We start from the raw sequence: 107138 nt of genomic DNA on the forward strand, positions 1-107138 counted from the left end.
ATCTCATGGGCTCTCCAGGCAGCTCCAGATTCCTCTCCTGGAGGATTGTCCTCTGCCCCATCATGCTCTGGGACAGCCCAGTCTGACTGTATCTCATGACCACTCCCCTTCTTCACTGTCAACAGACAACAACGGTTGTGTCTTAAACCGCAACTCAGTTGTCTATCAGCTACCAACGTGACAATGAGCTTTGACCTCAGGCCCTTTTGGGTGAAATTCCTGGGCCTGTTGTTGAGATCAGCTTTAAAAGAACAATCAAATATTGAGGAAATGCACAGAGGAGATGTCATTTTATTACGGAGATGCTATGGGAGACCAAGCTCTGACACAGTGTTAGGAAAACATTTATACAGGTTTCAGGTATTTTAAAAATAGTAATAATGGGTACATTTTTCAGGATAGAGCGCTAAACACAAACAATTAGGTATAAACATAAAAACCATAAATAACAATATGGGTAATGCTAACAAAGTAAAAGGGATAAAACAAGGTACAGGTCTGCATTGGGATACAAATAGACATCATTTGTGGACAGTGATGGAAAGCTGATCAATATTGACAAACACCCATGAAATCACTTTCCTAATGGACTCCTTGAGCTCCTGGTTCCTCATGCTGTAGATGAGGGGGTTCACTGCTGGAGGCACCACTGAGTACAGAACAGACACCACCAGGTCCAGGGATGGAGAGGAGATGGAGGGGGGCTTCAGGTAGGCAAACATGGCGGTGCTGATGAACAGAGAGACCACGGCCAGGTGAGGGAGGCAGGTGGAAAAGGCTTTGTGCCGTCCCTGCTCAGAGGGGATCCTCAGCACGGCCCTGAAGATCTCCACATAGGACACCACGATGAACACAAAACAGCCAAACGTTACTAATACACCAACCACAAGCAACCCGAGTTCCCTGACGTAGGTGTCTGAGCAGGAGAGCTTGAGGATCTGGTGGATTTCACAGAAGAACTGGCCCAGGGCATTGCCCTTGCACAGGGGCAGTGAAAATGTATTGGCCGTGTGCAGCAGAGCACTGAGAAACCCAGTGGCCCAGGCAGCTGCTGCCATGTGGACACAAGCTCTGATGCCCAGCAGGGTCCCGTAGTGCAGGGGTTTGCAGATGGCAACGTAGCGGTCATAGGACATGACGGTGAGGAGACAATACTCTGCTCTGATCAAGAAAGCAAATGAAAAGAGCTGAGCAGCACATCCTGAGTATGAGATGGCCCTGGTGTCCCAGAGGGAGTTGGCCATGGATTTGGGCACAGTGGTGGAGATGCAGCCCAGGTCGAGGAGGGCGAGGTTGAGCAGGAAGAAGTACATGGGGGTGTGCAGGTGCTGGTCCCAGGCTATGGTGGTGATGATGAGGCCGTTGCCCAGGAGGGCAGCCAGGTAGATGCCCAGGAAGAGCCAGAAGTGCAAGAGCTGCAGCTCCCGTGTGTCTGTGAACGGCAGGAGGAGGAACTGGGTGATGGAGCTGCTGTTGGACATTTGCTGCCTGTGGGCATGAGGACCTGTCATAGGAGGAAAAGATAGTGAAGGTTTGATGAGACTTCCCTGGAAATAATCAAAACCATTTCCCACAGACCCTCCCACCCCGTCACACAAAGAGACATTTTTCTTTTTCCAGGAGAACTTCGTGGCTGGAGCCCTCGTCGGTGCTTGATGAGTGTGCAATGAAGAGCAGGGTCTCTGCCCAGGGGCTCCTGAGGACTCAGCCTGACCCTGTGTGATCGGGTGGGCAGGGGCCAGTCCTGGGGTTCAGCTTTGTCAGCTGGAACCGCTCCTGGTGCAAAAGGGACTGTCAGCATCTGTACCCCCATGCATGAGAAACTGAGTTTGAGAGGTTTGGTGTTTCTACAGCTCCTTCTCCCCTCCCACCCTGGGGAGTGTTGTTGGGTGTCAGAAACCCTCAGCATTTCTGCTGCACTCAGGGAGAACAGAGCGAGTCCTGCGAGACCAGAGGGTGCCTGTGGGTCAGTGCAGAGTGAGGGCAGCTGCTCTGTCCCTCTCTCTTGCTCCAGCTGCCCTGGGCTGGCATCTTTCTGAGATGGGGGCTGATCACACTCCCATGATACCCTGAAAGGCCACCAGACACTGCTGAGAGCAGAGGGATCCACCCCAGATCATGACAAGTCTCACCCTTTCCTAAAGTCTCAGCACCCAACGTTTAGCCCAGGACACACACGGCTCATTCCCCAGCCCCACAGACTGCATTGCCCACAGCCCACAGCTCAGAGCAAAGCTGGGACACGTGTGCCCATGGACACACTGCAGGAAGGGACCCACAAGATCAGGCTGTGACTCTGCAGCTGAAACTGCCATCCCCAGAGAGCCTGACAGCAAGAACAAGATCCCAACAGCAGTGACCCAGAGCAGGGGAGCAAGAAGGAAAATGCGGTGAGGGTGGGGGTGAGAGAGGCCAGGGCAGAGGCAGCTGGGCACTCAGACAGCGTCACCCTTCCCCAGCTGTGCAGCCACCTCCCAGACACCAACACTGCCGGGCAGCTGCTCTCAGCCCCTGTGCTCTGCAGAGGAACTGGAGCTCTGGCTGCACAGGAGCTGCTTCATGCCTTGGAGCCCCCGGCCCTGAGGGCAGAGGCTTTGCTGGGTGGGACAGGAGGCCAGGGGGCTGCTCACAGGAGGGATCTGACCTGCAGGGGGTCACAGGGACTTTTCTCTCTTCTCCCTCCCATAACAATTCCGGGTTCAGTTTCCTCTCATTTCTGATCATTTCCCTGCTGCCTGGAGATTCTCCCCTGGGAGGTGTTTCCCTGTCCATGTCTGTTCCCTGTCAGTGCTCACAGACCATCCCACCCTCTGTGCCCTCCCCCTGGCCCTACAGATCCTGCCTGTTCACAGGGCACTGCCTGGGGGCATCTTCCTGTTTGCAGGCTGGAAAACAGATTACAGATTTAGTGTAAGGTGTCCAGCAAAGGTGATGCTGGTTCTGCATAGGCAGAGGAGAGGCAAGGCATGCCAGGATTCTCTTGAAGACCTATTGCAGTTCATGTGTCTCAAGTATTTGTTTAAAATTAAAAACTGCCTTAATCACCATCCATTCCCCAGAGTAAGAGACTGAAAACACAGACTCAGGGAGGTTCCTTATCTTTGCAGTACTCTTTGTCTTCTTCTCCTTGAAACCTCCTCTTGTCAATATTCTGGAATGAGCTGGAGCTGTGAGCAGCCCGGACCCACGGAGAACCCAGCAGCAGAAGGACTCTGCCCTGCCGGGGGCCGCTCCTTCCCCCCACAGCTTCTCCCCTCAGTGCTGCTGGGATCTCCCGGGCAGGCTGAGCGCTGACCCTGGCAGGCGGCAGAGTCCCTGCCCGGCACAGCCCTGGGGTGCAGGGACCCTGCTCTGCAGGACAGCCCTGGGCACCCCTGCCTGCACATTGACATTTACACCCCACAGCCACCCTGGGGAGAACGCAGCATTCAAGACTTGTCACTCTGACAGTGCAGAAGGCAACCCCTGCTCTGCAGCACATCCTCCCCTCTGATCAGAGAACCTCTGAGAGCTGTACTTACATCTCTCGCAGGCTCTGCAATGGGACAGCTTTCTGAGATCCTACCATGATTTGCAGATGCAATGCCCTGCAGCCACAGGCTTCATATCTGAGAGGATTTCATTTCCAGTGAACTCTCAGCATCCTCCCAGCCCAGACTGCGTTTCCCTCTCTGTGCCTGGCTCCTGTGCCCTCGGTGCTGCAGGCAGAGCCCTCAGCCCTGCTGCGTGTGCAGAGGAGCTGCTCCTGGGCAGAGCTGTCTCTCTGCAGCGCTGCTGCTGCCATGAGCTCCCTGTGTCCCAGGAGCCCAGCCCAGCTCAGCAGCACAGGAGCAGCCCATGATGTCCCTTTCTCTGTCCCCTCCGGGCTCCTCCAGGTGTCCCTCAGGCTCCAGGGGCACATCCTTTGAGACAACCTGAAGTAATCAGTAAAGTTAGTAGTGTCTGCTCTACAGAGACACTTCTTGCCAGCATTGTATTCTTGCTAGTAAAAAATAAATTGGTATGAGAATATTCCAGGTGTGGTCTCCCCAGGGCAGAGAGGAGGGGCAGGAGAACCTCTCTGAGCTACTGACCAACCCCTTCTAACCGCCCCCCAGGTCCCATTGGCTTCCTGGCCACAAGGGCCCAGTGCTGGCTCATGGTCACCCTGCTGTCCCCAGGACCCCCAGGTCCCTTTCCCTACACTGCTCTCCAACAGGTCCTTCCCCAACTTACACTGGAACCTGGGGTTCTTCTTGCCCAGTTGTAATACTCTACACTTGCCCTTGTTCTATTTCATTACATTTTTCCCTGCCCAGCTCTCCAGCCTGTCCAGGTCTCTGGATGGCAGCACAGCTTCCAGTGTCACCCACTCCTCCCAGCTTGGTGTCTTCAGCAGACTTGCTGACAGTCACTCTATTCCCTCATCCACATCACTGATGAATTTAGTGAATAGTACTGGCCCCAGCACTGCCCCCTGAGGCTCTGCACTGGATACAGGCCCCAACTGGACTCTGGCCCATTGACCACGACTCTCTGGCTTCTTCCTTTCAGCCAGTTCACAATCACCTCACTACCCGCTCATCCAGACCGCGCTCCCCTAGTTTAGCTGTGAGGATGCTGTGGGAGACTGTGTCCAAGGCTTTATTGAAGTCAAGGTAGACCACATCCACTGTTTTGTCATCATGTATCCACCTCGTTATGTCTTCATAACAGTCAATGAGGTTGGTCAAGCACGACTTCCCCTTGGTGAAGCCATGTTGACTGCCCCTAGTGACCCTCTTATCCCTGATATGCCTTGAGACGGCACCAAGGAGAAGTCGTTCCACCAGTTTCCCAGGGATGGAGGTGAGGCTGACCGGTCTAGAGTTCCCCGGGTCCTCCTTCTTGCCCTTTTTGAAGACTGCAGTGACATTTGCTTTCCTCCAGTCCTCAGGCACCTCTCCCGTTTGCCACAACTTAGCAAAGATGATGGAGAGCAGCCCAGCAATGACCTCAGCCAGCTCCCTCAGCACCAGTGGGTGCATCCCATCCGGACCCATGGATTTATGGATTTACCTTCAAGCAGCCTTGCCCACGGGATGTCCCCCAGCAATTGCCTGAAAAGGCCAAGTTTGCCCTGCTGAAATCCAGGGTTCAATTCTGCTTGCTATGCTGCTCCTGCCACACGAGATCCTGAACTCCACCATCTCCTGGTCGCTGCAGCCAAGGCAGCCCTCAACCTTTACTGCCTCAACCAGCCCCTCCTTGTTAGTGAGGATGAGGTCCAGCAGCTCCTCTCCTGGTCGGCTCCTCCACCCTTCGCATCAGGAAGTTCCCATGGATGCACTTGCTGAACCTCCTGGACTGTGTCTGACTGAGTCGTCCTTCCAGAAACATCAGGGCAGTTCAAACCCCACGACAAGCAGGGCCTGGGACTGAGGCTGCTCTCAGCTGCTGGAGAGGCCTCGGCAACGTCCTCACCCTGAGCTGGTGGGTTGTGATGGACACCCACAGCAGTATCACCCTAATGCTCCCAGTACTCCCAGTAACCCTCCCACTAACCCCTCCAGTGCTCCCAGTAACCCCTCCAGTGCTCCCAGTAACCCTCCCACTAACCCCTCCAGTGCTCCCAGTAACCCTCCCACTGACCCCTCTAGTGCCCCCAGTAACCCCCACTAAACCCTCCAGTGCTCCCAGTAAACCTCCAGTGCTCCCAGTAACCCTCCTTCTAACCCCTCCAGTGCTCCCAGTAGCCCCCAACTAACCTTTCCAGTGCTCCCAGCAGCCCCCATTGTTCCCAGTAATCCTCCAATAACTCTCAGTTAACCCCCAGTGCTCCCACTAACAGTCCTTGTGCTCCCAGCAGGCCCCCACAGTGCTCTCAGGAACCATGTTGTGTTCCCATTAACCCCCCACTAACCCTCCTACTGTTTCCAGTAATCCTCCCAGTAAACCTCCCACTGCTCTCACTAAACCTCCCAGTTCTCCCAGCAACCCCCCCAGTGCTCGCAGTGAGCCCCAGCAACCCCCTCATTGCCCCTAGTAACCCCCCGCTAGCCCTCCCAGTGATCCCAGTAACCACCTAGTGCTTTCATGTGAGCCCCCAGCAACCCCCACTGTTGCCAGTAACCCCTCCCAGTGCTCCCAGTAACCCCCCACTAACCCCTCCAGTGCTCCCAGCAACCCCCATTGTTCCCAGTAATCCTCCAAAAATTCCCAATAAACCCTCAGTTCTCCCAGTAACCCTCCCAGTGCTCCCAGCAACCACCTAGTGCTCCCAGTAAACCCCCACCAACTGGAATGTTCCCAGTAACCCCCACAATGTTCCCAATAACCCCGCACTACTCCTTCTAATGTTCCCAGTTACACTCCCAATAACCCTCCCAGTAAAGCCCCAGCAACCCCCAATGTTCCCAGTAATCCTGCAAGAACTCCCAGGAAACGCCCAGTGCTCCTAGTAACCCTCCCAGTATTCCCAGAAACCCCCCACTAATAAACCTACTGTTCCCAGTAACCTTCCCAGTGCTCCCAGTAACCACCTAGTGCTCCCAGTAACTCCCCAGCAACCCCCAGTGTTCCCAGACACCTCCCCAGAGCACCCAGTGGCCCCCACTAACCCCTCCAGTTCTCACAGCAACCCCCATTGTTCCCAGTAATCCTGCAAGGACTCCCAGTAAACCCCCAGTGTTCCCAGTAGTCCTCCCAGTGCTCCCAGTAACCACCTAGTACTCCCAGTAACACTCAGGCAACCCCACATGCTCCCAGTAACCCTCCCAGTATTCCCAGTACTCCCCCACTAATCTTTCTAGTGTACGTAGTAACCCCCACTACCCTCTCCAGTGCTCCCAGCAACCCCCATTGTTCCCAGTAAACCTCCAACAAGTCCCAGTAAACCCTCAGTGTTCCCAGTAAACCTCTCAGTGCTCCCAATACTCCCCCACAAATGTCCATCCTGGGGCCCTGGGCAGCATCCTCTGGGCACTGTGGGGCAGGGGCAGGTCGGTTGTACACAGGTGGGTCAGCTCTCCGCTCGGGTGGGGAGAGCTGCTGGGTGAAGCTGCCGGCCTGGCTCGCACAAGCCAGACAAGACCTTTTCTGGTCATCAGCATCCATGCATCCAGGCTTTCCTGCTGCTGAATCCTAGAATCACAAAGTAGTTTGAGTTGGAAGTGACATTCACAACCCGTCTGGTCCAACTCCCCTTGGCGATCAGGGACATCTTCAGCAGCTCAGGTTGCTCAGAGCCCCGTCCAGCCTGGCCTGGGATGTCTCCGGGATGGTTCATCCACCCTCTCTCTGGGAAGCCTGTTGTCCTGGTTTTGTTAAAAACAAGTTTCTCTTTCAGTGAATTTTGCCTGTCAGCTAAAGCTTCATATTAACTGCATTTTCCTGGAGAACCAGACGCATGTTTTGGTAAACCTAGCAATGGAATGCAAACTTATTGATAAGCATGGATGGACATCTCGCGAGAGGGGCGACGAGAAACAAGTGACTAAGAAACTGACCAACTGTGTATAACATCCCATTCACATGAATACTTCATATAGAAGTGGGAGACCACGAGGATCTCGTCCCTTTTTCCCTTTTTCCCTTCTGCTTATGGCGACCTTAGGAGAGGACCTTGCTAATCGTCCCTGAGAACTGAGGCCTAGTGAGAGACTGAATCCAGATCCGGTTGGTTGCAGAGTCTAATCCAGGACTTTGGGTGCCGGCTCTGCAGTTGCTGAGACTTTCAAGTTTGGTTTTGTATATTTTGTATTATTTTCTCTATTCTTATTAGTAGCATTAGTAAAACATCTTTAATTTTTCCAACTCTCTTCTCTCTTTTCCTCCCGATCGCCTGTGCTGAGTGGGAAGGGGGGAGAGGGAGGGGCAAAAAAGTGGAAGGGGGGGGGGGAGAGGGGGTTAACAATACATCTGCCAGGGTTTGATTGTCACCCCGCAATCTTAACCCTCGACACCTCTCCCAGTGTTTTACCACCCTCAGTGTAAAAAATCTCTTCCTCATTTCATTCCTTGATTCTCCCCTCTTCTAGTTTAAACCATCAGTTCCTTGATTCTCCCCTCTTCTAGTTTAAACCATCACCCTTTGTCCAATCTCAACAGCCCCTTCTCAAAAGTCTGTCCCCATTGTTCTTGTTGGTCCCTTTTCAGTCCAGAAAGGCTGCAATAAGGTCTCCCAGGAGTGTCTCTTCTCCAGCTGAACACCCCAACTCTTAAACAGGCAAACTCATGACATTTTAATCTTTCAATACACTAGTGTCACAAAAGCATGAGCACATCTTTTTATATAGCATTTTATATAGCATCTATAGTCCCCCGTAGAGCCCAAATGTCACCAGTGGTAAAAGTGCCCACAGAGCCAGTTACCAGTGGGATCCCTCAGGGACCAGCACTTGGGCCAACACTGTTGAACGTGTCTATTCTCCCCTGTATGATGTGACACAGTGAACCTTCAGCTCCTTAGTGGATGGTGCAAAGCTGGACAGAGGCCTTGGACAACCTCACCTGGGTCACCCTGCCCTGAGCAGGACAGTGAGACAAGATAATGTTCAAACCTGAGTTGCTCTCTGATTCAATGAATCTTTCCCTTAGAAAGGTTTTGGAAGAAGGAAGAGGTGGAGGAACAAGAAAATAAAAATACAGGCAGAGAAGGAGACCTAAAAGGTGTCAAATAAACAGAGCAGTTCTGTGAAGAATGTTTCTCTGCTCAGATTGTTAGCAGGAAATCTATAACCAGCTCCCCAAACTCCCTGTTCTGCTCATTGGCCCCTGGCATTTCCAGCACATTTCTTTACATCAGATTCTGCACTGAAGTTTGCACTGATTGTTACAGCTTCTTTGCAGGAATTGCTTCATATTTCCTTAGAGAACTGGATGTAAACAGGCACCGGGGAATTTTAAATTAGAGGGAAAAAAAAAGGAGAAAAAAAAAAAAAAAAGAAAACACAATAGAACTGAATGATGTTTCTCAGTTCTGTGGTTAAATTAAGCAGTTTCCAGTGAGGTCCATTGCCATAATTGAAGAGTTGCCTGTAGGGAGTACGAGAGCAACTGCTGAAAGACTTTACCTGCCTGAAGCTCAAAGCAGAGTGAGAGCTGAGAGGCTCTGAATGAGCCAAGAGTGAGAGGTGAAGAACCTCTGGGGAGCGATGGAAAGTGCAAATGTCCAGACAGGCTTCTGAAGAGATGAGTTCAGACACGGTGAGCTGGGTGAGGACAGGTGGAAACTCCTGGATGTCCAGGGGATTAAATACACGTAGTGATAGACAGAGTTCTGGCACTGCAAGCACAGGGAAAAGCCAGTGTTTCATCTCCCACAGTCCATACACATTCTGAAAATTCATATTTTGGCAGGATAGAAATTCCACAGACATTTTATTGGAAATATTGAATTATTTAATCTGATGAAAAAAAGAGTGTGGGGTGTTTTGTTCTTTTTGTTGTTGTTGTTGTTGGTTTGGTATTTAAGTTTTGAGGGGAGTTCTCAGGTTTTCGGGCTGAGCTCCATGGTCTCACTATAAGCACCCAGTGCAAACCTCGAGAGGCCCCGTGTACCTGAGGTGTTTGCCTGGGACGGGCAGGTATCAGACCAGACTGATAGAGCGATGGTCCTTTCATCATTTACAATTAGTATTCAACACTTGTGCATCTAATTAGATAAGTTTCAGGACTGTAGGTGAAGAGGCATATATGTGAAGAGCACTTAGAAGATGTGATAGAAGAATATTCCAGTTGATAATAGAGAGTCATAGAATTATTTCAGTTGGAAGAGACCCTCAGGACCATTGAGTCCAACCACAATTTAAATCTAGCGCTGAACCGTGTTTCTAAGAACCTCTTCTAAATGCCTTTAAAACACCTACATAGATGGTGACTCCACCATTGCCCTGGGCAGCCTGTTCCACCACATGACAACCCTTTCCAGGAAGAATTGTTTTCCTAATATTCAATCTAAACCTCCCCTGGCACAACTTGGGGCCATTTCCTCCTGTCCCATCACTTGCTACTTGGGAGAAGAGACCAACCCCCTCCATGTTCAACCTCCTTTCAGGCAGTTGTGGACAGCGAGAAGGTCTCCCCTCAGCCTCCTGTTCTCCAGGCTGAACAGCCCCAGTTCCCTCAGCCGCTCTTCATCACACTTGTGCTCCAGCCCCTCAGCAGCTCCATCGCCTCCTCTGCACTCTCTCTGGTGCCTCAATGTCCTTCTAATGAAGAGGGACCCAAAACTGAACACAGGATTCAAAGTGGGGCCTCACTACTGCAGAGTACAGCGGCACAATCACTTCTCTAGTCAAGCTGGCCACACCATTCCTGATACAAGCCAGGATACTGTTGGTGGCCTTTTTGGCCACCTGGGCACACGCTGGCTCATGTTCAGCCACTGCCACTCAATATCCCCAGATTCTTTTCCACCAGGAAATTTCCAGCCACTCTTCCCTGAGCCTGTAGCGCTGCCTGGGGCTGTTGTGACCCAAGTGCAGGACGCGGCACTTGGCCTTGTTAACCTCAGACAATTAGCCTCAGCACAATGATCCAGCGGGTCCAGATGGGACAGCAGATGGGACAGCATGGCCTTCCCACCCTCTAGCAGATCAACACTCCCACCCAACTTGGTGTCATCTGCAAAATTAATGAGGGTGCACTCGATCCCCTCATACACATCATTGATAAAGCTTAAATAGAACTGAGTCAAATACTGAGCCCTGGGGACACCACTTGCGATCGGACGCCAACTGGATTTGGTCTGTTCAACACAATTCTTTTGGTCCAGCCCTCCATCGCACATACACCATCCAGGCCACGAGCTGCAGCTTCTCCAGGAGATGCTGTGGGATACGGTGTCACAGGCTTTACTGCAGTCTAAGGACACAACACCCACAGCCCGTGTGGCGCATTCACTCCCCACGACAGACTTTCCCTCATCTGCTCAGCCGGTCACCTTGTCACAGAAGGAGATCAGGCTGGTCAAGCAGGACCTGCCTTTCATCCAGCCATGCTGATTGGACCCAATTGCTCGTCTCGTGTGTGTGACCTCACAGTCCTTTCCCAGCCATGTTCCTGCTGTTGGCCAATCCCCTGCAGAGGCAGAAGTGACCTCACAGTCCCCTCCACACCCATTGGCTTCCTACTGGACTATGAGTTCCTGAGACACAGTGACCACACGACATCGTACCCACCATCACCCTCCTTGTGGTCCAGTGTGTGAGCAGATCAAACTAAGCTGCTTTCATCAAATGTATCTGATAGATTTCCTATCAAGGGTTTGAGTGGAGAAACGTTCCTCAGAGGAGCTGCTGTGTTTACTCTGGGGCATTTTATATCTCTGCTTCTGCCTCTGCTTTTGTTGTCCTTCCTCTGTCTATTCTGACATGAAAGAGCTCTCCAAGGAAAAGATTCATGGGATCCTACAATAACACAGGTTGGAAGAGACCCCTGAACACCATCTCTGTCCCACTGACCTTTATGGCACCCCAAGGAATAGCGTGACACCTCCCTGAGGAGCCTGTTCATTGTCCAGCACCTCTGGGTGAAGAACATGTTCCTAATATCCAACCTAAACCTCCATTGACACATTTTTCTTCCATTCCCTTGGGTATTGTCATAGGTCACCACAGAGAAGAGATCAGTGCCTTCCCCTCCTTCTCCCCTTGTGAGGAAGCTGTAGCCACCATGAGGTCTCCTTTGAGTCTTTTCGTCAGCTCTGATGCTCAGAAACCCCTTGGTTTGCTTTCTGAAGCAGAAAGGAGAAGCCCTGAGCTGCAGGCAATGGGAAGGGGGATCCTCTCCCTCACACACGGCTCAGGGCTCTTCCTGGGACCGTGGGATGTGGGTGTGCAAGGCCCAGGGAAGCACAACACTGGGACAACAACTTCCAGCTTCCCCATGGGGCTGCAAGGAGGCACCGAGGCCCCAGTGCCATGAGGACAACATGTCTTCTCCTGGGCCTCAGTGGCAGAGACAACTGCCATGGCCAAGGGGACACAGACCTGGGTTCTGTGGGTCCCTTCCAGCCTTACAGCGCCCTTTGCCATCTCCAGCACAGGCTGTTCTACACGGCCCTACCCCTGCCCCTCTTTCCCTGCAGGCTGCAGACACCCATCTCGCTTCCCCACCTGCTCTCACCCCAGCATTTCTGCACCTTCACTGCTCTGTCTGCACCCTCACCGGCTGCTCTTTGGCACACAAACCATGGGCTGATCCAGCTCCCTCTGGGTGACCTCTTGCCCCACAGCACTGCCCTTCCAGTCACATTTCTTCCTCCTCATATCCAGTCCTCACCTTCCAAGTAGACTTCTTTTTTCTCTTTCCTGCTTCTTCTCACTATCAAGAAAAGCTCGACCATCTCATAAACTGCCCTTCATGCAGGGAGCCCAACCTGTTAGGCTTCTTGTGGTCTTTTACCTGACCAGAGAGAAGTCACCTCGCCATGATCTTCTAAATCCCAGGACTGCCACTGGCCTTTCAGCTTCTCTGACAGACACGACCATGTTCCTGTCGATGTCCCGTCATGTTCTCAGGTGGGATGGACATGACAACCCCTCTCTCTTCCAGGGTAAGACCTGTGGGCCCTTGGGCAGAGGTTCTTTCCCAGCCATGTCCTTGCTGCTGGGCTGTCACCTCCAGACACAGAACTGACCCCGCTCTCCCCTTCACAGCCACATGATTCCGCCTGGATTATGAGTTTCTGAAACTCAGCTGACATAATAATACCGAACCCATCCATCCCCCTCCCCATAGACCAGGGCCTGACCAGATAATAGTATGCTTGTTGTATCAAATTAAACAAATGTATTTCCCTCTTAATGTTTGAGTGGAGAAACTTTCTTTGCAGTAACTGTTGTTTTTATGTTGACATCATTTCTATCTCCTCTTCTGACACTTCTTTTTCTTCTTTTCTGCAGATATTCCATCTTCAAAAACATGTCCAGGGGAAAGATTCGTTGAATCATAGAGTCAGTCAGGTTTGAAGAGAGCTCTGAACATCTTGCTTCACTCTCCTTCCCAAAGCAGGGTGACCAGGTGAGGATGTTCAAGGTTGCACTCAGCTTTGCATCATCTCCATCACAGCACAGAAGGGACAATAAAGATCTTTAGAAGTTTCGGCCCAAATGCTGGTCCCTGAGGGATGACACACTAACTGCACAGAGGACACTGCATCGCAGATGATATTTGGGCTTGATGTTTCAGTGAACTTCCCACCAAGCATCCACTTCTTCAGCCCAAACAACATCAATTGGGCTATAAGGACACCACAAGAGACCATGTCCAAGGCCTGGCACAACATGCCTGTCTTTCCTCCACCCATTTTGGTTCACAAGTAATTTCTTGTCCTTCAAGTGCCTGCAGATGGCTGCAGGAGGACTTGTCCCATCACCTTCCCAGGGACAGAGACAAGCTGAGCAGCCTGTGATTCTCCCCATTCTCCTTCCTGCCTTTCTTGAAGATGGGTTTGACGGATGCCAGGACCTCCTCGATTGCACTGTCATTTTGAAAACACAATCCAGAATCACAGGGCAACTGAGGTGAATCTCACTGGGTCAGTGGGCTTTGTTCCCAGAGTCACACACAGAAATGTCAGGGTTCTGCCTTACATCCGTAACTGAGTTGGCTTTGTGGACTCTCATCTGAGGCAGAATCATAGAATCATAGAATACTCTGATAGGAAGAGAGCCTTGGGATCATTGAGTCCAACCATAGCCCAGCTCTCACACTAAACCATGTCCCTGAGAACCTTGTCTAAACACCTTTAAACCCCTCCAGGGGTGGTGACTCCCCCACTGCCCTGGGCAGCCTGTTCCAGTGCCTGACAACCCTTTCCGGGAAATACTTTTTTCCTAATATCCAATCTAAACCTCCCCTGGTGTAAATTGCGGCCAATTCCTCTTGTCCTGTCACTTGCTACTTGGGAGAAGAGACCAAGACTCGCCATATTGCAACCTCTTGTCAGGCAGTTGTGGACAGTGAGAAGATCTCCCCTCAATCTCCTGTTCTCCAGGCTGAACAGCCCCAGTTTCCTCAACCGCTTCTCATCACACTTGTGCTCCAGCCCCTCAGCAGCTTTGTCACCTCCTCTGCACTCTCTCTAGTACCTCAATGTCCTTCTTGAGATGAGGGGCCCAAAACTGAACACAGGATTCAAGGTGCGGCCTCACCAGTACCGAGAGCAGTGGCACAATCACTTCTCTAGTCCTGCTGGCCACACCATTCCTGATACAAGCCAGGATGCTGTTGGTCTTTTTGGCCACCTGGAAACATTCTGGCTCATATTCAGCCAGCTATCGATCAACACCTGCACATCCCTTTCCACCAGGCAGCTTTACAGCCGCTCCTCCCTGAGCCTCTAGCGCTGCCTGGGGTTGTTGTGACCCAAGTGTAGGACCCAGCACTTGACTTTGTTAAGCCTCAAACAATAGGCCTCAGCCCCATGATCCAGCATGTCCAGATGCTTAGGCATGGCCATCCTCATGTCCCATGTCATGAGGAATGGACATGGGGACCTCAGTTCAAGGCAGCACATCCTAGTGCTGCATTCAGGCCTGCATGGAAACTGCAGGAATAGCTGATGGTGTTCGTACTGAGTCAGGTTCATCTTATGTACATGACATGCATGCTCATATCTCATACATACAGTGGAAACATTGACTTCTGACTTACTCATTCAGTGTCCTTGTGTCGAGGGATGAACAACCTCTCTCAGTTGGGGTGAAGGGCCAGTGCTGGAAACGGTGGTTTTGAGGGGCTGGTCTGTGGTGACTGTGCTGGGCCAGTTTCCCCAGGTTGTCCCATGACCATGGGCACACACCAGCCCCTGCTCTGCTGGTGCTTCAGGGCTCTCCCAGGAGGCCTGGCTGGAGAGGACACTGCTGTGTGCCAGCCCTGCACACTCACACACTTCAGCCGTTCACTGGTATTTTCTTCTCTGGGGCATTTGCCAGTTCAGCCCTCCCACCCCCTCCTGAATTGTGCCACCCCCCTGCCCTCTCCCCAGCCCAGCCCGGCAGAGCAGCCACACTGGAACTGGTCCCACAGCAGTGGGGACCAGTGAGAATGAAGGACAGTGAGAATGTTCATCCAGCGAGCAAGCTGAGTGGGTCTGCAGCACAGGCAGCTTGCAGACCCAGGTCCAGACTGGCTCCCCAGGACAGCATGAGACATTTGGCCTAGGGGATCCTCAGGAAGGTCCTGCGGCCACAGTGCCAGGGCCACCTGCCCCAAGCTGCCACCTGCAGCAAAGGGTTTCTCTTTCCGTGTCTTTCCTGCACACATACAGTGCCCCACTCTTCTCCTGGAACATCCCGTCTCCCCAGAGAGCCCTTTCCCAAGAGAGCTGATCTGTGCTGACCTGGCCAGCTGTTCCTGCCCCCTTCCCACGCTCCATACAGCTCCGACCTGGCAGTGCTGCTCTGCAGAGCAAGTGGGCTGTGGTGCCCAGGGCCATGGGGTGAGTCCGCAGGCTCATGCTGGTCAGGGTGGGAGGAAGACCCAGCTCAGGGTGGCTCCTGCTCACTTCCCCTTCAGCACACAGACATGGCTCCTGCAGCCCCAGAGATCCCAGAGAGAGGATTCTGGGCAAACAAGGCACTGCAGGGTCCTTTATTTCATTTATACACACAGAGAGTACAGCTCCTTATTTACACAAAGACTATGGGACACACCAGACAGGTAGATATGGACACAGCCATAAGAAGACAAATAATTTTGCTTGTGGATAGCATTGATACAACCAAAAGCAAACACCAAGAAAAGCAAACACCAAAGAGAAAAACAAAAACAAAAACACAAAAGCTACAGAACTCAGGTTGAACTAGTAATGCATTATATTACAAGTGACATGCAGAAGCAGGAGGTCATTTCATTACTGCTTTTGAAAAGCAAACAGTCATCACTTTCCTTATAGACTCCTTGAGCTCCTGGTTCCTCATGCTGTAGATGAGGGGGTTCACTGCTGGAGGCACCACCGAGTACAGAACTGACACCACCAGGTCCAGGGATGGAGAGGAGATGGAGGGGGGCCTCAGGCTGGCACACAAGCCAGTGCTGACAAACAGGGAGACCACGGCCAGGTGAGGGAGGCAGGTGGAAAAGGCTTTGTGCCGTCCCTGCTCAGAGGGGATCCTCAGCACGGCCCTGAAGATCTGCACATAGGACAACACAATGAACACAAAACACACAAATACTACTAATGTACTAACCACAAGAAGCCCAAGTTCCCTGAGGTAGGAGTGTGAGCAGGAGAGCCTGAGGATCTGGGGGATTTCACAGAAGAACTGGCCCAGGGCATTGCCCTTGCACAGGGGCAGTGAAAATGTATTGCCCGTGTGCAGCAGAGCACTGAGAAACCCAGTGGCCCAGGCAGCTGCTGCCATGTGGACACAAGCTCTGCTGCCCAGGAGGGTCCCGTAGTGCAGGGGTTTGCAGATGGCAACGTAGCGGTCGTAGGACATGACTGTGAGGAGACAATACTCTGCTACTATCAAGAAGGAAAACGAAAAGAGCTGTGCAGCACATCCTGAGTATGAGATGGCCCTGGTGTCCCAGAGAGAATTGGACATGGATTTGGGGACAGTGGTGGAGATGCAGCCCAGGTCGAGGAGGGCGAGGTTGAGCAGGAAGAAGTACATGGGGGTGTGGAGGTGCTGGTCCCAGGTTATGGTGGTGATGATGAGGCCGTTGCCCAGGAGGGCAGCCAGGTAGATGCCCAGGAAGAGCCAGAAGTGCAAGAGCTGCAGCTCCCGTGTGTCTGTGAAGGGCAGGAGGAGGAACTGGGTGATGGAGCTGCTGTTGGACATTTGCTTTTCCTGAGCACGGGGAGCTGTCATGAGAAAAAAAAAGACAGTGAGAATCCAGGGCAGAGTTCTCTGACAAAAATCAAATCAACTCCCATAGACCCTCCCCTGTCACACGCAGACACTCTTGTGTTTTTCTAGGAGAACCTTTTTCAGCACTGTGGCTGCAGCCCTGTTGGGGCTGGAAAATGTGCAACCAAGAGCAGGGCCTGTGCCCATGGGCCGTCGATAATTCAGCCCAGCTCTGCAGAAGTGGGGCCACGGGAACGGTGGGGACTGTCCTGGTTCTGCTGACACAGAAGGGCTGTCAGCACTTGCTTTCCCAGTGATAGGGAACAGAGATGGTGAAGGCAGTTTAAGAGTTCTAGGTTTTTTTACACCTCCCCCCATATTCACTGCAGAGTGTTGTTGGGTGTCAGAAAACCTCAGCATTTCTGCTGCACTGAGGGAGAACAGAGTGAGTCCTGTGAGACCAGAGGGTGCCTGTGGGTCAGTGCAGAGTGAGGGCAGCTGCTCTGTCCCTCTGTCCTTCTCCAGCTGCCCTGGGCTGGCACCTTTCTGAGATGGGGGCTGATCACACTCCCATGTTACCCTGAAAAGCCACCAGGCACTGCTGAGAGCAGAGGGATCCACCCCAGACCATGACAGGTCTCACCCTTCCCTAAGGTCTCAGCACCCAACGTTTATCCCAGGGCACACACGGCTCATTCCCCAGCCCCACAGACTGCATTGCCCACAGCCCATAGGTCAGAGCAAAGCTGGGACATGTGTGCCCATGGACACACCTGCAGGAAAGGACCCACAAGATCAGGCTGTGACTCTGCAGCTGAAACTGCCATCCCCAGAGAGCCTGACAGCAAGAACAAGATCCCAACAGCAGTGACCCAGAGCCGGGGAGCAAGAAGGACAATGCGGTGAGGGTGGGTGTGAGAGAGGCCAGGGCAGAGGCAGCCGGGCACTCAGACAGCGTCACCCTTCCCCAGCTGTGCAGCCACCTCCCAGACACCAACACTGCCGGGCAGCTGCTCTCAGCCCCTGTGCTCTGCAGAGGAACTGGAGCTCTGGCTGCACAGGAGCTGCTTCATGCCTTGGAGCCCCCGGCCCTGAGGGCAGAGGCTTTGCTGGGTGGGACAGGAGGCCAGGGGGCTGCTCACAGGAGGGATCTGCACTGCAGGGGGTCACAGGGACTTTTCTCTCTTCTCCCTCCCATAACAATTCCGGGTTCAGTTTCCTCTCATTTCTGATCATTTCCCTGCTGCCTGGAGATTCTCCCCTGGGAGGTGTTTCCCTGTCCATGTCTGTTCCCTGTCAGTGCTCATACACCATCCCACCCTCTGTGCCCTCCCCCTGGCCCTACAGATCCTGCCTGTTCACAGGGCACTGCCTGGGGGCATCTTCCTGTTTGCAGGCTGGAAAACAGGACAGGTCAGACTAAGTGTAAGGTGTCCAGCAAAGGTGATGCTGGTTCTGCATAGGCAGAGGAGAGGCAAGGCATGCCAGGATTCTCTTGAAGACCTACTGCAGTTCATGTGTCTCAAGTATTTGTTTAAAACTAAGAGCAGCCTTAATCACCACCCATTCCCCAGAGTAGGAGACTGAAAACACAGACTCAGGGAGGTTCCTTATCTTTGTAGTACTCTTTGTCTTCTTCTCCTTGAAACCTTCTCTTGTCAATATTCTGGAATGAGCTGGAGCTGTGAGCAGCCCCGACCCACGGAGAACCCAGCAGCAGAAGGACCCTGCCCTGCCGGGGGCCGCTCCTTCCCCCCACAGCTTCTCCCCTCAGTGTTGTTGGGCTCTCCCGGGCAGGCTGAGCGCTGACCCTGGCAGGCGGCAGAGTCCCTGCCCGGCACAGCCCTGGGGTGCAGGGACCCTGCTCTGCAGGACAGCCCTGGGCACCCATCCTGCACATTGACATTTACACCCCACAGCCACCCTGGGGAGAACGCAGCATTCACGTCTTGTCACTGACAGTGCAGAAGGCAACCCCTGCTCTGCAGCACATCCTCCCCTCTGATCAGAGAATCTCGAGAGCTGTACTTACATCTCTCGCAGGCTCTGCAATGGGACAGCTTTCTGAGACCCTGCCATGATTTGCAGGTTCAATGCCCTGCAGCCACAGGCTTCATATCTGAGAGGATTTCATTTCCAGTGAACTCTCAGCATCCTCCCAGCCCAGACTGCATTTCCCTCTCTGTGCCTGGCTCCTGTGTCCTCGGTGCTGCAGGCAGAGCCCTCAGCCCTGCTGCGTGTGCAGAGGAGCTGCTCCTGGGCAGAGCTGTCTCTCTGCAGTGCTGCCGCTGCCATGAGCTCCCTGTGTCCCAGGAGCCCAGCCCAGCTCAGCAGCACAGGAGCAGCCCATGATGTCCCTTTCTCTGTCCCCTCCGGGCTCCTCCAGGTGTCCCTCAGGCTCCAGGGGCACATCCTGTGAGACAACCTGAAGTAGTCAGTAATGTTAGTTGTGTCTGCTCTGCAGAGACACTTCTTGCCAGCATTGTATTCTTGCTAGTAAAAAATAAATTGGTATGAGAATATTCCAGGTGTGGTCTCCCCAGGGCAGAGCAGAGGGGCAGGAGAACCTCTCTGACCTACTGACCACCCCCTTCTAACCCACCCCAGGTACCATTGGCTTCCTGGCCACAAGGGCCCAGTGCTGGCTCATGGTCACCCTCCTGTCCCCAGGACCCCCAGGTCCCTTTCCCCTACACTGCTGTCCAACAGGTCCTTCCCCAACCTATACTGGAACCTGGGGTTCTTCTTGCCCAGTTGTAATACTCTACACTTGCCCTTGTTCTATTTCATTACATTTTCCCCGCCCAACTCTCCAGTCTGTCCAGGTCTCTGATGGCAGCACAGCTTCCAGTGTCACCCACTCATCCCAGCTTGGTGTCACCAGCAAACTTGCTGACAGTCACTCTATTCCCTCATCCAAGTCACTGATGAATATATTGAATAACAGCGGCCCCAGCACTGCCCCCTGAGGCTCTGCACTGGATACAGGATCAACTGACTCTGCCCATTGACCACGACTCTCTGGCTTCTTCCCTTCAGCCAGTTCGCAGTCACCTCACTCCCCGCTCATCCAGCCCGCACTCCCTCAGTTCAGCTGTGAGGATGCTGTGGGAGACTGTGTCCAAGGCTTTACTGATAGACCACATCCACTGTTTTGTCATCATGTATCCACCTCGTTATGTCTTCATAACAGTCAATGAGGTTGGTCAAGCACGACTTCCCCTTAGTGAAGCCATGTTGTCTGCCCCTAATGACCCTCTTATCCCTGATATGCCTTGAGGCGACACCAAGGAGAAGTCGTTCCATCAGTTTCCCAGGGAGGGAGGTGAGGCTGACCGGTCTACAGTTCGCCGGGTCCTCCTTCTTGCCCTTTTTGAAGACTGCAGTGACATTTGCTTCCCTCCAATTCTCAGGCACCTCTCCCATTTGCCACAACTTAGCAAAGATGATGGAGAGTGGCCCAGCAATGACCTCAGCCATCTCCATCAGCACCCGTGGGTGCATCCCATCCGGACCCATGGATTTATGAATTTACCTTCAAGCAGCCTTGCCCATGGGATTTCCCCCAGCAATTGCCTGAAAAGGCCAAAGTTGTTCTGCTGAAATCCAGGGTTGCAATTCTGCTTGCTATGCTGCTCCTGCCACACGGGATCCTGAACTCCATCATCTCATGGTCGCTGCAGCCAAGGCAGCCCTCAACCTTTACCGCCTCAACCAGCCCCTCCTTGTTAGTGAGGATGAGGTCCAGCAGCTCCTCTCCTGGTCAGCTCCTCCACCCTTTGCATCAGGAAGTTCCCATGGATGCACTTGCTGAACCTCCTGGACTGTGTCTGGCTGAGTCGTCCTTCCAGAAACATCAGGGCAGTTCAAACCCCACGACAAGTAGGGCCTGTGACTGAGGCCGCTCTCAGCTGCTGGAGAGGCCTCGGCAACGTCCTCACCCTGAGCTGGTGGGTTGTGATGGACACCCACAGCAGTATCACCCTAATGCTCCCAGTACTCCCAGTAACCCTCCCACACACCCCTCCAGTGCTCCCAGTAACCCCTCCAGTGCTCCCAGTAATTCTCCCACTAACCTCTCCAGTGCTCCCAGTAACCGTCCCACTAATCCCTCCAGTGCTCCCAGTAACCCTCCCACTAACCGCTCCAGTGCTCCCAGTAATTCCTCCAGTGCTCCCAGTAATGCTCCCACTCACCCCTCCAGTGCCCCCAGTAACACCCACTAACCCCTCCAGTGCTCCCAGTAACCATCCAGTGCTCTCAGTAACCCTCCCACTGACCCTTCCAGTGCTCCCAGTAACCCTCCCACTGATTTTTCCAGTTCTCCCAGTAACGCTCTCACTGACGCCTCCAGTGCTCCCAGTAACCCTCCCATTGACCCTTCCAGTTATCCCAGTAACCCTCCCACTGATCCTTCCAGTGCGTCCTGTAACCCTCCCACTGACGCCTCCAGTGCTCCCAGTAACCCCTCTAGTGCTCCCAGTAACCCCCACTGACCCCTCCAGTGTTCCCAGTAATGCTCCCACTAACCCCTCCAGTGCTCCCAATAGCCCCTCCAGTGCTCCCAGTAAACCTCCCACTGACCCCTCCAGTGCTCCCAGCAACCCTCCCACTAACACCTCCAGTGCTCCCAGTAACCCCTCCAGTGCTCCAAGTAACTGTCTCGCTGAACCCTCCAGTGCTCCCAGCAACCCCTCCAGTGCTCCCAGTAACCCTCCCTTTAACCCCTCCAGTGCTCCCAGTAGCCCCCAACTAACCTTTCCAGTGCTCCCAGCAACCCCACTTGTTCCCAGTAATCCTCCAAGAACTCCCAGTTAACCCCCAGTGCTCCCACTAACTGTCCTTGTGCTCCCAGCAGGCCCCCACAGTGCTCCCAGTAACCATGTTGTGTTCCCATTAACCCCCCCACTAATCCTCCTACTGTTTCCAGTAATCCTCCCAGTAAACCTCCCAGTGCTCTCAGTAAACCTCCCAGTGCTCCCAGCAACACCCCCAGTGCTCGCAGTGAGCCCCAGCAACCCCCTCATTGCCCCCAGTAATCACCCGCTAGCCCTCCCAGGGATCCCAGTAACCACCTAGTGCTTTCATGTGAGCCCTCAGCAACCCCCACTGTTGCCAGTAACCCCTCCCAGTGCTCCCAGTAACCCCCCACTAACCCCTCCAGTGCTCCCAGCAACCCCCATTGTTCCCAGTAATCCTCCAAAAATTCCCAATAAACCCTCAGTGCTCCCAATAACCCTCCCAGTGCTCCCAACAACCACCTATTGCTCCCAGTAAACCCCCACCAACTGGAATGTTCCCAGTAACCCCCACAATGTTCCCAATAACCCCGCACTAATCCTTCTAATGTTCCCAGTTACACTCCCAATAACCCTCCCAGTAAAGCCCCAGAAACGCCCAATGTTCCCAGTAATACTGCAAGAACTCCCTGTAAACCCCCCCGTGCTCCCGGTAACCCGCCCAGTGTTCGCAGAAACCCCCCACTAGTAAACCTACTGTTCCCAGTAACCTTCCCAGTGCTCCCAGTAACCACCTAGTGCTCCCAGTAACTCCCCAGCAACCCCCAGTGTTTCCACACACCCCCCCAGAGCACCCAGTAGCCCCCACTAACCCCCCCAGTGCTCTCAGCAACCACCATTGTTCCCAGTAATCCTGCAAGGACTCCCAGTAAAACCCCAGTGTTCCCAGTAGCCCTCCCAGTGCTCCCAGTAACCACCTAGTACTCCCAGTAACACTCAGGGAACCCCACATGCTCCCAGTAACCCTCCCAGTATTCCCAGTACTCCCCCACTAATCTTTCTAGTGTACGTAGTAACCCCCACTACCCTCTCCAGTGCTCCCAGAAACTCCCATTGTTCCCAGTAAACCTCCAACAAGTCCCAGTAAACCCCCAGTGCTCCCAGTAAACCTCCCAGTGCTCCCAATACTCCCCCACAAATGTCCATCCTGGGGCCCTGGGCAGCATCCTCTGGGCACTGTGGGGCAGGGGCAGGGTCGGTTGTACAGAAGTGGGTCAGCTCTCCACTCGGGTGGGGAGAGCTGCTGGGTGAAGCTGCTGGCCTGGCTCGCGCAAGCCAGACAAGACCTTTTCTGGTCATCAGCATCCATGCATCCAGGCTTTCCTGCTGCTGAATCCTAGAATCACAAAGTAGTTTGAGTTGGAAGTGACATTCACAGCCCGTCTGGTCCAACTCCCCTCGGGGATCAGGGACATCTTCAGCAGCTCAGGTTGCTCAGAGCCCCGTCCAGCCTGGCCTGGGATGTCTCCGGGATGGTTCATCCACCCCCTCTCTGGGAAGCCTGTCCCAGTGTTTTACCACCCTCAGTGTAAAAAAATCTCTTCCTCATTTCATTCCTTGACTCTCCCCTCTTCTAGTTTAAACCATCACCCTTTGTCCTGTCGCAACAGGCCCTGCTCAAAAGTCTGTCCCCATTGTTCTTATCGACCCCTTTTAGGTCCAGAAATGCTGCAATAAGGTCTCCCAGGAGCCTCTCTTCTCCAGCTGAACACCCCAACTCTTAAATAGGCAAACTTATGACATTTTAATCTTTCAATACACTAGTGTCACAAAAGCATGAGCACATCTTTTTATATAGCATTTTATATAGCATCTATAGTCCCCCGTAGAGCCCAAATGTCACCAGTGGTAAAAGTGCCCACAGAGCCAGTTACCAGTGGGATCCCTCAGGGACCAGCACTTGGGCCAACACTGTTGAACGTCTCTATTCTCCCCCTGTATGATGTGACACAGTGAACCTTCAGCTCCTTAGTGGATGGTGCAAAGCTGGACAGAGGCCTTGGACAACCTCACCTGGGTCACCCTGCCCTGAGCAGGACAGTGAGACAAGATGATGTTCAAACCTGAGTTGCTCTGTGATTCCAGGAATCTTTCCCTTGGAAACGTTTTGGAAGAAGGAAGAGGTGGAGGAACAAGAAAATAAAAATACAGGCAGAGGAGGAGACCTAAAAGGTGTCAAATACACAGAGCAGTTCTGTGAAGAATGTTTCTCTACTCAAACTGTCAGCAGCAAGTCTATAACCAGCTCCCCAAACTCCCTGTTCTGCTCATTGGCCCCTGGGATTTACAGCACATTTCTTTACATCAGATTCTGCACTGAAGTTTGCACTGATTGTTACAGCTTCTTCGCAGGAATTATTTCATGTTTCCTCAGAGAACTGCAAGTAAACAGGCACCGGGGAATTTTTAATTAGAGGAAACAAAAAAGGAAAAAAAAACCACAATAGAACTTAATGATGTTTCTCAGTTCTATGGTTAAATTAAGTAGTTTGCAGCGAGGTCCATTGCCATAATTGAAGAGTTGCCTATAGGGAGTACGAGAGCAACTGCTGAAAGACTTTACCTGCCTGAAGCTCAAAGCAGAGTGAGAGCTGAGAGGCTCTGAATGAGCCAAGAGGGAGAGGTGAAGAACCTCTGGGGAGCGATGGAAAGTGCAAATGTCCAGACAGGCTTCTGAAGAGATGAGTTCAGACACGGTGAGCTGGGGAAGGACAGGTGGAAACTCCTGGATGTCCAGGGGATTAAATACACGTAGTGATAGACAGAGTTCTGGCACTGCAAGCACAGGGAAAGGCCAAAGTTTCATCTTCCACAGTCCATACACATTCTGAAAGTTCATGTTTTGGCAGGATAGAAATTCCACAGGCATTTTATTGGAAATATTGAATTATTTCATATGATGAAAAAAAGAGTGTGGGGTTTTTTTCTTTCTTTTTGTTGTTGTTGTTGTTGGTTTGGTTTTCAGTTTTGAGGGGAGTTCTCAGGTTTTAGGGCTGAGCTCCATGGTCTCACTATAAGCACCCAGTGCAAACCTCGAGAGGCCCCGTGTAGCTGAGGTGTTTGCCTGGGACTGGCAGGTATCAGACCAGACTGACAGAGCCATGTCGCTTCCATCATTTACATCTGGTATTCAAGACTTGTGTGCTTAATTAGAAAACTTTCAGGACTGTAGGTAAAGAGGCAGGTGTGTGAAGAGCACTGAGAAGAAGTAATAGAAAAATTATGCACTTGATATCACAGAATCATAGAATCATTTCAGGCAAAAGAGACGTTCAGGATCATCAAGTTGAACGATAATCTGACTCGAGCACTAAACCATCTTCCTTAAGAACCTCGACTAAACTCCTTTTAAACCCCTGCAGGGATGGTGACTCTACCACTGCCCTGGGCAGCCTGTTCCAACGCCTGACAGCCCTTTCCAGGAAGATTTTATTCCTAATACCCAATCTAAACTTTCCCTGGCACAACTCGAGGCCATTTCTTCTGTCCTATCACTTGTTAGTCATGAGAAGAGACCAACACCCTCCATGTTCCAACCTCCTTTCGGGCAGTTGTAGACAGTGATAAGGTCTCTCCTCAGCCTCCTCTTCTCCAGACTGAACCCATTTCCCTCAGCCACTCCTCATTAAACTTGTGCTCCAGCCCCTCAGCAGCTTCATCACCTCCTCTGCACTCTCTCTAGTGCCTCTATGTGCCTTATGATAAGGACCAGATTCAAGGTGCAGCCACACCAGTTCCAAGTACAGTGGCACAATCACTTCTCTAGTCCCACTGGCCACACTCTTTCTGATACAAGCCAGGATACTATTGGTGGCTTTTTTGGCCACCTGGGCACACGCTGGCTCCTGTTCAGCTGCTGTCGATTAATATGCCCACATCCTTCTCCACCAGAAAATTTTCCAGCCAGTCTTCCCTGAGCCTGTAGCGCTGCCTGGGGTTGTTGTGACACAAGTGCAGGACCTGGCACTTGTTCTGGTAAAACCCCAGACAATTGGTCTCAGCCCAATGATCCAGCAGCTCCAGATCCCTCTGTATGGCCGTCCCACCCTCCAGCAGATCAACACTCCCACCTAACTTGGTGTCATCTGCAAACTTACTAAGGGTGCCCTCGATCACCTCACCCAGATCATTGATAGAGATTAAACAGAATTGGCCCCGATACTGAGTCCTGGGGACACCACTCATGACCGGCCACCAATTGGATTTGGCTCCGTTCACCATAACTCTTTGGGCCCGTCCCTCCAGCCAGTTCTTGATCCATCACAGGTACACCATCCAGGCCATGAGCTGCAGTTTCTCCAGGAGATGCTGTGGGATACGGTGTCAAAGGCTTTACTGCAGTCTAAATGCACAATATCCACAGCCTTTCCCTCATCTACTAGGGGGGTCACCTTGTCACCTGGTCCCCAAGCTCCCCAGAGTGGGGTCCCCACCCCACGCCATCCCCGCGGTGCCTGCTCCAGCCTGCCCGGGCAGTGGAGGTGCCCAAAGCCATGGAGCGGGACTGTACCTCCAGCAACACAAGTCTCCTCTTCCTCCGGAGCTTCACAACAAAAGACAGGCTGAGCAGAAAAAAGGGACTGAGGTGCTGGGTGTAGGCGAGAAGGGTTGGGTTATGCGGTCGAGGCACTGGGAGAGAAGGGCTGGACTGGGAGCAGGGTAAGTGGGAAGAAAGTAAGAGAGGTAGACAAGGTGGGCAGTGCTGAGAGCTGGAGAGGGTCACTGTGTTGTGCTCGTTGCTGGGCACCAGCGCTGCAGATGGAACACGAGCCGTGACATCACACCTGGGTTGCATGGGCACTCTGGTGTCAGCTGCACAGCAGGGATGGGGATTACCCCCTCTCAATGGTGGTTATGGATGTACTAACCTACCTTTTCACCAGTTTCATCATCCCAACCAGTTCTACTTCATGCAGCCTTGAGCGGTTCTTCCCAACCGTTCCATCATGCCCAGCAGCCATCCTCACCCCTCACAAATGTTGTTCTCCAGTTGGTTCCTACAGTAGCTGAAGTTCACCTCCCTGTCCATGGCCATCCCTTTGCAGGCTCTGGTCTCTCTCTGCCCCTGTACAGCACAGCCACTCTTCCACGTGGGCACCAATGGCACCACAAGGCGCAACCTGGGTAGAATCAAGGAAGACTCAAAAGCCCTGGGGGTGCCAGTGAATTCAAATGGTGCCCAAGTCATCTCCTCCTCCCTTCTACCATTCGGAGGAAAGGGGGCAGCCAGAAATGTATAATGCACATCAACTTCTGGCTTTGTGGCTGGTGCCGTCCTGAAGGATGTTGGCTTTTCTGACAATGGGACGTTTGATGACTATAAGCAGCTGGGGAGGGATGGGATCCACCTGTCTAGAATAGGTGAAGGAATGTTTGGCAGCAGGCTGGCCAACTTGGTGAAGTGGGCTTTAAAGTGAAGGGCTTGCGGACAGTGTCCAAAGTGGCAACGCTCACGCCACCATATCCAACTGGGGAAAATAAGCCAGGCCAAGCAGAGCAGCGACAAATGTTCCTGAGCTGCCTCCCAAGATGAGGACCAGAAGGCCAACCAGTTCCAGGATGTATATGGAACGTATCTGAGGTGGGACTCCCGGCTTTGTGGCTGGTGCCGTCCTGAAGGGTTTTGGCTTTTCCTGCAATTGGACATTCTTTGGTGACTGGAGTGGATTATTGAAGCAGTTTAACTAAGTTGTTCTTTCAGCATTGGGGACACAGAGGGAACAGTGTCTGATTTAACTGTAATTGCAGGAGGAACTTTGAGAGGCACAGGTTGATGAGGAGCCTGGTGCTTGGCCTGGGAGATAAAGCTAAGCCCTTGTCTTAAATAAAAACAGTCACATAGTTTTTTCTCAAACAGAAGTGTGGAGAAGTTTTTTCTCACATGCAAAGGCTTCCAACTGAATGACCTCCAGTGTTGGGAGCACTCTGCAAATGTCATATCCCTGCCAGAGGTATGAAGATGTTGACAATTTGAACTGGGAGCCTTTTAGTCTCTACCTTCTTTCCCTGTAGCTACTTCCAAAGTTTATCTGGTACCGTTAGGGAAATTAAAAGAAACAAAGAGCTCTAGACACTTCGGGGGTTGATTTTACCTTTGTTTGTTTGTTTGTTTTTAACCCCTGTCTCTACAGTTTCTTACTTCTAAGCTGATTGCGGGTTTGCATCAGGGTTGTGTTCTGGAATAGAAAACCTATGCTTGTAGTTCAGCCAACAGAGCCTGCATTGCAGAGCTGACATGTGCTAACAGGGAAATGATGGGCAGAGATGGGATGTGTTGTGGTTTTTGGCCAAGTCGTCTCTTCCAGAAAGAGTCACTAGTGTAAGAATAGTTGTACTGACAAAACTTTTGGATTGTACTTTTGTCACTGCTCGTATGACACAGCCTTTTCCACCCAAAATAAACAGAGTACAAAAAGATAATGCATAGGTGCCTAATAGCCATTGTCTCCTCTACAGGCTCCTGAAATTTTCGTGTGAATCTGTAGGTGGAAAACACGCACGGGACTGGTGCTGGAAAACCCCTGTATATAGTGGCATGTTTTGTTTGTGGCCCCCATCAAAGTCTTTTGAAATTATTATACTTCTGAGATGAATCTTGGCATTCTCCTTACAGACAAGTCTCCTGAGGTGCCCTGGAATGCAGTTTGTAAGGGTCTCTGGGGAAACCTTGGGGCTAATTCCTCCTCCTTGCTTGACCTTAAAGATTAACAAAAGAGGGAGAGCAGAAGGGTAAATCTGTCTCTGGAGAGAATGTGATCTAAGGTCTACACGCAAGTCCTCAGAAAAATACTCTATTTCTCTTGCTGATCAAAATCTGCTTTTAAAACTGAAAAATCAAATTCAGGGCAGTTATCCCCTTTAATGCCAGTTCCAGGCCTGCAGTGTTACGTGAGGTGTCAAAGCTCTCACACACCCCTACATGCACTTGGCAGGCACAGCCAGGACAAGCTGCAGCCTGTGCTGTTTGACATCCATGCAGTAACCGCCAAGGCGTGTGGGACAAGTCACACAGCTTGGGGTGCTGCCATGGGGGGGTACAGGCTTTTCATGAGACGGGCTGGAAGGATCAGGGGTGGGATTCCCTCAAAGTGGAGGAGTTGCTTGGATCTATGGAGCTCCTTTCTGTGGCAACGTGGGTTTTCATTGTGAGTGAGAGTACCAATGACAAGGCCCTGGGGCTGTGGGGGTACATGGCCATGCCCCCCAACAAGCTGGGGCCACCGAAAGTGGGGCACAGCAGTCAGGGAGAGGCACCAGGATGAGGAGGAGAAAGCAGCACTGAAAGACTGTGCTAGAGAAACTGGAAATTATTTCCTTTTTCTCGAATAAACTCTTGATGGAATCTGCTACTGCTGCCACTGTAGTGGCCTCTTCCTGGGCTCAAGAGAGTCCTGGAGGCCAGGGCCCCTTTTCTTCAGGGGCCATCTGGGGCTCCCTGGGCGAGTGGTCCCTGCCCTGGCCAGCAGTAGAGGGACTGTGGCTGCAGCCGTGCAGGGAGAGTCCAGACCTTGAGAAACTTTGGGTTCCACCATCAGGAATCTCTTAAGTTTTACCGGGAGAAGTGGCCAGTTCTGTACCAGGGCAGGAGAACAACCCCAACCGTCAAGACCTGACACACCGAGCAGTGGCCCTGAGGAGAAGGGCCTGGGCACTCCAAGGTCCCCACACCAGCCCGTGGTGCACGCTCACCATGAACAAGGCAGCTGCACACAGGGCTGCATGAGGAGGAGCGTGGGGACCCAGACACCTGCAGTTCTCATCCCATTCGGTTCAGCACTGGTGTGACCCACACACACGGGTGTGTGCCAGTGTGCGGCTTCCCAGTTTGGAGCAGCAGGGAGGAACTGGAGAGTGCAGGGCTGTGCCAAGGCAGGTTCAGCACCTTGTGCACATGGTGTGGGGTGCTGAGGGACCTGGGCTGCTTTGGCCCAGCAGCGCTGGGGAGGCTGCAGCAGTGCAGGAGTAGCCTGAGAGTGCTTGAAGGGCGGTTTCAGAGGTGGTGGAGGTTTCTCCATAGTGGGAAAGAGCATGAGAAAGAAATAATGGCCAAAGTGCAGCTGGGGAGGTCCAGGCTGGACATGAGCAGAAAGGAATGTGATGGAAGGGCAGGGCTGTGGTGGAGCAGGTCAGCAGAGGGAGTCTGCATCAGCCCAAGGCTTTGTGCTTCAAGGACCAGCTGGGGAGGATGGAGAGATCTCAGCAAAGGAAGGAAGATGCTCAGACAGGAGCAAGGTGGGGCAGCAGGGGGGATGTCTCCAGCCTGCAGGGACAGAGGTGCAGGGGATGCCACAGCACAGGACAGGCTGTCGTGGAGATGATCAAGGGATGTAAAGAGGCTGAAAGCCCCACCAGACATGAGCTCCTTCTCCCCTTGTCTATGGCTGTTGTCTGCACCTCTGGTGCCTGTGAGGAGACACCTTATCCTTGCAGCACAGGGGCCTCATGGCTCCTTCTCCACAGCCAGGAACCTGGGAGGTGTGGGACCATAGTCCTGCCCTTGGCCTTGCACAGCCCCACATCACACTGTCCCAGGAAGAGCCCTGGGCAACGTGGGAGGGACAGGATCTGCCTTCCCAGGGCTGGGGAACAGGGCTTTGCCCTTTGATTAATGAAACACATCCAGGTTTACTCAGCATTAGAGAGACCTTTACTTTGCTTTTCCTGACCTGTCATCACTGCCTCCAGTTTTCTGCTCTAACTGGCCCTGGGGACAGTAGTGTACTGAGCCCTGCTCAGTAGTGTCCTTCAGTGGGACCCATTAACATTACAAGAAACTTTGGAGTTTGATTCTGACTTTGACTTCTTGGGAGGTTTCATCAACTTCCTCCAGGGTCTGAGGTCCATGGACTCAGCACCAAACCCACCAGAGGGGTCATTAAAGCGCCTTGGGCTGCTCCTGTGCTGCTGAGCTGGGCTGGGCTCCTGGGACACAGGGAGCTCATGGCAGCGGCAGCGCTGCAGAGAGACAGCTCTGCCCAGGAGCAGCTCCTCTGCACACGCAGCAGGGCTGAGGGCTCTGCCTGGGGATCTCAGGAGATGAGCAAGGCAGAGAGAGATTAAAGGTGGTCAGGACTAGGAGGATGGCTGAGAGCTCACTGGAGGAGAAACCTTTGCAGCCCGTGCCATGGTAAGTCTCTGGTGCAGGGCAGTGCAGCTGTAGCTCCTGGAGGCATCTCCTGAAACTGGCACAGGCACAGCTGGTGGGATCTGTAAGGACGGGGCTCTTGTCAGGCCATGTTGAACAGCTGTGAAGCCGGGTGAGCACCCAGGGGTGCCCAGGGCTGTCCTGCAGAGCAGGGTCCCTGCACCCCAGGGCTGTGCCGGGCAGGGACTCTGCCGCCTGCCAGGGTCAGCGCTCAGCCTGCCCGGAGGATCCCATGGCAGCAGCTGTGGGGGGAAGGAGCGACCCCCGGCAGGGCAGGCAGGGAGCTTGTGGGGTTGAAGGGGGCTGTGTGGGTCAGGGCTGCTCAGAGCTCCAGATCCCCCCACAGACATGGCAGAGGGGCCTTCAGAACAACAACATTGATACAGCAACAGCTGCAAGGGAAGGAGTCTGTGCTTTCAGTTTTCCACTCTTGGTTGGCTGGGTGTGCAGTGGGAGATGGGGATTTATTTCTCTCTTTGGAGAAGACACTGAGACCCCAGTTCTCGTTAGGACTTGTCTGAGCTGCTCCTGAGCCCCTGCACACACAGAGCTGCCCCTGGGCAGTGCCAGGAGGTGTGAGCAGGACAGAGCTGAGCACACAGCAGGTGGGATGGGGTCTGTGACACTGACAGGGAGCAGACCCAGGGACAGAGACACAGCTGCAGGCAGCACAGACATGGGCAGGGAGAGGGAGCTGCTACCAGGAATGCTTGAGACAGGATTAAGAACCCTCCCGGCCCTCCTCCGAAGTGCAGACACATTTCCCAGTGCAACCCCCTGGTCTCCTCTCCTCCCCAGCAGACCCTCTGCCCCAAAGCCATGGGGTCCAGGTCACAAGTCTCCACCTCAGCAGCTGGACCTCCAGGTGAGGGGTTCCTGGAATGTGGTACACAGAAAAGGTGCTAAAAGTACTTGCTCTACAGTGTCATCATGTGAGTGGTAGTAAGCACCGCCAGGTAAGGAGAAGGTTCCACAGCATGCCCATCTGCCTTTCTGTCCTTGCTTTATTTCTCTGGAGCACTGCAGTGTCCTTCCCTGTTTCTCCACCTGTCCCTGGTGCGCTTGCTCCCTGGGGTGGGTTTGGGTATGTGGGTCAGTTTTTGTTCTGACACCAACTCAGGGGGTCTTGTCCAAGAGGTGTGTTCATGGAAACTAGATGCCCAAGCTGTATTTTAAAATGTGATGAACTGTTTTTCTCACTTGCTAGAAAGAGAGAATGAGCTGCAACATCCCTTCATCAGGGAGGAGGTTTTCCATGAGAAACAGCATGTTTATTTTTCTCAGAGAAGTCTCCCACAACATGTCACTGTCTTTTTCTCCTTTCACGCGTCCTCATGCCCACAGGCAGCCAATGTCCAACAGCAGCTCCATCACCCAGTTCCTCCTCCAGCCGTTCGCAGACACACGGGAGCTGCAGCTCTTGCACTTCTGGCTCTTCCTGGGCATCTACCTGGCTGCCCTCCTGGGCAACGGCCTCATCATCACCACCATAGCCTGGGACCAGCACCTCCACACCCCCATGTACTTCTTCCTGCTCAACCTCGCCCTCCTCGACCTGGGCTCCATCTCCACCACTGTGCCCAAGTCCATGGCCAGTTCCTTCTGGGACACCAGGGCCATCTCATACTCAGGATGTGCTGCACAGCTCTTTTCGTTTTCCTTCTTGATAGTAGCAGAGTATTGTCTCCTCACAGTCATGTCCTACGACCGCTACGTTGCCATCTGCAAACCCCTGCACTACGGGACCCTGCTGGGCATCAGAGCTTGTGTCCACATGGCAGCAGCTGCCTGGGCCACTGGGTTTCTCACTGCTCTGCTGCACACGGCCAATACATTTTCACTGCCCCTGTGCAAGGGCAATGCCCTGGGCCAGTTCTTCTGTGAAATCCCCCAGATCCTCAGGCTCTTCTGCTCACACTCCTACCTCAGGGAACTTGGGCTTCTTGTGGTTAGTGCCTGTTTGGCTTTTATGTGCTGCATTTTCATTGTGGTGTCCTATGTGCAGATCTTGAGGGCCGTGCTGAGGATCCCCTCTGAGCAGGGACGACACAAAGCCTTTTCCACCTGCCTCCCTCACCTGGCTGTCATCTCTCTGTTTGCCAGCACCTCCTTTTTTGCCTACCTGAAGCCCCCCTCCATCTCTTCCCCATCCTTGGACCTGGTGGTGTCTGTTCTCTACTCGCTGATACCTCCAACATTGAACCCCCTCATCTACAGCATGAGGAACAGGGAGCTCAAGGATGCCCTGAGGAAACTAATGGCGGGATGCATTTAAAAAATAATAAAGTGTTCATCATCTTCTCTTTAACAGGTAACAGGTTTAATGTAACTCATTAGAGACCCAGACGTCTGTGTGTGTGTGTGTTGGTGGTGTTTATTTTTTAATAAATCATGATATTTTTGTCATCCCCTTTCTAATTCATTGTCAGCTTTTTTTCAAACCACTGGCTGTATAAATATGGACCCGTGCTCTCTGTGTATTTAAACAAAATAAAGGGCTCTGCAGTGATTTTTTTTCACTGATATTCTTCCTCCAAGGCCTGTTTGGAGCTGCAGGGACAGGTCCTGTGTGTGTGGGAGGAGGGGAAAAGAGATCATCATGTCAGCCCTGCCAGGGAGCAGCAGCGCTTGGACTTCCAGGGCTGTTCTGGTTCCACTCCCACGCTCTCCTTCCACTCCCACACTCTCCCTTGTGTTGGTGCAAGGCCTGAGTGCTCTGGCAGCTTGGTCACCGTCCTGCTGTGTGTCAGTGCTGTGGGCGCAGGCAGGGACAGGCAATGGGCACTGCTGTGACAGAGCTGGCCTCCATAACAGTACTTCTATAAAGAAAAGTGATCTCCTCAGGGCAGTGCCAAAAGGCTGAGGTCTTCTTCAAGTTTCTTTCAAGAACTCTCACAGGAAAGCAGCCTGGAGGTTGAAACATCAGAGTACAGCTGAACAGTGTGTGTGTGCAGGGCTGGCACACAGCAGTGTCCTCTCACAGCCAGGCTCCTGCCAGAGACCTGCAGGACCAGCAGAGCAGGGGCTGGGCTGTGCCTCTGTGCACTGGACACCCCACAGAAGCTGCCCCAGGGCATTGTCATGGACTGTCCCCTCATAACCACCATTTCCAGCACTGGCCTCTCACCCCAGCTCAGAGTTCTTTGTCTCTTCATGGAATTACACTGAATGAGTAGGTGAGAGGTTCATGTTTGCATTGTACAGATGAGATGTGAGCATGCACATCATGTACGTGAGGTGACACGAACCCAAGTCAGCACAAACACCATCAGCTATTCCTTGTTGTTCCATGAATGCCTGTGAGACAGACAGTTTATTGAGGTCACATCATGTTGGGACTAATATCCCATAGGAAACCACCAGAATGCAGCACTGGGATGTGCTTCCTTGAGCCAACGTCCATTCCTAATGATGAGGAACATCAAAGATGAATGCAGAACATGGGAACACACCGTGCGGCTGAGGAGCCTCCCAATCTCTGGGAATAGGAACAGAAGGCCAGAGAGACACTGTGACTTCTGCCTCTGTGTGTATAAGGGAAAGTGTCTGACCCTGAATATCTCAATGTGTTTCAGAGTCCATGAGGCCAGCTCAGATTTGGACACCTGACAGAACCCTGATACTTCTGTGTGTGACTCCAGGGACAAACCCCAGTGGCCCAGTGAGATTCATCTCAGCTTACTCGGACAGGCTCACCGCAAGTGTCCCTGTTTGCTCCATCACCTTTGCCATCTCCATCACATGCTGTTCTACACAGTCCTGCATCTGTCCCTCTTTCCCTGTGGGAAATTCTGGATTGTGGTCTCAAAAGTGCCACAATAATCAGAGAGGCACAGTGGTCCTTCAAAACGGCAGAGGACAAAGCCCATCTTCAAGAATAGCAGGAAGGAGAACTGGGAGAATTATGGGCTGGTCAACCTATCTCTGTCCCTGGGAGAGAGATGGGAGAGGGCCACTTTCTCCTACAGCCCTGTCCAGGCAGTTGAAGGACAAGGAAGGGATTGCTGAACCCAAATGGGCAGGGGAAAGAAAGGCGTGTTGTGTACAAGGAGCTTTGCAAGGCCCCAGTATGGTCTCCTGTGGTGCCTTAGAGCAAATTGGGGAGATCTGGGATGAAGATGTGGATGTTGTGATGGGTGGGAAGTTGGCTGGATGACCAAGCCCAAATATCATCAGTGGTACAAAGTCCTCTGTTTAGCCAGTTTCCAGCAGCATCCCTCAGTGATGAGTACTTGGACCAACACTGTTGAACGTCTTTATTCTGCCTCTTCATTATGTCATGGAGCACATTTTCAGCTCCTTTGTGGATGATGCAAAGCTGGGCAGAGGCCTAGAACAACATCAGCTGGTGGACCCTGCCTTGAGCACAAGAATGAGACAAGAAGATGTTCAGGGCTCTCTTCAAACCTGAGTTATTCTATGACTCAATGAATCTTTACCTTGGAGAGGTGTTTGAAGACAGAAGATGTAGTTCTTACCAGCTAAAAGAATGAATCCTGCCTGCAATTGCTAACCTAAAACATGTAAATCCTCTCAGTTTGGGTCTGTCTGCTCTGCTAACAAAGATAAAAGTGACTTTTAAAACACCCAATCAGAACTTGCAAAGAATACTGTCCTTGCAGCGCAGACACTCTGGAGCCTGCACGATCAGTTGAGTCTTGTTTTAACATCTGTCTCAAGACTGTTACATAAAGTGTCCTTTAGCTGAACTTTGCTCCTTTTACGTTCTTTATAATACTAAAATATACATCCCTAGGGTGGGAGACCCAGGCCCAGCCCGGGACGCTTCCTCAACAAGCATGCGTGGTGATAAAATAATTATGTAACCAATATACCAATGTGTAAACACTTGGCTCTTTAGGACTGCCGGGAGGGTCTGAATGTAGGGATAAGGTTTTGTATATAATAGATGTTCCTTTTCTATCTGATGTGCTGGCTTTATTCCAGCATCCAGACTTGCACAACTCTGTAATAAACAACATCTCATCTCTGGGTGTGGGAGTGGCTTTGCACTTTGGGTAGCGAATGTGCAATTAGCAACCAGGAAAAAGGAAAAAAAAAAGAAAAACGGCAGGGAAGGACACAGAAAAGGTGTCAACATTTCACATTCCTGTAAAGAATGCTTCTCCACTCAGATCTTTGATAGGAAATAGATTTGATCAATTTGATAAAAGAAGCATACTTTTATCTAGTCAGTTCCTGGCCCATAAGGAGGGTGATGGATGGGTATGGGATTATGAGGTCATTGTGTCTCAGAAACTCATAACTGAGTTCAAAGACTTTGGCTGTGAAGGAGACAGTGAAGTCAGTTCTGTCCCTGGAGGTGGCAGGCCAGAAACAGGAACAGAGCTGGGAAGGTTTCTCTGCCTAAGTACCCAACGGCCCTACCCAGGAAGAGGACTTGGAGACGGGTTGTCATGTCCTTGCCACCTGAGAACATGACAGGACAGCAGCAGGAACATGGTAGTGTCTGTCAGAGAAGCTGGAAGGCCAGCAGCACTCATGGGATTTAGGAGATCATGGCGAGGTGACTTCTCTCCAGTCAGGTAAAAGACCTCAAGAAATGCTGGGGTGAGAGCAGGTGGAGAGGCGAGATGGGTGTCTGCAGCCTGCAGGGAAAGAGGGGCAGGGGTAGGACTGTGTAGAACAGGTTGGGATGGAGATGGCAAAGGGTGCTGTAAGGCTGGAAGGGACCCACAGAACCCAGGTCTGTGTCCCCTTGGCCAGGGCAGTTGTCTCTGCCACTGAGGCCCAGGAGAAGACATGTTGTCCTCATGGCACTGGGGCCTCGGTGCCTCCTTGCAGCCCCATGGGGAAGCTGGAAGTTGTTGTCCCAGTGTTGTGCTTCCCTGGGCCTTGCACACACACATCCCACGGTCCCAGGAAGAGCCCTGAGCCGTGTGTGAGGGACAGGGTCCCCCTTCCCATTGCCTGCAGGTCATGGCTTCTCCTTTCTGCTTCAGAAAGCAAACCAAGGGGTTTCTGAGCATCAGAGCTGAAGAAAAGACTCAAAGGAGACCTCATGGTGGCTACAGCTTCCTCACAAGGGGAGAAGGAAGGGCAGGTACTGATCTCTTCCCTCTGCTGACCAGTGACAGAACCCAAGGGAACAACAGGAAGATGTGCCAGGGGAGGGTCAGGTTGGACATGAGGAAAAGGTTCTTCCCCCAGAGGGTGCTGGACACTGAACAGGCTCCCCAGGGAGGTGTAACGGTCCCAAGACTGACAGTGATCAAGAGACTGGACAACATCCTCAGACACATGGAGTGAACTGTGGGGTTGCCTGGTGTAGGGACAGGAGTTGGACTCGATGATCTGTGTGGGTCCCTTCCAACTCAGGACATTCTATGATTCTATGAAATACGAGGTCAAAAGTCCATGTTTTCATTGTACAGATGACTTGTAAACATACACATCATGTGCATGTCCAGTGTGTCCATGTGGTGAGATGAACCCAAGTGAGCACAAATGCTGTCAGCTATTCCTTGGGGTGCCATAAAGGTCAGTGGGACAGAGATGGTGTTCAGGGGTCTTTTCCAACCTGCGTTATTGTAGGATTCCATGAATCTTCGCCTTGGAGAGCTCTTTCAAGACAATAAACAGGAAGAAGAAAAAAAATCAGAGGCAGAAGCAGAGATATAAAATGCCCCAGAGTAAATACAGCAGCTCCTCTGAGGAATGTTTCTCCACTCAAACCCTTGATAGGAAATCTATTAGATATATTTGATGAAACCAACTTAGTTTGATCTGCTCACACACTGGACCACAAGGAGGGTGATGGTGGGTACGATGCCATGTGGTCACTTGTGTCTCAGGAACTGATAGTCCAGTAGGAAGCCAATGGCGGTGGAGGGGACTGTGAGGTCACTTCTGCCTCTGCAGGGGATTGGCCAACAGCAGGAACATGGCTGGGAAAGGACTGTGAGGTCACACACACGAGACGAGCAATTGGGCCCAATCAGCATGGCTGGATGAAAGGCAGGTCCTGCTTGACCACCCTGATCTCCTTCTGTGACAAGGTGACCGGCTGAGCAGATGAGGGAAAGTCTGTCGTGGGGAGTGAATCCGCCACACGGGCTGTGGGTGTTGTGTCCTTAGACTGCACTAAAGCCTGTGACACCGTATCCCACAGCATCTCCTGGAGAAGCTGCAGCCTTTTTTCTACACCTTCCCCACATCCCTGCTCAATCCCCTCATCCACAGCCTAAGGACCAGAAAGGTTGGGTACAAGTGGGACATTGAGAAAAAAAGGTCAGAAAAGCTTTTAGATGCACAGATAGCCCATCAACATGTTGGCCTGCTGTTCTCTTCTGAACAGGCCCAGAGGACCTGGACAGCATTTGCTGTGTCCCAGAAACTCGCCTGGAAGGTTGGGATATGGAGAAAAGGTTGGGTCTGGGAAGGGACAGACAGGAGCTGGTGGAACTGGCTGGTGTGACTGTGAGACATCTCAGAAAACTCCTGGCTCTCAGGGACGTTGCGTGGTCCTCTGAGAAAGAAAATATCAAAAATGACTTATCATGGAATCATAGAATAATTGCATTTTGAAGAGACCCTTAAGATCATTGAGTCCAACCATAACCTAAATCTGGCACTAAACCATGTCCCTAAGAGCTTCATCTGTATGTCTTTTAAACACTTTCAGTGATGGTGACTCCACAACCTCACTGAGCAGTCTGTTCCATTGCTTCTAAATCTTTTCCCTGAAGAATTTTTTCCTAATATCCAATCTAAACCTCCCCGTGTGCAACTTGACGCCACTTCCTCTTGTCCTATCACTTGCTACTTGGGAGAAGAGACCAACACCCTCCATGATAAAACCTCCTTTCAGGTAGTTGTAGACAGCGACAAGGTCTCCCCTCAGCCTCCTGTTCTCAAGGCTGAACAGCCCCAGCTCCCTCAACCGCTCCTCGTCAGACTGGTGCTCCAGACCCTTCACCAGCCTTGTCACCCTCCTCTCGTCTCTTTCCAGCACCTCAATGTCTTCCTTGCCATGAGGGGCCTAAAACTGCCCCCAGGATTCAAGGTGCAGCCTCACCAGTGCCGAGTACAAAGGGATGATCACTCCTCTAGTCCTGCTAAAGCTCTGATTGAATCAAGGCTTGAACACCTTGGTGTGAGACAGTTGGTGACAGGTTGGACTGCAGACTCCTGAGGTCCCTTCAACCTCAGTTCTCTCATGATCCCATTGTGACGTTTGGCTCTGTTTCAGACTGGAGCAGAGCAGACGATGATGGGGCAGGATCCACCTGTGCTGTAGGTGACCATCTAAACCAACATCTCAGCCCGTGAACCAGCCAACACCTCAGTGTGACTCGTTCTGGGCAACGTGTGAGGAGTCCTGGGCAGGGAAGGTTCAGAGGGCATGGGGCGCTGTGCAAGACACAACATGATCTTGGCTTCATGCCTGCAGGCCCATCAGATGCCAGTTAATGTCAATGAATATTAAAATAAGAGGAACTGAATACAAAGATCCAAAGCAGAGGATGGTGTGAACATACTTTTTTTTGTTTCTTTGGTGTGGGGTCTTTTCTTTGAAAAGGAAAGAGTTTTCCAGAACTGGGAATGGATTTAGGACACAAATGTCTTCAGCTCCATGGACACAAGCACCTGGTGCCAGTGTAGCTGCCCCGGGAACCCCTGCCCAGGCTCCACCTGCACTGCAAGGTGCTCTGGTCTCCCAGGTCCTGTGTGATAGATGCCAATCCCAGGCCAGCACCTCAGGTACACTGGGCCCCTAAAATGGCCCTGGCTGTTTATGGTGAGACAGCTGATGACTGATGTCTGCCTGGAAAGGCGCACTTTTTTGTTGTTGTTTTGTTTGTGGTTTGTTTTCTTGCTGTTGTTGTTGTTGTTGCTGTTTTGGTTTTGGTTGTTATTGTTTAGTTGGTTTGGGGTTTTGTTTTGCTTTGTTTTTTGGGATTTTTTGTTTCTTTTGTTTGGTTTGTTTGTTTGTTTGATTGGAGATTTTTGTTTACTTCTTTTTTTAACATATTAAAATTTAAAAGAAAAAGGCCAAAAAGTGAATTATGGGGAAGTGTACGAAGGATAGGAGAAGAAATATTTGTCTTCCCCTGTACTTCTATTACCAACACTCTAGTATTTCATCTCCCTTGTCATTCAGGAGTTCCCACCTCTCCTGATTAAATGTCCCTGTCCAAGGACAACTTTCCAGCACTGTCTGGACGTCTGCCCTTCCCAGTTCTCTCAGGTTTCTCCTCCACTTGCTCTTTGGTCATTCAGTGGCCTCTCAACTGTCCGGTTTCTGCTTTGAGCTTCAGGGAGTTACAAACTTGACTCATTCTTCAGAGCTCTAATTAACATGGCAGTCAACACATTAATTGTGTTTATATCTATCCTTTCCTATCTCTCTGTCTAAACCAGTTCTTGTGTGGGTGTCCCTTGTGGATGCTGGACCTCATTAGATCCAGCTTACACACACAGCTGAGGAAAGTGTTTTGCTGTTTGTTAAACTGTGCAGTGTTTACACAGGAGAGCAGGTGGAGCTGGTGCACAGGAGCTGCAGCATCTCCTGCAGAGCTCAGTGGAAAAGTCTGATGGAGGAAAAGTGATGCAACCTCTGGTGGCCAATGAGGGAACTGGCAGACTGGGGGTGGGGGTGAGGAGCAAGGTTGTCCATACAGTGTCCAGCCTCAAGGTACTGTTTTCCTGCCTGTCCAGATGTCTCCAGGAGACCCTCGGGATCAATGTCCAGTGTAGAATGCTGCTGTCACTTCTTCTATACACCGGAAAATGACAGAAAATACCCTTGAAAGAAAAAGCCCTCCTTTCTGAAATCTTCTTTGAAATCTTCATCAGCAAGTGTCCCATTGAAACCTCTCTAGTTAGTTCTACAAGTCTTGAAGATTTGAAGAAAATTAGGGAAAGAAACATCTCTCGTTAGGGCTTTCTGTATTTTAATGAGCCCCATGGCGTATTTGGTGCTGAGTCCATGAAGCTCAGATACCAAGGACAGACCGAAGAATCTCCTCAAGAAGTCCAAGTCAGAACAAACTCCAAAGTACCTTGAAGCATTAATGGGCCCCACTGAGGCCTGTTACTGACAAAGCCTCCCCAGGGACTCGTTAGAGCAGATAATTGGAGGCAGTGATTGCATCAGGCAAAGGCAAAGTGCAGCAGCTCTGATGCTGAGAAAGCCCTTGGCTTGTTTGATGAAGGACAATGGCCAAGCCTTGAGCCCCTGCCCCTGGGAAGGGAGATCCTGTCCCTCACGTGTGGCTCAGGGCTCTTCCTGGGGCTGTGGGGAGTGCGATGCCCAGTGCAGGACAATAGTGTGACACCTCCTGGGAGTGCAAGGAGGCAATGGGGTGCCATGGCCATGACAACCATGTGTCTCCTCTTAGGCCTCACTCGCAGGGACACCAGCTATAGCCAAGGAGACAAAGACCTTGGCTCTTGCAGGGACATCCAGCCTTGCCAGCGCCCTTGGCCATCACCACAGTCCATCCTGCACTGTCCCAGACCTGTGGCTGTTTCCCTACAGGCTGCAGACACCCCATGCGCTTCCCCACCTTGTTCTCACCCCACTGTGTCCCCACCTGTGCTGCTGTCTCTCCATCCTCACCAGCTGTTCCTGGAAACACAAAGTCATGGCTGATCCAGGTCCCTCTGAATGACCACAGCACTGCGCTCAGAATGACATTTCTTGATCCTGAGCTCCACTCTGGGCCTCCAGAGCTGCAGTTTCTGATGATTTTCCTTTCTCATGCTGTTTCCCACTACAAAAAAGAAAAAAAAGTGCCATCATCTTGGAAAGTGATTTTCAAGAGTTCTCGACCACTACCATCCTTCCCTGTGAATGTTCTACCACAGCGAACAACTAAGACCACAATAGCTTCTCACATAGTCCCCCAACCTATTAAGTGCAATATGGAAGATAACGGAAGGGAATGGAGAAACCCGTGGGTTCAGAAATAGCATTTTAATAAGACAATGAAAATAGTATAATATACTACTACTATGTATATAACTAAATGAAATTAAATTTAAAAATTAAAATGAAATATAAAAAATCAAACTAAATTAAATTAAGAAAATATACTCAGTGCAATCCGTCATTTAACTCCAGTCACACGGAACAGCCAGTCCTGGAGAAGGGAGCACCTTGGTCCTGAACAACCAATCCCAGCAAGACAGAGCAAAAAGGCCCAAGGGCCAACTGCAAAATTGCAGAACAGCAAAAAACTCACTCAAAACTCCCAACAGAATGGAACTTCCAAACTAAACTAACCAAAGTACCTGGCAAATCTGAACTAACGGAAGTAACCAGCCAGAAATGTCAGCTCCAGCTTCATACTGAGCGTGACCCTAATTGTAGGTGTGGGAATATAAGGGAAGATTGGCAAGAAGGAGATTTGTAAATACACTTAAGTGACTGTACCCAGAGTTTAGAAAACACTAATCACACTAATTTAGGTTTAGCCTTGTTTGCTTCACAAGTTGAACCTCTGTCTTTATAGAACATAGACTTGTGAAATCTTAAAGGCACCTCCTCAAACATCCTTGAAATTCCTGCTCTACTCAATGACAGGAAGATGTGCCAGGGGAGGGTCAGGTTGGACATGAAAAAAAGGTTCTTCCCCTAGAGGTGCTGGACACTGAACAGGCTCCCCAGGGAGGTGTCACGGCCCCAACCTGACAGTGTTCAAGAAGACACTGGACAACGTCCTCAGACACACAGGGTGACCTGTGGGGAGTCCTGTGCAGGAACAGGAGTTGGATTTGATGATCCTTGTGGGTCCTTCCAACTCAGGACATTCTATGATTCTATGAAACACTAGGTCAAAAGTCCATGTTTTCATTGTACATATGAGATGTAAACACATGGCTCAGGGCTCTTCCTGGGACCGTGGGATGTGGGTGTGCAAGGCCCAGGGAAGGACAACACTGGGACAACAACTTCCAGCTTCCCCATGGGGCTGCAAGGAGGCACCGAGGCCCCAGTGCCATGAGGACAACATGTCTTCTCCTGGGCCTCAGTGGCAGAGACAACTGCCCTGGCCAAGGGGACACAGACCTGGGTTCTGTGGGTCCCTTCCAGTCTTACAGCGCCCTTTGCCATCTCCACCACAGGCTGTTCTACACGGTGCTACCCCTGCCCCTCTTCCCCTGCAGGCTGCAGACACCCATCTCGCTTCCCCACCTGCTCTCACCCCAGCATTTCTGCACCTTCACTGCTGTGTCTGCACCCTCACTGGCTGCTCTTTGGAACACAAACCATGGGCTGATCCAGCTCCCTCTGGGTCACCTCTTGCACCACAGCACTGCCCTTCCAGCGACATTTCTTCCTCCTGATATCCAGTCTCCACTTCCCAATCTGCACTAGGTGGCTTTGTTTTTTTTTCTCTGCTGCTTTTTCCCACTACTTGAGAAAGCTTTACTACCTCAAAAACTGCCAATCAAGCAGAGATCCCAGCCTGTTATTCTTCATGTGGTCTTGCACTTGACCAGAGAGAAGTTACCTCACCATGATCTCCTAAATCCCATGAGTGCTGCTGGCCTTTCAGCTTCTCTGATTCATACGACCATGTCCTTGCTGCTGTCCCGTCATGTTCTCAGGTGGGATGGATGTGACAACCTGTCTCCACTATCCTGGGTAGGATCTGTCATACTTAGGCTGAGGTTCTTTCCCAGCCATGCCCCTGCTGCTGGGCTGTCACCTCCAGAGACAGAACTGGCCTCACTGTCCCCTTCACAGCCACAGGATTCTGACTGGATTATGAGTGCCTGAGACACAACTGAACTCATAATACCATAACTATCCATCACCTTTTTTATGGCCCAGGACCCAATCAGATAAAAGTATACTTGTTTTATCACATTTATCAAATATATTCTCTACTAAGGATTTGAGTTGAAAAACACTCTTCAGAGGAACTGCTGTATTTTTGTTAACAACATTTAGAACTCCTTTTCTGTCTTTTATTCTTTTTATTCTTCCTCTGCCTATTCTGCCTTCAAAATCCTCTCCAAGGGAAAGATTCATTGAATCGCAGAATAACGTCAGGTTTGAAGAGAGCCCTTGTCTCACTTGTCTCACTGTCCTGCTCCAGGCAGGGTTAACCAGGCGAGGTTGTTCAAGGGTTCCTCACAACTATGCATCATCCACAGAAAAGCTGAAAGTGCACTCGTCACATCATACAGAGGGAGAATAAAGACGTTTAACAGTGTTGGTCCAAGTGCTGGTCACTGAGGGATACTACTAGTAACTGGCTGCATGGAGGGCTTTGTACCGCTGATGACATTTGGCTTGATTGTCCAGCCAACTTCCCACCCAGCTTCCAGTTCTCCAGCCCAGAGATCATGGATCTGGCTACTAGGACACCAAGGAACACCATGTCTATGACCCTGCAAAATTCTGGGTATGGTGGCAGGTTGACCAGCTGTTAATTCTCCTTCATGCTTTTCATGCAGATGGGTTTGATATCTGCCTTTTCCAAAGACCTCGGAAACCCTCTTACCACTTTGTCTTAGTTTTGAGAGCACAACCGAGAATCACAGGCAAGGGTTGCAGAGCAGACAGGAGCACTTGCAATGATCCTGTCCCAGCACCTGAGATGAATCTCACTGGGCCACTGAGGTTTGTTCCTGGAGTCACACACAGAAATGCCAGGGTTCCATCAGGCCTCCATATCTGAGTTGGTCTCAGGACTCCTTCTGCACCCAGGGATGCTCAGAGACAGAGTCTGTCCCTTTTACACACAGAGACAGGAGTCACAGTGTCCCTCCAGCCTCTTGTTGCCACTCCAAAGGGGTGGGAGACACCTCAGCTCTGGTGTGTCACCCTGCTCTGCACTAATCTGAGATGTCCTACATCATGAGGAATGGACACGGGGAGCTCAATTAAGGAAGCACAACCCAGTGCTGCTTTCAGGCAGTTTCCCATGGGGTGTTACTTCCAACAGGAAGTAACCTCAGGACCTTGTGTGTGCCACAGGTCTTCATGGAACCCCAAGGAACAGTTGATGGTGTTTGTGCTCACTCGTGTTCATGTCACCTTACATCCATGATGTGCGTGCTCACATCTCATCTGTACAAAGCAACACAGACTGCTGAACTATTCATTGAGTGTCCATCCATGGAGGGAAGAACAGATTCTCTGGGTGAAAGTCCAGTACTGATAATGGTGGTTGTGAGGGGCCAGTCCATGGTGATTGACCTGGGGCTCCTTCTGTGGGGTGTCCAGTGCACAGGGGCACAGCCCAGCCCCTGCTCTGCTGGTCCTGCAGGTCTCTGGCAGGAGCCTGGCTGGGAGAGGACACTGCTGTGTGCCAGCCCTGCACACACACACTGTTCAGCTGTACACTGGTGTTTAATCTGTGGATGACTTTTATAGGAAAATGCTTGAGAGAAACTTTGCAAGAAGATATAAACCATCATGCACTGCCCTGAGGAGATCATCTTTCTATCTGGAAAGGCTGTTCTGGGGCCAGCTCTGTCACAGCAGTGCCCATTGCCTGTCCCTGCCTGCGCTCACAGGACTGACACACAGCAGGACGGTGACCAAGCTGCCAGAGCACTCAGGCCTTGCACCAACACCAGGGATGAGAAGGAGAGTGTGGAGTGGAACCAGAACAGCTCTGGAAGAACAAGTGCTGCTGCTCCCTGGCAGGGCTGCCAGGATGGACTCTTTTCTTCTTCTTCCATCACAGAAACTGTCCCTGCAGATCCAAAAAGCCTTGCAGGAAGGATATAGTGAAGGATATAGTGATATAGTGTCATTACAGAACCCTTTATTTTGTTTAAATACACACAGATCATGGCTCCTCATTTACACAACCAGTGGTTATAAAATAAAAGCAGACAGTGATTTAGAAAGGGGATGACAACATTATCACATCAAAACCAATGTCAATAACAAAAGAAAATAGAGATGAGAGGCGGGACCTGTAACTAGTTACATTAAAAATGCTAAGTAGAAGCAGATGGGCAATTTATTGCTTCAGAAAACACTAAGATATGAGTTTCCAGAGGGCATCCTTGAGCTCCTGGTTCCTCATGCTGTAGATGAGGGGGTTCACTGCTGGAGGCACCAAAGAGTACAGAACAGACACCACCAGGTCCAGCCATGGGGAGGAGATGGAGGGGGGCTTCAGGTAGGCAAACATGGCAGTGCTGACAAACAGGGAGACCACGGCCAGGTGAGGGAGGCAGGTGGAAAAGGCTTTGTGCCGTCCCTGCTCAGAGGGGATCCTCAGCACGGCCCTGAAAATCTGCACATAGGACACCACAATGAACACAAAACACATGAAAACTAAACAGGCACTAACCACAAGAAGCCCAAGTTCTCTGAGGTAGGAGTGTGAGCAGGAGAGCTTGAGGATCTGGGGGATTTCACAGAAGAACTGGCCCAGGGCATTGCCCTTGCACAGGGGCAGTGAAAATGTATTGGCGGTGAGCAGCAGAGCATTGAGAAACTCAGTGGCCCAGGCAGCTGCTGCCATGTGGACACAAGCTCTGCTGCCCAGGAGGGTCCCGTAGTGCAGGGGTTTGCAGATGGCAACGTAGCGGTCGTAGGACATGATGGTGAGAAGAGAATACTCTGAACCAAGCAAGAAACAAAAAGAGAAGACCTGGGCAGCACATCCTGAGTATGAGATGGTCCTGGTGTCCCAGAGGGAGTTGGCCATAGATTTGGGGACAGTGGTGGAGATGCAGCCCAGGTCGAGGAGGGCGAGGTTGAGCAGGAAGAAGTACATGGGGGTGTGGAGGTGCTGGTCCCAGGCTATGATGGTGATGATGAGGCCGTTGCCCAGGAGGGCAGCCAGGTAGATGCCCAGGAAGAACCAGAAGTGCAAGAGCTGCAGCTCCCGTGTGTCTGTGAACGGCAGGAGGAGGAACTGGGTGATGGAGCTGCTGTTGGACATTTGCTGCCTGGGGGCATGAGGACCTGTCATAGGAGGAAAAGGTATAGATTGAGACTTCTCTGGGAGAAACCAAAGCCATTTCCCACAGGCCCTCCCACCCCGTCACACAAAGAGACACTTCTCTTTTTCCAGGAGAACGTCCTGGCTGGAGCCCTCGTCGGTGCTTGATGAGTGTGCAATGAAGAGCAGGGTCTCTGCCCAGGGGCTCCTGAGGAGTCAGCCTGACCCTGTGTGATTGGGTGGGCAGGGGCCAGTCCTGGGGTTCAGCTTTGTCAGCTGGAACCGCTCCTGGTGCAGAAGGGACTGTCAGCATCTGTACCCCCATGCATGAGAAACTGAGTTTGAGAGGTTTGGTGTTTCTACAGCTCCTTCTCCCCTCCCACCCTGGGGAGTGTTGTTGGGTGTCAGAAACCCTCATCATTTCTGCTGCACTGAGGGAGAACAGAGCGAGTCCTGTGAGACCAGAGGATGCCTGTGGGTCAGTGCAGAGTGAGGGCAGCTGCTCTGTCCCTCTGTCTTGCTCCAGCTGCCCTGGGCTGGCACCTTTCTGAGATGGGGGCTGATCACACTCCCATGTTACCCTGAAAAGCCACCAGGCACTGCTGAGAGCAGAGGGATCCACCCCAGACCATGACAGCTCTCACCCTTTCCCAAGGTCTCAGCACCCAACGTTTAGCGCAGGACACACACGGCTCATTCCCCAGCCCCACAGACTGCATTGCCCACAGCCCACAGGTCAGAGCAAAGCTGGGACACGTGTGCCCATGGACACACCTGCAGGAAAGGACCCACAAGATCAGGCTGTGACTCTGCAGCTGAAACTGCCATCCCCAGAGAGCCTGACAGCAAGAACAAGATCCCAACAGCAGTGACCCAGAGCAGGGGAGCAAGAAGGAAAATGCGGTGAGGGTGGGGGTGAGAGAGGCCAGGGCAGAGGCAGCCGGGCACTCAGACAGCGTCACCCTTCCCCAGCTGTGCAGCCACCTCCCAGACACCAACACTGCCGGGCAGCTGCTCTCAGCCCCTGTGCTCTGCAGAGGAACTGGAGCTCTGGCTGCACAGGAGCTGCTTCATGCCTTGGAGCCCCCGGCCCTGAGGGCAGAGGCTTTGCTGGGTGGGACAGGAGGCCAGGGGGCTGCTCACCGGAGGGATCTGCACTGCAGGGGGTCATAGGGACTTTTCTCTCCTCTCCCTCCCATAACCATTCTGGGTTTGGTTTCCATCATTTCTGATCATTTCCCTGCTGCCTGGAGATTCTCCCCCTGGGAGGTGTTTCCCTGTCCATGTCTGTTCCCTGTCAGTGCTCACAGACCATCCCACCCTCTGTGCCCTCCCCCTGGCCCTACAGATCCTGCCTGTTCACAGGGCACTGCCTGGGGGCATCTTCCTGCTTGCAGGCTGGAAAACAGATTGCAGATTAAGTGTAAGGTGTCCAGCCAAGGTGATGCTGGTTCTGCATAGGCAGAGGAGAGGCAAGGCATGCCAGGATTCTCTTTAAGACCTACTGCAGTTCATGTGTCTCATGTATTTGTTTAAAATTAAGAACGGCCTTAATCCCCACACATTCCCCAGAGTAGGAGACTGAAAACACAGACTCAGAGAGGTTCCTTATCTTTGCAGTACTCTTTGTCTTCTTCTTCTCCTTGAAACCTCCTCTTGTCAATATTCTGTAATGAGCTGGAGCTGTGAGCAGCCCCGACCCACGGAGAACCCAGCAGCAGAAGGACCCTGCCCTGCTGGGGGTCGCCCTTCCCCCCACAGCTTCTCCCCTCAGTGTTGCTGCGATCTCCCAGGCAGGCTGAGCGCTGACCCTGGCAGGCGGCAGAGTCCCTGCCCGGCACAGCCCTGGGGTGCAGGGACCCTGCTCTGCAGGACAGCCCTGGGCACCCCTGCCTGCACATTGACATTTACACCCCACATCCACCCTGGGGAGAACACAGCATTCAGTTCTTGTCACTCTGACAGTGCAGAAGGCAATCCCTGCTCTGCAGCACATCCTCCCCTCTGATCAGAGAATCTCTGAGAGCTGTACTTACATCTCTCGCAGGCTCTGCAATGTGACAGCTATCTGAGATCCTACCATGATTTGCAGGTTCAATGCCCTGCAGCCACAGGCTTCATATCTGAGAGGATTTCATTTCCAGTGACCTCTCAGCATCCTCCCAGCCCAGACTGCGTTTCCCTCTCTGTGCCTGTCTCCTGTGCCCTCGGTGCTGCAGGCAGAGCCCTCAGCCCTGTTGCATGTGCAGAGGAGCTGCTCCTGGGCAGAGCTGTCTCTCTGCAGCGCTGCCGCTGCCATGAGCTCCCTGTGTCCCAGGAGCCCAGCCCTGCTCAGCAGCACAGGAGCAGTCCATGATGTCCCTTTCTCTGTCCCCTCTGGGCTCCTCCAGGTGTCCCTGGGGCTCCAGAGGCACAACTTCGAAGTTGAAATAATCAGTGATGTTGATTCTCTCTCCTCTTCAGAGACACTTCTTCCCACATTGTATTTTTCATTTTACAAAATAAATCGGTATGAGAATCATATTTTCTTGTCCCATCATTAGACAGGACACCAGGAATGTCACAGCAAACTATCTAATTTCTAAAACAAGGGGAGGAATATCTTCAGTTGAATGAGTTCAGGCATTTTGTTCTGGTTTTACACTGCTAGGTCTAGAGAGACATTCATCAGTCTTTGGCCATGTCATGTCTGTGCTCTGATTCAAAGCCTTTGCACACATGGGTCTTGGACACTTGGTACCAGGTTTCTTGTGGCAGGTCAGAGCTGGGCTGGTGCCACAGCTGGGGTGGCTCAGCCCAGATGTGAGGCAATGTCCTCAGCCAGGGACCTGACTGGGGGAGCTGGAGCTGTCAGTGCTGCAGACAGAGCGGTGACACGGATGGAATGAACTGCCAGGCAGGGTGGCAGGAGTGAGTTCATCTGGTCTCAAGGACAGCAGCCTCCAAGCACAGCAACAGTCCAGATCAGAACTCAGTCCAGACCTGTAAGGCAATTCAAGGGCCCCATAATGAGCTGTTACTACTGCAGGACCAGTTAAAGGAGAAACAAAGACACCGTGTGGCCACTGAATAATTTAATAAGAGAAAGAAGTTATATTCTCTGTGTCCCTTGCCTTCCCTCTTCACCAGCATGTTCTTCCAGGCCTCTGTGACTAAAGGCAGGAATCTGGAGAACAACCAGCAGTGGATGGAGATCAAGTTAGGGTCACTGGAACTAACACAGTCCTCTCCAGTCTATGGGACAGCAGGGGCAGCATCCCAGGAGCTGGGACAGCAGGACCATGTCACAGTGAGGCCACTCTCCACCATCTTTGAAAGCTCATGGAGACTGGGGGGACTCCCTGACCACTGGCAGCTCTCACACAGTGTGTGCACTTTTCAAAATGGCCAATGGGTGGGCAGGGGAACTAAGGGCTGTGCCCCAGAGCATGTCCACTGGGACCCCATTTCTGGGTGTCTGGAAGAGAAGGTGACGGGCTTTGCCCAGGGCAGGTTGTGCCAGTCCATCCTCTTTGCTTTCTGTGAGGAAAGGACAGGGTTGTGGACATGGGCAGAGCAGTGGTGGTCCACCAGTGCTCTGGTACCTGGAAGTCAGCAAGGCGTTCGGTATCACCCTCTGTAATATTATTGTGTCCAAGGTGGGATATTATGGTATATGTCAGTGTGTAAGTAGATGGTTAAAAAGCAATTTGCATGGTTGTGTTTGGAAAGGTGCTGTAGAAAGGGAGAAACTTTCTAGTCATGAGGACAGTCCAGCACTGGAAGCTGTTACCCAGGAGTGCGCACCCACTCTGTCCCAGAAAGTGACCAAGATGTGTTTGAATAAAGCCCTGAGTAATCTGGTCTGAGCCTGCTGTGAGCAGGAGGTTGGTCAAGAAACCTCCTGAGGTCCCACGCAGCCTGAATGATGCTGTCCTTCCTGACCCTTCATGTTTTCAATTCAGACAAAGCTCTCAGGATCTCTGTGACCACAGAAATAATTCACATGAGGTGCAGGGCTGCTTTACAAGTGCCCTCAAACAGTCCTGAGCACAACTTTTGCATCCCTTTTCATTTGCCCCAATCCAGGGTCTTTTTTGCTGTCCTAATAACCTTCCAGAAAGAACTGCCCATGTTCTTAACCCTTTCAGAGCAGGTTGTTCAAGAGGTGTCAGCATCCATGTACAGAGTCTGCACAGCAGCCAGACACAAATCCATCATTACAGAAATGGAAACGACACCCTTGACCAGCTCCTTGCACCCAGATATCAGCGTGACATGTCTGCTGAGATTCCTGGGAACACCTGAACTGTAAGAGCAGAGCATGTGTGTCCTGGTTGGGTATCCTGGCTTGTCTCCTGACCCATGTGGTGCTTCAGGCTGTGAAGAGAATCAAAACCAGCCATTGGACTGGGGTAGTTCCATTTTACACGTGTCACACAGGGCAGATGAAGGGAGCTCAGAAATCCAGACTCTGCTGCACGGTTGGGACTGCAGAGACTGGAAATGCAGGTGACAGTGTGTGTCAGTGCACACACATAAAGATTCTGGCTTCCTTTGGGCCTTTGCCTGACCTGGGATCTGCTCCTTGGCCGTCTTTGTCTCAAAAAGAAAATATTCCCCTACACCACCTCCACTGCACACCAGGGAAAAAAAAGAAGAAAAGTTATGAAAGAAGGATGAGTTTGGGGTAATTCTGTCCAAGAGTTGTAGTCTTTAAATTATTAAAAAAAAAAAGTGAGAGAAAAATCATTGTTCTAAGAACTTCTTTCAAGACGCAACTACTGAGGTGTAGGACATGTTTTCAAAAGTAAGAATGACTGTTAGGAATGAAATTAAAGAGTTTTAGTTCATCATCATAATCACCAGTGAGAATGAGGAGTTCCCTGTTACTGTTATCAGTGACAGCACCACTGTTCACAAACACCCTTCAGCCCATCTCCATTTTTCCTGGGCTCCAAAGCTCATCCTGCTCAGAGTTTGACAGGATTTCTTGAAACCCCTGTGACCCAAATCTCTACAACTGTCTCTGCTCAACAGCCTTTTACCCCAGGAAGGGGAAAACTGCCAATGCAGACACCAAACCAGTTCCCAACCTGCCTGGAGAGCCAGGACAGTTGTGCCACACAACAGCCGCCTCTGAGGGAAGCTGGAGGTGATGGGATTGAAATGGTTTCAACCCAAGTCATAGAATCATAGCATCATAGAATCATTTATGCTGGAAAAGACCCTTAAGAACATGGAGTCAAAACGTAAATCTAACACTCCCAAGTACTCTACCAAACCATGTCCCAAAGTGCCACATCTCCACATCTTTTAAACACCTCCCGCAATGGGAGCTCCAATCCTGAGCTGGCAGGACACCACTGGCTGCAGTTGGACATAAGATACTGGTCATGGCTGTGAGTTCAGCCCTCACTGCAGAATGTCTCACACTCTCACTGAGGAGGGCAGGGGGCTGGGAGATGGGAGCACGTTTCAGTTTCCAGATCCCAGCACAGAGCCCAAACCATCCTGCCCTTGGACTCTGGATCCCATTTCCTGAGATGTAAAGCTGGTGGCCTTCTGAGGATAATCATGTTAAAAGGCATGAACAATCCTTCAGGTGTTTGTGTAATATGTCTAGGAATGTCAGTTCTATATGCTTATATTTACATATCTGTAAAATAGTACACTGCATCTGTGGTCACCCCTCTGGCAATGACAATTAAATAGATATTTGCACTATAAGGCTCCATACCCCATCCACAAGCACACATCTAAGTGGGTCAGATGAAGGGTGGTCTGGCACACGTCACCCTTTGTGTCCCCAGGTGATGGACACTGCTCATGTGCCTCTGCAGAGAGTGGCAGGAGCTGGATCCCCTTCTCGGGACAGACTCCTTCCAGGAGAGACACAGACACAGGGGAACTCATCAGGGCTTTACGTCATTTCACTCGGCATCAGATTTAACATATTGGGTGCTGTCCTGTGACTGCCCTTTCTGCACAAATGATCATACAAACACAACCATTTAGTGAAGCATGGTCATAAAGGGGCTGTTATGGACAAGAAATGTAACCATGAACTCTGGAGAGAGTGAGGAAGTTTATAATAAGCATCAGGAAGAACCAAGAAGCTCGAGGCCTCTTCTGAAGGGTGGAACACATGAGCAGCCGTGTTTGGCCATTGTAGGTGTGGGAGAGGGGTCAGGGCACGTCAGGGAGAAGCAATGAGATGGCTGATGGCTTCAGTGAACCCATCCAGCCATGTCTGAGCCCAGAAATGGAAAGCAGTTGATGTCTGCAGGTGGAGGAGGAGCAGGAGGAATATTTTCCTGGGAATATGGAAGGAAGAAAGGCCTCTCTTGGGCTCATCATGTATGGCAGTGCCATTTCCATGCTGTGGGCATGGCTGTGCCTGGGAGATGGGGAACGGCTGCTGCTGGGGTGTCTGTGCTCAGTCATGGCCCATGAGCTGACCCTGCTCTGCTCCTCTCTTACACTGCCCACACTTGGATGGTCCTCAGGAATCATCCATGAGCCTGGTGGATGCATGAACCTCCTGCAGTGATGGCCATGGATCCAAATAGGGGATTCAAGCAAGTGTGGGACTGGGACATTGAGGTGACTGGTGACCATTGCCAGGTGTATGAAAGAAGCTGGATGAGTTGTGAGGAATTCACTGGCATTTCCAACTCCACAGAAATCCAGAGCCTTGCAATTAAAGCAACAGCACTTGACATAAACACCACCCCCAAAACACAAAACCCTCACACTGACCACAGTAAAAGCCTTGAAAAACATCTGAGAAAAATCTACCAGGTTCCAGGGGTCAGGGCTCAGCCATTCTGGTGATGAACAAGCATCAAGGGGTGACATGGCATCAGAGCCACCTCCACATGGCCCTCACCACCTGTAACCAGTGTCTCAAGGTCTTCCCTTCACCAGCCTCCAGGGACAGGGACCTGCACTGGTTGTTTCCTTCACAGCTGTGTCAGTGATGGCCCTTCGCGGGGTCCAAACAACCTCAGAAACTTGGGGTTTGCTTCTGCCTTTCACTTCATTAGAGGTTTGTTCATTCTCTCAGTAGCTGCAGTTCAGGATCATGGCAGCAGAGGGCTCACTAACATCGAAAATGCCCTTACAAGCCAAGGCTCTGTGCATCATTTTCCTAAAGGCTTCAAGCTTGGTGTGGATGATTAGAGAGATTTCAGAATAGCCAAACAGAGACCATTTCCATAATAAATAGCAATAAAGCCAAATTTATTCTATTTCCTTCCCTGCTCTCTCTTCTTTCCCTTTCCAGAACAGGTGGCATCAGCAGCCTCCAGTCCATATTGATTTGTTGCATCTGCTCATGAAGACTGAATATTTCAGAAAAGTGCGTAACTAAATCACCATGTGAGTGAGGAGACAGGACAGGACAGCTCAAGAGGAGTCACACTCCTCTGGACCAAGAGGTGGGTGTTCCTGGCAATCTCAGGTGGCACAGCACAGTGATATTTGTGGTCAGGGAGTTGGTCAAGTGACCCATCTCCTGTTCTGTAATGGTGTCTGAGTTTGCTCAGGTCACCCCTGACTTGAGCCCCATCCACTGCTGGGTGTTCTCCAGACTCCTGCCTTCAGGAACAAAGTCCCAGGAGACCTTGCTGGTGAAGATGGAGGCAAAGAAGCCATGAAGAACCTCAGTCCTGTCTGATTCTACTCTTACAAAGTTTAGCAGCAAATCTATGTTACCCTGGTCTATTCTTGTGGGTTGTCTAAACTCATATGATGTGAATTGATCTATAACATAGTCTTATGTATATAGTGAGTTGGCTGGTCTGTTGTGGGAGCGGGGCCTGGTGGCAGTGGAAGGGTGCTGCAGTGGAAAATTACAGCGTGCTGAAGCAAGAACAAAGAACAAGGGACTTGCGGTGATAAACAGGTGCCTTCTCCTTGCAACAAAGTATATCTTATGATTATGAAGCTAGCAACTGTATATCTCATGACTATGAAACTAGCAACTGTTAGCGATGGGAACATAGCTTGTGAAACTTTCTCAGCTGAACTAACTTTGCACAAAGATGAGCTAATCAGTATGTAACACGTTAGCCTTAGACTATATAAATGTGTCGCCTCTGATCAATAAATCGGACATTTGTTTGCATCAAACTGCGTCCCCGTCTCTCAATCGCGGCATATTCTTTTTCTGTAAGGAAGCTGTGTCAGCTCATCTTGCTGCCCTCAGCCTCCCCTGCAGGTATCAAGTCCAGGGCAGCTTTGTCATCATCCCCACATCCATGGACAAGGTTTCTCAATTCCTCCTTTGCAGCTTCCCCTGCTCTCACCTCCTGTGTGCTGCCTTTGTGCCCTGCAGCTCCATTAGTTCAGAGGAGCAGCCTCACGAGATAAATGCTTCTTTTCATGTGTGCTTGGAGAGATCATTCTTGTGCTTGGAGCAGGATGTCCTCTGAGGCTGATCAGATTTCCTGAGCTCCTTCACACTTCAGACCTATTTCCATGTCACACATCACCCACCATCACCCAGTATGTCCAAGTTTTCCCCTCTGGAGCCCACCAGCCTGTGCTCTGCTGCTGGCCTTCCTCCCTCCCCACTGGTGCCTGGGACCCCACTGTGTCCTGGTCACAACGGCCAAGGTGGACACTGATGTTCACATCCCTCACCAGCTCTTCCTTATTTCCCAATTCCAGATCCAGGTGAGCATCAGTGTTGTTGCTCCACCAGGCAGCCATGTTAAGCAGTTGGCCCAGGATCCTCTGGACTGTTGGTAGCTGCAGCTTTTCCTGGCCAGTGAGTGTCAGAGCAATTACAGTTCCCCATAGGAACCTGCTCATTGACTGGTGACTTCCTGAGGTTACTGACAGAAGATCTTTTCCATTTCTTCTCCATGATCAAGTAGTTTGTAACACGAAACATGTTGTCAGCATGTACTGTGTTTACATGGCAAAGTCTCGGAACTGGTTATGAGTGGGCTGTGCTACAGTTGTTACCTCCCTGAGAAGACAACAGGAGTTTGACTGATGTCAGTCAGGGCTGATTTCAGCTGCTCCAAGATGGACTCCTTGCCCAATCTGAGCTACTCAGTGATCCTGGCAGCACCTCTGGGATATTGTATTTGAGAAAGGGTAAAAAACGCTGCACAACAGCAGGTGGGAGAGAGGAGGGAGGAAATGGGAGAGAAAAGTACTGCAGACACCAAGGTCATATCCCATAGGACCCAAGCAGGTCCCTCAGCAGCCAAATCCTGCTCTCCTGAAATCCTGCTCTTGGCCTTGTTCTCATCTCCCAGGAGCCTCAGCTCCACTTTCCCATCCCTGACTGTTCCATCCTGACCAACTCTTTCTGGTTTGTAAGTGTGAAGTCCCACAGGGCACCTCACCCCACTGACTCCTCAGTCACCTGTGTCAGGAAGATGTTGTCAATGAGCTCCAAAACCCTCCTTGTCCCCAGCCAGGAACCTGAGAGGTGTGGGACCATAGTCCTGCCCTTGGCCTTGCACAGCCCCACATCACACTGTCCCAGGAAGGGCCCTGGGCAACGTGGGAGGGACAGGATCTGCCTTCCCAGGGTTGGGGGGCAGGGCTTGGCCCTTTGGATAATGAAACACATCCAGGTTTACTCAGCATCAGAGAGACCTTTACATTGCTTTTACTGACCTGTCATCTCTGCCTCTGTTTCTCAGTTGTGTCCCTCAGTGTGACCCATTAACCTTACAATAAACTTTGCAGTTTGAATCTAACTTTGACTTCTTGAGAAGTTTCATCACCTTCCTCCAGGGTCTGAGGTCCATGGACTCAGCCCCAAACCCACCAGAGGGGTCATTAAAGTGCCTTGGGCTGCTCCTGAGCTGCTGAGCTGGGCAGGGCTCCTGGGACACAGGGAGCTCATGGCAGCGGCAGCGCTGCAGAGAGACAGCTCTGCCCAGGAGCAGCTCCTCTGCACACGCAGCAGGGCTGAGGGCTCTGCCTGGGGATCTCAGGAGACGAGCAAGGCAGAGAGAGATTAAAGGTGGTCAGGACTGGGAGGATGGCTGAGAGCTCACTGGAGGAGAAACCTTTGCAGCCCTCGCCATGGTAAGTCTCTGGGTGCAGGGCAGTGCAGCTGTAGCTCCTGGAGCCATCTCCTGAAACTGGCACAGGCACAGCTGGTGGGATCTGTAAGGACGGGGCTCTTGTCAGGCCATGTTGAACAGCTGTGAAGCCGGGTGAGCACCCAGGGGTGCCCAGGGCTGTCCTGCAGAGCAGGGTCCCTGCACCCCAGGGCTGTGCCGGGCAGGGACTCTGCCGCCTGCCAGGGTCAGCGCTCAGCCTGCCCGGGAGATCCCATGGCAGCAGTTGTGGGGGGAAGGAGCGACCCCCGGCAGGGCAGGCAGGGAGCTTGTGGGGTTGAAGGGTGCTGTGTGGGTCAGGGCTGCTCAGAGCTCCAGATCCCCCCACAGACATGGCAGAGGGTCCTTCTGACCAACGACATCAAGACAGGAACAGCTGCAAGGGAAGGAGTCTGTGCTTTCAGTTTTCCACTCTTGCTTGTCTGGGTGTGCAGTGGGAGATGGGGATTTATTTCTCTCTTTGGAGAAGACACTGAGACCCCAGTGCTCGTTAGGACTTGTCTGGGCTGCTCCTGAGCCCCTGCACACACAGAGCTGCCCCTGGGCAGTGCCAGGAGGTGTGAGCAGGACAGAGCTGAGCACACAGCGGGTGGGACGGGGTCTGTGACACTGACAGGGAGCAGACCAGGGACAGACACACAGCTGCAGGCAGCACAGACATGGGCAGCGAGAAGGAGATCCTACGAGATACGCCAGGGACGGGGTTTAGGAACCCCCCTGCAATTCCCTGCAGTGCAGACACATTTTCCAGTGCAGCCCCTGGTCTCCTCTCCTCCCCAGCAGACCCTCTGCCCCAAAGCCATGGGGTCCAGGTCACGAGTCTCCACCGCAGCAGCTGGACCTCCAGGTGAAGGGTTCCTGGAACGAGGTACATAAAAAAGGTGCAAAAGTACTTGCTCCTCGCTGTCATCACGTGAGTGGCAGCAGCACAGCTGTGTCAGGAGAAGGTTCCACAGCATGCCCGTCTGCCTTTCTGTCCTTGCTTTATTTTCTGGTTGCACTGCAGTGTCCTGTTTCTCCAACTGTCCCTGGTGCTTTTGCTCTCTGGGGTTGGGGTGGCAGTGTGGGTCAGTTTTTGTTCTGACAGCAAATTAGGGGGTCTTGACCCAGAGGTGTGTTCATAGGAATTAGATGCCCAAGCTGCATTTTAAACTGTGATGAACTGTTTTTCTCACTTGTTAGAAATAAAGAATGAGCTGAAACCTCCCTCCATCAGGGAGGGGGTATTCCACGAGAAACAGCCTGTTTATTCTCCTCTAACTTGTTACTGCCTTTTCCTCCATGCACAGGTCCTCATGCCCACAGGCAGCCAATGTCCAACAGCAGCTCCATCACCCAGTTCCTCCTCCTGCCGTTCGCAGACACACGGGAGCTGCAGCTCTTGCACTTCTGGCTCTTCCTGGGCATCTACCTGGCTGCCCTCCTGGGCAACGGCTTCATCATCACCACCATAGCCTGGGACCAGCACCTCCACACCCCCATGTACTTCTTCCTGCTCAACCTCGCCCTCCTCAACCTGGGCTGCATCTCCACCATTGCCCCCAAATCCATGGCCAACTCCCTCTGGGACACCAGGACCATCTCCTTTTTGGGATGTGTTGCCCAAGTCTTTCTGTTTGTCTTTTTTGTTACAGGAGAGTATTGTCTTCTCACCATCATGTCCTACGACCGCTACGTTGCCATCTGCAAACCCCTGCACTACGGGACCCTCCTGGGCAGCAGAGCTTGTGTCCACATGGCAGCAGCTGCCTGGGCCACTGGGTTTCTCAGTGCTCTGCTGCACACGGCCAATACATTTTCACTGCCCCTGTGCAAGGGCAATGCCCTGGGCCAGTTCTTCTGTGAACTTCCCCAGATCCTCAAGCTCTCCTGTTCACACTCCTACCTCAGGCAACTTGGGCTTCTTGTGGTTAGTATCTGTTTAGGATTCGGGTGTTTTGTGTTCATCGTGGTGTGCAGATCTTCAGGGCCGTGCTGAGGATCCCCTCTGAGCAGGGACAGCACAAAGCCTTTTCCACCTGCCTCCCTCACCTGGCCGTGGTTTCTCTCTTTGTCAGCACTATCATATTTGTTCACCTGAAGCCCCGCTCCATCTCCCCCCCATCCCTGGATCTGGTGGTGTCTGTTCTGTACTCAGTGGTGCCTCCAGCAGTGAACCCCCTCATCTACAGCATGAGGAACCAGGAGCTGAAAGTGGCACTGAAGAAGCTGATTCAGTCATTTTTCTGTCAGCAGCAATAAGTTACCCATGTGTCTTCAGAAGTGATTTCCAGTTCATCTCAGGAACCTCCTGTGCATTGAGCATTTCATGTGTGATAACCATGTTTGTCAAGGAATTTCTTCACCCAGGGCACTTCTCCAGAGCAGTGACTCAGAGGCCTGTCTACCTGTTTCTGGGACCCTGGTACAGCTGGTGTCCTGTGTCACATCTCTGCAATACAGGTCCCTGAAAGAGCCAAGGTCTTTGTCCCCTTGGCTATGGCTGATGTCCCTGCCAGCCAGGCCTAAGAGGAGACACATGGTTGTCATGGCCATGGCACCCCATTGCCTCCTTGCACCCCCAGGGAGTGTCACACCATTGTCCTGCACTGGGCATCGCGCTCCCCAGATCCCCAGGAAGAGCCCTGAGCCACACGTGAGGGACAGGATCTCCCTTCCCAGGGTCAGGGGCTCAAGGCTTGGCCATTGTCCTTCATCAGACAAACCAAGGGCTTTCTCAGCATCAGAGCTGCTGCACTTTGCCTTTGCCTGATGCAATCACTGCCTCCAATTATCTGCTCTAAGGAGTCGCTGGGGAGGCTTTGTCAGTAACAGCCCTCAGTGGGGCCCATTAATGCTGCAAGGTACTTTGGAGTTTGCTTCTGGCTTGGACTCTTGAGCAGATTCTTCAGTCTGTCCTTGGTATCTGAGGTTCATGGACTCAGCACTAAATACGCCATGGGGCTCATTAAAACACAGAAAGCCCTAATGAGCGATGTTTCTTTCCCTAATATCATTCAAATATTCCAGACTTGCAGAACTAACTGTAGAGGTTTCAATGGGACACTTACTGATGAAGATTTCAAAGAAGATTTCATAGAGGAGGGTTTTTCTTTCCAGGGTGTTTTCTGTCATTTTCCAGTGTATAGAAGAAGTGACAGCAGCATTCTACACTGGACATTGATCCCGAGGGTCTCCTGGAGACATCTGGACAGGCAGGAGAACAGTCCCTTGAGGCTGGACACTGTATGGACAACCTGGCTCCTCACCCCCACCCCCAGTCTGCCGGTTCCCTCATTGGCCACCAGAGATTGCATCACTTTTCCTACATCAGACTTCTCCACTGAGCTCTGCAGGAGATGCTGCAGCTCCTGTGCACCAGCTCCACCTGCTCTCCTGTGCAAACACCGCACAGTTCAATAAACAGCAAAACACTTTCCTCAGCTGTGTGTGTAAGCTGGATCTGATGAGGCCCAGCATCCACAAGGGACACCCACACAAGAACTGATTTAGACAGAGGGATAGGAGAGGATAGAAATAAACACAATGAACGTGTTGACTGCCATGTTAATTAGAGCTCTGAAGAATGGGGCAAGTTTGTAACTCCCTGAAGCTCAAAGCAGAAACCAGACAGTTGAGAGGCCACTGAATGACCAAAGAGCAAGTGGAGGAGAAACCTGAGAGCACTGGGAAGGGCAAACGTCCAAACAGTGCTGGAAAGTTGTCCTTGGACAGGGACATTTAATCAGGAGAGGTGGGAACTCCTGAATGACGAGGGAGATGAAACAATAGAGTGTTGGTAATAGAAGTACAGGGGAAGACCAATATTTCTTCTCCTTCCGTTATTAAACTTCCCCATAATTCCCTTTTTGGCCTTTTTCTTTTAAATTTTAATATGTTAAAAAAACAACTAAAGAAAAATCTCCAATCAAAGAAAATAACAAACCAAACAAAATAATCAAAAGCACTCATAAAACCAAAGCAAAACAAAAACCAAACCAACCAACCAAGAACAACAAACAAAAACAAAACGCAAACCAACCAACGAACCAACCAAGCAAAAATCCCAAAACAAAAAAAAACAACAACAAAAGAGTGGAGGTTTCCAGACAGACATCAGTCATCAGCTGTCTCACCATAAATAGCCAGGGCCATTTTAGGGGCCCCGTGTACCTGAGGTGCTGGCCTGGGATTGGCATCTGTCACAGAGGACCTGGGGAGACCAGAGCACCTTGCAGTGCAGGTGGAGCCTGGGCAGGGGTTCCCGGGGCATCTACACTGGCACCAGGTGTTTGTGTCCCTGGAGCTGAAGACATTTGTGTCCTAAATTCATGCCCAGATTTGGAGAACTCTTTACTTTCCAAAGAAAAGAAACTCCCCTACAAAGACCTGAAAATAAATAAATAAATAAATAAACAAATAAATAAATAAATAAATAGTATGTTTACACCTTCCTTTGATTTGGATCTTTGTTTTCAGTTCTTCTTATTTTAACTTTCATTGACATCAACTGACATCTGATGGGCCTGCAGGCGTGAAGCCAAGATCATGTTGTGTCTTGCACAGCGCCCCATGCCCTCTGAACCTTCCCTGTCCAGGACTCCTCACACGTTGCCCGGGGAGAGTCACACTGAGGTGTTGGCTGGTTCACGGGCTGAGATGTTGGTTTAGATGGTCACCTACAGCACAGGTGGATCCTGCCCCATCATCGCCTGCTCTGCTCCAGTTAGAAACAGAGCCAAACGTCACAATGGGATCATGAGAGAACTGAGGTTGAAGGGACCTCAGGAGTCTGCAGTCCAGCCTGTCACCAACTGGGTCACACCAAGGTGTTCAAGCCTTGATTCAATCAGAGCTTTAGCAGGACTGGAGAAGTGATCATCCCTTTGTACTAGGCACTGGTGAGGCTGCACCTTGAATCCTGGGGTCAGTTTTAGGCCCCTCATGGCAAGGAAGACACTGAGGTGCTGGAGAGAGTTCAGAGGAAGGTGACAAGGCTGGTGAAGGGTCTGGAGCACCAGTCTGACGAGGAGCGGTTGAGGGAGCTGGGGCTGTTCAGCCTTGAGAACAGGAGGCTGAGGGGAGACCTTGTCGCTGTCTACAACTACCTGAAAGGAGGTTTTATCATGGAGGGTGTTGGTCTCTTCTCCTAAGTAACAAGTGATAGGACAAGAGGAAGTGGCGTCAAGTTGCACACGGGGAGGTTTAGATTGGATATGAGGAAAAAATTCTTCAGGGAAAGGGTTTTGAAGCAATGGAGCAGACTGCTCAGTGAGGTTGTGGAGTCCCCATCACTGAAGGTGTTTAAAAGACATACAGAAGAGGTTCTTAGGGACATGGTTTAGTGCCAGATTTAGGTTATGGTTGGACTCGATGATCTTAAGGGTCTCTTCCAACCACAATTATTCTATGATAAGTCATTTTTGCAATTTTCTTTCTCAGAGGACCATGCAGCCTCCCTGAGAGCCAGGACTTTTCTGAGGTGTTGGAGAGATGTCTCACGGTCACACCAGCCAGTTCCACCAGCCCCTGTCTGTCCCTTCCCAGACCAAACCTTTTCTCCATAACCCAATCTTCCAGGCGAGTTTCTGGGACACAGCAAATGCTGTCCAAGTCCTCTGGGCCTGTTCAGAGAGAGCAGCTTGCCAACATGTTGATTGGCTCTCTGTGCACCTCAAAGCTTCCCTGACCATTTTTCTCAATGTCCCGCTTGTACCCAACCTTTCTGGTCTTTAGGCAGTGGATGAGGGGATTGAGCAGGGAAGTGGGGAAGGTGTAGAAAACAGGAGCACTTGCAATGAGCCGTCCCAGCACCTGAGATGAATGTCACTGGGCCACTGGGGTTGTTCCTGGAGTCACACACAGAAATGTCAGGGTTCCATCAGAGCTGGCCTCGTGGACTCCTTATGCACCCAGGGATGTTCAGAGACAGAGTCTGTCCCTTTTACACACAGAGGCAGGAGTCACAGTGTCCCTCTGGCCTCCTGTTGCCACTCACAAAAGGACGGGAGACACCTCAGCCCTGTGGTGTGTCACCTGCTCTGCACTCATCTGAGATGTCCCACGTCACGAAGAATGGACACAGGGACATTGGTTAAAGGAAGCACGTCCCAGTGCTGCATTCAAACAGTTTCCATGCTATGTTATTCCCAATGAGATCCTGTCTGTCCCACAGGCCATCATGGAACCCCAAGGAATAGCTGATGGTGTTTGTGCTGACTCAAGTTCATGTCAACTCATGTACCTGTTCTGCATGCTCACATCCCATCTTTACAATGCAAACATGGATTTCTGACATACTCATTCCGTGTAATTCCATGGACGGACAAAGACCTCTGAGCTGGGGTGGAAAGGCCAGTGCTGGAAATGGTGGTTGTGAGGGGCCAGTCCAGGTGATTGACCTGGGGCTCCTTCTGTGGGGTGTCCAGTGCACAGGGGCACAGCCCAGCCCCTGCTCTGCTGGTCCTGCAGGTCTCTGGCAGGAGCCTGGCTGGGAGAGGACACTGCTGTGTGCCAGCCCTGCACACACACACTGTTCAGCTGCACACTGATGTTTCATCTGTAGCCACTTCTGTAGGAATAAGCTGGAGAGAAACTTTGCAAGAAGATATAAATCATCATGCACTGCCCAAAGAAGATCACTTTTTCTTGTGCAAGTACTGTTACTGAGGCCAGCTCTGTCACAGCAGTGCCCATTGCCTGTCCCTGCCTGCGCCCACAGGACTGACACACAGCAGGACGGTGACCAAGCTGCCCGAGCACTCAGGCCTTGCACCAACACAGGGATGAGAAGGAGAGTGTGGGAGTGGAACCAGAACAGCTCTGGAAGAACAAGCGCTGCTGCTCCCTGGCAGGGCTGCCATGATGGACGTTTTTCCCCTCCTCTCATGAACACAGGAGCCATCCCTGGAGCTCAAAAAATGTGCTTGCAGGAAGGATATAGTAAAAAACAAGTCACTAAAGAGCCTTTTATTTTGTTTAGAGACAAGGAGAGCACGGCTCCTCATTTACAGAGCCAAGAGTTATAAAAGAAAAGCCAATAATGAATTAGAAAGGGGATGACAACATTATCACAATAAGAAAACAACTACTAAAACCAAAAAATCCAGATTAAAGGCTGGACCTGTAATTAGCTACATTAAAACGCCTATGTAGAAGCAGATGGGCAGGTTATTGCTTTACAAAACAATAAGATATGAGTTTCCACAGGGCATCCTTGAGCTCCTGGTTCCTCATGCTGTAGATGAGGGGGTTCACTGCTGGAGGCACCAAAGAGTACAGAACAGACACCACCAGGTCCAGCCATGGGGAGGAGATGGAGGGGGGCTTCAGGTGGGAAAACACGGCAGTGCTGAGGAACAGGGAGACCACGGCCAGGTGAGGGAGGCAGGTGGAAAAGGCTTTGTGCCGTCCCTGCTCAGAGGGGATCCTCAGCACGGCCCTCAAGATCTGCACATAGGACAACACAATGAACACAAAACACCAGAGGTCAAAAAATACACTAACCACCATAAGCCCAAGTTCGCTGAGGTAGGAGTGTGAACAGGAGAGCTTGGGGATCGGGGGGATTTCACAGAAGAACTGGCCCAGGGCATTGCCCTTGCACAGGGGCAGTGAAAATGTATTGGCCGTGTGCAGCAGAGCACTGAGAAACCCAGTGGCCCAGGCAGCTGCTGCCATGTGGACACAAGCTCTGCTGCCCAGGAGGGTCCCGTAGTGCAGGGGTTTGCAGATGGCAACGTAGCGGTCGTACGACATGACCGTGAGGAGACAATACTCTGCTGTGATCAAGAAGAGAAACAAAAACAGCTGTGTCGCACATCCCAAGTATGAGATGGCCCTGGAATCCCAGAGGGAATTGGCCATGGACTTGGGGAGAATGGTGGAGATGCAGCCCATGTCAATGAGGGAGAGGTTGAGCAGGAAGAAGTACATGGGGGTGTGCAGGTGCTGGTCCCAGGCTATGGTGGTGATGATGAGGCTGTTGCCCAGGAGGGCAGCCAGGTAGATGCCCAGGAAGAGCCAGAAGTGCAAGAGCCGCAGCTCCCGTGTGTCTGTGAACGGCAGGAGGAGGAACTGGGTGATGGAGCTGCTGTTGGACATTTGCTGCCTGGGGGCATGAGGACCTGTGCAAGGAGGAAAAGATAGTGAAGGTTTAGATGACACTTCTCTGGGAATAATCTAAACCATTTCCCACAGACCCTCCCACCCCGTCACACAAAGAGACACTTTTCTTTTTCCAGGAGGACGTCGTGGCTGGAGCCCTCGTTGGTGCTTGATGAGTGTGCAATGAAGAGCAGGGTCTCTGCCCAGGGGCTCCTGAGGACTCAGTCTGACCCTGTGTGATTGGGTGGGCAGGGGCCAGTCCGGGGGTTCAGCTTTGTCAGCTGGAACCGCTCCTGGTGCAGAAGGGACTGTCAGCATCTGTACCCCCAGGCCTGAGAAAACGACTTTGAGAGGTTTGGTGTTTCTACAGCTCCTTCTCCCCTCCCACCCTGGGGAGTGTTGTTGGGTGTCAGAAACCCTCATCATTTCTGCTGCACTCAGGAAGAACAGAGCGAGTCCTGTGAGACCAGAGGGTGCCTGTGGGTCAGTGCAGAGTGAGGGCAGCTGCTCTGTCCCTCTCTCTTGCTCCAGCTGCCCTGGGCTGGCACCTTTCTGAGATGGGGGCTGATCACACTCCCATGTTACCCTGAAAAGCCACCAGGCACTGCTGAGAGCAGAGGGATCCACCGCAGACCATGACAGGTCTCACCGTTCCCTAAAGTCTCAGCACCCAACGTTTAGCCCAGGACAGACACAGCCCCACAGACTGCATTGCCTACACCCCACAGGTCAGAGCAAAGCTGGGACACGTGTGCCCATGGACACACCTGCAGGAAAGGACCCACAAGATCAGGCTGTGACTCTGCAGCTGAAACTGCCATCCCCAGAGAGCCTGACAGCAAGAACAAGATCCCAACAGCAGTGACCCAGAGCAGGGGAGCAAGAAGGACAATGCGGTGAGGGTGGGTGTGAGAGAGGCCAGGGCAGAGGCAGCCGGGCACTCAGACAGCGTCACCCTTCCCCAGCTGTGCAGCCACCTCCCAGACACCAACACTGCCGGGCAGCTGCTCTCAGCCCCTGTGCTCTGCAGAGGAACTGGAGCTCTGGCTGCACAGGAGCTGCTTCATGCCTTGGAGCCCCCGGCCCTGAGGGCAGAGGCTTTGCTGGGTGGGACAGGAGGCCAGGGGGCTGCTCACAGGAGGGATCTGACCTGCAGGGGGTCACAGGGACTTTTCTCTCTTCTCCCTCCCATAACCATTCTGGGTTTGGTTTCCTCTCATTTCTGATCATTTCCCTGCTGCCTGGAGATTCTCCCCTGGGAGGTGTTTCCCTGTCCATGTCTCTTGCCTGTCAGTGCTCACAGACCATCCCACCCTCTGTGCCCTCCCCCTGGCCCTACAGATCCTGCCTGTTCACAGGGCACTGCCTGGGGGCATCTTCCTGTTTGCAGGCTGGAAAATAGATTACAGATTAAGTGTAAGGTGTCCAGCCAAGGTGATGCTGGTTCTGCATAGGCAGAGGAGAGGCAAGGCATGCCAGGATTCTCTTGAAGACCTACTGCAGTTCATGTGTCTCATGTATTTGTTTAAAATTAAGAACGGCCTTAATCCCCACACATTCCCCAGAGTAGGAGACTGAAAACACAGACTCAGGGAGGTTCCTTATCTTTGTAGTACTCTTTGTCTTCTTCTTCTCCTTGAAACCTCCTCTTGTCAATATTCTGGAATGAGCTGGAGCTGTGAGCAGCCCCGACCCACGGAGAACCCAGCAGCAGAAGGACCCTGCCCTGCCGGGGGTCGCTCCTTCCCCCCACAGCTTCTCCCCTCAGTGTTGCTGGGATCTCCTGGGCAGGCTGAGCGCTGACCCTGGCAGGCGGCAGAGTCCCTGCCCGGCACAGCCCTGGGGTGCAGGGACCCTGCTCTGCAGGACAGCCCTGGGCACCCCTGCCTGCACATTGACATTTACACCCGACAGCCACCCTGGGGAGAACACAGCATTCAGTTCTTGTCACTCTGACAGTGCAGAAGGCAATCCCTGCTCTGCAGCACATCCTCCCCTCTGATCAGAGAATCTCTGAGAGCTGTACTTACATCTCTCGCAGGCTCTGCAATGGGACAGCTATCTTAGATCCTACCAAGACTTGCACATGCAATGCCCTGCAGCCACAGGCTTCATATCTGAGAGGATTTCATTTCCAGTGACCTCTCAGCATCCTCCCAGCCCAGACTGTGTTTCCCTCTCTGTGCCTGGCTCCTGTGCCCTCGGTGCTGCAGGCAGAGCCCTCAGCCCTGCTGCGTGTGCAGAGGAGCTGCTCCTGGGCAGAGCTGTCTCCACGTCTTTTAAACACCTCCAGCAATGGAAGCTCCAATCCTGAGCTGGCAGGACACCATTGGCTGCAGCTGGACATAAGATACTGGTCATGGCTGTGAGTTCAGCCCTCGCTGCAGAATGTCTCACACCCTCACTGAGGAGCGCAGGGGGCTGGGAGATGGAGCATGTTTCAGTTTCCAGATCCCAGCACAGAGCCCAAACCATCCTGCCCTTGGACCCTGGCATCCCATTTCCTGAGATGCAAAGCTGGTGGGACTTCTGTGGATAATCATGTTAAAAGGCATGAATAATCCTTCAGGTGTTCATGTAATATGTCCAGGAATGTCAGTGCTATATGCTTATATTTAAATATCTCTAAAATATTACACTGCATCTCTGGTAGCCTCTCTGGCAATGACAATTAGATAGGTATTTGCACTATAAGGCTCCATACCTCATCCACAAGCACACATCTAAGTGGTTCAGATGAAGGGTGGTCTGGCAAACGTCACCCTTTGTGTCCCCCGGTGATGGACACTGCTCATGTGCCTCTGCAGAGAGTGGCAGGAGCTGGATCCCCTTCTCGGGACAGACTCCTTCCGGGAGAGTCACAGACACAGGGGGAACTCATCAGGGCTTTACGGCATTTCACTCGACATCAGTTTTGACATATTGGGTGCTGTCCTGTGACTGCCTTTTCTGCACAAATGATCATACAAACACAACCATTTAGTAAGACATGGTCATAAAGGGCTGTTATGGACAAGAAAGCTCACCGTGAACTCTGGAGAGAGCGAGGAAGTTTATAACAAGCGCCAGGAAGAACCAAGAAGCTCGAGGCCTCTTCTGAAGAGCGGGAGGCCCTGAGCAGCCGTGATTGGCCATTGTAGGTGTGGGAGAGGGTCAGGGCATGTCAGGGAGAAGCAATGAGATTGTGATGGCTTCAGTGAACCCTTCCAGCCATGGCTGAGCCCAGAAATGGAAAGCAGTTGATGTCTGCAGGTGGAGGAGGAATAGGAGGAAGATTTTCCTGGGAATATGGAAGGAAGAAAGGCCTCTCTTGGGCTAATCATATATGGCAGTGACATGTCCATGCTGTGGGCATGGCTGTGCCTGGGAGATGGGGAACGGCTGCTGCTGGGGTGGCTGTGCTCAGTCATGGCCCATGAGCTGACCCTGCTCTGCTCCTCTCTTACACTGCCCACACTTGGATGGTCCTCAGGAATCATCCATGAACCTGGTGGATGCATGAACCTCCTGGAGTGATGGGCTATGGATCCAAACAGGGGATTCAAGCAAGTTTGGGATTGGGACACTGAGGTGACTGGTGACCATTGCCAGGTGAATTAAAGAAGCTGGATGAGTTGTGAAGAGCTCACAGGCATTTCCAGCTCCACAGAAAAACAGAGTCTTGCAGTTAAAGCAACAGCACTTGACATAATCACCACCCCCAAAACACAAAACACTCACACTGACCACAGGAAAAGCCTTGAAAAACATTGCAGAAAAATCTACCAGGTCCCAGGGGTCAGGGCTCAGCCATTCTGGTGATGAACAAGCATCAGGGCTCACATGGCAGAAACTTGGGATTTGCTTTTGCCTTTCACTTCATTAGAGGTTTGTTCATTCTCTCAGTAGCTGCAGTTCAGGATCATGGCAGCAGAGGGCTCACTAACATCTAAAATGCTCTTAGAAGCCAATGCTCTGTGCATCATTTTCCTAAAGGCTCCAAGTCGGGTGTGGATGATTAGAGAGATTTCATGAATAGCCAAACAGAGACCATTTCTAAAATAAAGACCAATAAAGCCAAATTTCTTCTATTTCCATCCCTGCTCTCCCTTCTTTCCCTTTCCAGAACAGGTGGCATCAGCAGCCTCCAGTCCATATTGATGTGTTGCACCTCCCCATGAAGACTGAATATGTCAGAAAAGTGCATAACTAAATAACCATGTGAGTGAGGAGACAGGCCAGGACACCTCAAGAAGAGTCACACTCCTCTGGACCAAGAGGTGGGTGTTCCTGGCAATCTCAGGTGCCACAGCACAGTGATACTTGTGTTCGGTAAGCTGGTCAAGTGACCCATCTCCTGCTCTGTAACGGTGTCTGAGTTTGCTCAGGTCACCCCTGACTCGAGCCCCATCCACTGCTGGGTGTTCTCCAGACTCCTGCCTTCAGGAACAAAGTCCCAGGAGACCTTGCTGGTGAAGATGGAGGCAAAGAAGCCATGAAGAACCTCAGTCCCGTCTGATTCTACTCTTATGAAGTTCAGCAGCAGGTCCACGTTCACCCTGTCTATTCTCTTACTGCAAGTGAAGCTGTGTCAGCTCATCTTGCTGCCCTTCCTGTGCAGGTATCAAGTCCAGGGCAGCTTTGTCATCATCCCCATATCCATGGACAAGGTTTCTCAATTCCTCCTTTGCAGCTTCCCCTGCTCCCACCTCCTGTGTGCTGCCTTTGTGCCCTGGAGCTCCATCAGTTCAGAGGAGCAGCCTCACGAGATAAATGCTTCTATTCATGTGTGCTTGGGGAGATCATTCTTGTGCTTGGAGCAGCCTGTCCTGTAAGGATTACCAGATTTCCTGAGCTCCTTCACCCTTCAGATCTACTTCCATGTCACCACTTTGCCCACCATCCCCCAGTATGTCCAAGTCTTCTCCTCTGGATTCCACCAGCCTGTGCTCTGCTGCTGGCCTTCCTCCCTCCCCTCTGGTGCCAGGCACCCCTCTGTGTCCTGCTCATGACAGCCAAGGTGGACACTGATGTTCACATCCCTCACCAGGGTTTCCTTGTTTTCCAGTTCCAGATCCAGGTGAACATCACCCTTGTTGGCCCATCAGGCAGACATGTTAAGCAGTTGGCCCAAGATCCTTTGGGCTGTTGGCAGCTGCAGCTTTTCCTGGCCAGTGAATGTCAGGGCAATTACAGTTCCCCATAGGAACCTGCTCATTGACTGGTGACTTCCTCAGGTTACTGACAGAAGATCTTTTCCATTTCTTCTGTTTGTAACAGCCAACACACTGTTACCCTGTACTGGGTTTACATGGCAAAGTCTTGAAACTGGGGGTGATTGTGGCAGCAGAGGGCTCATGAACATCGAAAATGCTCACACTCCTACCTCAGGGAACTTGGGCTTATTGTGGTCAGTGCCTGTTCAGTTTTCATGTGCTTTGTTTTCATCATCCTGTCCTATGTGCAGTCTCGAGGGCCATGCTGAGGATCCCCTCTGAGCAGGGACGGCACAAAGCCTTTTCCACCTGCCTCCCTCACCTGGCCGTGGTCTCACTGTTCATCAGCAGTGCCATGTTTTCCCACCTGAAGCCCCCCTCCATCTCCTCCCCATCCCTGGACCTGGTGGTGTCTGTTCTGTACTTGGTGGTGCCTCCAGCAGTGAACCCCCCCCTCATCTACAGCATGAGGAACCAGGAGCTCAAGGATAGCCTGTGGAAACTGATGGCTGGATTATTTTCTGAAGCAATAAACTGCCCATCAGCTTCTGCATAACATTTACAGTGTATATTGCTACAGGCCCCACCTGTCTTCTGTATTTTTTGTTGCCGCTTGTGGTTTTCTACATGCTATCGCCTTTCTAATTCACTGTCTTCTTTGCTTATTGAGGAGCTGTGTAAATGAGGAGCTGTGCTCTATGTGTGTTTAAACCAATTAAAAGTCCCTGCAGCATGTATTTTTTCCTGAGATCCTTTCACTAAGACCTGTTTGGAGCTGCAGAGATGGTTCCTGTGTCCATGGGTGGAGGGGAACAGAGTCCATCCTTGCAGCCCTGCCAGGGAGCAGCAGCGCTTGTTCTTCCAGAGCTGTTCTGGTTCCACTCCCACACTCTCCTTCTCATCCCTGTGTTGGTGCAATGCCTGAGTGCTCTGGCAGCTTGGTCACCATCCTGCTGTGTGTCAGTACTGTGAGCGCAGGCAGGGACAGGCAATGGGCACTGCTGTGACAGAGCTGGCCCCAGAACAGCCTTTCCAGATAGAAAGGTGATCTCCTCAGGGCAGTGCATGATGGTTTATGTCTTCTTGCAAAGTTTCTCTCAAGAACATTCCCACAAAAGTGGCCAGAGATGCAAACAACGGTGTACAGTTGAATATTGTGTGTGTGCAGGGCTGGCACACAGCAGTGTCCTCTCCCAGCCAGGCTCCTGCCAGAGACCTGCAGGACCAGCAGAGCAGGGGCTGGGCTGTGCCCCTGTGCACTGGACACCCCATCAAATCTGCCCCAATCATCATGCTCTAATCCCTCACAACCTTCATTTCCAGCCCAGACCTCTCGCCCCAGTTCAGAGAGGTACTTTGTCCCTCCTTGGAAAGACCCTGTATGAGTAGGCCAGAAGTCCATGTTTGCATTGTACAGATGAGATGTGAGCGTGAACATCATGTACATGATGTGAGATGAACCCAAGTGAGCGCCAATGCTGTCAGATATTCTGGGGTGCCATTTTGCCCCTGGACATGTCAACCCTGTCTGTACATACAGGCTGGGAGATGAGATGCTGAAGAGCAGCTCTGCAGAGAGGGATCTGAGGGTCTGGTCAACAGCAAGTTGACCATGAGCCACCAGTGTCCCTGGAGCCAAGAGGGACCGTGTCCTGGTGCAGCCCGCACAGCACGGCCAGCCGGGCAGGGAGGGGATTGTCCCGCTCTGCTCTGCGCTGGGGCGGCCTCACCTGCAGCATTCACTGTGTGCAGGGCTGGGGACACAGGAGAAAAGGAGATAAAGCTACTGGACAGTGCCCAGAAGAGGCTATGAAGTTGGTGAAGGGTTTGGAGGAAAAGCCGTATTAGGAGCAGCTGAAGTCCCTGGGTTTGTTCAGCCTGGAGAAGATGTGACTGAGGGCAGAGCTCATGGGGCTGCAGGTTCCTCAGAAGGGAGCAGTGCTGAGCTCTTCTCTCTTGTCTCTGGTGACCAATGACAGAACCCAAGGGAACGGCATGAAGATGTGCCAGGGGTCAGACATGAGGAAAAGGTTCTTCCCCGAGAGGTGCTGGACACTGAACAGGCTCCCCAGGGAGATGTCACAGCCCCAACCTGACAGTGTTCAAGAAGAGACTGGACAACATCCTCAGACACACGGGGTGACCTGTGGGGTGTCCTGTGCAGGGACAGGAGTTGGACTCCATGATCCGTGTGGGTCCCTTCCAGCTCAGGACATTGTATGATTCTGTGAAGGCCTGTGGGACAGACAGCGTCCCGAGGTCATTTTACATTGGGAGGAACATCACATGGAAACTCAATGCAGCACTGGGTTGTGATTCCTTTAACCAATGTCCCCGTGTCCATTTCCCATAACGTGGAACATCTCAGATGAGTGCAGAGCAGGGTGACACAGCACAGGGCTGAGGTGCCTCCCTCAGGAGGCCAGAGGGACACTGTGACTCCTGCCTCTGTGTGTAAAAGGAGCAGACTCTGTCTCAACATCCCTGGGTGCATAAGGAATCCAGGAGGCCAGCTCAGACATGGATGCCTGACAGACATTTTTGTTCTTTTTGTAGTTGTTGTTGGGTTGGGTTGGTTTTCAAGTTTTGAGGGGAGTTCTCAGGTTTTCGGGCTGAGCTCCATGGTCTCACTATAAGCACCCAGTGCAAACCTCGAGAGGCCCCATGTACTTGAGGTGTTTGCCCAGGACTGACAGGTATCAGACCAGACTGACAGAGCCATGTCGCTTCCATCATTTACATCTGGTATTCAAGACTTGTGCGCTTAATTAGAAAACTTCCAGGACTGTAGGTAAAGAGGCAGGTACGTGAAGAGCACTGAGAAAAGTAATAGAAGAATTATGCAGTTGATATCACAGACGTTTCCGTGTGTGACTCCAGGAACAAACCCCACTGGCCCAGGCAGATCAATCTCACCTGCTCCTGTTTGCTACATCATCCTTACCCATGACTCTGGATTGTGGTCTCAAACATGCCAGAGCAATCAGAGAGGTTCTGAGGTCCTTGGAAAAGGCAGCTGTCAAATGTGTCTTCAAGAAGGGCAGGAATGAGAATTGTCAGAATTACAGGCTACTCAGCCCAGCTCCATCCCTGGGAAGGAAATAAGACAAGTCTTCCTGCAGCCATGTCCAGACACTTGGAAAACAAGGAAGGGATTGCTGAACCCAAATGGGCAGGGAAAGAAGGGCACATTGTGCACATGATATTTCACAAGGTGTCAGACATGGTTTCCCGTGGTGTCCTTCTAATGGGATTGGTGCCCTCTGGGCTGAAGAAGTGGATGTTCGGTGGGAAGTTGGCTGGATGATGAAGCCCAAACGTCACCAGTGGTACAAAGTGCCCCACAGAGCCAGTTACCCGTGGAATCCCTCAGTGACCAGCACTTGGGCCAACACTGTTGAATGTCTTTATTCTCCCCCTGAATGATGTGACGGAATGAACCTTCAGCTCCTTAGTGGATGGTGCAAAGCTGGGCAGAGGCCTTGGACAACCTCACCTGGTTCACCCTGCCCTGAGCAGGACAGTGAGACAAGATGATGTTCAAACCTGAGTTACTCTGTGATTCCAGGAATCTTTCCCTTGGAAAGGTTTTGGAAGAAGGAAGAGGTGGAGGAACAAGAAAATAAAAAATACAGGCAGAGGAAGAGATCTAAAAGGTGTCAAATAAACAGAGCAGTTCCTGTGAAGATTGTTTCTCTACTGAAATTGTTAGCAGGAAATCTATAATCAGCTCCTCAAACTCCTTGTTTCACTCATTGTCCCCCTGGGATTTACAGCACATTTCTTCACATCAGATTCTGCACTGAAGTTTGCACCTGATTGTTACAGCTTCTTCGCAGGAATTATTTCATGTTTCCTCAGAGAACTGCAAGTAAACAGGCACCGGGGAATTTTTAATTAGAGGAAACAAAACAAAAAACACAATAGAACTTAATGCTGTTTCTCAGTTCTATGGTTAAATTAAGTAGTTTCCAGCAAGGTCCATTGCCATAATTGAAGAGTTGCCTGTAGGGAGTACGAGAGCAACTGCTGAAAGACTTTACCTGCCTGAAGCTCAAAGCAGAGTGAGAGCTGAGAGGCTCTGAATGAGCCAAGAGTGAGAGGTGAAGAACCTCTGGGGAGCGATGGAAAGTGCAAATGTCCAGACAGGCTTCTGAAGAGATGAGTTCAGACACGGTGAGCTGGGTGAGGACAGGTGGAAACTCCTGGGTGTCCAGGGGATTAAATACACGTAGTGATAGACAGAGTTCTGGCACTGCAAGCACAGGGAAAGGCCAACGTTTCACCTCCCACAGTCCATACACATTCTGAAAATTCATATTTTGGCAGAATAGAAATTTCAGAGATATTTTATTGGAAATATTGAATTATTTCTTTTGATTTAAAAGGTGTGGGTTTCTTGTTGTTGTTGTTGTTGTTGCTTTGGTTTAGTTTGGTTGGGTTTGGTTTTCAAGTTTTGAGGGGAGTTCTCAGGTTTTTGGGCTGAGCTCCATGGTCTCACTATAAGCACCCAGTGCAAACCTTGAGAGGCCCCGTGTACCTGAGGTGTTTGCCTGGGACGGGCAGGTATCAGACCAGACTGATAGAGCGATGGTGTTTTCCTCATTTACAATTAGTATTAAACACTTGTGCATCTAATTAGCTAAGTTTCAGGACTGTAGGTAAAGAGGCAGATATGTGAAGAGCACTTAGAAGACATGATAGAAGAATATCCTAGTTGATAATATAGAATCATAGAATTATTTCAGTTGGAAGAGACCCTCAGGACCATTGAGTCCAAGCACAAGCTAAATCTAGCACTAAACCATGTCCCTAAGAACCTCCTCTAAATGCCTTTAAAACACCTACAGAGATGGTGACTCCACCACTTCCCTGGGCAGCCTGTTCCACCACATGACAACGCTTTCCAGGAAGACTTTTTTTCCTAATATTCCATCTAAACCTCCTCTGGTACAATTTGGGGCCATTTCCTCTTGTCCTATCACTTGCTACTTGGGAGAAGAAATCAACACCCACCATGTTCCAACCTACTTTCAGGTAGTTGTAGACAGAGATAAGGTCTCCCTTCAGCCTCCTGTTCTCCAGGCTGAACAGCCCCAGCTCCCTCAACTCCTCCTCACCACACTTGTGCTCCAGCGCCTCAGCAGTTTCGTTGCCTCCTCTGCACTCCCTCTAGTTTCCCAATGTCCTTCTAATGAAGAGGGACCCAAAAGTGAGCACAGGAGTGAAGGTGGAGCCTCACTAGTGCAGAGTACAGCGGCACAATCACTTCTGTAGCCCTGCTGGCCATGCCATTCTTGATACAAACCAAGATACTGTTGGTGGCCCTTTTGGCCACCTGGGCACACGCTGGCTCATGTTCAGCTGCTGTCCTTCAACATCCCCAGATCCCTTTCCACCAGGCAATTTTCCAGCCGCTCGTCCCTGAGCCTGTAGAGCTGCCTGGGGTTGTTGTGACCCACGTGCTGCACCCGGAACTTGGTCTTGTTAAAATTCAGACAATTGACATCAGCCCAAAAATGCAGCTGGTCCAGATCCCTCTGTGTGGCCTTCCCACCCTTCAGTTGATCAACACTCCCACCCAGCCTGGTGTCATCTGCAAACTTACTGAGGGTGCACACAATACCCTCATTGATAGAGATTAAATAGAACTGAGTTCAATACTGAGCTCTGGAGACACCACTCATGATTTGTCACCAATTGGATTTGGCTCCGTTCACCACAACTCCTTGGGCCTGGCTCTCCAGCCAGTTCTTTACCCATTGCAGATACACCATCCAGGCCATGAGCTGCAGCTTCTCCAGGAGATGCTGTGGGATACGGTGTCAAAGGCTTCACTGAAGTCTAAGGACACAATATCCACAGCCTTTCCCTCATCCACTAATTGGGTCACCTTGTCATAGAAGGAGGTCAGGTTGGTCAAAGAGGACCTGCCTTTCTTAAACCCATGTTGACTGGACCTGATCACATGGTTCTCTGGTATGTGCTGTGTGATGTTACTCAAGATCATCTGCTCCATGACCTTGCCTATCACCTAGGTTAGACTGGCAAGCCTGTAGTTCCCCAGATCGTCTTTCTGGTCCTTCCTCTAGATGGGTGTCATGTTAGTCAACTTCCAGTGAACTGGGACTGCCCCACTTAGCCAGGATTGCTGATAGATAACAGAAAGTGGCTCAGTGATCACCTCCACCAGCTCCCTCAGCATCCTTGTGTGTATCCCATCTGGCCCCATAGCCTTGTGGGTGTCCCAGTGGTGTAGCAGGTCACCAACCATTTCCCCTTGGATTATTTGGGAGTCATTCTGCTCCCCATCCCTGTCTTCCGGCTCAGGGGGCTGGGTACCTGGAGCACAACTGTTCTGACTATTAAAGACTGAGGCAAAGAAGGCATTTAGCACCTCAGCCTTTCCCTCACCCTTTGCCACTGTGTTTCCCTCTCCCTCCATCAGGGGATGGAGATTCCCCTTAGCCCTCCTCTTGTTTATAGCAACTTTTCTTGTTGACTTTTACAGCAGTACCCAGGTGTAGCTCCGGTTGGGCTTTGGTCCTTCTAGTTCTCTCCCTCCATAACCTCACAGAATTCTTCTATTCCTCCTGAGTAACCTGCCCCTCTTTCCAAAGTTTACTCCCATGCTGTCCCTGGAGATCCCCTGAGCTCTGCTGGGTGCACACAGTTCCTCTCCAGGAGATATCTGCCATCATTCCTATTGCAGGTGGGGGAGCAACAGGCAGATAAGTCCAAGACCTGTTACAGTCTTCTTGGACATGTGCAAACAAGAAGGAAGCTCTTAGTTCAGTCCTTGGTCCCTAACACACCCCCCTGGGACTCTGAGCCTGTCCCCCTGAATCCATCAAGAACCCCAAGAGAGCAGGAGTCCTCCTGAGGGAGCAGCACCTGGGCTGTATTCCTGACACCAGCTTTGGAAGAGGCGTCCAGTCTTCTGCCCTGCCCTGAGGAGCCCCTGTGTTTATGGTGCTGTTTGCACAGACCAGCTCTGATCAAGTGGTTCCCATGGCCTGCTCCTGTCTGCAGCCTCAGGGATGCCACTGTAGGGACAAGAGGACTATCTCAAGTTACATGAGACCTTAGGAGGCCCACAAATCCAAGGGCACAGCCATTTGTTTTAAAATTGCCTTTCCCATCCTGCTCCACCCCCAGTTCAAAATTCAAAGAGTATATAAACTGGATGTGTCAGTGTGTTCTTGATCATGCTTGCACACAAAGGTTAGAAGGACAAGAGTGATATCCATAGATGACCAGTAGGCAGTTTGTGATGTGACTGCAGACCAGTATCTGCTCTCCACGAGACCTTCCTTGAGCTCGAAATCAATCCTGTGCTCCAGTTCCACTGCAGGTTCAACAAAATCGATGTCTTTCTGAGGAGATACCAGCACTGAAAAGGCAGCATCCTGCTGTTGCCCTTGGCCACGGCTCCAGGGAAGCAGCAGCCTCGAGTCACAGGCAGCAGAGAGGGAGCGACAACCGAGGTGCCCATGAGCAGCCCCAAGGCCACCGGGGCTGCTCCTCCATGGGGCAGCATTTGCCTCCTGGACCCTTCTGCATCCTGGGGCTGATCCCTCAGCTCCAGAGGAGAGTGAAGAGATGGACCCGAGACAAATTGTTTTCTACTGCTTTATTTATTGACTTTATCAAAACCAATGGGTGCATATACATATGTACATGAGGTCTTTGGTTCAATAAAAGACTCACAGGAGGCCAAGAAATACATTATTATAGACATGAACCAAAAAACAAAGCCCAGGAAAAGCACTATGGAAAAATATAGACACATAAGATGAAAAGCTAGTTCTGGGTATTTCTATTGCAGCCCTAGTGAGATAACGCAAACATTATAAACCGGAAGTAGTGAGTATTGAAGTAGTTTCCCCAGGGCATCCTTGAGCTCCTGGTTCCTCATGCTATAGATGAGGGGGTTCACTGCTGGAGGAACCACTGAGTACAGAACAGATACTACCAGGTCCAGGGATGGGGAAGAGATGGAGGGGGGCTTCAGGTAGGCAAACATGGCAGTGCTGACAAACAGGGAGACCACGGCCAGGTGAGGGAGGCAGGTGGAAAAGGCTTTGTGCCGTCCCTGCTCAGAGGGAATCCTCAGCACGGCCCTGAAGATCTGCACATAGGACACCACAATGAACACAAAACACCCGAAAACTACTGAGAAACTTATCGCAAAAAGGTGAATCTACCTGAGGTAGAAGTGTGAGCAGGAGAGCTTGAGGATCTGGGGGATTTCACAGAAGAACTGGCCCAGGGCATTGCCCTTGCACAGGGGCAGTGAAAATGTATTGGCCGTGTGCAGCAGAGCAGTGAGAAACCCAGTGGCCCAGGCAGCTGCTGCCATGTGGACACAAGCTCTGCTGCCCAGGAGGGTCCCGTAGTGCAGGGGTTTGCAGATGGCAACGTAGCGGTCGTACGACATAATGGTGAGAAGAGAATACTGTGCTGCTGTCAAGAAGGCAAATGAAAAGATCTGTGCAGCACATCCCAAGTATGAGATGGCCCTGGTGTCCCAGAGGGAGTTGGCCATGGATCTGGGGACAGTGGTGGAGATGCAGCCCAGGTCGAGGAGGGCGAGGTTGAGCAGGAAGAAGTACATGGGGGTGTGGAGGTGCTGGTCCCAGGCTATGGTGGTGATGATGAGGCCGTTGCCCAGGAGGGCAGCCAGGTAGATGCCCAGGAAGAGCCAGAAGTGCAAGAGCAGCAGCTCCCGTGTGTCTGCGAACGGCTGGAGGAGGAACTGGGTGATGGAGCTGCTGTTGGACATTGGCTGCCTGGGGGCATGAGGACCTGTGCAAGGAGGAAAGGACAGTGAAAGGTTAGGGGAGACTTCACTGAGCAAAATAAACATGCTGTTTCTCATGGAAAACCCCCTGCCTGATGGAGGGATGTTTCCGCTCATTCTCTCTTTCTACTAAGTTTGAATAACAGTTCATTACAGCTTAAAATGCAGCTTGGGCATCTAGATACCATGAACACAGCTCTGGGTCAAGACCCCCTGTGTTGGTGTCAGAACAAAAACTGACCCACACTCCCACCCCAACCCCAGACAGCACAAGCACCAGGGACAAGTAGAGAAACAGGGAAGGACACTGCAGTGTTACCAGAAAATAAAGAAAGGACAGAAAGGCAGATGGGCATGCTGTGGAACCGTCTCCTTACCTAGCTGTGCTGCTGCCACTCACATAATGACACTGGAGAGCAAGTACTTTTAGCACCTTATTTGAGTACCACGTTGCAGGAACCCTTCACCTGGAGGTCCAGCTGCTGAGGTGGAGACTCGTGACCTGGACCCCATGGCTTTGGGGCAGAGGGTCTGCTGGGGAGGAGAGGAGACCAGGGGTTGTAATGAGAAATGTGTCTGCACTGTGGGGGATTGCAGGGGGGTCCTGAATCCCGTCTCAAGCATTTCTGGTCGCAGCTCCCTCTCCCTGCCCATGTCTGTGCTGCCTGCAGCTGTGTCTCTGTCCCTGGGTCTGCTCCCTGTCAGTGTCACAGACCCTGTCCCACCCGCTGTGTGCTCAGCTCTGTCCTGCTCACACCTCCTGGCACTGCCCAGGGACAGCTCTGTGTGTGCAGGGGCTCAGGAGCAGCTCAGACCAGTCCTAACAAGAACTGCGGTCTCAGTGTCTACTCCAAAGAGAGAAATAAATCCCCATCTCCACTGAACACCCAGCCAACCAAGAGTGGAAAACTCGTTCCCTTGCAGCTGTTCCTGTCTTGATGTCCTTGTTTAGAAGGACCCTCTGCAATGTCTGTGTAGTGATCTGGAGCTCTGAGCAGCCCTGACCCACACAGCACCCTTCAACCCCACAAGCTCCCTGCCTGCCCTGCCAGGGGTCGCTCCTTCCCCCCACAGCTGCTGCCATGGGATCTCCCAGGCAGGCTGAGCGCTGACCCTGGCAGGCAGCAGAGTCCCTGCCCGGCACAGCCCTGGGGTGCAGGGACTCTGCTCTGCAAGACAGCCCTGGGCACCCCTGGGTGCTCCCCCGGCTTCACAGCTGTTCAACATGGCCTGACAAGAGCCCCGTCCTTACAGACCCCACAAGCTGTGCCTGTGCCAGTTTCAGGACATGCCTCCAGGAGATACAGCTGCACTGCCCTGCACCCAGAGACTTACCATGGCAAGGGCTGCAAAGGTTTCTCCTCCAGTGAGCTCTCAGTCATCCTCCCAGTCCTGACCACCTTTAATCTCTCTCTGCCTTGCTCGTCTGCTGAGATCCCCAGGCAGAGCCCTCAGCCCTGCTGCATGTGCAGAGGAGCTGCTCCTGGGCAGAGCTGTCTCTCTGCAGCGCTGCCGCTGCCATGAGCTCTCTGTGTCCCAGGAGCCCAGCCCAGCTCAGCAGCTCAGGAGCAGCCCAAGGCGCTTCAATGACCCCTCTGGTGGGTTTGGTGCTGAGTCCATGAACTTCGGACCCTGGAGGAAGGTGATGAAACTTCTCAAGAAGTCAAAGTCAGATTCAAACTCCAAAGTTTCTTGTAATGTTAATGGGTCCCACTGAGGGAACCTACTGAGAAACAATATCCAGGTTCGATTAGAGAAGAAAACTGGAGGTCAGGAAAAGCACAGTAAAGGTGGCTGTGATGCTGAGTAAACCTGGTTGTGTTTCTTTAACCAAAAGGCCAAGCCCTGACACCCAGCCCTGGGAAATCAGGTCCTGTCCCTCCCACGTTGCCCAGGGCCCTTCCTGGGACAGTGTGATGTGGGGCTGTGCAAGGCCAAGGGCAGGACTATGGTCCCACCCCTCCCAGGTTCCTGGCTGGGGACAAGGAGGCCATGAGGCCCCTGTGCTGCAAGGACAAGGTGTCTCCTCATAGGCATCAGAGGTGCAGACAACAGCAACAGCCAAGGGGAGAAGGAGCTCATGTCTGGTGGGGCTTTCAGCCTCTTTACATCCCGTGATCATCTCCACGACAGCCTGTCCTGTGCTGTGGCATCCCCTGCACCTCTGTCCCTGCAGGCTGGAGACATCCCCCACGCTGCCCCACCTCAGCACCCCACACCATGTGCACAAGGTGCTGAACCTTCCTTGGCACAGCCCTGCACTCTCCAGTTCCTCCCTGCTGCTCCAAACTGGGAAGCCGCACACTGGCACACAGCCGTGTGTGTGGGTCACACCAGTGCTGAACCGAATGGGATGAGAACTGCAGGTGTCTGGGTCCCCACGCTCCTCCTCATGCAGCCCCGTGTGCAGCTGCTTTGTTCATGGTGAGCGTGCACCACGGGCTGGTGTGGGGACCTTGTAGTGCCCAGGCCCTTCTCCTCAGGGCCACTGCTCAGCGTGTCAGGTCCTGCTCTGTCCTGATGGAATGGGGTTATTGTCCCACCCTGATACATCACTTATTATTTCTCTATGTACAAATTAGAGGCTTTTCTGTTGGGTGAATCCCAGATTTTCTCAAGGTCTGGACCCTCCTTTGACTGAAGCTCTATTTGCTCAGCTGTTAATATTTGCATGCAGATTTTTTATCCTGATGGGTTGTCTCTCCCAACATAACAGTATGAGGAGTTATAGGATACTATAAATACCATCTCCTGTAGAAAGAGTAGGGTCTTGGGGCTCTGGTGCTCATAATACCGGAGATCTGGATTTAGAGAGCAAGTTTCCATTCATATGGTAGAGCAGCAGGAATGCGTGGAGCTCTGCCTGGGGACAGACAATGTCAGCTGAACGTTGAGGAGTCAGCATGAGAGGGCAGAACAACATGGGCAGGTGTGACTGGACATCAGCTACAGACTCACTGGTGAGGAAAAGGAATTAGATGAGGCCTCCTTCAGACAAATGAAAGAAGCCTCACGTTTCCAGGGCCGTGTCCTCATGGCAGACCTGAGATATCCCAATATCTACAAGGAACCAGCCATCCAGCAGGGTTTGGAGCTCATTGACAACATCTTCCTGACACGGGTGACTGAGGAGTCAGTGGGGTGAGTTGCCCTGTGGGACTTCACACTTACAAACCAGAAAGAGTTGGTCAGGATGGCACAGTCAGGGATGGGAAAGTGGAGTTGAGGCTCCTGGGAGATGATCACAAGGCCAAGAGCAGGATTTCCTGGGAGCAGGATTTGGCCTGCTGAGGGTACTACATGGGTCCTATGGGATATGACCTTGGTGTCTGCAGTGCTTTTTCTCACCAAGATCTGGAACTGGGAAACAAGGAAGGGCTGGTGAGGGACGTGAACATCAGTGTCCACCTTGTCTTTTGTGACCAGGAAACACGGGTCCCGGACACCAGAGGGGAGGGAGGAAGGCCAGCAGCAGAGCACAGGCTGGTGGGCTCCAGAGGAGAACAGTTAGACATACTGGGGGATGGTGGCCAATAAAGGTGATGACATGGAAGTTGGTCTGAAGGGTGAAGGAGCTCAGGAAATCTGATCAGCCTTACAGAACAGCCTGCTCCAAGCACAAGAATGTTCTCTTCAAATACTCGTGAAAAGAACCATTTATCTCATGAGACTGTTTGCCTGAACTGTTGGAGCTGCAGGGCACAAAGGCAGCACACAGGAGGTGGGAGCAGGGGAAGCTGCAAAGGAGGAATTGAGAAACCTTGTCCATGGATGTGGGGATGATGCCAAAGCTGTCCTGGACTTGATACCTGTACCTGAAGGGCAGCAAGATGAGCTGACGGAGCTTCATTTGCAGTAGAAGAGTAGACAGGGTCATCATGGGCCTGCTGCTGAACTTTGTAAGAGTAGAATCTGACAGGACTGAGGTTCTTCATGGCTTCTTTGCCTCCATCTTCACCAGCAAGGTCTCCTGGGACTTTGTTCCTGAAGGCAGGAGTCTGGAGAACACCCAGCAGTGGATGGGGCTCGAGTCAGGGGTGACCTGAGCAAACTCAGACACCGTTACAGAGCAGGAGATGGGTCACTTGACCAGCTCCTGAACACAAGTATCGCTGTGCTGTGGCACCTGAGGTTGCCAAGAGAACCCACCTTTGATCCAGAGGAGTGTGGCTCCTCTTGAGGTGTTCTGGACTATCTCCTCATTCAAGTGGTGATTTAGGCACCCACTTTTCTGACCTATTCAGTCTTCATGGGGAGACACGTTCCACATCCATATGAACAGGAGAGTAGTTGTACCACCTGTTCTGAAAAGGGAGCGAAGGGTGAACAGGGACAAAAATAGAATAGATTTGGCTTTACTTCTATTTATTATGGAAATGCTCTCTGTTTGGCTATTCCTGAAATCTCTCTAATCATCCACACCAGACTTGAAGCCTTTAGGAAAATGATGCACAGAGCCTTGGTTTGTAAGAGCATTTTCACTGTTAATGAGCCCTCTGCTGCCATGATCCTGAAATGCAGCTACTGAAAGAATGAACAAACCTCTTATGAAGTGAAAGGCAGAAGCAAACCCCAAATTTCTGAGGGTGCTTGGACCCCATGAAGGGCCATCACAGATACAGCTGTGAAGGAAACAACCAGTGCAGGTCCCTGTCCCTGGAGGCTGGTGAAGGAAAGACTTGGAGACACTGGTTCAAGCTGGTGAGGGCCATGTGGAGGTGGCTCTGATGCCACGTCAGTCCTTGATGCTTGTTCATCACCAGAATGGCTGAGCCCTGACCCCTGGGACCTGGTAGATTTTTCTCCAATGTTTTTCAAGGCTTTTCCTGTGGTCAGTGTGAGTATTTTGTGTTTTAAGGGTGGTGATTATGTCAAGTGCTGTTGCTTTAACTGCAAGACACTGGATTTCTGTGGAGTTGGAAATGCCCGTGAGTTCCTCATAACTCATCCAGCTTCTTTCATACACCTGGCAATGGTCACCAATCGCCTCAATGTCCCAGTCCCAAACTTGCTTGAATCCCCTATTTGGATCCATAGCCCATCACTCCAGGAGGTTCATGCATCCACCAGGTTCATGGATGATTCCTGAGGACCATCCAAGTGTGGGCAGTGTAAGAGAGGAGCAGAGCAGGGTCAGCTCATGGGCCATGACTGAGCACAGCCACCCCAGCAGCAGCCGTTCCCCATCTCCCAGGCACAGCCATGCCCACAACATGGAAATGTCACTGCCATATATGATTAGCCCAAGAGAGGCCTTTCTACCTTCCATATTCCCAGGAAAATCTTCCTCCTGTTCCCCCTCCACCTGCAGGCATCAACTGCTTTCCATTTCTGGGCTCAGACATGGCTGGAAGGGTTCACTGAAGCCATCAGCCATCTCATTGCTTCTCCCTGACATGCCCTGACCCTCTCCCACACCTACAATGGCCAATCACGGCTGCTCAGGGCCTCCCGCTCTTCAGAAGAGGCCTCGAGCTTCTTGGTTCTTCATGGTGCTTATTATGAACTTCCTCGCTCTCTCCAGAGTTCATGGTGAGCTTTCTTGTCCATAACAGCCCCTTTATGACCATGTCTTACTAAATGGTTGTGTTTTATGATCATTTGTGCAGAAAGGGCAGCCACAGGACAGCATCCAATATGTCAAAACTGATGCCGAGTGAAATGCCGTAAAGCCCTGATGAGTTCCCCTGTGTCTGTGTCTCTCCTGGAAGGAGTCTGTCCCGAGAAGGGGATCCAGCTCCTGCCACTCTCTGCAGAGGCACATGAGCAGTGTCCATCACCGGGGGACACAAAGGGTGACATTTGCCAGACACCCTTCATCTGAACCACTTAGATGTGTGCTTGTGGATGAGGTATGGAGCCTTATAGTGCAAATACCTATTTAATTGTCATTGCCAGAGGGGCTACCAGAGGTGCAGAGTACTATTCTACAGATATTTAAATATAAGCATATAAAACTGACATTCCTAGACAAATTACAGAAACATTTGAAGGACTTTTAGTGATTTTTATCATGGTTATCCACAAAAGGCCACCAGCTTTGCATCTCAGGAAATGGGATCCAGTGTGCAAGGGCAGGATGGTTTGGGCTCTGTGCTGCGATCTGGAAACTGAAACGTGCTCCCATCTCCCAGCCCCCTGCCCTCCTCAGTGAGGGTGTGAGACATTCTGCAGCGAGGGCTGAACTCACAGCCATGACCAGTACCTTATGTCCAACTGCAGCCAGTGCTGTCCTGCCAGCTGAGGATTGGAGCTTCCATTGCTGGAGGTGTTTAAAAGACGTGGAGATGTGGCACTTTGGGACATGGTTTGGTGGAGTACTTGGGAGTGTTAGATTTACGGTTTGACTCCATGTTCTTAAGGGTCTTTTCCAGCCTCAATGATTCCATGATTCTCTGATTCTCTGGTTTGGATTGAAACCATTTCAGTTCCATCACCTCCAGCTTCCCTCGGAGGCTGCTGTTGTGTGGCACAACTGTCCTGGCTCTCCAGGCAGGTTGAGCACTGGTTCGGTGTCTGCATTGGCAGTTTTCCCCTTCCTGAGGTAAAAGGCTGTTGAGCAGAGACAGTTGTAGAGATTTGGGTCACAGGGGTTTGCAGCAATCCTTTCAAAACCTGAGCAGGCTGAGCTTTGGAGCTGTCACGGAGGCACCCCGAGGTTAATTTAAGGGACAACAGGGTCCAAAACAACTTTTATTAAACTGGTGAGTCACTCCAAAGTGACTTAAATAAAGGTTCGGATATCAGTTGAGGAAAATTATTAAGGGGCAGCAACTAATACAACAGGCGGTCCACGGTGTGCATGCACATGGTTTCACCAAAACAATGCCGGAGCCGGCCCTGAGTCAGAGATGAATACACTTGCCTAAACACAGTGTGGGATTATTTTTAAAGAGATACACGTACTCGTAGTGAGTACGGGAAGTGTGAACTCGTGATTCCGTGAGGGTAAATTTATAATACACTCGCAATCCTGCGAGGGTTAATTTACTTAGACGTACAAGTGTGCATGGAACCCTACACATGCTTATATGGAAGCATGGGAGGAAAATACACTCGCGATTGTGTGAGGGGCTCTCGGCGGCCACTCGCGATTGTGCGAGGAAATAATTTATACACGTGCTCGTATTGAGCACGGAAAGTTACGCATGCAAGTGTGCACAGAAGGAAAATACACTCGCGATTGTGCGAGGGGCTCTCGGTGGCCGCTCGCGATTCTGCGAGGAAATAATTTAAAGTACACGTGCAAATGTGCACAGAAAGTACATGTGCAAATGTGCACGAAAGTATAAATATACTCGCAATCCTGCGAGAAGTTTTACTCACACCCGTGGCGGCAAGGCAAGCGCAGTCTCCATCGTGGGGGGGCTCTCAGCGGCAGCATCTTGCTCGTGCTCCGAGAGACCCACGACAAAGGGCAGAGTCTCGACGAGAATCCCGTTTTTATCCTGGCTGATCAGATCTGACTGTGGGCATTCTAGAAGCTTCTCTGCACCCCCACAGTGGCTGTGAGTGCCCCTGAAGCCTCCAAAACATCCCCCACACTGGCCGCAGGCGCCCAGCGGCTCAGTGGCGCCTCGGCGCTCCCTTCTCCTAATGGCCCTGGCCAGAGTGCTCTGGGGCCAAACAAAAGAAGCTGTTAGCCTCAAGTACCAGAGAAAGAGGGAGATGTGCCTACTCCTTCCATACTGAAAAAGGGAGGGAGAGAGAGGGGGGTTTGCATTCTGCCACAGGAGCCCAGGAAAAACGGAGACGCTCTGAAGGATGTTTTTGAACTCTGGTACTGTCACTAGTAACAGTAACAGGGAACTCCTTCTTCTCACTGATGATGATGATGAACTAAAGCTCTTTAATTTCATTCCTAACAGTCATTCTTATTTTTCAAAACATCTCCTACACCTCAGTAGTTGTGTCTTGAAAGAAGTTCTTAGAACAATGATTTTTCTCTTACTTTTTTTTTTTTTTAATCATTTAAAGACTACAACTCTTGGACAGAATTACCCCAAAATCATCCTTCTTCCTTAACTTTTCTCCTTTTTTTATCCTGGTGTGCAGTGGAGGTGGCATAGGGGAATAGTTTCTTTTTGAGACAATGAAGGCCAAGGAGCAGATCCCAGGTCAGTGCAAAGGCACAAAGGAAGCCAGAATCTTTATGTGTGTGCACTGACACACACTGTCACCTGCATTTCCAGTCTCTGCAGTCCCAACCGTGCAGCAGAGTCTGGAGTTCTGAGCTCCCTTCACCTGCCCTGTGTGACACGTGTAAGATGGAACTACCCCAGTCCAATGGCTGGTTTTGATTCTCTTCACAGCCTGAAGCACCACATGGGTCAGGAGACAAGCCAGGATACCCAACCAGGACTCACATGCTCTGCTCTTACAGTTCAGGTGTTCCTGGCAATCTCAGCAGACATGTCACGCTGATATCTGGGTGCAAGGAGTCCATTTCTGTAACGGTGGCTTTGCTGCCTGGCTGATGTGCAGACTCTGTACGTGGATGTTGAAACCTCTTGAACAACCTGCTATGAAAGGATTAGCAAGATGGGCTGTTCATTCTGGAAGGGCATAAGGACAGTGAAAAAGAAGACCCTGGGTGGGGACATATGAAAAGGGATGCACAAGATGTAGTCAGGGCCATTTGGGGGCCCTTGTAAAGCATCTCCGGACCCTCTGTGAATTATTCCTGTGGTCAGGGAGAACCTGAGAGCTTTCTCTAAATTGAAAACATGAAGGGGATGAAAGGATAGCGTCATTCAGGATCCAAGGGAGCTCAGGAGGTGTCTTGACCAACCTCCTGCTCACAGCAGGGTCAGACCAGATTGCTCAGGGCTTGATCCAAACACATCTTGGTCACTTTCTGGGACAGAGTGAGTGCGCACTCCTGGGAAACAGCTTCCAGTGCTGGACTGTCCTCATGACTGGAAAGTTTCTCCCTTTCTACAGCACCTTTCCAAGCCCAACCATCCAGATGGCTTTTTACCCATCTACTTGCACACTAACACAGACCATAATATCCTACCTCGGACACAAGAATATTGCACTGAATGCCTTGCTGACTTCCAGGTAACAGACCACCACTGCTCTGCCCACGTCCACCACCCTGTCCTTTCCTGACAGAAAGCAAAGAGGATGGACAGGCACAACCTGCCCTGGGCAAAGCCCGTCACCTTCTCTTCCAGACACCCAGAAATGGGGTCCCAGTGGACATGTTCTGGGGCACAGCCCTTAGTTCCTCTGCTCACCCATTGGCCATTTTGAAAAGTGCACACACTGTGTGAGAGCTGCCAGTGGTCAGGGAGTCCCCCCAGTCTCCATGAGCTTTCACAGATGGTGGAGAGTGGCCTCACTGTGACATGGTCCTGCTGTCCCAGCTCGTGGAATGCTGCCCCTGCTGTCCCATAGACTGGAAAGGATTGTGTTAGTTCCAGTGACCCCTGACTTGATCCCCATGCTCTTCTGGTTGTTCTGACTCCAGTCACAGAGGCCTGGGAGACCTTGCTGGTGAAGATGGAGAACGAGAGGACACAGGGATTCTCACCTCTTATTATATTCATCAGTGGCCACACAGAGTCTTTGTTTCTCCTTTAACTGTTCCTGCAGTAGTAACAGCTCATTATGGGGCCCCTGAATTGCCTTACAGGTGTGGACTGAGCTTTGATCTGGACTGTTGCTGTGCTTGGAGGCTGCTGTCCTTGCAGACCAGATGAACTCACTCCTGCCACCCTGCCTGGCAGTTTATTCCATCTGTGTCACAGCTCTGTCTGCAGCACTGACAGCTCCAGCTCCCCCAGGCAGGTCCCTGGCTGAGGACATTGCCTCACATCTGGGCTGAGCCACCCCAGCTGTGGCACCAGCCCAGCTCTGACCTGCCACAAGAAACCTGGCTCATGTGTGCAAAGGCTTTGAATCAGAGCACACACATGACATGGCCAAAGATTAATGAATGTCTCTCTAGACCTGGGAGTATAAAACCAGAATAAAATGCCTGAACTCATTCAACTTAAGATATTCCTTCCCCAGCTTGGAGGAATTAGATCCTTTGCTGTAATGTTGCTGATGTCCTGTCTAATGATGGGAAAAGAAAAGTTGATTCTCATACTAATTAATTGTTTAATACAAAGAACATAATGATGTGTCTCTTCAGAGGAGAGAGAATCAACATCCCTGATTACTTCAGGTTGTTTCAAAGGATGTGCCCCTGGAGCCTGAGGGACACCTGGAGGAGCCCAGAGGGGACAGAGAAAGGGACATCATGGGCTGCTCCTGTGCTGCTGAGCTGGGCTGGGCTCCTGGGACACAGGGAGCTCATGGCAACGCTGCAGAGAGACAGCTCTGCCCAGGAGCAGCTCCTCTGCACACGCAGCAGGCCTGAGGGCTCTGCCTGCAGCACCGAGGGCACAGGAGACAGGCAGAGAGAGGTTAAAGACAACATGGGGTGGAGGATGCTGAGAGATCACTGGGAGAGAAATCTTCACAAATATGAAGCCTGTGGCTGCAGGACATTGCATCTGCAAATCATGGCAGAATCTCTGATAGCTGTCACATTGCAGAGCCTACAAGAGACGTAAGGACAACTCTTAGAGGAGATGCAGAGGAGAGGATGTGCTGCAGAGCAGGGATTGCCTTCTGCGCTGTCAGTGACAAGACGTGAATGCTGCGTTCTCCCCAGGGTGGCTGTGGGGCGTAAATGTCAATGTACAGGCAGGGGTGCCCAGGGCAGGGTCCCTTCACCCCAGGGCTGTGCCGGGCAGGGACTCTGCCGCCTGCCAGGGTCAGCGCTCAGCCTGCCCAGTAGATCCCAACAACACTGAGAGGAGAAGCTGTGGGGGGAAGGAGCGACCCCCGGCAGGCCAGGGTCCTTCTGCTGCTGGGTTCTCCATGGGTCGGGGCTGCTCACAGATCCAGCTCATTCCAGACTGCTTCCAATTGGAGTTTTCAAGGAGAAGATCTATACAGGTGTTACTATAAAGACAAGGAGCTTTCCCAAGTCTGTTCTTTCAGTTTCCTATTGAAGGACAAGGGGGAGGGAGGCTGTAGTAAAGTATAAATGTAAAAGACTCTCTCAAGTTTTAACAAGTCACTGAGACTCCTGAACTGCATCTCTGAGTTATCAGTATATCTGCCAGAAACCTCATAACGTCCCTTCAGGTAGGGTACAGGGGTGGGATGGTCTGTGAGTGCTGACAGGGAAGAGACATGGACAGGGAAACACCTCCCAGGAGGAAAATCTCCTGGCAAAAGGGACAAATTCAATGAATGACAGGGAACTATCACAAGAAATAAAGTTGGAGGGACAATTCAGAAATCTCTGACTGACCCCCTGCAGTGCAGATCCCTCCTGTGAGCAGCCCCCTGGCCTCCTGTCCCACCCAGCAAAGCCTCTGCCCTCAGGGCCGGGGGCTCCAAGGCATGAAGCAGCTCCTGTGCAGCCAGAGCTCCAGTTCCTCTGCAGAGCACAGGGGCTGAGAGCAGCTGCCCGGCAGTGTTGGTGTCTGGGAGGTGGCTGCACAGCTGGGGAAGGGTGACGCTGTCTGAGTGCCCGGCTGCCTCTGCCCTGGCCTCTCTCACACCCACCCTCACCGCATTGTCCTTCTTGCTCCCCTGCTCTGGGTCACTGCTGTTGGGATCTTGTTCTTGCTGTCAGGCTCTCTGGGGATGGCAGTTTCAGCTGCAGAGTCACAGCCTGATCTTGTGGGTCCTTTCCTGCAGGTGTGTCCATGGGCACACGTGTCCCAGCTTTGCTCTGACCTGTGGGCTGTGGGCAATGCAGCCTGTGGGGCTGGGGAATGAGCAGAGTCTCCCTGAATCAAATACCATCATTAGGACACTTGGATATATCCCTGGGGTTTCCTTCCAAGCTGTGAGCTTCCCTCCAGGATGCAAACCTGTCCTACAGCATCTGTGTTTATCTGAAAGCCCCATGGAGAAGCACAGAGATGCTGTGATGGATAAAATGCTGTTGGGTTTGTGAAACAAGCTGTGTGTGTCCTGGGCTAAACGTGGGGTGTTGAAACCTTAGGAAAGGATGAGACATGATGTGGTTCCATCTGACACAGCTGAACCCCAGGAGTGTCCCCTGCCCCCGTTCCCTTGGCCCCTGCTGCAGAGCAGGGCTGACTCCTCAGCAGCCAGCGGGCACAGGCCCTGCTCCTCACGGCACCTCCAGCCAGCACCACCCAGGGCTCAGACACGGAGCTGGAGCAAGGTCTAGAAAAGGACAAGGGGGTGTGGAGCAGGGGAGGGTGTGTGAGAAATGGCTTTGATTTTGCTAACAGATGTCTCCCATAACTTGTCACTGTCTTTTGCTCCTGTGTCAGTGCCCCATAATGGCTGGCAGCAGCTCCATCACCCAGTTCCTCCTCCTGCCGTTCACAGACACACGGGAGCTGCTGCTCTTGCACTTCTGGCTCTTCCTGGGCATCTACCTGGCTGCCCTCCTGGGCAACGGCCTCATCATCACCACCATAGCCTGGGACCAGCACTTGCACACCCCCATGTACTTCTTCCTGCTCAACCTCGCCCTCCTCGACCTGGGCTCCATCTCCACCACTGTCCCCAAATCCATGGCCAACTCTCTGTGGGATACCAGGGCCATTTCCTATGCAGGATGTGCTGCCCAACTCTTTCTCTTTGTCTTTTTCATTTCAGCAGAATTTTATCTTCTGACCATCATGTCGTATGACCGCTACGTTGCCATCTGCAAACCCCTGCACTACAGGACCCTCCTGGGCAGCAGAGCTTGTGTCCACATGGTAGCAGCGGCCTGGGCCACTGGGTTTCTCAGTGCTCTGCTGCACACGGCCAATACATTTTCACTGCCCCTGTGCAAGGGCAATGCCCTGGGCCAATTCTTCTGTGAAGTTCCCCACATCCTTAAACTCTTCTGCTCAGATACCTATCTCAGAGGTGTTTTTCTTATTGTGATTGCTGTCTGTTTAGGAATTGGGTGTTTTATTTTCATTCTTGTCTCCTATGTGCAGATCTTCAGGGCCATGCTGAGGATCCCCTCTGAGCAGGGACAGCACAAAGCCTTTTCCACCTGCCTCCCTCACCTGGCCGTGGTCTCTCTCTTTGTCAGCACTGGTTCACCCTGAAGCCCCCCTCCATCTCCTCCCTATCCTTGGATCTGGTGTTGTCTGTTCCGTACTCTTTGGTGCCTCCAGCAGTTAACCCCCTCATCTACAGCATGAGGAACCAGGAGCTCAAGGATGACCTGAGGAAACACATGGCTGGATTCTTCTCAAAGGCATTAAACTTCCTATCTTCTGCATATCACTCATGACATAACTCATGACAGGTCCAAACTGTCTTTTTTATATTTTTTAGTTGTAGATGATGGATTGGAGTTGGGGGAAGGCTTGTTTGGTCATGTGTGGGAAACTGCAGCGGGTCTGTGGAATCCTTGGCAGAAAATATGGGAGTAGAGATCAGCCTTGAGATATTAAGATTTACCCTTGAGAAGGATGGGAGTAAAGGAGTATCCAGAGAGAGGAGATATGTACCCATGAGAGAGAAGGGGATAGAAGAATAACATGGATGATAGAAAAATTGACCAATGAGATGTTAGTGCTGTAACTTGTAACCAATGGTGGAAGGACACATGAAATGGTGGAATTGTATAGAAATGCACTTGTAGCAATAAATGGCACCTATTACTTTCATCTTGAAAGAATTTGGTCCATGCCGTTTGTCCGTCTCAACCGCGACATATGGTGACCCCGACGTGATCCTGCCTGAAGAGGATCTCGCATAACGAAGTGACAGCGTGAAGCTGTGAACAGCCGAAGAAGAGCTGTGGAGACGGAGCCCGGTACAGCTGATGAGAGCAGCCGCACAGAGCTGCCGAAGATCCGGATCGTTGAAAAGACACCTCGCTAAGGAGTAGGTGAGCTACCGGGAACAGGGGTGAAACTTATCTAAAGAAGTGGGTACTATATTATCCACATGGAAGCTGCTTCTGAAGAAGCAGGGTGTTAGCCTCCCGGAACTGACTTTAAGAAAAATGTTACTATGGGGCAAAGCACAAGGTTTAGAGGTTAATCCTGTGACAGCATTTAGTCTGTCACAATGGATGGACTTGGGAGATAAACTGTTTGATAGTGCTACCCAAGGGTCCAAGGAAGCAACTGAACTGTTAACGACATGGCGCTTGTTATTAGATACTCTGAAAGAGTTAAAACAGCAACAGGCAGAGGCGGCGAAGGGGGATGGTCTTCCTGGCTCTCCTGGGCCAGGTTCAGAGAAAAAAGCAAGATTAAGTACTGCTCCGACCCCCCCCGTTACTAAAGATTCGTCAAAACCGCCCAAGTCCATATTATCTGACACGGATAAGGATCCGCGGCATTTCTTGGAAAGTTAAAAGGAATAAAGGAGGAGCATATGTATGTGTGGCCCTGAGATCAGAAAAAAATTATGAAAGAGTCGTATACATATGTGTGGCCCCGAGATCAGATAAAAGCTATGAAAGACTCACATGAAAAAACAGCGTTGGGTTGTGCATGGTCTCGGGAGGGGCCCTCAGAGCACCGGTCGGAGCACCGGTCAGAGCAGTGCGTTCGGCCGACTGCTCCGCTGTCATCAATCACGGCTCGAACCTCTCCTCTACCATCATCAACCGCGGTTCCGCCGTCTGCGTCACCGCCATTAATCACAGTTCAACCCTCTGCCCCGCCGCTATCAGTCGCGGAAGAAAAAAAATGGACATTTTTTTTTTTCCTATCCCCCCTTGCCTGGAGATTTAGGTGGGGAGGACCCCCCTGTGGTGAGCTAGACCGAGCCAAATAATGTAATTCCTACAGATTTGGGTCCCTCCAACCTTCCCCTGCCTCCCTCCCATGCTGCTGCAAAGCAAATTCCTGAGGGTGGGGGTAGAATTTCAGAGTGTAAACCGAACTTACCAAAAAGCTGGGATTTACCCCCAGTTTCGATTACAGTTAAACCACGGGACCCTGTGCATTTCTGGAAGAGACACTAGTTGACACACCACAACTACAGGCACGATAACTTTCTGAAATCCTGAGGCAGTCAACAGACCTCGCATATCAAGCTATGATAAAGGTACCTGAAACCAACAAAGCAGTCAAATCATTTGCAACTATTAATCAGGGTCCCGGTGAGACTTACATGCAATTTATTGACCATCTTCAAGAGGCCATCAATGAGCAGGTTGAAAACTTAGAAGCTAAGGAAGCATTGGTGTTGAAATTAGCAGTAGAGAATGCTAATGTTTGCTATCAACATGTTATCTGCAAGTTTTACAGTACATATTATGTGTTTCTGTGTATTTCCTCTCCGAAAATCAAGCAGCTTGTTAGGAATGTGAGTTAATTGTTTTACTATTTGTTTTTAAGTGCGCCGTAAAACTCTCTCCCCATTTTTTCCAGTTGTGCTGCAAGCAGCACCCCCCCTCCCCCTTCTCAAGGTTTTTACTTGCAAGATGGGGTCAGGAATAATTGTTTTCAGTTGTGTTCCTGAAAAATCAGTATTGGGAGGTGTTTTAAAACTTAGGAAAGCACTCGGAATTATAAGGAAGGAAGATCTTGTTAAATATTGAAATCAGTGTTCGCTGCTGTTTACGTTAAATGATTGGGAAAAGTGTCCGGAGAATAGAATCTTGTTGCAATTAATGTTGTTTTTAAGGTGAGAAGAGCAGGACAAAATAAATCTCTACAAGAGATCATTAGATCATTACAGACAGTTTTACAGCTGGAACGGTTTGAACGTCAACAAGCTGAGAGAGAGTTAACTGATAACACACAGGTCACAGTAAACTTGCTAAAGTCTGCAAGATGCTTTCCTCATTAACCTGTTTTCTTTGTGGGTATCGGTTTAAGCATGTTGCAATTTTGGTAGGTCTTTGTTATATGGTACGATAAGTTCACAGTCTGTTAAATCATGAGAATTCATTGACTCAAAATGTGCGTTTTGTGATAATACAGAAGATCATAAGTAATCTAGTTCTTTACTGCGTGAAAGTGATGGTAAAATTTTGTGTGTAGTAGTTGTTATTTTTTTTTTCTCTAGCATGCTACCTTTATTCCGGCATTCAGACTTGCGCAACTCTGTGACAGGCTGTGTCTCATCTTGGTGTGCTGAATTTGTTTTTTCCGTATGTACATCATGTAAAAAATCCTAGTTTTGGAATAACAGCTGTAGCGCAGCAGATGAGACACTAAAAAAAAAAACAAAACAAAACAAAACACCAAAACAAAACAAAACAAAAAAAAGGGCCTTGCCCAGTTCAGCTCACTGCGACGCCGGGGGGGCGAGTGCCGATGGGCTCCGGCACGCACTGACCTGTTTTGTCAGGGAGACCCAGAGGCACTGCTACCTGGCCGGGCAGTAAGTGGTTCAAAGGTGCAATGCAAAAATTGAGATATTGTTTTAAATTAGTGTAACTGTGATCCATCTGCATATTTGAACTTGGTATATGGTTTTCATATCTGAGCTCAGTATTTTAGTTTGCATATTCATATTCGGTACCAAAAGAATCTTGTTTGGGGAGATAATTCCAAAATGGGAACCGGTTCCACTGCTAAAATTCCACCTTGCCTCCCCTTAGGATGCATCCTTACACATTAGAATACTTGCTTATATTGTTAGAAAAGCATTTAAATTGTTAAAATGCTATGATAGATGTGAATTTGGAAGAGGTTGTATTTGCTAGAATATTAACTGATTTGGATCTAGGAAAATAGACTAATGGATTTATGTTTATTATACTGGTTTATACTGTTTTTTTGACATTTCTAAATTGTAAAAGGTAAATGGAGCTAAGGAATGTAACTATTTCTGAGCTACTTGAAATTGCATATAAAGTGTAGTTGGAATGAAATGGGAAAACAAAACAGCAAAATATCCCAGGCCTATGTGCAGCTCATTGTAACTGAGGAGTTTGACAGAGCCTCCCACTTCGTACCAGTGATTATACCAGCTGCGTGACCTTGGCTATATCTGAACTGCGGCGAGAAGAGAAAGAAAGAAAAAAAAAAAAAGAAAAAAAAAAAAAAAAGGAAAAAAACTGTTTTCCCGCTGCTAAGCAGAGAAAGGGGGGCTTTGCTCCCCCTGCTCTGTCCTTTTTTTTCCTGAAGTATTGTCATCCATTTTTGTTGTGGCACTGTGTTGTTTTTCGGCTTTGACTCAGGGGTTGTTGGTGTTGTTTATTTTAGCTTCTGTCTTGTTTCCTAGGTTTTGGCACATCTGGGGAAAGAGCTCATAGTTTTACCTCCTCGCTGAAGTCAGTCTTTTCACACTGGTCAGCTTTGGGGGGTCACAGTGTTCAGTGCTTCTCTGGGTCAGACTGGTACTGATTTGAGTGTGGAGTGGAGCCAGATTGGTTTGATGTGGAGTTCGAACTGATGTGTTTTCATGCTGGGCTGGACGTCTTGCCATCTCAGATGGGGGCGAGAGGGAAGTTTTATTCCCCCCCGCGCCCCTCCCCCAAGCAATGTTACTGCTAGAGAACTGTAATACTGCATGAAGGAGTCTGAGGGTGAAATTTAAAGGCATCACCAGTGGATACATAGTTCTAATGAAACTGGAAAATTAAACCAAAAATTTGTTAATAGACTTATTCTATGGTAACTAGTTGTAAGAGACTTCTTAGTAAATTCGCCATGCTAGTTTTTGAGGTCATGAGAGAGAACGAAAGAAAGGCCATTTTTTGAGACCAATGGAATGCCAAATTTGGAACAAAGTTTAAACACATGAATTCTTATAGTTGTTAGAAACTCCTATACCTCTCTTAGGTTAAGATTTGTTAAGTAAATTGTAAGCTCAAATAATGTTTTCTGAGAATTCTGTTTAGTTGCATGGCCTACAAGAAGCTGCTTGGATGGCGCATATCTGCTTGTGCAAGTGAGAAATCTCCAAGGAAATTTCAAATGCTGTATTTCCACTAGTATTAACGGCCAATGTTTCGATAAAGCAAATACTACACTGATAGAACTGAAACAGGACTTCAATCTGGTAAGGGAAAACAATATCCCATAAATACGACAGCCAAAATGGAGTTAGAAACTTTGAGGAATGAATTTATGACAACCTTACAGGCTGACTGCATTCAATTGAACTTGCAGAATTGTCTGTTTATAGCTACAACCTAGAAAAAAAAAACTGTAGCTATTGTGGGACAGTATGATGAGATTGCTAACAGACTGATATACCAATTGTCACTCTGATCAAGAAAAGCAGGGAATGAATTTAAGTCTCAATAGGCCATGATCCTTTTGTCATATATGTACCATTTGTGAAATTTAATTCTGATTTTTTATTTGCAATCTCTGTCTTTGTAAATTGCACTAGCTGATTTTCTTAACAGCACAGCTTTTGACACGCTTAAATGTAAATTGCTGCAGAACCTGAAGGTCTTTAACATCAGGTCATAGGCCATACTTGTATTTGGTCTGATCCTACATACTTGCAAAGTTTTTGTTGATGGTTCTGGGAAGTCTCATAAAGCTGTAGTGGTTTGGCATGAAGATAACGATTGACATCATTCTGTGAAAATTATTGAAGGTTCAACCCAATTAGGAGAACTTGGCGCAGCTTTACATTACTTAGAGCTTTTTAAGGAGGAACCTCACAAAAAAAATCACAAAACTAATTGTCAAAAGGATTGTATGTGATGAATCACTTATATCTATGTGGTTCAGCCCAATTTTGCCCTGTGATGAAACACTTTGCAAGTATGACCCAAAACCATGCTAAATCAGAAAGAACCTACATTAGTTATGGTCAAATCACTAGTTAACGGTCAATGGAAAAAGGCCACACCAATTGATAACCTGGGGGAGAGGCTCTGCTTGTGTTTTTACAGATCAAGGGCCGCAATGGTTGCCAGCACGAAATGTGAAACCTATGTTATCTTCCTGACAATGATTGCTGCAGCTGTTGCGTTTTGGATGCCCGCACAGACAAAGACTAACATGTGGATTACTTTAGCCAATATGACTGACTAAGACTCTATATGCCTAACTATGGCATCTCCAGAAAACCCGTTCCACACATGCTTGGTTGGCATCCCCCTTGATGACTACAGCAGCATCACACAACTGTTTCACAATAGTGGTCGGTGCAGAGGCATTGCAACAAACTGTAATAATACCAACATGGCACTTTGGATTAATTGCCTCCCAGAAGCAGATCTTGAACCACAGGAACTGGAATTGCTGGCATCTATGCCCATGGATGTTTGTATCCAGCCGGTTTGTGAAAAGTGTCAGAACAATATACAAGAGCATGAATGGATAAAACTGCAAAATGTTAATGCTACCCTTGGTGACTACAGAAATGAAACTCGATGGTGTAACGCCTCACAGAAGAATCCAAGGGATGTCATTGATAATGTGGGACAGCGACCCCAAAACCTCCTGTATGGTGTATTCTTGATCTGTGAAGATAGAGCCTGACCAGGAATTCCTTCTAATGCTGTTGGAGGACTGTGTATTTTGGGACTATTAACTCTCTTAACGCCCAATGTATCTATGATAATAGATCACAGAAGAGGAAGATGAGAAAAACACTTTTTGCGTGTATATGAGTCAAAATATTATGATAATGTAGATTTTTGAGGATCAGGGTTAAGGGTTTTAGGATCTCTTGTATCTGGTGTTGGCACAACTAAAGCTTTAAATACTTTAGAAAAATTAGGATGCTGGCTAGTTAAGCAAACTAACAGAACTTAAAAGGCTTTAAGTGGACTTTTGTTAGATGTAGATTCTGTAAGACATGCTACACTGCAGAATACAGTCGCAGGAGACTTTTGTTATTAGCTCAAGGACATGGGTGTGAAGGATGTGATGGTTTCTGCTGTATGGACCTAAAAGATAAATAGATTTCAGTCCATAAGGAAATTCAACAACTTATGGACCACTCCCAAAAGACTCAAAAGGATATAGGGTTTTTCGGCCTAGAAAGTTTGACGAACTGGCTGGGACTGGGAGGATGGGTCAAAGACCTTCTGCAAAGTCTGTTAGCTATTGTGATTATTGCAGTTATTGGGATTTTGGGTTTAAGCTGTGCTTTATCTTGTATTAAGAGAATATTTGAGAGCACGTTGAGACAAACTTTGCTCGTACAAAAAGAAAAAGGGGGAATTGTCAGGGATTGGCTCAGGGAGCATGGACATGAGTCCACCGAGCAACTGTACGAGCAGAGCCCATTCTAGTTGACATAAGTAGGCCTTAGTTAGCTTTACTAGTAGGCCACGGGAAAAGGAGAAATGGAAAAGTACTGATTAAAGCAGGGTCAGCATGGCCTTTGAAGAGGTGATAAGCAGCTTGAGAAAGTAGGAGTCAGAAGAGTGCGGAATGTGCATAGTTAGCTAACCGCAAGTAGGTGGAGTAAGTAAATGTAACCTTTTAGTGCTTAGCCTATTAGATAGAGACAAGTATGCATAATTATGGTATTTGGTATAAATACGCACTATCTCAGGCAATAAAAATGAATCATGCTTTATCACTCACATTGAGTCGGCCTGCATGTTTTCCTCAGCCACGAACTAGCAGCCAACAACACCTCACAACAGGAAAAAATTAAAAAAAAAAAAAAAAAAAAGAAAAGGAGAAATGTTCTTTCAGAAGGATGATCTTGGGGTAATTCTGTCCCGTAGGTGTACTCTTGTAATGAATAAAAAAAAAAAAAAATGCGTTGTTCTAAGAACTTATTTCAGGACACAAGTACTCTACAAATCTCACACACAAATCTCTACAACTGTCTCTCCTCAAGAGTCTTTTACCCCAGGAAGGGGAAAACTTGCAATGCAGGCACCAACCCAGTGCCCAACCTGCCTGCAGAGCCAGGACAGTTGTGCCACACAACAGCAGCCTCTGAGGGAAGCTGGAGGTGATGGGAATTGAAGTGGTTTCAAACAAAATTATAGAATCATAGCACCATAGAATCATTTAGGCTGGAAAAGACCCTTAAGAACATGGGGTCCAACCATGAATCAAACACTGCCAAGTCCAACACTAAACCATATCCCAAAGCACCACAACTCCACATCTTTTAAATAGCTCCAGCAATGGAAGCTCCAATCCTGAGCTGGCAGGACACCATTGGCTGCAGTTGGACATAAGATACTGGTCATGACTGAGTGTTCAGCCCTCGCTGGCAGAATGTCTCACACCCTCACTGAGGAGGGCAGGGGGTGGGGAGATGGGAGCACCTTTCAGTTTCCAGATCCCAGCACAGAGCCCAAACCATCCTGCCCTTGAGCTCTGGCATCCAGTTCCTTGAAATGCAAAGCTGGTAGCCTTCTCTGGATAATCATGTTAAAAAGCATCAATAATCTTTCAAGTGTTTGTGTAATATGTCTAGGAATGTCATTTTTTTAAAGAAAAAAAAAAAGTTTAACATGTTTCTAATTAAATATATGTAAAATAGCACTCTGCATTCATGAAAGCCCCACTGGCCATGCCAATCTAATAGGTATTTGCAATATAAGGCAAGATACCCTGTCCACAAGTAAATATATAGGTGGTTCAGATGAAATGTGGTCTGGCAAACGTCACCCTTTGTGTCCCCAGGTGCATGGACACTGCTCATGTGCCTCTGCAGAGAGTGGCAGGAGCTGGATCCCCTTCTCAGGACAGACTCCTTCCAGGAGAGACACAGACACAGGGGGTACTCATCACGTCTTTACGGCATTTCACTCAGCATCAGTTTTGACATATTGGGTGCTTTCCTGTTACTGACCTTTCTGCACAAATGATCATACAAAGACAACCATTTAGTAAGACATGGTCATAAAGGGGCTGTTATGGACAAGAAAGCTCACCATGAACTCTGGAGAGAGCGAGGGAGTTTATCAGAGTATCACAGTATGTTTGGGATTGGAAGGGACCTCAAAAGATCATCTAGTCCAATTCCCCTGCTGGAGCAGGAACGCCCAGGTGAGGTCACACAGGAACATGTCCAGGTGGGTTTTGAATATCTCCAGAGAAGGAGACTAATAATAAGCACCAGGAAGAACCAAGAAGCTCGAGGCCTCTTCTGAAGAGCGGGAGGCCTGAGCACCCGTGATTGGCCATGCGTAGGTGTGGGAGAGTGTCAGGGCATGTCAGAAAGATGCAATGAGATGGCTGATGGCTTTAGTGAACCCTTCCAGCCATGTCTGAGCCCAGAAATGGAAAGCAGTTGATGTCTGCAGGTGGAGGAGGAATAGGAGGAAGGTTTTCCTGGGAATATGGAAGGAAGAAAGGCCTCTCTTGGGCTAATCATGTATGGCAGTGCCATTCGCATGCTGTGGGCATGGCTGTGCCTGGGAGGTGGGGAACGGCTGCTGCTGGGGTGGCTGTGCTCAGTCATGGCCCATGAGCTGACCCTGCTCTGCTCCTCTCTTACACTGCCCACACTTGGATGGTCCTCAGGAATCATCCATGAACCTGGTGGATCCATGAACCTCCTGGAGTGATGGGTATGGATGCAAATAGGGGATTCAAGCAACTGTGGGACTGGGACATAGAGGAGACTGGTGACCATTGCCAGGTGTATGAAAGAAGCTGGATGAGATATGAGGAATTCACAGGCATTTCCAACTCCACATTAAACCTGAGCCTTGCAGCTAAAGCAACAGCACTTGACATAAACACCACCCCCAAAACACAAAACCCTCACACTGACCACAGGAAAAGCCTTGAAAAACATTGGAGAAAAATCTACCAGGTCCCAGGGGTCAGGGCTCAGCTGTTCTGGTGATGAATAAGCATCAAGGGCTGACATGGCATCAGAGCCACCTCCACATGGCCCTCACCACCTGGAAACAGCGTCTCCAAGTCTTGCCTTCACCAGCCTCCAGGAACAGGGACCTGCACTGGTTGTTTCCTTCACAGCTGTGTCAGTGATGGCCCTTCATGGGGTCCCAAACACCCTCAGAAACTTGGGGTTTGCTTCTGCCTTTCACTTCATTAGAGGTTTGTTCATTCTCTCAGTAGCTGCAGTCAGGATCATGGCACCAGAGGGCTCATTAACAGCTAAAATGCCCTTGTAAGCCAAGTCTCTGTGCATCATTTTCCTAAAGTCTTCAAGTCTGGTGTGGATGATTAGGGAGATTTCAGGAATAGCAAAACAGAGAGCATTTGCATAATAAATAATAATAAAGCCAAATTTCTTCTATTCCCTTCCCTGCGTGCCCTTCCCTCCCTTTCCAGAACAGGTGGTATCAGCAGACTCCAGTTCATATCGGTATGGAGCGTCTCCAGATAAAGACTGAATATGTCAGAAAAGTGGGTGCCTAAATCACCATGTGAATCAGGAGATAGTCGAGGACACCTTAAGAGGCGTCAGACACCTCTGTGCCAAGAGGTTTGTGTTCCTGGCAATCTCAGGTGTCACAGCACAGTGATATTTGTGTTCAGGGAGTTGGTCAAGTGACCCATCTCCTGTTCTGTAATGGTGTCTGAGTTTGCTCAGGTCACCCCTGACTTGAGCCCCATCCAGTGCTGGGTGTTCTCCAGACTCCTGCCTTCAGGAACAAAGTCCCAGGAGACCTTGCTGGTGAAGATGGAGGCAAAGAAGCCATGAAGAACCTTAGTCCCGTCTTGTGCTACTCTTATGAAGTTCAGCAGCAGGCCCACGTTCACCCTGTCTATTTTCTTACTGCAAGTGATGCTCTGTCAGGTCATCTTGCTGCCCTTCCCGTGCAGGTATCAAGTCCAGGGCAGCTTTGACATCATCCCCACTTCCATGGACAAGGTTTCTCAATTCCTCCTTTGCAGCTTCCCCTGCTGTCTTTTTGCCCTGGTGCTCCATCAGTTCAGATGAGCAGCCTCACAAGATAAATGGTTCTTTTCATGAGTACTTGGAGAGATCATTCTTGTGCTTGGAGCAGCCTGTCCTGTAAGGATTACCAGATTTCCTGAGCTCCTTCACCCTTCAGATCTACTTCCATGTCACCACTTTGCCCACCATCCCCCAGTATGTCCAAGTCTTCTCCTCTGGATTCCACCAGCCTGTGCTCTGCTGCTGGCCTTCCTCCCTCCCCTCTGGTGCCAGGCACCCCTCTGTGTCCTGCTCATGACAGCCAAGGTGGACACTGATGTTCACATCCCTCACCAGCTCTTCCTTTTTTTCCAGTTCCAGACCTGGTGAACATCACCCATGTTGGCCCATCAGGCAGCCATGTTAAGCATTTGGCCCAAGATCCTTTGGACTGTTGGCAGCTGCAGCTTTTCCTGGCCAGTGAATGTCAGGACAATTACAGTTCCCCATAGGAATATGATGATTCACTGGTAACTTCCTCAGGTTACTGACAGAAGATCTTTTTTATTTCTTCTCCATGGTCAAGTAGTTTGTAACACCCAACATGTTGTCCCCCTGTACTGGGCTTACATGGCAAAGTCTTGGAACTGGGGGTGAGTGTGGCTGTGCTACAGTTGTCACCTCTCTGAGAAGACAACAGGAGTTTGACTAACATCAGACAGAGCCGATTTCAGCTGCTCCAAGATGGACCCAGTCCTTGCCAAATCTGAGCCACTCAGTGATGCTGGCAGCACCTCTGGGATATTGTATTTGAGAAAGGGTAAAAAACGCTGCAGAACAGCAGGTGGGAGAGAGAAGGGAGGAAATGGGAGAGAAAAGTACTGCAGACACCAAGGTCATATCCCATAGGACCCAAGCAGGTCCCTCAGCAGCCAAATCCTGCTCTCCTGAAATCCTGCTCTTGGCCTTGTTCTCATCTCCCAGGAGCCTCAGCTCCACTTTCCCATCCCTGACTGTTCCATCCTGACCAACTCTTTCTGGTTTGTAAGTGTGAAGTCCCAGAGGGCACCTCACCCCACTGACTCCTCAGTCACCTGTGTCAGTAGGATGTTGTCAATGGGCTCCAAACCCTCCTGGATGGCCGGTACCTTGCAGATATTGGGATATGTCAGGTCTGCCATGAGGACACAGCCCTGGAAACATGAGGCTTCTTTCATTTGTCTGAAGGAGGCCTCATCTCATTCCTCTTCCTCATCAGTGAGTCAGTAGCTGATGTCCAGTCACCACAACACTGCCCATGTTGTTCTGCCCTCTCATGCTGACTCCTCAACGTTCAGCTGACATTGTCTGTCCCCAGGCAGAGCTCCACACATTCCTGCTGCTCTACCATATGAATGGAAACTTCCCCTCAAAGTGCAGACATCTGGCATTATGAGTACTGGACGCCCAAGACTCCACAGTTTCTCCAGGAGACGCTATTTGTAGTGCCCTGTAACTCCTTATACTGTTATTTTGGGAGACACCCTAATCAGGATAAGGCATCTGCATGGAAACATTAACAGCTGAGCAAATGGAGCTTGTGTCCAGGGAGCGTAGTCACATTGAGGAAATGTGGCATTCACCCATCAGAAAGATCTGAAGTTTGATTAGGAGAAGTGACTAGTTCGTTATCAAGGCAGGACAATAACCCCACCGATCGGGACAAAGCAGGACCTGACACGCTGAGCACTGACCCTGAGGAGAAGGGCCTGGGCACTCCAAGGTCCCCACACCAGCCCGTGGTGCACGCTCACCATGAACAAGGCAGCTGCACACGGGGCTGCATGAGGAGGAGCGTGGGGACCCAAACACCTGCAGTTCTCGTCCCATTCGGTTCAGCACTGGTGTGACCCACACACACGGCTGTGTGCCAGTGTGCGGCTTCCCAGTCTGGAGCAGCAGGGAGGAACTGGAGAGTGCAGGGCTGTGCCAAGGCAGGTTCAGCACCTTGTGCACATGGTGTGGGGTACTGAGGGACCTGGGCTGCTTTGGCCCAGCAGCGCTGGGGAGGCTGCAGCAGTGCAGGAGTAGCCTGAGAGTGCTTGAAGGGCGGTTTCAGAGATGGTGGAGGTTTCTCCATAGTGGGAAAGAGCATGAGAATGAAATAATTGCCAAAGTGCAGCTGGGGAGGTCCAGGCTGGACATGAGCAGAAAGACATGTGATGGAAGGGCAGTGCTGTGGTGGAGCAGGTCAGCAGAGGGAGTCTGCATCAGCCCAAGGCTTTGTGCTTCAAGGACCAGCTGGGGAGGATGGAGAGATCTCAGCAAAGGAAGAAAGATGCTCAGACAGGAGCAAGGTGGGGCAGCAGGGGGGATGTCTCCAGCCTGCAGGGACAGAGGTGCAGGGGATGCCACAACACAGGACAGGCTGTCCTGGAGATGATCACGGGATGTAAAGAGGCTGAAAGCCCCACCAGACATGAGCTCCTTCTCCCCTTGGCTGTGGCTGTTGTCTGCACCTCTGATGCCTGTGAGGAGACACCTTGTCCTTCCAACACAGGGGCCTCGTGGCCTCCTTGTCCCCAGCCAGGAACCTGGGAGGTGTGGGACCATAGTCCTGCCCTTGGCCTTGCACAGCCCCACATCACACTGTCCCAGGAAGGGCCCTGGGCAACGTGGGAGGGACAGGATCTGATTTCCCAGGGCTGGGGGTCAGGGCTTGGCCTTTTAGTTAAAGAAACACAACCAGGTTTACTCAGCATCAGAGCCACCTTTACTTTTCCTGACTTCCAGTTTTCTTGTCTAACCGAACCTGGATATTGTTTCTCAGTAGGTTCCCTCAGTGGGACCCATTAACAGTACAAGAAACTTTGGAGTTTTAATCTGACTTTGACTTCTTGAGAAGTTTCATCACCTTCCTCCAGGGTCTGAGGTCCATGGACTCAGCACCAAACCCACCAGAGGGGTCATTAAAGCACCTTGGGGTGCTGCTGAGCTGGGCTAGGCTCCTGGGACACAGGGAGCTCATGGCAGCGGCAGTGCTGCAGAGAGACAGCTCTGCCCAGGAGCAGCTCCTCTGCACACGCAGCAGGGCTGAGGGCTCTGCCTGGGGATCTCAGCAGACGAGCAAGGCAGAGAGAGATTAAAGGTGGTCAGGACTGGGAGGATGACTGAGAGCTCACTGGAGGAGAAACCTTTGCAGCCCTTGCCATGGTAAGTCTCTGGTGCAGGGCAGTGCAGCTGTAGCTCCTGGAGGCATCTCCTGAAACTGGCACAGGCACAGCTTGTGGGATCTGTAAGGACGGGGCTCTTGTCAGGCCACGTTGAACAGCTGTGAAGCCGGGTGAGCACCCAGGGGTGCCCAGGGCTGTCCTGCAGAGCAGGGTCCCTGTCTGGGGGAGATCTCCACGGTGCTGTAAGGAGAAAATTTTGGGGGAAGGTGTGAGCCTTATCAGGGCAGGAAAGGTGCTTCTGTTGTGGAGAGGGTGCTGTGTGGGTCAGTTGTGCTCACAGATCCAGATCACCCCCAGAATTTTTCCAAGTGGATGCCTCAAGCAGAAGATCAATGCAAGGTTTACCAGACAGATAAGGAGCTTTCCTGAGCCTGTCTTTTCAGTTTCCTCTCCCAGGGGCTGGGGGGTGCAGGACAGGATAAAATGAAAATGAGCTCTCATGCTTAAACAAGTCACTGAGACTCCTGAACTGCAACTCTGAGTGATCAGTACATCTGCCAGAAGGCTCATGCCATCCCTTCCCCACCCCTCTGCCTGTGCACAGCACCTGCATCACCTTGGCTGGACCCGTCAGCCTTAGTCTGACCTGTCCTGTTTTCCAGCCTGCAGACAGGAAGATGCCCCCAGGCAGTGCCCTGTGAACAGGCAGGATCTGTAGGGCCAGGGGGAGGGCACAGAGGGTGGGATGGTCTGTGAGCACTGACAGGCAAGAGACATGGACAGGGAAACACCTCCCAGGGGAGAATCTCCAGGCAGCAGGGAAATGATCAGAAAGGAGAGGAAACCAAACTCGGAATTGTTAGGGGAGGGAGAACAGAGAACAGTCCCTGTGACCCCCTGCAGGTCAGATCCCTCCTGTGAGCAGCCCCCTGGCCTCCTGTCCCACCCAGCAAAGCCTCTGCCCTCAGGGCCGGGGGCTCCAAGGCATGAAGCAGCTCCTGTGCAGCCAGAGCTCCAGTTCCTCTGCAGAGCACAGGGGCTGAGAGCAGCTGCCCGGCAGTGTTGGTGTCTGGGAGGTGGCTGCACAGCTGGGGAAGGGTGACGCTGTCTGAGTGCCCGGCTGCCTCTGCCCTGGCCTCTCTCACACCCACCCTCACCGCATTGTCCTTCTTGCTCCCCTGCTCTGGGTCACTGCTGTTGGGATCTTGTTCTTGCTGTCAGGCTCTCTGGGGATGGCAGTTTCAGCTGCAGAGTCACAGCCTGATCTTGTGGGTCCTTTCCTGCAGGTGTGTCCATGGGCACACGTGTCCCAGCTTTGCTCTGACCTGTGGGCTGTGGGCAATGCAGTCTGTGGGGCTGGGGAATGAGCTGAGTGTGTCCTGGGCTGAACGTGGGGTGCTGAGACCTTCGGAAAGGGTGAGACCTGTCATGGTCTGAGGTGGATCCCTCTGCTCTCAGCAGTATCTGGTGGCTTTTCAGGGTAACATGGGAGTGTGATCAGCCCCCATCTCAGAAAGGTGCCAGCCCAGGGCAGCT

The 107138-nt window shown here is 51.0% G+C and overlaps 4 protein-coding genes and 1 pseudogene across 5 annotated transcripts; 1 reads left to right on the forward strand and 4 right to left on the reverse strand.

The window, feature by feature from the left end:
* Positions 1–521: 521 nt before the first annotated feature.
* Positions 522–46903, reverse strand: LOC309448723 (olfactory receptor 14A16-like; the record flags this gene model as incomplete). The annotated part of the gene is made up of 2 exons (XM_082070447.1): positions 46821–46903; positions 522–1504 (listed from the first exon to the last, which is right to left on the reverse strand). The coding sequence occupies exon 2, from the start codon at positions 1479–1481 to the stop codon at positions 522–524; it is 960 nt and encodes a 319-aa protein (XP_081926573.1). The 5' UTR covers positions 1482–1504; positions 46821–46903.
* LOC309448724 (olfactory receptor 14J1-like) lies at positions 15813–16754 on the reverse strand (the record flags this gene model as incomplete). The annotated part of the gene is made up of 1 exon (XM_082070448.1): positions 15813–16754. The coding sequence occupies one exon, from the start codon at positions 16752–16754 to the stop codon at positions 15813–15815; it is 942 nt and encodes a 313-aa protein (XP_081926574.1).
* Positions 45680–46594, reverse strand: LOC309448752 (olfactory receptor 14J1-like; the record flags this gene model as incomplete). The annotated part of the gene is made up of 1 exon (XM_082070468.1): positions 45680–46594. One exon carries the CDS (start codon positions 46592–46594, stop codon positions 45680–45682), a length of 915 nt encoding a protein of 304 aa, XP_081926594.1.
* Positions 46904–57979: 11076 nt separating the features above from the next.
* On the forward strand, positions 57980–70503 carry LOC309448725 (olfactory receptor 14A16-like; the record flags this gene model as incomplete). Its single annotated transcript, XM_082070449.1, has 2 exons — positions 57980–58620; positions 70158–70503. 2 exons carry the CDS (start codon positions 57980–57982, stop codon positions 70501–70503), a joined length of 987 nt encoding a protein of 328 aa, XP_081926575.1.
* A 7263-nt stretch (positions 70504–77766) lies between these two features.
* LOC309448726 (olfactory receptor 14J1-like) lies at positions 77767–78732 on the reverse strand (annotated as a pseudogene). Its single transcript has one exon. The product of its transcript is annotated as an olfactory receptor 14J1-like (transcript).
* Between the last annotated feature and the right edge of the window lie 28406 nt (positions 78733–107138).

The sequence above is a fragment of the Streptopelia decaocto genome (genome assembly GCF_964273445.1).
Source record: "Streptopelia decaocto genome assembly, chromosome: 21".
NCBI lineage: Eukaryota > Metazoa > Chordata > Aves > Columbiformes > Columbidae > Streptopelia > Streptopelia decaocto.